Here is a 121,896-nt window from a genome sequence, read left to right as displayed (position 1 = left end):
TTCACACAAAAACGGACATGTTTTGCATGCGAAGACGGCATCAGAAATGGAAACTTGTGCAGAGATTTCGCCCGAATTCGGTACGATTTCGGCAAAAATTGTTTAGTGGGTATCGTGCTACCATTTAAATCTCAAAGTACTCATTCTGTTATACAATTTATATACACACATACATACATACATTTTATATCAGCGTCAGGCGATTAGGCGCCCGTGTGCGCTCATTTAACATTGCTCTCTCCACACACACAATTCAACCCATTGAAAAAGCATACACTCACACAATGACGCCCCGTAAAGTATGCAATAGATAAGTATGGTGCCTGACGCAGTTTCATATATATTCCTAAAGGACTTACGAATGCAGTTAAACTGCTTCAATTTCCGTTGCTCCTTTCAATACTTACTTATTTTTCCATGCATTAAAAGAAAATTACTAATTTTTTATATGTTGAATTTGATAACGATCTCTTTATTCTTCACTTCGTCTTTTTCAACATCTTTCACCCTTCCAATCACTTTTCACTTTCACCAATGTTGATCATTTCTACCCTGTGAGATACCTGTAGAGACGAGCTTCTGATAAGCAATGAAATGCATTTTTCATGAAATGAAATGCCTTTAAAACAAAAGCCCGGAACTACAGGGTAGGTCACGGGAGCGTTCATTCTTTGCAATACCTCTTGTTTTAATAAATAATTTTGGTGCTTCTTCAGATAGTTCAAGGCAGCTAAGGTTATCTGAAAATAAAGTAAATCGAAATACATTAATAAAAGGTTAATAAAAGGTTGTTTGTTTGTTATGGCCTCCTAATTATCTGCAAGATCGCTCTAGACGTCTATAACAATTGTCATCCGTTCGTCTAAGGAGATTTCTCGTGGTCGTCGATAAGAATTAACTATAAGTACTCTTTTCAGTTCGTCTAAAAAGTCCCGTTCAATTCGTCTATTACCACTACCTTGTGATAATCTGTAAGCACTACTTTTGGTCCGCCTATAAAGACTATCTTCCATCTAAGTATAAATACTCCATTCAATCCAATTATAAGACTATCTTCTGACCGCCTAAAAACACTATAAAGACGCCAATCGTCCACAAAGGCCCTTTCTGTAAGTCTTTAGAAACTTCATTCAGTTCGCCAATGAAGAATTCCCTCATTCGTCTATAAAGAATCCCTTCACTTCGTCTACAACAGAAACGTAGTCAGAAAAACATCTCGACAACTTTTAATTTTTCTGTAAAAACTCCCTTCACTTCGTCTTTGCTTATAAAGATGTTCTCAGTTGGTCTCGAGGGATTACCTTTACTTGGTGATTCTCTTTCTGAATCACCTTCCTTCGTTTCGCCTATAAGAACCTTCTTTTGGTTCAATAACATTTCAGTTCAACATCAAAACTTTCTCCTACTAGAATACGAGTGTCGTCGTACATTTGTTTCAATCTAAACACAATTTCATGAAATGAACCTAGATTTTCCATATTTATATACATTAGGGTTATGACCTTTTGATATTTTTTTTTTCAAAAATGATTTCCTGTGGTGAGAATATGTGAAATTTTACTTATTAATGCCCAAAATAACATTCATTCCATTTTATTTTAAAAAAGGTTCCGCACAAACCACTTTAAAAAAATATTTTTTGAAAAAATACTATGAAATGAAAAAATAATAATTTTAATAAAATAATTTTCTGTTGCACGAATGAATGATCTTTTGCCTATTAATGATTAAAATAACTTTTATTCCATTTAAATATTGAAAAAGGACCCGCACAAACCACTTTAACCCCCAGTTTATGTATTTCGAAACGAAAATGTGTGCGCATGAAACACACCCAAACTTTAGTTTTTGAAATATTATTGCCTTTGCTTTTACTTCAAAACAAAAAACAAATTTGAAAAACACACTCAAATTTGGTAGTTTTTCTTGCGCATTCATTTTCTTATCGACATACATGAACAGGCTGTTAATTTTTATGATATACATACGAAATAAAATTATTTATAATATGAAATGACATATATGTACTAATACGACGATAAAATCAGTGAGAAACAAACGGCTATGTCATTATGGGTATGCCGTGTGCCCCCATACCTTGTTTTTAATTAAATATTGGCTTATAGTGACTTCAAAAAATGTTCAAAAGTTCGGAAAAATAAAAACGTTAAAAGCTTTTGTGCAAGCTTTGTTATCGAATCATTTTATAATTAAGATTTTATATTAACTTAGGTAAAAACTCATAAAAATATAATACAGGGATACGAGGTTGTAAACAAGTCATAACCCTAATATACATTTGTATGTACGGTTATATGTATCTTCACTTGAGAATTTAATTATCCTTTTAATTTATGCATATTTACTTGCAAAACCACATTTATGCCACAAAAGTTGCTGTTTGGTTACAACAAAAGTTTATTTGTTGTTGTGTAGTCAGTCGTGTGCAAACTTTTGCAACTGTGGCCAATGGATTTTTCCAGTTGGTTAGCAAAGTTTTATCTGCCTACATGTCTGCATTGTATATTACCCCACAACATAACATATAAATAGAATGTACATAAGTATATATGCATGTCCTTATGTATCTTTACATTAGATTCTTAATGGATGTTGCAAAGCTGTATGGAGTTTAAGAACTTTTAACACTTGGGAATTGTACAACGAAATAAGTTTGTATTTGTTTTGTAGAGTAACTGATTTACCCCCCTGTTTTTGTAACTATTTTTTGTTCGTTCGTATATATTCGTAATAATTTGGGCATCCGTAGCTTAGCCCCTAGATGACATACATACTTAACTCTTCGTGGATACGTTCTATATATAGTTAAGGATTCCTCATTCAAAAATCAGCGTTCTATATTTACTCTAAGGAGAGTAAATCGATCTACAAAATTTGACAATTCGTGTGAGAATAATAATTTTTTTTTACAAAAACAGGGGGTTAAGGTAGGGAATTAATTAGGAAATTATTTATGAAATTTAAGGTGTTAATCTTGCAAAAGAAAATAAAATTTTCCCCCTTCAGTTCGTCTACAAAGATTCCTTACAGCTCGAATATAAAGATTCAACCCAATTAGTTTATAGAAACTATTTTCAATTGGTCTATAAAGACCCGTTTGAACTCCTTCCCATCGTCAAAAATAACCCCATTTAGTTCTGTTCAAGTCGTCTATAAAGACCCCATGGAATATGACTTTTTGTTTAAACTACATTTTATGATCTTAATTCTGCACTAGCTTTTTATACCCTCCACCATAATGGGAAAGGTAGATTAACAGTCTGTTTCACAATGTCGAACGAAAATGAAAACGAAAGAAAAACTACTTAACTCGTATTTGATTTTCAAATTTTGTAGTTTTCCATAAAAAATCTTGAAAATTTTTTTAAAGCTACATGAAAGATTTTTGGTATAAGGATTGAGAAAAAAATTCCCATTCTCAAATCTGTTCAAAATACTTATTTTGGTTATTGCGCGGCGGTTTCAATTCTGTTTTTAGGAAAAAATCTTTTAAAACGCAATTCATTATATTGAGAAACATTGTTAATTTATGGCTTCCTACAGTAATTATATACTGAGGTCCAATAACTTTAGTGATAAGTTGCAAATTTTGGTGGACATTAAGCTATTTATGTATCTTAATAATATTTTAAAAATATGTACGTAATCTCAACATCGCGAGGATTCAAATGAAAACTTGTTGTAATCAATTCTCGAATACATGTTAACATCATGCGGAAGATATGTAGGATGTTCAAAAAATTTTTGAATTCATTTGAATGGGGAATAATCCTGAAATAAAACGGAATCGGGTTATAGGAGGGGTACTAAAAAACCTTCTGGCCTAGGCAACACGCAGTGTCACCAGGCGTCATTTCACATTTGTTTTGGAAAGTTTGACAGTTTTTGCGACCATGTTTTGGGTTGTTTTCAGCGGCTTGATTGGGGCACCAACAAAACATGGCTTTGAACGCTTTTACGGCATCCTCTGGCGACGAAAATCATTGACAACGCCCTTTTTTCTTGATATGCTGCAATCAAATGAAGTCATTGGATCCCCAGTCAGGGCTGTACCGCACATGACCCATCAATTCCACGTTTTGTCCGGTCAAACAGGCGTTGGTTTGAATCGTTGTGTGAGAGTTCGCATTGTCAGGATGCAGAACGATTCGTCTTCTCTTGTTCATTTATCGAATTTCTCAGGAGACTTCAGGCAAACAAATTGTAGTGCAATGCTCAGAATTAACCGTGCTACATTTCTCAAGCCGTATAGTCGCTACACGGTCAGTTTTGCCGAAAAAACAGGCGACCATTTGCTTCGAAGGTCTTCTTCCATGAACAACTTTCGTTGGATTTGCCTCGCTTTCGAAGACTAAAACGGCCGATTCCTGTTTTGTTTCGGGGTCCTAAGCATAGATCCAAGATTCGTCGTCTGTGACGATCTTTTCTTTGTCCACAATTTCTTTGAACAAATCAACGAGAGCCTTTTTTGAGCGATTGAACAATTTTGCTGGATCTAACGGCAAAAATCAATTTTTGCCTCCAGCTGTTCATGCAATATCAAATGTTAGTTATACCCCAGACAGAATATGGCAATGCTGTTGAAAATCAATTGTCTTTTGTCAAATTTTCATGTTTAAGAAAATGAAAAGAGAAAGAAAATCAGTAATTTTCGCGTTTCTTCAAAATAAGTAGTGGTCTTTCGCGAGTAGAATAGCAGCTAATCGTTTTTCATGCCTTCGAACAAATCTCTTTTTCAAATTTTTATTTTCACAAAAAACTTCATTACCCACCATACCAATTCTATCGAAAATTATATCTTCCTCAAATGTTTTTTAAAGTTTTGCAATATTTGTATAATATTAAAAAGACTCAAAAATATCGCGAATAAATTAAATTTATTTTTGCTTCATCGTAGTGAAAAGATCAAAGGTAGATAGTGTATTTGTTTCGCATATTTTGGGGAACTTTTGTAAAGCTTTATGAAATGGTCTGCTGGGTACAAACAAACAACACAAACAGCTGTTTCATAAATGCAGATACTATCGTCTGTCAGGGTGAAAAATTAATTCAAATTAGGACATTTTTAATGCAAATTAACTCTGCCGTCTGTCTAGGGTATAAGTATGTAACATGATGATGTAGCATTATCCGTTCACGCACGGGTTAATTTTTTTCTGGCACAACGGCCGATTTTGTGCGACCCTCACGACATCGGTTTTTTGGAAGTGTCGGCCACGATTGAATTCATTAAACCAGTTTTTCATAGTGCTATATGATGGCCCTTTGTCGACATACAAAGATTTGATTTGATCGATGCACTCTTACCGTGATAATCCACGACAAAAGTTGTGAAAAATTATGGCAGCATCCGGAAAAAAGGGGCACACGTGCCCTTGATGAGGATAACAACAGAACAACCACCACTCAGTCTTCGTTCAGAAGTCAATGAAGCAGGTTCTGCTGTCGCTTGTTTCAATGATTTTTAATTTTAGCAATGCATTAACGCACACGCTGTTTGTGGAGAGAGCGAGAGAGAGTCGTATGCGTGAGGCCGCAAACAATGCGTTTGTATTAGTGCCGATACCTGAATTATAGGAAGAAAATGTTTACAAGTAAATTCCATTTTTTTGCAAAGTGATTTTTTCAAGTCACTGTAAACAACATAACACATGTCGTATGTCAAACTGTCCTAAGTACGTTTAGGCTAAAAACTGTCAAACTTCCACAAAAAAAAATTTTGAAATGACGCCTGGCAACACTGTGTGTTGCCTAGGTCAGAAGGTTTTTAGTACTCCTCGTTTATCGTGAAATCCTCTAAATCAGATGATGCGCATGCGCCTTACCAATACGGCAAATTCTTCTCTTTTTATTTGTATACATTTGCCAGAATTTACTTTGGACGCTAAGATGTAGCATCGTCTACAGTTTAGTGTGCACAAAGTACATACACTTTTTATGCGTATCCGATTTTAATATCAACCATGAAAAATACATCGATCTAAACCTATTTCAATAATATCCAACAAAAACCGTGAATGTACTTTCACAATTTATTTTTGGGATAAATCGGATACAGCTTCCATACCGGTAAACTTTTGTCTCGGTTTCCTTACTGAAATGGAAACGATCCACAGAAAACGCGAATAAATCCGCGATATTTTCAAAAACATTTCTCGCGAATTTTTCAATTTTTGCAGTAGCCGTTTCCGCCGTTGTAGTGGATGTATTTTCACGATCTATGATTTATATGATCCGAACCGTATAAGGAATAATTAAAAAAAGCCCAGTACAATCAAGAGGATATTGTAAATACTGTACCCAAGAAATATTTTTTTTTTTTTTTTGAAAAAATATACAACTAAATTTCGGGCTTTGGCAGTGGATTATTGTGATGATGTCTGTCTGGACATTGTACACACCAAAATTTCCGTAATCGCGAGTAATTAAATCCTTGGATTGGTTTTTAGAAATAGCCTAATGCGCGTCGCAGCCAGATCAAAAATACAAAAAAATGTAGATGCAGTGTAGATTTTGAAAAGTGATATATTAGAAGTGTAATCTTCATTTAGTATTCTTCTACTTTTACTTTGGGCAGATATCCGTAATTTAAACAGTTTGACCGACAATCGAATAACATGTTAAAAACCTCGTTAGCTTCAAAGTGTTTTTACCTATTTTTATTCATTTACGCGGTTATAACATTCACGCAAATGAACTCTTTTAGCCAAATGTCGAACAATGAAATTTCGAATGGCGCCAAATTTAAAAATTGCGTTCTAGTTGGGACACCCTTTACTTATATTCTTCATGAGGATAAAATTCTGAGTTGATCTACCAATGTCTGTATGTTGTAATCACTCTGGCGTCCACAATAATTGAGCTACAACGCTACATTTTTGCACCTGTGGGTAGGTCAAGTTCGAAGATGGGCTCAATGGGTCCAACTTTTGGTATAGCCCCATATAACAGTGGCTAAACATTTTTTGACTGAAGTAGCCTCAACTTGACACAGTGGTCACGAACCATAAATTCCCAACGAATGTTAATGTTTTAATGTAGCTTCCCTATATAACCGTACCTACCGATTTTAAGTATATTTAGAATTTTAGCCACATTGATGCCGAAGTATCGGTTATTTGACATTTGAGGTTCCCTGCAGTCTCCAACAAAAATTGTCAACATAGGTCTATAGTTTGGTATTTCCCCATAAAACGGTACATCCCGATTTTTGGTGTTTTGATGGTTTTAGCTACATTTATAGACTAAACTACTCGTAATATGACATTTGAGGTTCCTATTGGTCACAAAACTTCAGTAATAAAGATTGTTAATATAGATAAATGTTTTGTTATAGGCCCCATATAACGGCACCTCCCGATTTTCGGTATCTGACAATTTTAGCTAAATTTTTTGACCCATGTACCTGTAATGTGACATTGGAGATTCCCTACTTCTCCACCAAAAATTTTCAACATTGTTCCCTTTTTTGGTATATTTATCCCTCATATAACGGTACTTTCCGATTTTCTTTGTTTTGAGGGGTTTAGCTACATTTATTGACTGAACTACCCGTAATTTACCATTTGAGGTTCCCAGTGGTTACAAAACCTTTTTACCAAAAATTTTCAATACAGGTCCATGTTTTGATATAGATCCCATATAAAGGCCCCCTTTTTAAACTCCTTTCAGAGGGTCTATAAAACTCTTTCCAGTTAGTTTATAAAGTCTCGTCTACAAAGACTCTGCTTAATTCGTCTAAAACGACTTCCTTCAGCTCGTCTATAAAGACAGCTTGCCTATAGAGACTTCTTTAACTCATGTTAAAAGACTGCCTTCAGTTCGTCTATAAATATAACCTTCAGCTAGTCTATAAATAATCCCTCCATCTCGTCCAAAAATTTCACTTAAGATCGTCAAAAAGACTCCCGTCAGCTCTTCTAAAACGACTTCATTAAGCTCGTCTATAATGACTCCCTTCAAATCGTCTATAAAGACACCCTTCAGTTCGCCTAAAAAAACTCTCTTTAAATAGGCTTCGCCTCGTCTTTAAAGACTCCCTTCAGCTCTTATATAAATAATTCCTCTATCTCTTCTAAAATCTCCCTTCAGATCATCAAAAACCTCCCTTCAGCTCTTATAGAAAGACTTCATTAAGCTCGTCGATATAACCATGTTGGTCTGTCCGTCCGTCTGTGTCTTGAAATGAAGATACATCTCACAATATTTAAGATAGAGTTTTATAATTTGGTATAGAAGTTTCAGTTACTCCTAGGATGTTTGGTATTGAAAATGGGCTATATCAGTCCACGTTTTGATATAGGCCTTATAGAACGGTATCTTCTGATATATGGACTTTTGAAGATTGTGGCCTCAATATCACACCGAAATGAAATTTCATATTTAGTCTTTGTTGGGGTTATTTAACTTTCCAAGAAATTTGTTGGTATAGGTCCACGTTTTCATATAGCCCCCAAGAAGGGTACCTCCCTATTTTCGGTATTTTGAAGGATGTAGCTTTAATATCTCACCGAATTGGCTGAAATGTGGTATAGTCTTCGTTGGGGGTATTAAACTTTCTACCAGACATTTTTCGACTTCTTCATATAGCCCACCATAGAACGGCCCCTCCTGATTTTCGGTATTTTGAATGTTTTAGCGTCATTATCTAAACTAGTGGATGGAATATGGTATTTAGTCTTTGATGGGGGTATGAAGCATTCCAAAAGAGAGTTATCAGTATAGGTCCAAGTTTTCTTATAGCCCTCATAGAACGGTCTCTCCCGATTTTCGGTATTGAACTCAATATCCCACTGAAATGGCTCAAATTTCGTACTTAGTCTTCGGTAGACTATATATTATATAGCCCCCGTATAAGGGTACCACCCTATTTAAGATATTTTGAAGATATTATTCTCATTTTTTGTCAATTTTTCGAAAATTGTTGTTGTCAGAGGGTACAACAGCTCAATTCCGAAAATTGTAAATATTGGCCCATGTTTTGGAAAGAACAAAGTTGTGAGATAATATATGGAGGGTATAATTAATTAATTAATATGGAGGGTATAATTAGTATATATATGCTTGATCGATATGTAATTCTAAGTCGAAATAGCCATGTCCGTCTGTTGAATTCAAGATACAGGTTGCAATTTTTAGGATAGATAATTTTGTATAGAAGTTTCTATTACTGCTTTGGTACTGAAAATGAGCTATATCGGTCAGCGTTTTGATGTAGCCCCCATAAAACGGTACCTCCCGATTTTCGGTGTTTTGTAGGTTGTGGCCCCAATACCATACCGAAATGGTACCTCCCGATTTCAGGTATTTTGAAGGTTTTAGCCTCAATATCCCAACGAAATGGCTGAAATTGTGTGGCTAAACACGTTGGTAGTATAAAACTTTCCACCAGAATAGAACCGCACACACGGTGGGTAGAAAACCTATACACAGAAAGTGTTCAGTGTAAAGTGGTTATCATTAGTTAAAATATAATTTTCCTCCAAGGAATTAGACTTAACGTAGATGAAGAGCTTAGTAGTTACTAATTATACCCTCAGCCTTTAGGCTAGAAAGGGTAAATGTGCCTCATCGATATAACGGTTATAGACCCCAAGAATGTTTGGACGCAATTTGTTTCAGACAATTTGGATTTAGCCATGTCCGTCGTCTGTCCGTCTGGCTGGCGGGTGCGCACGATAACTCTCGAACGGATTAACCGATTCGGCCCAAAATTTGGCTTTCGTAATATGTTGTCCAAACTTAGTTTAAGTTCGAAGATGGACTCTTTCGGATACCTCCCCCACAAAAAGTTCAAAATTTGTCTGTAAAATGGTGTAAACGATAACTCTCGAAGGGAACAATCGATTTGGTCCAAAATTCGCAAATCGTATTATTCCTTCCAGTTACAAATCGGATTCGAATATGGACTATATCGGTCCACTCCTTCGGGTACCTCCCAAACAAATTTCGGATAAAGTGAAGTTTAAGAGCCCCTCTCGGATCGTTTTGAAATTGTTTTTAGTAAGTTTGCTTTGCTCCCTTTACGACTGTACAATTGTTTTCTCACTTCCTGAGATATTGGCATAAAAGCTCCAAGAAACCCTGACGGCACTAACCAAAATGGCAAATCCGCAAGATAATTCTCGCAGGGAGTTTCTGATTGGTGCAGGCTTTGCACATCGTATTATTTCATTCAGTCATGTATTCGGTCCGCTCCTTTGGGTACCTCCCACACAAAATTTTGATAATGTGAAGTTTAAGAGCTCCTCTCGGATCGCTTTGACATTTTTTCAGTAAGTTTTCTTTGCGACTCCCTTTACGACTGTACAATTGTTTTCTTGTGCAAGTCCATACTTCCTGAGATATTGGCCTTAAATCAACATGAAACCCAAACGGCACCAAACAAAATGGCAAATCCGCAAGATAATTCTCGCAGTCATGTATCAGCTTGGAATGTGGGCTATATCGGTCTACCTCTTTTTGTACCTCTCACACAAAATTCGAAAAAAGTGAAGTTTAAGAGCATCGTTTTGATTCTTTTTTCAGAAGGTTGTTCTAGCGACCTCATTTACAACGATACAATTTTTTCCGGAGTTAGTCAATACTTGCTGAGATAATGGGCCAAAAGCTCCAAAATCCTGCCGGCACATACTCAAATGGCTATTGTGCAAGATAACATTAATTTTTTTGAACATTTCTTCCAAACTTAGCTTAACGTATTTAATATTTCGAGAAGTTTGGTTGCTAAACATGTTTATTATATACGGCATAGTTATTGTGTTTGGTTTTGTTGTTTTTTGTCAGTGGCTGAGGGTATATCACCGTCAGCACAGCTGACTGATACTTTCTGACTTGTTTTGCAAGAGATCTTCCAAACTTTTTTGTTAGAAAATGTTGTCTTCAACTGAAAGGTCACTCCTTGAGCTACTTTCGGATTTTTTTGTTGAAAAATATTGCACAGTGTTCTGACAAATGGCCGCCCACGAAACACATTTTTACTAAAGTAAAATCAAAATTTCTATATTAACTAAAACAAGTAAAAAAGTATCAGTCGGCTTTGCCGACAGAGATATACCCTTAGCCAGTGTGGATTGATATACTTTTTTTCCCAAAAAAAAACTTATGTATTGCACGGATAGGATAGGATAGGATTAAAGCTCAAAACTTTGATGGGATATCGATAGATAGAGCTTTTTTTATAACACTAGCCTGCGAAAAACATAATATACCTATATATTCGGTTCGAGCCCTTCAGCCACTACATATGGTGCCATAGGGGTTTTTTACAACTTTCGGGCTGTTTTCTCAAGAAGTATGGACTTTCTCCTGAAAAAACTTTTACTGCCGTAATTGAGGCAGCGAATGCAAGTTGCTTCAACAAAAATCAAAGTGATTAAGAGAGCAGGTCTTAAAGTGAATTTATTTAAAATCTCTTATTCGAACCTGATCTATATCTGGTAGATATATTAGGATGTGTAAAATATGGACCAAATCGGTCACTCGTGCGCACAATTTTTCCCAACATTTTTGAGCTTTTGTGGGGGAGGTACCTGAAGGAGTGGACCGATATGGTTTATCTTTGAACTTAAACTAAGTTTGCACAAAATATTACGAAGGCGACATTTTGGACCGAATCGGCAGATCCGTTCGAGAGCTATCTTGCGCTTCAACCGCTACACCGGTGTCATAGGGGTTTTTCACCTTTCAGGCTATTTTCTCAGGAAGTATGGACTCGCACCTAATGAAACTTATAGCATCGTATGAGGGCAGTGAATACAAGTTGCTACAAAAAAAAAAATCAAAGCGATTCGTGAACAGTTCCTAAACTGAACTTTTCCGACATTTTGTGTGGGAGGTACCCGAAGGAGTGGACAAATATAGTCCATATTCGAACCTGATCTATATCTGGTAGATATATTAGGATGTGTAAAATATTGACCAAATCGGTCACTTCCACCAAGAGTTATCGTGTGCACAATTTTTCCGAACATTTTTGAACTTTTGTGGGGGAGGTACCTGAAGGAGTGGACCGATATGATTTATCTTCGGACTTAAACTAAGTTTGCACAAAATATTACAAAGACCAAAGACTTGTGGACCTTATCGGCAGATCCGTTCGAGTGTTATCTTGCGCTCCAACCACTACAAACGGTGTCATAGGGCTTTTTTGTACCTTTCAGGCTATTTTCTCAGGAAGTATGGACTTGCCCCTTATAAATCTTATACCGTTATATGGGGGACAGTGAATGCAAGTTGCTACAACAAAAAATCAAAGCGATTCGTGAACAGTTCCTAAACTGAACTTTTCCGAAATTTTGTGTGGGAGGTACCCGAAGGAATGGACCGGTTGCGTCCATATTGGAACCTCATCTAAGTCTGGTAGAAATTTCACGATGTGCAATGTATGGACCAAATCGGTTACTTCAATTAAGAGTTATCGTGCGCACAAATTTTTCGAACATTTCCGAACTTTTGTGGGGGAGGTACCGGAAGGAGTGGAACGATATAACCCATCTTCGAACTTAAACTAAGTTTGGACAAAATATTGCGAAAGCCAAATTTTGGACCAAATCGGTTCATCCGTTCGAGAGTTATCGTGCGCACCAGCCAGCCAGACAGACAGACGGACGGACGGACATTGCTAAATCGACTCCAAATTGTCTGAAACACATTTCATCCAAACATACTTCGATGAGGCACATTTTGCCCGTATGAAAGAGTATATACCCTCGTTAGAATTAATGCTGAGGGTATAAATATCAGCTACATTGGTTGTTTAATGTGGCTAAAACCTTGAAAATACCGAAAATCGGGCGATACCGTTCTATTGGAGCTATATCAAAACGTGGACCTATGCCCATAATTTTTATCGGAAAAGTTTTTTTTGGAAAGTGAAAACCCCGCATCTCAAAATTCAACCAATTTAGTTGATAAGTTTAGCTAAAATATTCAAAATACCGAAACATTAAGAAGTACCGTTGCATGGGGACTATCCCAAAACGTGGACCGACCTTCCCAATTTTTTGCTCTCGACATTGTCAATGAACTCTAATTATTTATACCAAAATTCATCTGCCAACGCCAACTCCTTTTATATTTGGCCACCGTTTATTTGAACTCGCGACATAGTGCAGCGTTTTTCTTTGAGGTTATGCGCCATTATCACGGGAGCTATGGACTTGCCCTCGAAAAAAATTACAATGACGTAACGGGGGCCGCACGAACATCCAGTTACAAAAAATTTCATAACGATTCGTGAGGTGTCACTAAACTGCACTTATTTCAAATTTTGTGTGGGAGGTACCTGAAGGAGTTGACCGATATAATCCATATTCGAACCTGATGTATGCCTAGAGGTAGTATTACCATATGCAAAGTTTGGTTCAATTCGGATACTACCTTCGAGAGTTATCGTGCGCACAAGTTTTGCGACAATTTTTGAACATTTGTGGGGGAGGTACCTGAAGGAGTGGACCCATATAGCCCATCTTCGAACTTAAATCAAATCTGGACAAAATATTTCGATACCCAAAATTTGAACCGAATCGATTGATCCGTTCGAGAGTTATCGTGCGCACCAGCCAGCCAGACATACAGATGGACGGACATTGCTAGATCTACTCAAAATTGTCTGAAACGGATATCGTACAAACATACTTGGGGTCTAAAACCATTATTTTGATGAGGCACATTTTTGGTCGTATCAAAGTGTATATACCCTCTTTAGCCTAAAGGCTGAGGGTATAAAAATTACTAGTTTTTTCGCCATAAATCCGTCAAAAAATTTGTTTGTTATGTGTTTATTAATCCCACAAAAGCATAGGAAGATCGGATTACCTGTTACATACAAATCACAATGATTTTTTCCATATCATATCTCAGGCAATTTTTGTCCGATCGACCCTTTTTGCAACATATTCTATTCTTCCGGTACTTTAAAATGAGCTAATAAAAAACTTTCAGTTTTCTAAAATTTGCAAGTGGCCATAATCTGTAAACTATTATGATCGTAATTTTACACTAGCTTTGTGTGTTACTAACCATAGGTATTATGGCAAACACCAGATACGTTACCATTGTTGCATTTTGCATAATACCAACATAAATTTTACAAAACCAGAAGCAACAAAAAACGGAAACCAAATTTTTGCTCTTACAACGAAATGAAAAAAATTATGCGGAAAAGAAAACATTTCACCAGCCTATGATGCGGTGATGGAGTAAAAGAAAAGCATATCCTTGCCACTGCACAACACACAATAATTCGTGGCAACAAATCACTAGCCGTGACCTAAATGAAAAAAATGTTTTCCCAACATAAAGAAATGTACGTACTTACACACTAACTTCTCGCCCCTTTAATAGCACCACCGAGGCAGGCATTTTAGCACCATTTTACAAGTCCAGTCTGCATTTTGTTTGTCCACAGTAACTTCTCTGGCATCGTGCAAGTTTTCTTCAAACAACTGTTAATGAAAAACGAGTATTAAAGTTGAAACCCCTGCAAAAAATGAGAACAAAAGAAGAAAATTCACTTTGTTGCTTTTTTTCTGCTGCCTATAGATTTTAAAGGCCTCTGATTGTTTTTGAAGCTGTAGTACAATTTACTTTCAACACTAACTCACATGCAAGCTTCTTTTGGGAAGGATGCATTCCATAGAGTTGTTTGCTTTGTGTAAATTATTTACCCTCAGGTCTTTCGGTCGGTTTGACTTTTTAATTTAAAAGAACGTGGAGAAGAGAGCAAGCATGGAATGGAAAACTTTGCTTATTGTTTCGTTTTTAAATGAAACAAAATAAAAAATGGCAAATAATTCAGTTGTGAAATGAGAAAAAAAAAAACAAGTAAATAATTTATTCTGTAAACTATTTAAAACTATTTTTTGGTGTAATTGAGTTTTTCAAAGTTTTGATAAATATTTAAATAACATAATAGTTCGTTTACATGATAGAATCCAAAGATAGTCTAGAGATTGTCAATGATTTGTTAAAGGATTTATAGAATAAGCTGAAGTAAGAATATTTCGGTTTAACTTCCCTTATGGGGGCTATATCGATATAGCCCATCTGCAATATCAAACATCCAAGGAGTAATAAAAACTTATATACCAAATTACAAAACTTTTTCTTAAAAATTGCGAGCTGTATTTTCATTTCAACAGACGGACGGACGCACATGGTTATATCGACTCAGAGTTTTACGCTGATCAAGAATGTATACTTTATAGGATCTCCGATGAATATTTTGATGTGTTACAAAGGGAATGACAAATTAAATTATACCCTCCATATTATGGTGGATGGTATAACGAGGTTTCTAAAAGCAGGCAGTTTTTTGTGTGATTTCTTTAGCTTCTTGCTGGATGGTTGTACGAAATGCGAATTGAATGCGGTCTACGCAACCGAAATCATCTTCCCCAATAACAAGTAAAAAAGTATCAGTCGGCTTTGCTGACAGAGATATACCCTCAGCCTGTATATATTGAAACAAATTTTTCCCAAAATACGTATGTATTTAGAGGGTTTTAAAAATTTTGGGAGTTTGAACCGACGAAAATGTTGATTAGGATTAAAGATCAAAAGTTTTGCGGAGGAGATACTAAAAGGAATGGATCGACATTGACCGTTATGGAAGTGGATCTTCAGCCACAACATATGGTGCCATAGGTGCTTTTTACAACCTTCGAACAGTTTGCTCAAGAAGTATGGACTTGCCACTTAAAAAACTTTTGACATCGTAATTGAGGCAGCGAATGCAAGTTGCTTAAACAAAAATCAAAGTGATTCGATATCAGGTCTTAAAGTGAACTTATCCGAAATTTTGTGTGGGAGGTAACGGATGGATTGGACAAATATAGCCCATATTTCGACCTGATCTACAGGGTTGCCCATATTCGACGGACCCATGTTTTTTTTTTAAAAATCAAAGAAAAAAATAAAAATTTGGCGGTTGGCAATGTTAATCATTTAATTTGTTCCAAGTAGATTTGTTTACATCAATTTTTGAATATGATATCTCTCAAATGGCCGCCTCTGGCGTTGATGACGTATTGTGCCCTTTTTGCAGCATTTTCCATCGTTTTTGCCAACATTTCGGCCGGAATAGCGGCTATTTCTTCACGAATGTTGTCCTTGAGCTCTTCTACGGTCCTTGGCTTGTTAACGTAAACCTTTGACTTCAAATATCCCCACAAGAAGAAGTCAGGCGACGTCAAATCGGGCGAACGCGGTGGCCAGTCCAAATCACCACTTTTCGACATCAAACGGCCCGGAAACAAATAAAATAAAAACGGCAATTTTGCTTATTTACGGTCCCATTCAATGTGAAATGGGCTTCATCGGACATGATAATTTTGTTCCAAAATTGCTCGTCATCTTCGGCCATTTCGATGACTCTTTGGGCCCATTCCAATCGACGAGGCTTGTCCGCAGGCAACATTCTTTGCGTCAATTGAATTTTGTACGGGAACAAATGCAAATCAATGCGAATAATCCGTTGTAAAGTGGACCGAGCCATGCCCAACTGCTGAGAACGGCGTTTTTGGGATGTTCTTGGGGACCTCTCAACACTGGCTCGTACGGCAGCGATATTCTCGGCCGATCGCCTTGGTCGACTTTTATTTGGCCTCTTCGGATTAGAAAGAGCCTTACCAGTCGAAAATTTTTCGTATAAACGCTTAATGGTGTTCTTAGAAGGCGCACTTCTCACATTTTTTAATGTTTTAAAAGCACGTTGAGTTTTCACAATTGACTTGTTCTGTTGAATGTAAATTTCAACTATTTCAGAGCGCTCGCGTGGCGTGTATTGGTTCATGGTAAAAATCTGCTTGGACTGACGCTTCAAACGCGGTATGTCATTAAGCGATGTGACATCTCTGTCAAAAGTTATGGCGTTGCCAGATGGGTCCGTCGAATATGGGCAACCCTGTATATCTTGTAGATATATTAGGACGTGTAAAGTATAGACCAATTCGGCCACTCCCTTCAAGAGTTACCGTACGAACAATTTTTCCGAACATGTTTGAAATTTTGTGGGGGAGGTACCTGAAGGAGTGGACCGATATGAGTTATGTTCAAACTAAAACTATGTTTGGACAAAATATTACTAAGGACATATTTTGGACCGAAACGGCAGATCCGTTCGAGAGTTATCTTTCGCTCCAACCACCTCACACGGTGTCGTAGGGGTTTTTTGCAAGTTTAATGCTATTTTCTCAGGAAGTATGGACTTGCCCCTGATGAAACTTGTACCGTCGTATGGAGAGCAGTGAATACAAGTTGCTAAAACAAAAATCAAAGATGGCCCTAAATTGAACTTTTCCGAAATTTTGTGTGGGAGGTACCCGAAGGAGTGGACCTATTGAGACCATATTGGAACCTCATATTACTCTGGTAGAAAGTTTGCGCTGTACAAAGTATGGACCAAATCGATCACTCCCTTCAAGAGTTATCGTGCGCACAAACTTTCCGAACATTTTCGAACTTTTGTGGGGGAGGTACCGGAAGGAGTGGACCGATGTAGCTCATCTTCGAACTTAAACTAAGTTTGGGCAAAATATTACGAATGCCAAAATTTGAACCGAATCGGTTCATCCGTTCGAGAGTTATCGTGCGCTCCAGCCAGCAGGACAGACAGACAGAAAGACGGACGGAGATGGCTAGATCGACTCCAAATTGTCTGAAACACATTTCGTCCAAACATACTTGGGGTCTAAAACCATTATTTCGATGAGACACATTTTCATCGTATCAAAGTGTATATACCCTCCTTAGCCTAAAGGCTGAGGGTATAATTATGTATTAGAAGGTTTCAGGTTTTTATCGCCTTTTTGGACGTATGAACTTGCTGACAAAAATATATTTCAATTAAAGCTTAAAAGTGTTGCGCAGGAGGTACCAGAAGGAATGCATCGGCATAGTCCATTTTGGAAGTGTATTTTTTCGTCTTTCTTTTCGATATTTATCACGACCTGCTGTCATTTCGGTTGGTTACCGTATAACTTAGAGGGTTTGGACCACCATGTTAGGAAGCATTGACTTGCCCACGAAAAACATAATAACGCCATAAACAGGACCACAAGTATTAACATCAGTATACCTTTCCAAAGGTTCTTTGAACAAACCCTATAGTGCACTTAAAAAAATCTTGAACTTTCGATATAGTCCATATATAAGATTCGCCGAAATATCATGATGTGAAAAAGTATGGACCAACACAGTTACTGTCTTCGAGAGTTATCGTTCGCACCATTTTAGCGAAAATGTTGAACTTTTGTGGGTACGGTACCGGAAGGTGTGGACCATTATAACCCATCTTCGATCTTAAATTTTGAACCGAATCGGGTGATCTGTTTGAGAGTTATCGAGTGCATAGGGTTTGTTTACACCTTTCCTCATGAAGTATGCCCTTTACCCTGAAAAAAGTTGTACCGTCGTTCAAGTTGCTACAACAATCAAAGCGATTGAGATCAGCTATTTCAGCTCGCAGAAATATTAAGATTTGCAAAGTATGGACCAAATCGGTTTCTGCTTCGAGAGTTTTCGGGCACACCATTTTAGAGAAACGTTTTAAACTTCTGTGTGGGAGGTACCCGAAGGAATGGACTGATATGACCATCTTCGAACTTAAACTAAGTTTGGATAAAAGTTCAAATTTTGGACAAAATCGGCTGATCCGTTCGACAGTTATCGTGCGCTCAGCCAGCCTGACCGACAGGCGAACGGACATTGCTAAATCAACATCAAATTGTCTGAAATGGACGGATTTCGTCCAAAAATACTTGGGATCTAAAACCATTATTTCGATGACGCACATTTGACCGTATGGAAGTGTGCAGAGGGTATAAACATAACATTTTTGGCGCATTTATCTTAACGATTGTAGACGTTCTGAATAAATACGGACATATTGATAATTATCGTACCAACCAGCCATTTTATTTGACTACCGTAGGATTTACCGTTCTATGGGACTGTATCAAAAGGTGTACCGATATCGATAATTTTCTGCAACGAGATTTTCTACCTCCAAATAAACATACCTCACCCGTGTATTCAAACTAAGTGTTACTTGTATACCTACGGTGACCAACCGAACTCTATTATAGAGGACAGTACTCTATTTTAGGTGTCTATACTCTATTTTTTTAACGTACTCTATTTGTCCTCTATTTTCAATGGACGTACTCTATGTCCTCTATTTTTGATTTGTTTAGGTAAACAGTATACCTAATCTACATGTAATGAAATCATCTCATAAAATCAGTGACAAATTATTTTAAAATATTAACGAAGTTTTTCGTCACTTTATTTGTTGTGTAATTCATTATAATAATTGCAGCATACTGTTCCATTTCTTCAATTACGATAACCTTTTAAGTTTTTGCCCTCACAATGCCATTATATTACTTTCGAATAATATGTGTTTTTCTTTCTTACTACAGCTGTTCTGCTTTGTTTATCTTGAGCACTCAAGCCTTCGACAATCGACAGACTTCCTTCCCGCTATGAAATACCACCACGCCTTCCTAGCATTCCCCCAACACACACATAAACTGATAAAAACCACTACAACTACTAGCCAGCAAATTGAAAGCAACAAAAGCAAAAAACGTAAAACACAACAATCTGACATTTCGCCATGGAATTTGCATATAATTTATGGTATCCTGACGGTTTCGTGTTTTCTGAGAAATTTTTGTTTCTATTTTTCTTTTATTTCGTCTTCCTTTTTTCTTGTTCGTGGCATTCAGTGCACATTGTCTCGTCCGTCCTTGTTCCATTATATGTGAGCTTGTTTTATGATGGTATTATGTTTTATATCGCCTTCCATTTGCACAATGTCCTTGATAGCTCCCTCCCTCCCGTTTCCACTTTGGTTCCTCATGATTTCCAACCAACATAATCATCATGATTTCGCATCAGTATTATAGTGACCAGTGAAGACCACCGCCACCCAATCCGCCTTAAGTGGTGAAGTGAAATGGTTTCATTAGCGACAAGGTTTTCGGTGTTCATGTCTGTGGAGCATTTGAGTGGTAACATCGTTGTACCATTTAGACATTGCTGGTAATTGCAATGAAGTTATGTTAACGCCTTCCAAAATAACAAGAAGAAAACACTAAGAACAAAAATAAGAATAGAAAATTGTTTCTATTAAACATCTACAACATCATTATGCTTGGATGATATTATTATATGGCGAACTTTGATTATTGCAGATTAAATGTCTATATTCCGAAGAATATACATAAGTAGAATTCTGAGATGGAAAAATACGAAATTGTACAATATCTATCCTAGGGTTATAACTTTTTTGCAATCTTTCACCAATATTAACAAGTAAGAACGGAGTTAAGTTCGGTCGGACAGAAATTTTTTTACCCTCCAACTGTATTGAAGTTAATAGGAACCGTTTTTCCTCTACGTTTAGGCTTATTCCCTGGAGGAGCAGAATATTTTAAATCATGTATCGGGTACCCTCAAAAGTGCAGACTAAACAGTGTGTTTGCGTGGAGGTTTTCCACCCATTACTAAGTTACATTCACTTCAGAGGGAAAATGTGGCAAATCATTTTAAAAGAGATTTTCCGAATTGAGCTTCTATATTCTCTGACAACATACAATACCAAATTACCACCTCGGTTCGACAATTTGAAAAAAAAAAATCCTCAAAATACATAAAATATACCTAAACCGGTTCATGAGGCCTACAGTAAAACTCGTATATACATCGAGAGTTTGTTGCAAGTTTTCTATCTTATGGAAACTCAAAATTTTAACTAACAACCAATTCGGTAGAAAAATGTTATACCAAAACGTGGACCTATACTGTCTGATTTTTTGCAAGGTAAGTTTTGTATATTTTAAAATATTTTGTACCCCTAGCGGAGACTAAATACGAAATTTTAGTTATTTTTGTCAAATAATGTGGCTAAAACGTTCAAAATAAAGAACATCGGGAGTACCGTTCTATGAAGGCTGTATCATAACGTCGACCTGTAACGAGAAATTTCTGGAGAAATGTTTTGTAACTCCAACAAAGACTAAATATCAAATTTCCGTCATTTCGGTTGAACAAATGGGGCCAAAACTAACAAATCACCGAAAATCGGGAGGTACCCTTCTATGGGGGCTATATGAAAACGTGGACCTATACTGACAAACATCTGGTGAAAATTTTTATACCCCCATCAAAGACAAAATACCAAATTTCAGCCGTTTCGGTGGAATATTGACGTCACAATCTTCAAAACACATACCGAAAATCCGGAAGTACCGTTCTATGGGGGCTATATAAAGATGAGGACACTTACCGGCAAATTTCAGGTGGTAAATTGTATACCCCCAACGAAGACTAAATTCAAAATTTCAGCCGTTTCGGTGGTATATTGAGGCATAACCTTCATAATACCGAAAATCCGAAGTTCTATGGGAGCTATTTCAAAACGTGGACCGATATAGCTCATTTTCAATACCGAACATTCTAGGAGTAATAACAACTTTTATACCAAATTACAAACCTCTTTCTTAAATTTGCAGTCGATTTAGCCATGACCGTCTCCCTGTCTGCCCGTCTGGCTGGCTGGTGCGCACGGTAACTCTCGAACGGATCAACCGATTCGGTTTGGTTTTCGTAATATTTTGTCTAAACTTAGTTTAAATTCGAAGATGGACATCGATCCTCTCTTTCGGCTACCTCCATAAAAGTTCAAATTTGTTCACTAGAAAGGTGCGCACGAATAGGATTACTACTCTAGTTTGTGTAGGCAGCTGCTGTTCTTCCGCTGCCACGGATGATGGCTGATATCCGAGGATAGTGTTCATACGATTGGCTCTTATAGCCAATAGCCAATAGCGTGACTGCATCAGTAATAATACTACTCAAACCTGCTTGATATGCCTGTTGATCTAGAGGTGCTCTTTTGGACCTCTCACTCTAAATCATGAAGATATTTCCTGCCATGCCTGGGCGGGGCGAACCTATCCACTATATGGTTATTTGGAGGGTTTTGCTTATAGCATCTAAGCAGGTACTGCATAATATTTTGATGTGCCGACGCACCCGCAAGATCTTAGCCTCTTCATTTACTTTTTTTCTGCTCCTCAAATGGTGCCTGCTAGGGAGTTGGGGGCCTTTGACGGTTGTGACCTCAATATCCAACTGAAATCATTGAAAGTTGGCATTAAATCTTCGATGGGGATATAGAATATTCCAGAAGAGAATCATGAGTATAGTTCCACGTTTTCATATAGCCTCCATAGAAGGGTACCTCCCGAGTTTCGGTATTTTTGAATATCCAACCAAAATGGTAGTCTTTAGTGGGGGTATACAACTTTCTCTCTGAAATATTTCGATATATGTAGGTCCACGTTTTAATTTGGCCCCAATAGAAAGATCCTCTTCGATTTTCGGTATTTTGAAGCTTTCAAGGTCACTATCAAACCAAAATAGATTTATTTATCCGAGATTACTGAATTATTGTAAATAAATTCAATAGGGTACAAAACATAATAACAGGTACAAACATCCCTTGCAAAAAGTCGGACAGTACCACCCGATTTAAGATTTTAGTGACATTTTTCATTTTCTGGGAACACATAATTCAAATTAAGAACCAATTCTGTAGGTTCTGAATTTGAATTATGTGTTCCCAGAAGATAGAAAATGTACTTACAAAAATCTATCTATATACATATATCCAGGATTTAGTCTGGGCCCCCATGAACCGGTATTCCCCAATTTTATGCATTTCGAGGGTTTTTCGTCAAATTTTCGAAATACAAAATTACAGCAACAATTTTGTATTGAGTGTTGCTAGAGGATACAAAAGCTCAATTAGTCCGTTCGGACTCGGCCATAAAAAGTAGACCCCATATCGTTGAGCCAATATTAATCGGCATGCACTAATTGATATGCGAGAAGCCTCCCTAGTCCCTTTCGGGATGCATGTACATCAAATATATGCAATTAAAATCTATGTTCGTTAATGTTTGATATTTCATTTTACCCCAAAAAAAAAAAAAAAATGAAACAAGATTTTCTTTAAAACTCCCCTAAATCGCATTATTCTCCTTATTGTTATTCTCTTTATACAAAAATATATACATAAATTCTATTTTCATTTTCCAGTCTTAAAATAAACGGATTTATTATCAATGACAGTGATGAATAGACTACGAAGGAGAAGAACATAACAATAAAGAAGAAACGCTACACAACAGGATAATATGTGACAAATTTTTCATAACACCTTATGGCTGGTCGGTCGGTTGTCGGTCCCCTTTGGTATGTTAACAATGCTTCAGAGAGTAATACTAATAATGAAAGACGTTAAAAGAATGAATTAATGCTGTACGTGTTTGCTGGAATAAGGAAAGCGTAAAGAGAGCATATACTACGTGTACTGATTACATCCAAAGGAATTACAGAGTCGTGTATGACCCACCTACATAGGAAAATAATATGCATGTATGTATATGTGTGCATATGTATAATGATGGTTGTTTGGATATTATTGTGTGTTTTTGGGGTTGCGTATATCCTACATACACACATACATATGTAAACAATCAAGAAAAAGCAAACATGAAGCTAATTGTTTAACATCGCAACGAGCAAAACAGGACCCCATTGTGCTTGCTTCGTTCTTCGTATAAGTTCAATCTGAATGTTCATTTTCCTTATCCTTCAAGATGTATTTATTTGTTGTTGTAACACTACTTATTATATGTTTGTGTATTCGTTATTCTACTCAATCTGGCTCCGGGTCTATCTCCAGTTCCAGGAAAGTGGATGTTTCGATGGGATGTAACCACAGGTCCACTGGAGTTATATGAGCAGGTTTGGCAGGGCAGTTGAAAAGGTGCAGTGTGTCGTGCGGGTCCATGTCGCATGCTGGGCAGATGTCTTGCACGGTGAGATCGATCTTTGACCAGTAACAATTTAGGCGACTGCAATATCCTGAGCGTAGTTGAGCCAAAACTACTCTGGATTGTCTTGGCAGCTGAAGCTCCTCAGCTGCGATAGATGGGGGATATACTTCGAGGACTTCATTTACACTATATTTGCTTGTGGTGCGTGTGGATGCTATTTAAACCTGCTTGGTAAGCCAGTTGATCTAGGGGTTCTCTCCTGTATCGTTGGACCTCTTCCTCTAGAGCATATCTTCCTCTAGGATATCCTTCTTGATGTGACGGGCCTACCCATGGCTCTCACCGTAACTTCCGAGCAAGTACTGCAACGAAAGCATCTCATTTTGTTGCTCTACTGGAAGAATCTTTGAGGAGGCACCCTGTTGCTGTTCTCAGGGCGGCATTCTGACAAGTTTGAATCTTTCCCCATTGCGTATCACATAATCCCGGAGACCAAACTGGAGTCGAATAGCTTACCACAGACCGTCCTGTCACGTTTTATTGAGTCAACAAGGTTACCTTATCTGCACCCCAAGTGCTGCCTGCTACGGACTTACGGCATGCGCGGACGACGTCAACGAGTGTCGAATGTGACCCTAGAATTTTGGGGCAGTTTGTGGTCGGAATTCTGCTACCATCGACCACGACATTCAACACTCTTCTATACCGCGCCATCCATGTGGTTAACAGAGTGGCCGTAGATTTAAGAGTTCAGTCTCTCATCAGGGTAGGTACCTGACGCCAGGATCGTACAATCATCGGCATACGTTACGATCTCGATGTCGTCTGGAGGGGGCGGAATACAGGAAAGGTAGAGGTTAAACAGTTCCGGAGATATCAACCCACCTTGGGGAACTCCCTGTTTCACTCTACGGCGTTTTGACTTCTTGTTCCTGAATTCCACGTACGACTGGCGTCCATACATATAATAGATTATCCAATGTTTCAGATTTGGCCGGAGGGTTGTCCGCTCAATGTCCTCAAACAGCGTGGAGTGCCTGACAGTATCAAAGGCTTTTGATAAGTCAAGCTCCACCATCACTGTTCTATCACACGGCTTATCCTGGTTGAGTTCTCGACAAAAAAGCATTACCATGGAGATTCCATCAGGGCCAATGTTTTGGAAGATTGAGCGTTCTTGATGGCATTCGCAACATCATCCATTGTAAACTGTGGTGATTCATCCTCGGCAGGAAGAGATCTGATGCGACTTAGTACTCTTCTCTTTGCCCTGTCTCTACCGGAGTGCTCGACAAACTATCTATTGAAATAACTTGCGCATCTTTTCGGGTCAGTCAATTTAACGTCGCCAAACGTGACTGAGGTCTTATGTTCCCTCCTTCCCTCCCTCCCTTAGTCTTACCGACCTCACTGTTAACTTGCAGTGTCAGCTCCCTGACTCTGGGGTCTTGGGGTTGGCTTGGCGAAGATCATCACGCTCATTTGCTAATCCTGTCGCCTATGCTGGGAAGTTTGTTCTTACTTCGGGTATTCGACCAGCATGTATATGACGATCGGCTGCGGCAGTGAACGTCCTTTCCGCTACCCGAAAATCACCCGAAGCGGTGATTAGTGAACTCTCTGATACTCGGCTAATCAGCTTTCCCATGATTGACGAATGTGCGGCGTTCAGAGGTGATGAAATCTGGTGGGCTGCAAATGGAGACAATTTCCAAGGGAAATGTCTGGCGCACTGTGACACTCTTCTCTAATTCTAGTAGGGGCTTCCTCATTGACCGGACAAACGTACGCATTAAAGTCCCCCAAGACCAGACGGTTATGACCTTCCAAAAGCGGGTTAATGTTAGGCTAGTAATCTGAGATACAGCTATTTATCGACGGAATGTAAACGTTCAGCAACTCTATATCGGCAGTTCCACACCTGAGATTGCATGTATGGGTCATTAGAGCCAGGCAAGACAGAAGCGGGATAGGTATGCATCACCGACGTAGCCAGGGGGGGGGGGGCCCGAAATGATTTTCGTTCCTATAGGATATTAGCTTATGTTACACATTTTTTAAGTTTTGAGTAAAATTTTAATCTCTTTCAAATTTTTCAAGAAATATGTAAAGTAGTTGGAGGAAGAGTTACAGAGAATTAATTAACTACATTGGTATATTTATTGTCCAACATATTTGAAAATATAAAAATAATGAAAAAGTTTGGCTTTTTGAGCAATTTTTTGCATAGTTGTTGTTAAGTTTTAAGTCGTTGTTTAAGCGTTTAATCGTAATTTGAGGCTGACTGTGAGTGTTACTGAGTTCAGAACAATACGTTCATTTGTATTAATTGAACGTTTGTAGCATATTACGTCCAATACGTTGGCTGCTCATAAACAACATCTAAAAAAACATTCTTGCTTTCTTTTGTTTTTAAAATTTTTGATAAGAGCAATTCAACAATAAAATATAAAATCGTTGCTTAATCTTTGTGGTTTTAAATTTTTGTATATAGTCTCTAACACGTTTTTAACATGAACTATTTTGAACATCATAACGATTACAAATTCACGCAAAAAATATATATATCAACCATTTTTTATGATATAATTTCTGTTTCACCGCAGTGTCGTCGTTGTGGTTATTTTAAACTGGTGTCTCGCTGCAAATTAGTAAATGTCTATTGGACAAAACAAAAAAAAAAAAAAAAAAAAAAAAATCTGCCGTATTTTTATGTTATGCTCAACCTTTTCGAATGTTAATAAAATCAAGATTATTGAGGTCAATGATTATATTTTATTTATTGCGTATTATTTCCAATATTTCATTGAATTTCATCTTCAAGGATTTTTCTGTCGATTACTCTTTGAATTTTATTTTAGGAAGTACTTTCAATGGATGCACATTTCTAAAATGATCATCTTTCCTTCTTCGGCAAGGGACTTTGTGACGACAAACGAAATCAAAAAAACTGATCGGAAACAGATTCTTCTTCGTCAACATCACAATAAGTATCAGTCGGCTTTGCGGACAGGAAATGAAGCGGAGGAGGTACCTGAAGAAATTTACCGACCGACATAGTTCAGTTTGGAAGTAGATCTTATTTTCGGAGTCATTCCTTCTAAAAATATTGCGCCCACCAGTCATTTCAGTTCGTCACAGTATAATTTTCAGCTTTTTTCCAGATATATGGACTTGCCAACGAAAAACATAATACCGCTCTAAACACAAGGAATACATTTAGTAAAAATTTCTAAGTATCCTCGAACAGACCTTAAACTGCATTAAACAACTATTTTGAAGGTTTGTGAGGGAGGTACCCCAGTATTGTCCATTTTTTGAGCTAAAACTAAGTTTGGACAAAATATTACTAAATCCAAAGTTTGGACCAAATCTGCTGCTACGTTCAAGAAAATCGCGCGTACCACTTTAGGTAAAATTCTTGAAATTTTGGGGAAAGTACCAGAAGGAGTAGACCGAAAAGAACCATCGTCGAACTTTATATAACGTTCGCAGAAATATTGTGATAAACAAAGTTTGGACCAACGCAGTATCCGGTTCGAAAGTTGACGTGCACACCAGCCACTACACATGGTAGCCGTAGGTGTTCTTTACAAGTTTCGGGCTTTTTTTTTCGGAAGTATGAAAAAACTTGTACTGTAGTAATAGGAACCCCGAGAACACTTGTTGCAAAAAAGTAAAGCGTTTCCAGAGATGTTTTTTATTTATTAATTTATTTATTTCATATTTTTACTTATAACTAAGTTATTATAATAAAGAAAGTGAAGCCATGACTACTGAGGTCTTAAGCATATACAGGTATATTTACTTATTATCCAGAGAGGCCTTAAACTACACTTCTTCGAAAATTTTTGAAACACTCAGTGGAAGGTTACCGAAAGAGTGCATCGATATTGTCCATCTTCGAAGTTGATCTAAATTTGGACAAAATGTTACGAAGGCCAAATTTTGGGCCGAATCGGTTGATCTGTTCGAGAATTATCGTGCTCTCTAGGCAGCCATCCAGACGACTTTGGCCCTAAAATAATTAAGGCCTGCGTACATAAGCTGCTCTGCCTGATTGCCTTGCTTTCCTGCTTCATTTTTGACATAATAAAAATAAAAGAATAAAGAAGGCCGAGGAAATTTCGAACTGGGTTGCCCTTTTCTTTTTTATTCTTCTATCAGAAGTAAGCAAGGTAAGCAGGCAAGGCAGCTTATGTACGCAGGCCTTTATTTCGATGAGGCACATTTTGACTAAATGCTGAGAGTATAAAACATGTAGATTGGGAAAAATTATGTTTATGGATTTTTGCTAAAATAATGTATGCCTATGATACATTGGATTGGACGCCAGAATTTCATTTTAAACGAATTCAAGACTGGTTGCCAGAGTTTTCCTTGTTCCTGATCAATTTATGAGAAGATCCACTATAGGAAACCAGAATTTCTATAAGTGAAGTTCGACGATTGGACGCCAGAATTTGTCATTTATATACCCGCTAGCATTTCATGATGGATAGACTATTGCTCACTATTGCTTAGCATTAGTTCTCTATCAAGAAAACCACTATTGGCCGCAGATTTTTTTTGTGATAAAATCTACGATTGGGCGCCAAAATATCTTTAGGCAAATAATTACAATTGGCTTCTTTATGACAATAACAACGATTGGACACCTGAATTTCTGAAATTGAAAAATTGACCATATTCTCACATCGCAGCGTGATAAAAGACCAAAAAAAAAGAAGACACGTTTTTGGAGTTTTTTGTTAAGATATTTCTAAGGGTTTCCGATTGTATACTCTTTCTTTGGTTTTCCCGAAGTGACATAACTGAATTACACAACATTCACTGATGTTGTGAGTTATTTGATAAATGGTACACCCAAAATATATATGCGATTATTAATATATCCATTATTTTGAACATACATATATAAAATCTGATATTTTGTAAAAAAAAAAATATGTTCAAAGCAATGGATATATTAATAATCGCATATATTTTTGGGTGTATCACTTATCGAATAACTTACTCAATCGTTGTTATTGTCCTAAAAAACGCTATTTGTAATTATTTTCCTAAATATATTTTGGTGTCCAATCGTAGATCTTATCACAAAGAATTTCTGAAGGTCGACAGTGGTTTTCTTGATGGAGAACTAATGCTGAGCAATAGTGAGTCTATCCATCATGAAATTTTAGCGGGTATGTAAATGACAAATTCTGTGCATCTGTCAATAGACTAATTTTGACGACCAATCGTCGAACTTCACCTATAGGAATTCTGGTTTCCTATCGTGGATCTTCTCATAAATTGATCAGGAACAAGGAAAACTCTCGCAACCAGTCTTGAATTCATTTAAAATGAAATTCTGGTGTCCAATCCAAGGTATTCATAGGCACATATTATTTTAGCAAAAATCCATAAACACAATTTTTCCCAATCTACATTTTTTAGTCAAAATGTGCCACATCGAACTAATTATTTTAGAGCCAAAGTGTGTTTGGAAGAAATCTGTTTCAGAAAACTTGGTATCGACTTAGCTATCTTTGTCCGTCTGGATGGCTGCCTGGAGAGCACGACAATTCTCGAACAGATCAACCGATTCGGTCCAAAATTTGGCCTTCGTAACATTTTGTCCAAATTTTGATCAACTTCGAAGATGGACCATATCGATCCACTCTTTCAGTAAACTTTTACAGAGTATTTCAAAAATGTTCAGAGAAGTGTAGGTTAAGGCCCCTGTGTAAGCTTAAGACCTCAGTAGTTTATTCTAATAATTTAGTTATAAGTAGACATCGGATTTTAGCATGTTTTTTATTTCTTATCCGATTGGACTCAAATTTTGGATCTAGGCGTTTTGAGGGTCAATTTTTCGATATTTGGGGTCATATCAAAAATATGCAAAAAATATGCAAAAAATATGCAAAATATATGCAAAAAATATGCAAAATATATGCAAAAAATATGCAAAATATGCAAAAAATATGCTAAATATGCAAGTGTTTTTTTGACAATAATCATCAATTAAATTTAGAAAATCATCAAAAAAGCATTCTAAATTAAGTTTTTTGACGTTTAACATAGTTTTTGCAGATTATTATGTTATTGCGACTCTCCAGACATTCCGCTACAGCAATAAATCTAGACTAACAAGACTTAAATCAGTTTTTACAAGGTGAGAAAATGTCAAATAACTCAGCATTCCTATTACAACATAATTTGCTTCCTATACAAATGTAGATAGATAATGGAAAAATTTCAAAAACGCAATCAGAAATGTCAAAATCAGCATGTCCAAATATGGTGATAGTTTCTAATCGGCCAAAATTATCTAGCAAAAAAACAAAGGAGCTAGAGTTAGTCATCGCTATTTTTCTTTAGATAAAAGCGTAATTTTTTCTAGTTTTTGGAAAAAGGGTTCGTTTTTTAGCGCAAAATGGGAAAAAGTACTAAAGTACCATTTACGATTCTTACTTACTTACTTACTTAGCTGGCCTTTTACAGAACATTTGTTCCATAAGCCGAACTAAGAAAAAATCTCCAATCCTCTCTGTTTGCTGCTGTATTTTCCCAATCTGGGATATGTAGCTTTGTGATATCTCGTTTCACTTGTTCGCTCCAACGAAGCTTTGGCCTTCCAGATCTGCGAGAACCTCCATGCGGCCCGTATTTATACGCCTTTTTAGCGGGTTCATCATCACTCATTCTTATAACATGGCCTAGCCATCGCAATCGTTGTATCTCGATTCGTTCAACTATATTGATGTCATTGTATAGTTGATACAGCTCGATGTTCATACGACGCCGATATTCGCCGTCAACACAGATTGGCCCGTAGATCTTTCGAAGAATTTTTCTCTCAAACACACAAAGCACTGCCTTATCTGCTTGAGCAAGTACCCATGCTTCGGAATACATTAGCACGGGTAGTATCAGTGTTTTGTACAGTGTTATTTTTGTTTGACGAGAGGTGGCTTTATTCCTAAACTGCTTACTCAGCCCAAAGTTAGCCAACACTATTCTTCTTCGTATTTCACAACTGATGTTATTTGTTGTGTTTATGGCGGTGCCGAGGTAGACGAAGTCCTTTACTACCTTAAAATTATAGGTACCAACATTCACAGATGGTGCGGTGTTTATGGACATATTACGCGTCGATACCATCAACTTGGTTTTTACGCCGTTTACTGCCAGACCAACTTTAGCAGATTCTCTTTCGACTTTTGCAAAGGTGTCAGTTACTTCCTTTACCGATCGACCCATGATGTCAATGTCGTCGACATAAGCCAGTAACATGTGGCTGTTCGTGTATATCGTTCCATTTCTTTTGACCTTCGCGTCTCGTATGACCTTTTCCAGCAGGATGTTGAATAGATCACACGACAGGCCGTCTCCTTGTCTGAAACCTCTTTTGGTAGTAAACTCTTCGGAGAGGTTCTTTCCAATTTTAACTGAGGATCTCGTCTCAGTTAATGTCATTCTACAAAGTCGAATGAGCTTTGCAGGAATACCAAAATCAGACATGGCTTGGAACACCTTTGAACGTATAGGGCTGTCGAATGCTGCTTTATAATCGACGAAAAGATGGAAGGTGTCGATCTGCATTTCTTGGGTCTTTTCCAGGATTTGTCTCAAGGTAAATATCTGGTCAATGGTGGATTTGCCAGGTCTAAAGCCGCACTGATAGGGTCCAATAATTTCATTGACCATAGGCTTTAGTCTCTCACACAATATGCCAGATACTATCTTATATGCAATAGGGAGCAGACTTATGCCCCTATAATTGGAGCACACAGTCTTATCACCCTTCTTGTGGACTGGACATAGGATGCTCACGTTCCAATCGTCGGGTACGCGTTCTTCCTGCCAGATGGTGCTAACTAGCTGATGCATACACCTTATCAGCGTGTCGCCTCCGGTTTTGAACAGCTCGGCTGGTAGGCCATCTGCTCCTGCCGCCTTATTATTCTTCAGCCGGTTTATTGCTGTCCTTACCTCATCTTGGCTGGGCGGTATACATTCAATACCATCATCTGGGATTGGATCTGTGGTATCTTCGCCGTCTTCACTGCTATCGGATACCAACAGTTTGGAAAAATGTTCTTTCCATATCCTGAGCACACTATCTGTATCAGTTACCAAATTACCTTGTTGATCTCTACAGGAGGATATTCCTGTACCAAAGCCATCAGTTTGATGCTTCACTCTTTGGTAGAATTTTCGGACTTCGTTCTGTCTCCTGTACATCTCCATTTGTTCACACTCCCTCTTTTCCATTTCTCTCTTTTTCCTGCGGAAAACACGTTTCTCCTCTCTCCTTTTCTCCCGATACCTCTCTCGTGCGCTACGCGTTGCTACTGATTGCAAAGTAGCCCTATATGCCGCATTTTTTTCTTCGGTAGCAGCACGGCACTCCTGGTCATACCACGGATTCTTTGGTGGAGGTCTCTGGTATCCAAGTACTGATTTTGCGGCTGTTTGCATGGAGTGGGCAATATTTTGCCATTGTGCTGATATGTTATCGGGACGAGAAGCGCTATCATTAAGCAATTGGGTCAGTTGAGTGGAATATGCTGTGGCTATCTGTTGTGTTTGCAGCTTGGCGATGTCCAACTTTCGTGTTGTGTCTGTCCGTGCTTTATTTGCAACGTTTAGACGGGTACGTACCTTTGCTGCAACGAGGTAATGGTCCGAATCTATGTTTGCTCCTCGGAACGATCGTACATCCAATACGCTCGATGAATGTCTTCCATCTATCACAACGTGATCAATTTGATTTATTGTTCTTTGGTCTGGAGACAGCCAAGTGCCCTTATGAATATCGAGATGCTTAAATCTGGTACTGCTAACTACCATGTTTTTTGCCGCTGCGAAGTCTATCAGCCTCATTCCATTGTCTGATGTTTCACTATGTAGACTGAATTTCCCAACTGTTTGTCCAAAGATATTCTCCTTTCCAATTTTGGCATTAAAATCGCCTAGAACAATTTTAATGTCATGGGCAGGACAACGGTCATATGTTTCTTCTAAGCTCTCGTAGAATATATCTTTGGTCTGTTCGTCCTTGTCTTCGGTTGGGGCATGAGCGCAGATAAAGCTGATGTTGAAGAATTTTGCTTTAAATCGAATTGTAGCAAGTCTTTCATTCACTGGGGTGAAGCTGGAGACCAGGTGTTTTAACCTCCGACCAACTACAAAACCGCAACCAAACTCATGCTTTGTGTCATGGCAGCTATAATACAAAGCGTCACCTTTAGGTGTTGTTGTGACATCTTTCCCAGTCCATCGTATTTCCTGTATGGCAGTAATATCGGCTTTGTACTTTCCAAGTACGTCTGCCAATGCGAAGACTGCACCTTCTCTATAAAGAGTGCGAACATTCCAGGTGCAGATTCGCAGATCATGGTCCTTAAAACGTTTGCGGGGATCGTCAACTTTAGAGGGGTTTGTTTTTCTTTTCTTTCGTTTTTTCATAGTAGGCTGTTTTTTTCTAGGGGAGGGTTACTAACCCGACGCCCAAACCCAAGTTTTTAACGTTCTTATGGGTGAACGCGCGGCACATGTTAGCTCACTACCTTTAACGGGTGTTAAAGGCAGTTCCCCAGGTGACACCACGGGGAGGTCAGTGTCCACTTGAGATGAAAGAGGGACCAAGATAAATCCTGGGCTTTGCCATGTTAAAACCGGTCAGGACCGTTCCTTGGTATCTTCCATCCCCTACGTCATTTACGATTCCAGGTTCTGGAATATAACTATAATTAGAAGTATACGTTTTGAATATCCACATATTAGATTTAAATATTTTTTATAGTGTTTAATCCTAAAAAATCTTTTTGGAAAAATGCTCTAACTGCCGCATTAATATTGATGACATGGTTTTAGTTTAATGCACTAAAAATACATAATTTTATATGTATATTGTAAGCATACAACCGCTTAATGCAGAATTGGGAAATGTTCACTCCTCGGTGAAAAGTAATGCATTATTTTTAGATTCACTTTTGGCAGTTTTGTTGAGATGTGTATTATTTTATTGTTGTAAAATAATTTCAGCTTAATCTCGGGTTTTGTTGTTTTCAAATTTTTAAAAACAACAAGTTTTATTAAAAGTGGGATGTAGTTAAAATTGATGCGAAGAACACCAAATGATTAGTGCAAAATGACATCACTCAGAAAAACCACACAATAACGTGGTAGTGGTAAAATAAGTCAAACCCTTGGAATTATATTTAACATGACAAAATTTCTGCTAGAAAAGCATTTGGAATGCTAAAAAAATATAGTTCTTTCATTCCTGCTACAGGAAAACAATTTTGATAACACAGTCGAAAAGAAAATATACAATTAATTAACTTATACCTGATCGTATACTCGATAATTTTAACTAATTATTACAAATGTTTCGAATTTGGACAGTTGTTTAATGGAGGAGTTGCTGTAAAAATTGTTTCAGCAACATATAGAAAAAATTATCGCGTACAATGATATAACACCTTTTATAACACATTAGTCTTGTTGTCTAGGATATAAATAAATACGAGTAAATTAAGAAAAATATTCGCCGCAATATTGTCATTAAAGTTGCCAAAGTCACTATACACCTAAATGGCAAAGATTTCAAGTAATCTTAATTTTCAAAAAAAATGAAATTTCACACTTGTCCCGTGCTTTGCTTACATCCTGATGTATACTTTAAAAACGTCATATTTCTAGCTCTACTTTCACAATCTGATTGGTGTTTTCTGTAATTTGGGAAAATTGAATCTTGTTGCATGGTAAATTGGTAAAAAGTAAGGAAAGAATCAAATACGGACAATGCCAATAAAAATGTCCGGATTGTCGTATAGAAAAATCTCACTATTTTATTTTATTTATTTAATCATAGAAAATAATTTATTTTCTTTACTATTCGTTAATCCGGACAATTTGATAATTCCGACACTGCCGAAACTTGTGGTGTAGGGATTATTGAGATTATACTGTATATATGGGTGCAATATCCAAATCTGAATCGATTCTTACCAAAATAAACAGGGATCGCCCTAGGGCCAAAAAATCTCCAATTTTTATGCGAATTGGTCTATAAATGTGACCTGTACTTTGTTTTAAAAAAGACCTGGCCAGATGGATAAGTGCGAATCTATACAGATCATCAAAATGAACTTTGGGTCTATTTCGTTTCCTTTTGCATGTTGCAAACTCATTCACTAAGTCATAATACCCTTAGGGTATTAAAATATAGTTATCAATGCAATCATGAATAAAAATTCCGTGCATAATTTGTTCCCTTTCCCAAATTTAACAATTTTTTTCCATATTTATGCCCAAGAAGGGAATATTTTTGTCGATTCGACTAGAATATGCCATCATGAAGCGAATCTAGTAGCTTTCAACTTTTAACAAATATTGATTTTAATAGAGTTTCACTTTCTAAAATTATTTTCCGTGCGGAAAATTCGGAGGGAAATATTCATGATTGCCCTGTATATGTTTTTATATGTTATATGTTTTTAGTAAAATATGTAAGATTTTATGTAATATTCCATATTGTCCTAGTCTTAATTTCTAGCTCATTTGTTATTCTGTCAGACAATTTGGCCGAGCAGAAACTATCAACATATTTGGATACGTTCATTTTAACATTTCTGATTGAGTTTTTGAACAAATTTGTATTAGAAAGCAACTTATGTTGTAATAAGAAGGCTGGGTTATAGGAAATTTTCTAAGTCTTTTAGTCCAGATTTATTTCTGTGGCGGAATAATAATTAATAACATAATAATCTGCTAAGAAATCGACGTTTAACGATAATAAACTTAATTTAGAACACTTTTTGATGACATCCCAAATTTAATTTGACGATTTTCGTCAAAAAAATTAGTTGCATATTTTGCATATTTATTGCATATTTTGCATATTTTTTTGCATATTTTGCATATATTTTGCATATTTTGCATATTTTTTGCATATTTTGTGCATATGCAAAATATGCAAATATGCAAAAAAATAAAAAATATGAGCCTGTCATTGCATTCAGTTTTCTTCAAAACGAATTTTGGTCCAATCAGAATTTTCGTATCTTTATTAATAAAAAATATGCAAATATGCAAAATCCGATGTCTAGTTATAAGTAAAAATATGAAATAAATAAAAATACATCTTTGTAAACGCTTTGCTTTTTTGCAACAAGTGTTCTCGGGGTCCCTATTACTACAGTACCAGTTTTTTCAGGGGCAAGTCCATACTTCCAGAGAAAATGGCTCGAAAGCTGTAAAGAACACCTAAGGCTACCATGTGAAGTGGCTGGTGCGCACGGCAACTTTCGAATCGGATACTGCGTTGGTCCAAACATTGGTTATCACAATATTTCTGCGAGCGTTATATTAAATTCGAGGATGGTGCTTTCGGTATACTCCTTCTGGTGTTTTCCCAAAAATGTCAAGAATTTTAGCTAAAGTGGTATGCGCGATTTTCTTGAATGGAGCAACAGATTTGGTCCAAACTTTAGATTTAGTAATATTTTGTCCAAACTTAGTTTTAGCTGAAAAATGGACCATACTGGGGTACCTCCCTCACAAACCTTCAAAATAGTTGTTTAAAGCAGTTTAAGGTCTGTTCGAGGATCTTTAGAATTATTTACTAAAAGTATTCCTTGTGTTTAGAGCGGTATTATGTTTTCGTGGGCAAGTCCATATTTCCTGAAAAAAAAAATGAAAATTATACTATGACGAACTGAAATTACTGGTGGGCGCAATATCTTTTAAAAGGAATGACTCCCAAAATAAGATCAACTTCCAAAATGAACTATGTCGGCCCGGTAAATTTCTTCAGGTACCTCCTCCTCAACAATTCTGATACAATAAAATCCATATTTTGTATACGCCCGAAAATGGCTACACATTTCTGAAAATCTCCTAATACATAGATTTGTGTTAAAGAATGTTGGTTGTGTAACCGCTATTCGATCTGTCCATAGATGAAAGTTTCAGTTCCTGTCCGCAAAGCCGACTGATTTTGATGAAGAACAATCTGTTTCCGATCAGTTTTTTTGATTTCTTTTGTCGTCACAAAGTCCTTTGCCGAAGAAGGAAAGAGGATCATTTTAGAAATGTGCATCCATTGAAAGTAATCGACAGAAAAATACTTGAAGATTAAAATTAATGTAATTTCGAAACATTGGAAATAATACGCAATAAAAAAATATATTTTCATTGACCTCAAGCTCAATAATCTTGATTTTATTAACATTCGAAAAGGTCGAACATAAAAATACGTCCATAGGCATTTACTAATTTGTAGCACGACACCAGTTTCAAATAGCCTCAACGACGACACTGCGGTGGAACAGAAATTATATCATAAAAAATGGTTGATATAGTTTATTTTGCGTGAATTTGTAATTAGGCCTGTTCGATAACTTCGCAAGTAAAAAGTATTTGCAAGTTCTTGCAACTACTTGTGAATACTTCTCATTTCTCTTTTACTGAACAAGTTTGTTATAGAACAGCATTTTGTAAAAGTTTGTACAAATTTGTAAAAATTTTTGAGTTATCGTACAGGCCTATTGTTATGATGGTCAAAATTGTTCATCACAAAAATTTAAAACCCCAAAAATTAGGCAAGGATTTTATATTTTATTGCTGTATTGCTCTATCAAAAATTTTAAAAACAAAAGATCGCAAGAATGTTTTTCTAGATGTTGTTTATGAGCCAAAGTATTGGACGTAACATGCTACAAACGTTCAAAACGTTCACGTCAGCCTAAAATTACGATTAAACGCTTAAACAACGCCTTAAAACTTAACAACAACTACGCAGAAAATTGCTCAAAAAGCCTAACTTTTTATTTATTTTTATATTTTCAAATATGATGCACAATAAGTATACAAATGCACTATAGGTAATTTGGACAGGTTTTTAGGCAAAAAGTCGATTTTTGAACTTTTAATAACGCGAGTTTTCTCATTTGATTCGAAGAAGGAACACGTCAAATTCTATGGATGTGCAATTTGTTTTCAAAAATATTCAAAACTCGCGATATAATTTGAAGTTAAAATCAAAATTTCGAAGACAAAATAAAAAATGTTAAAAAAGATTAAAAATTAGAGCAGAATTTTAACGCAATTTGTAAGAGTTTGGTAATAATCAAATACATAGATATGGTATCCAGTGGAATGGTGGCGGTGTGTACTTTCTGTTTTAAGAAATAATTTGTTTAATGCTTGTTACCGCAGAAAAATATATTATGCAATATATATATTATACAAACTAAGAATTATTTTTTTACAAAATTATAGTTTTATGTTATATTTTGTTTTTCAAAATAGTCAGGCTTAATCCCATAGTCGTTGTTTTAATATTTTATTAAAACAACTATAATTTATTAGTGGGAAAAAATTGGCGATGTTTACCAAGGGGTAAGGCAGGGAATACTATAGTTTCAGATCTCGCCACAGATCTTCATCAGTTCCCTTATTTCTGGTTTTTCAACAAGAAACTTTTCATACCCAAGTGTCAATTGCTAGCTCAAATAGATACGTGCGCAAAGAAACACTCTGATCGAGAATATCTTTGGCACTACCTAAACTCTAGCAACTTCACTTGCAACCAAAACCAAATTTTTCCCACTGCTATGCGTTCGTCGATTCTAGACGAAAAAGCTCATAACTAATTTGTTGGTATTGCATACTACAGCAATAAACAACATTTTGACGGTGCCCGGTCTCACAATTAGGAGGGTTGGCGTTTTTTGTTTGGGATGACGACTTCTATTTTGTTTTTCAAAATAGTCAGGCTTAATCCCATAGTCGTTGTTTTAATATTTTATTAAGACAACTATAACTTATTAGTGGGAAAAAATTGGCGATGTTTACCAAGGGGACGACGAACGCATAGCAGTGGGAAAAATTTGGTTTTGGTTGCAAGTGAAGTTGCTAGAGTTTAGGTAGTGCCAAAGATATTCTCGATCTGAGTGTTTCTTTGCGCACGTATCTATTTGAGCTAGCAATTGACACTTGGGTATAAAAAGTTTCTTGTTGAAAAACCAGAAATAAGGGAACTGATGAAGATCTGTGGCGAGATCTGAAACTATAGTATTCCCTGCCTTACCCCTTGGTAAACATCGCCAATTTTTTTCCACTAATAAATTATAGTTGTTTTAATAAAATATTAAAACAACGACTATGGGATTAAGCCTGACTATTTTGAAAAACAAAATAGAAGTCGTCATCCCAAACAAAAAACGCCAACCCTCCTAGTTTTATGTTATAGACTTTTACAAAATTGTCCAACTTTGTCTGAAATTCTGCCAACGGGAATATCTTCAGCAAAGGGTTCTGAATCAACTACATAATTACCAAAATGCGATTTTTTTTGCGTTTTTTGAGTTATATCACTTTTTTGAAAGTGCCATCCTTGCAAAAAAAAATATTTTTTTTATAATTTTTTGTTTGGTGAATGAAATATTTAATACCAAAAAGCATCATATTTGGACTAAAAAGACATTTTCTTTGGAGAAATATTCACCATGTGTTCTAAAAATTTACAGATGTGTTGTAGTCAACATTTTTGATAAATATAGTCTAACTAGGGATAATGACTGCGTAATTTATTTGGTCCTTTTAAAAAATAATATTTATAAAGATCTCTTCGGGAACACGGGTGTTGGTAGTTCCTGATTAATCCGGTATCGAAGAACCCGCCGCCGTGGAATTGGACAATTTTAAGGTAGAGAACATTTGTGAACACAGAGAATTTCAAATGTCAAATTACACATACTTCGATCAACAAATGTAGCTATAGTTCTCAAAACAGCGAAAATCAGGAGATACCGTTATATGGGGCTATACCAAAACACGGACATTTGACTTTTTTCCCAATATCAGATTTTGATGAGCTTTTGCTTAAGATTAGGTAAAATCTTAATTACACTGTGCGACAAAAAAAAAATGACAAGGAAAACTGAGTATAATATGAAAGAAGAGCTAAAAATATGAGAGACGTGTATCGGCATTTTTAACGTTTTCATCGGAAAGTAAACAAAGTAGAGGGGGCAAGTTCCGCCCATTTCTAGTTTTTTCGAAATCTTATCTAATCGCCAGGAATCTCTAAAAATGAAAAACACGTCTTAAGGTTAAAGTCGGACTTCATCTGAGTTTATTCAAAATTGTCCAACAAACCATACTTTTAGAGAGATTACGTCAAAGACAAAAATATTCTTCATAAAATTTCACTATGGATTACCAAAGAAATGAAATGTCTATTTACATTATATATCAAGAAAATATCAGTATCAATTTTGCTGAAAAAACATGACAATATTTCCCAATTTATTCCCTTCTTTTTTTTCTTGATATATGAAAGTAATATGAAACTTGGTTCTAGGTTAAAAGAGTCAGAAGAAGACAAATTCTACACAAAATTTCACTATGAGTTTCAGAATAAACCATATATCCAGGTATACTATTTTCTTAAGAAAATTAGATAACAAATTTATATAATTTAGATTGAAGCTATTTGTTTTAATTTTGGACTGTTAATTTTACATAATTCCATACTGGATCAAAATGTAACAAAATCCTTCACTTTTTGGGGATATGGTAAAAGGAAGAAATCTTCCAAATCAAATTTCACTATGAGTCTCTGAATAAAAGAAATCTGTTCAATTCAATATTATTCCTTCTAAATATTGCAAATATGTAAAAATGTATATTGTTGGTTCAACCATATATTTTGAGTAATTCTGGCGTTTGAAATAAAATATGTGGTCCTGCAACATTACTTATTTTTACATGCAATACCCTATTTTGCTCCCAGAATATGCTTGCTTAAATTTAACAATATTCCTTCTCTCTGTGTGTAGTACAATTCTCCTTTTCGTAATGGGAAATACTCTTCCGGATATCTATCACCATCAAATGCCACAATAAAGATTGTGATGAGATATTTTCGCTCGTTTGTGCTACATGGGAGAGTTACACTTTATATTTTATGTTTAATAAAAAAAGCGGAACAACAATCAGACAGGCAGATTGAAAGACAAAGAGATAGACATACGAGTTATGTTCATGTCCTAGAACATCTACAACTACTACCAACATTGCTGATTGGGAGGACATGTGGGATGTGATAAGAAATCCATTTAACTGAAAACACAACAGCTCTATGTACGAATACGAACGATGATGCTATGTTGTTTCCATGTTTGTCACACCCACCACTTTCATGTGGATAATGTTTGATAGTTTGTTTACTTGCTGCTGCTGCCATGCTGATGCTGATATATCTTGGTGCGAGTGCAGCAGCATCAACGCCATTGGGGAGCACTAGAATGTGGTCTCCCGAACACCAAACTAATATTATGTGAATATATTGTCTTTTTTCTGGTGTTTTGTTTTTGCTTGCAGTCAATATATGTTCCGGCGAATAAATCACACAGCGTAATGAAATTAAAAAAGAACTCATTCTCCAGCAGTAGCAAGTCTTCTACTATAAATAACCAAAGCGGGCGTTGTTGGTTATTCGAATGGGAGGCCCATTTGCTGTGTCCTTCATAAGAAGAATGGAGAACGGCTGATTTGAGACAAAGTCGTTGTGCTATATTTTTTAAACGATATTTTTCAATTAAAACAATAGCTATTGTTTATAGGAATAGGATGGCTTTAATTTGTTATTTTCGAATAAATTTCATTCAAATTTATTTTAACGTTTACTGCAGCCTGAACGGGAAACGGTGACTTTAACTTTCCAAACACATATGTACATACTATAATCTATAATCTAAGTGAACTATTATAAAGGGGAACTAAAATGAAAAGTGACCGACAGTTAAGTCAAAACATTTATCTAAAAGCCTTAAAATACTTAAAATCGGAAGGTACCGTTATATGGGTCCATTCCAAAATATGGACCTATGTTGAATATTTTTGGTGGAGAAGTTTAAATAAACCTAAAATCATGAGTTGCCTTTATATGGGGGCTATATTAAAACATGGACCTATTTTGACAATACTATGTCGATACCAAAACATGAACATATGTTGACAATGCTTGGTGGAGAAGAGTAACTACTGCTGCGAAAATTACAGATAGTTCCGTCAAAAAATTTAGTTAAAATACCCAAAAATACCGAAAATAGGTATGTATCTATGTTTTTTCATTTTTAGTGGAGACTGTAGGGAACCTTAAATGACAATTTACAGCTAGTTCGGTTAAAATTTGTGGCTAAGATCCTCAAAATACCAAAAATCGGGAGGTACCGTTATGTGGACGCTATACCAAAATTGGACCTATACTGACAAATGTGGTTAAAGAAGTTTTGTGACCTTTAGGAACCTCAAAGGTCAAATTACTGGTAGTTTTCTTACAGAACATTTGTTCCATAGACCGAACTAAGAAAAGATCTCAAATTCTCTCTGTTTAGTGCTTCGCTTTCTGGAATACCGCGCCTTGTCATATCTTCATCCACTTGTTTGCGACATATATTCTTTGGCCTGCTAATTATGCCTGCACCGCCATACGGCCCGAATTTATACGCCTTTTTAGTGGGTTCATCTTCGCTAAATCTTATGATATGGCCAAGCCAACGCAATCGCTACATCTCGATACGTTTAACTATATTGATGTCGTTGTATAGCAGATACAGCTCGTGGTTCATGCGACGTCGATATTCACCGTCAACGCAGATTGGTCCGTAGATCTTTCGAAGAATTTTTCGCTCAAACACGCCAAGTACTACCTTATCTGCTTGCGCAAGTACCCAGGCTTCGGAACCATACATCAGCACTGGTAGTATCAGTGTTTTGTAAAGCGTTATTTTTGTTTAACGAGATGTGGATTTGTTTTTAAAGTGCTTACTTAAGCCAAAGTAGCATCTGTTAGCCAATACAATTCTTCTTTTTATTTCACAACTGATGTCGTTTGCTTTGTTTACGGCGGTGCCTAAGTATACGAAGTCTTTTACTACCTCAAAATTACAGGAACTCACTTCAACAGTTGGTCCGATTTCAATGGACGCATTGCGCGTCGACACCATCAACTTGGTCTTCTCGCCGTTTACCGCCAGACCCACATTAGCTGATTCTCCTTCGACCTTCATAAAGGTATCAGTTACTTCTTTTACTGATCGTCCCATGATGTCTATATCATCAGCATAAGCAAGTAACATGTGGCTATTGGTGTAGATTGTGCCACTTCTTTTGACGTTTGCCTCTCGTATAACCTTTTCTAGCAGAATGTTGAAAAGATCACACGAAAGGCTGTCCCCTTGCCTGAAACCTATTTTGGTACAAAACTCTTCGGAGAAGTTCTTTCCTATTTTAGCTGAAGGTCTTGTGTCAGTTAGAGTCATTTTACAAAGCCGAATGAGCTTTGCGGGGATACCAAATTCAGACATGGCTTGGAATACCTTTTAACGTAGCGTGCTGTCTAAGGCTGCTTTGTAATCGAAAAAAGGTGGTAGGTGACGATCTGCATCTCTTGAGTCTTCTCCAGGATTTGTCGCAGGGTAAATATCTGGTCGATGGTGGACTTGCCAGGTCTAAAGCCGCATTGGTAAGGTGCAATTATTTCGTTGACCATGGGCTTTAGTCGTTCGCACAATATCCCTGACACTATCTTGTAAGCGATAGGGAGAAGACTTATGCCCCTATAGTTGGATCATAAAGTCTTATCTCCTTTCTTATGGATAGGACACAGGATGCTCAGGTTCCAATCGCCGGGTACGCGTTCTTCCTGCCAGATGGAGGTAACTAGCTGATGCATACACCTTATCAGCGTGTCGCCTCCGGTTTTAAATAGCTAGGCTGGTAGGCCATCAGCTCCTGCTGCCTTACTATTCTTCAGCCGGTTTATTGCTGTCTTTACCTCATCTTGGCCGGGTGGTATACATTCAATACCATCTTCTGGGATTTGATCTGTGGTATCTTCGTCGACTTCGCTACTATTGGATACCAAAAGTTTTGAAAAAAGCTCGTTCCATATCCTAAGCACACTATCTGTATCAGTTACCAAATTACCATGCTGTTCTCTACAGGAGGATGTGCCAGTGTCAAAGCCATCAGTTTGATGTTTCACTCTTTGGTAGAATTTTCGGACTTCATTCTGTCTCCTGTCATCTCGGTTTGTTCACACTCACGCTTTTCCATCTCCCTCTTCTTCCTGTGGAAAAGACGTTTCTCCTCACTCCATTTCTCACGATACCTCTCTCGTGCGCTACGCTTTGCTACTGATTGTAAAGTAGCCCTATATGCCGCATTTTCTCTTCGGTAGCAGCACGACACTTCTGGTCATACCATAGATTCCTTGGTGGAGGTCTCTGGTATCCAAGTACTGATTTTGCGGCTGTTTGCATGGAGTGGGCAATGTTTTGCCATTGTCCTGATATGTTATCGGGACGAGGAATGCTTTGATTAAGCAATTGGGCCAGTTGAGTGGAATATGCTGTGGCTATCTGTTGTGATTGCAGCTTAACGATATCCAACTTCCGTGTTGTGTCTGTTCGCACTTTGTTGTAACATTTAATCTTGTACGCAAAGGTACGTACAACAATGTAGTGGACCGAGTCTATGTTCGCACCTCGAAACGATCGTACATCAAACACGATCGATGCATGTTTTCTATCTATCACAACGTAATGAATTTGATTTTATGTTCTTTGATCTGGAGTCAGCCAGGTGCCCTTATGAGTATCGAGATGCTTAAATCTGGTACTGCTAACTACCATGATTTTGCAGCTGCAAAGTCCATCAGCCTCATACCATTATCAGATGTTTCACTGTGGAGACTGAATTTCCCATCTGTTGGGCCAAAGATATTCTCCTTTCCAATTTTGGCATTAAAAACGCCTAGTATAATTTTAATGCCATGGGCAGGGCAACGCTCAAAAGTTTCTTCTAAGCGCTCGTAAAATATATCTTTTGTCTGTTCGTCCTTGTCTTCAGTGGGAGCATGAGCGCAAATAAAGCTGATGTTGAAGAATTTTGCTTTTAATCGAATTGCAGCGAGTATTTTATTCACTGGGGTGAAGCTGGAGACCAGATGTTTTAACCTACAACCAACTTCAAATCCGCAACCAAACTCATGCTTTGTGTCATGAGAGCTGAATACAGTGCGTCACCTTTAGGTGTTGTTGTGGCGTGATTCCCAATCCATCGTATCTCCTGTATGGCAGTAATGTCAACCTTTAACTTTTCAAGTACATCTGCCAATGCGTAAATACACCTTCTCTATAAAGAGTGCGAACATTCCAGGTGCAGATTCGCAGATCATGGTCCTTAAATCGTTTGCGGGGTTCGTCAGCTTTAGAGGGACTTGTTTTTCTTTTCTTTCGTTTATTCATAGTACCTTCTTTTTTTTTTCTAGGGGAGGGTTACTAACCCGGCGCCCAAACCCAAGTTTTTAATGTTCCTATGCGTGAACACGCGGCACATTTTAGCTCACTGCCTTTAACGGGTGTTAAAGGCAGCTACCCCAGGTGACACCACGGGGAGGTCAGTGTCCTTGGTATCTTTTATCACCTACGTCAACCTAATATTTTCAATAAATCTAAAATCGGCAGGTACCGTTATATGTGTGCCATACCAAATAATGGACATATCGACACCTCCAAATAATAGTATGCTAAGTCTAAAAAGTGAGTTTTGCAGGAGGAGCTCTCAAAGTTTGGAATTTTTTTTTAACTTCAGTACTATGCTAAGTAAATATTTGTTTATAACTTCTGTTCGGATTGTCCGATCATTACCAAAATTTGACAGAATTTAAGTTAAAGGACGTTAAATATAAAAATGTAAAGAACTTGAAAACATGCTAAGTCGACTTAGCATACTATTGTTTGGAGGCGTCGATATATTGACAATTTTTTGCCTGCGTTTACAAATGACAGGACAGTTGACTTCATGTATTGATTGTCAAAATTCCACAACTTGCCTGTGTGACGTAGGCGTCCCGACAACTGCAAAAACAGTTGTAAAATATTGAATGAAAATCGTCGATTTATTTTTGTTTTATGTTCACATATTTGGTTTTTGTTCATGTTCTTGTGTTTTCAACACATTTCAATTATTATCTCACTTATTTTCACAAAAATGTCAAAAATTTGTCTTCCCTACTGTCGGTGAAAAATTGATGGACACCTGGGAGACAAACGACAAATGTATGTATGTGTTAGTAAATCAGAGTTGTATTTGAAGACAAACCGTCTGGTGTAAACGCCTAGTTAAATGAAAAATTACAGGCAGTTAGATCAAAAAATGTAACTACTGTCTTCAAAATATCTATGTTGACAATTTGAAGTTTTGTGAAACTGAAATGCCAAATTATATATAGTTTGTTCAACAAATGTAGTTAAACTCCACAAAACACATAAAATATGGACCTATGTTGAAAATTGTTGATAGAGAAGTTCTGGCACCACTGGGAACCTTAAATATGAAATTCCATGTAGTTCGATAATAATATAGATAATATCTTCAGAATACCTAAAATCGGGATGTTCCGTTATTTGAGGGCTACACCAAAACGAGACCGGTCCCACAACTCGACCAGGGACCCTCACCTCTACAAATATGTGTTTCGTGTATTTTTTCACCATGAGAGAGACAATTTATCCCGTAATGCCTGCTCCGAGCACATTTGGTTCGCGCCATGATAGATATGAACCCCGGGCCAATATAGATCTGTTCCGTTTGCCAGATCCGCTTCCACCACATGTCAACAATGGTGAGATATAATGGATGTAGGGCATGGGTAAACTTTCGATGGTTTTCTGGCCGTAGTTGCACCCTGGATTACTGCGATAGGTATGTTGCTGCTCGCTGCGCCACAACATCTCCCAGAGTGTCTCCAACTTCGTAGGCATCGGGATACGAGACGCCCCTGCAGTGTCACCAGCAAACAATAGACGGAGCATCTAACACTACCAGTATTTGTTCAGCGGCCGGAAATTCATCATTCTTGCAATTCAATTGCAACCTTCTCCGCAATAAGGTCAACGAAATTGTGGACTTTATGAGTCGAAAAGACATCATGGTTTCCGAGAAATACTATTTTTTTTTTCTAGAGAAATTTGCAGGAGGAGAGTACATGTCAATGATATAAAGAAGTCTTTATGGGAAATAGTTTTTGATTCTGATGAATAAATTTTTTCTTCAAAAAATTTATATCCCTAATATACATACATCGAACATAGAAATAAATATATAAAATGTCGTATGGAATTTGACACTTACATTACAGCCCAGTTCGGTCAGCTGGGTATTGCTGTTAGCAAGAGTTAGAGAACTTACTCTTGAAGTCAAGAGGCTAGTAGGCGAAGTGCCTAGACCACCCGAAGCAATGCAACAATAGTAAGTAACTTGTGAGCAATGGTTAAATCACTCCCGAATCCGGGAAAGGAGGATGATTGAACGGCTGTTACTTTCAACGGCGTGACAGTAACAGATCCGAAAAGACGCGAAGAGGAGTGTGCTACGCCGTGGAAAAGCTCTCCCAGCCGAGGAAGTACCACCACAATTACGATGAGACCAATATTGTACCTGAAGCCTGGAAAGTTGGTTGTCTCGCTACTAAAGCCAGACAAGGATGCCGGCAGAGGTGATTCGTACAGACCGATCTCCCTCTTGTCGCCAGTAGCAAAGATTATTACAGTACTCCCCATGATGAGAAGTTTCCCAGCTGCCCAACATCAGCATGGAATCGGGAAATGCACAGCACTACAACAGTATAACACGCCGTTGAGGACTGAACCAGAGCAGGCCGTGCGACGGAATAGTTATGTTGGCTATTGACCTATCGAAGACCTTTGATACCGACAACCATGCCAAGCTGTTAAAGTATATAGAGAAGACTTACCTCCAGCCATATTTGAAACGTTGTATAATCAACTGAATGTGTGGACGCCAGTCGTTTGTAGAATTCAGAAATAAGAAGTCCAAAACCCGTAGAGAGAAGCAGGGAGTTCAGGCGGAGTGATAACTCCGGAACTGTTTATTTTCTACCTTTCTGAAATTATACACCCTCAAGACGACATAGACATATGTTATAGGTTAAATGTCTACATAGCTGTCGTAGTGCTAGTTCGCCGCTAATCAAATGCCACACTGTTCACCACCTGGCTGGCTGAAATGTGGCTTCTCCTTAACATATTGGTCGATGGTGTCCTGATTCCGACCACAAACTACCGCAAGATTTTGGATGTAATCATCGACAGCATGTTTATGTCGTCCGCGCAAGCCACAGCTATTTTCGACCGAAGTAGGAACAGGGTTCTCAAGTCGCTGGTCGGCAGAGCTGATAAAGAAGACTTATAAGCTGTGCGGCGCCAGTGTACTATACAAATGAATAATAATCAAAGCTGCAGAATTCCGCCCTGAGGACTGAAATCGGGTGCCTCCCCATGACACCAATGGAGCATCTTCATAAGAAGACGAATATTTTACTGGTGCATCAGCGCAATAAGATGTTGCCGATGCAGTACCAGCTTGGGTGTTCCCCCCGTGAAAATCCCTGCCACGATCTAGGGGACAGGCTTCTCCCACCCAGGCACTTCCAAGGTATATACGAGAATCTCTAGGTTATATAGCCCCCACATAACGCTACCTTCCGATTTTAGGTGTCTTGAACTATCTGAAATTGTCTTCATAGGTAAATGTTTTGGTATAGCTCCTATATAACAGTACCTCCCGATTTTGAGTATTTTAAAGATTTTAGCTACACAGCAAAAATTCTCATTACAAACCTCCTTTCCCACCCATTATTTTAACAAGGGCATGTCGCGCGACATTTGATCTTCCCTGAGGTCACAAAACTTCTCCAACAAAAATATTAAACATGTTTTCGGTATTTTGAGGATTTTAGCTAAAATGTTTGACGGAACTGTCCGGAACTGAGGCTCCCTGCAAACGGGAAACTTATCCACCTAAAAATGTCAACATAGGTCCATGTTTTGGTATAGCCCCCATATAATCCTCGATTACCGAAATAGCGGTAATTTTTTGAACTAACTAGTCATTTGTGATATCCGAGGTCGAAAAACTTTTCCACCTAAAATTATGGACAGAAAAGAAAACTAATTATTGAACTTTAGTTCAGAATATTTTTGGTGGAGGGTATAAAAGATTCGGTCCGGCCGAACTTAATGTTTTTTTGTTAAGTATGGCATAGACTATCAAATTTGATTGCCAAGCCGATGAACCCCTTACGTACGTGCGTGCTTGATAAGTGTGTAGCAAAGCATTCAATCAGCCTTCAATCTGCAATCGAAATCTTCATATTTTCCTCTAAAAATTAATGAACTTAAATTTTTTTTTTTATTTATTATTGTCTTTTTAGGACGAAGGCCATTATTAATGAAAGTTTTTAATTAATTAATTGGATTAATCGAGCTAACATGGCCTAAGGAGTTTTGTATTGAAAAATGAATTCTAGCGAAATACCACACACTCAACCATTACGCTACGATCGTTTCGCCTGGTGGTTTAAGCCAGGCTCATCAGGCGTATTTGAATGCTAATGGCTAGAAGACAAAGGCTGATTTTGATAACTTCTATTTATACAAACATTTTTTTACAAATTTGTAATTATGAAGTATTTATTGAAGTCTTTTTCTTTATCAAGTCACCCTAGTGTCTTGTCTAGGAATCATTTTCTCAATACATACACATATACAATAGGGTGGGGCGATTTGTATGGAAGGAAAAAAGTGGTACCGGGCGCCTGAAGATTCTGATTCTTGGGATTGTATTGAGCAAAAAAGTCAACTAGACCATATGTCTACGGTGAAAATCGAGCCCCCGGATTTTGAGTTTAAGTTTTTTTCCAAGGGTTTTTGGATATTTTGGCACATAACAGCCAAACTACTGAGATTTTCGATGCGCCACAAAGACAAAAATTGTAGCCAAGACAATAATTAAGAACTCTCTAGAACATCGCAAAGTCATTGGAACGCTTCTTCAGGCAGTTATGGCCTCGAGAAGATGCACATTTTTCGGAAAATACCGATAAATGGCACTGTGCTACAAAACTGGACTCAAAGTAAATAGGTGGAAAATTCCTTTTTCAGATGAAAGCCCTTGGTGAGTGTACTAAGAACCCACCTGGACATTTTCGCCACAGATCTAGTTTCTGAGATATTGCGCGATTACTGGTTTTGTTTTGGCCCCTTAATTTGTGAGAAAATAGCTTTGTATCTCTGTTTAGGGTTATTGTAGCTTCATTTTGAGATTACATGTCTTCAGTGAAATTGAATGGCGAATCTTTTTGTAGAATATTTCATCCCTCTAACTCAAATCCTTTCATGTCCTTTTCGTCCTTAATTTCTTGAACCGTGGTAAAAGTACCACAAGACGAGATTTTACAGCCTCCGAATATTCTACAAAAATGTAGCTCAGAAGATTTTAGGTACGGTTCTCTTTGGTCACTAATCGATATTTGCCCTTTTTCATGGTCCTTTTTCACATTTACCCGGTTTTTGTTCAGCAAACTATGCTTTGTTTTTCTGCATATTCGTTAATGGTCTGTGGTGTTTCTGAACTACTTACCGTAAATAGCTCATGTAAAGACAAACACGTTAATTACAAATTTTCTGGGATTATAGATCCGGTTATCGATATTTCTGAACCGAATATTCTTATATCTAACCCGATTTTTGATCCGGGTTTTAGTAACCGATTAACCCGATATGTATATCATTAGAAAGCTAATAACATTGCCACTCACGCGACAGCAATTTTTTTGGTTCCGATGCTAGAACAAAGAGACAGGGGTTCTTAAACCGATTTTGAAAGAAAATACTACTGGGGAGAATATTTTTTTGGCGATGAAAGTCGATTAAGGTATTATTATAAATCTGGAAAGACAGTAAAGTCATAAGTGAAACTTTTGAGTTATGGCGTGATGAAATTGTGATATATTGTTTTTAACATACACTTAAAGTTCGTCAAGAATTCCATAACTCAGAAGTTTGAACTATGGCAATAACTGTGCTTACCATTTACTTTTGTTCATAGCGCCAACTTATAAATATGTTCTATTTTTATATTTTATTTTGATTTTTATCGTCAACCGACAACTCGACTTAATGATTAATCGAAAGTCGGTCTACCTATCCCTATTGCATACCCTAACACATGGCACGATAATACAGATACTACGCCAAAATCAGCTGATCTTCATACCAGTTGTCAAAATGCATTATTGTGATTGAAATGCTATAAAAAATGTAAAGAAGCTATTCACAATTATGCATTGTTGTGACCAAATTTGACGTTTAGTATGATGTGATGTATCACCTTCTTATTCCACCATGCCCTAACGGTTAACGGTTTTAAATTATTTCTTCTTCTCTTGATTTCTTTTTATTTGACGCATTTTTGTTAGTTTATTGTAAACGATCGTAGGATAAAATAGTTTTGTAAAATATCTGATGCAAACGCAAGTTTTCGAGATAATTATTGAGTTTATAAACTGTGTAGTGATATTTAAAAGCAATTTTAAGACAAAAAAAATATACAAAATATGGATTCAATAGATATTGAGAATACTGTGAATGAGGAGCGGGAATCATCAGTTTCATTATTAAATCTAGAGCATATGCGTCCGCAAAACGTATTCCACTTCGGATTGGAGTCTGAACTAGAAAATATTTCGCTTCCAACAATAAGCGAAATTTTGAAATATTATTTTTTCTTGGCAGCTCGTTACAAAAACGAAAATAAAATGTTTTCATACGATGTATTTACACCACAAGTTTGCGACAAATTAATACAAATTTGGAAACAGATAAATATCGAGCTTACTGAAAAAAAAAATATTATTAAGAAATTGACCAGACTACTGCAAAAATACCGTGAAGCTTGTAAGAACAAAACAAAAAATGAATCTAAATTCAGAGAATATGTTGAAAGCACTACCGAATTATTTTACATCGGAAAATGTAAATGCCAGCTCAAAATAGATCGATGTAATTGTGGCAAAATTCCTGACCGACTCCATGAGTTCATGTTGGATCAGCATAACAAACGAATCCTTACAATACCTCAATATTTGGAAGTCGAAGTAGAAACATCGACGGTGTTACCATCTTTAAATTTAGGTGCATCATCAATATATCAACCAGAAGAATCTGATGTGCATGAGTTGGAAAACTATGAACCTCCTGCTTCGCAAATCCATACTACAACCATGCGAAAAATGTATACTCCGCGATATAGAACACCACGGTTTGCAATGATGTGCGATCGCTTTGGAGTATCCGATCGAATAGCATCGGTTTTGGCTTCAGCTTTATTCGCTGACATACAATTTAAGGATGAACAAGGTGAAATCATTGTTATGGATAAAAGAAAAATGAGCAGAGAACGTGAAAAATCAAGACAAGACATTTTACGAGCAAATCACGATGAAGAATCGTTAATCGCTTTTTCGTTTGATGGTCGCAAAAATGATTCATTAACTCGGGAAAAAATTAATGAAGTATATCACACTACAATGCGAAAAGAACCACACCTAGTAGTAGTAAGAGAACCACATTCGTCACTAATTGGCTATGTGAATTTAGAAAATAAAGGCGAAACGGCCAAAGCGAAACAAACGGAATTGATTGAATTTTTCAAATATAAAAATCTTTCACTTGAAAATTTAATTGCCGTCTGTAGTGATGGGGAGGCGACAAACACTGGCACATCTGGAGGTATATTGCGTCTCATCGAACGCTATGTAAATAGACCAATACATTGGTTTATCTGTTTACTTCACTTCAACGAATTGCCGTTCCGACATCTCTACAACACTGTTGAAAAATCGGTCACTACGGGACCAACAAAAAGCACTGGATCGTTAGCTCAAATGATAGATGTTTCCCATACATTACAAGTAAATATCATAAACTTTTGTACTTCTTTACATATCCGAAATAGTTTTATGATTTTTTTTAACATTCTAAACATTTTTCAGGTTATCGAAAATTTTCAAGTTATTCCACTTGAACACATTCCTACAATGAGTGCAGATGCTGAAAACCAACTTTCCACGGACGTTAAATATCTATACCAAATTGCCCAAGCCGTTTCAAGTGGCAGTTGCTCAATAAATCTTGCAAACATAAAACCTGGACCGGTAGGACATTCGAGATGGATAACAAAAGCTAGTAGATTACTCCGATTATATATTGCGACTAAAGACCCATCAGAAAATTTAAAAATTTTGGCAAGGTACATCATGAAAGTGTATGTTCCCATGTATTTGAACGTTAAATATTACCATTCGGCTGTTTACGGTAGTGCTCTGCTTGGAAAATTCATCCAGTGGACGCAATATTTACCAGACAATTTACGTAACATCGTAAACCCCGTAATACAGAATAATTCATATTTTGCACACAGCGAAAATGTTTTGTTGAGCATGTTATTTGATAATCGTAAAGAAATTAGAAACTTTGCACTTCAAAAAATATTGTATATTCGAGACAATTTATGCGATATAAGTGAGCTCCGTGAATATGTGAAACCAATAATCAATTTTGATTGTACGGATTACGTTCACATGATCGATTTAGAGGATAAAGCACTGTTATTTGAACCACCATTTACGAGGAATATTCCGTATGAGCATTTACAACAATACCTGGAAAGTGTACATGACGAAAATCCACCATTTCTAGATCCACTCATACCATGTCATATTCAAGGTACGGAGCGTTATGTCCAGGTACTAGCTAGTGTTGCTAAGCGCTCAATCGACAAAACCCGTGAAGGTTTACTGGCATCTGTATGTGAAGGTCGAAAGAAAGTGCCTCGTATGGAATCTCGAAGAGATTTGGAAGGCAACCTTTGAATAAAAACTACACTTAATGTGAAATCATTTAACACAATAATTGTTTTCTTTTTATTTTAAATAAATTTCAAAATAAATATTAAACAAAAACATATGTCTTTTTGTGGATAAAATATAGGAAAATATAAAAATAGAACATATTTATAAGTTGGCGCTATGAACAAAAGTAAATGGTAAGCACAGTTATTGCCATAGTTCAAACTTCTGAGTTATGGAATTCTTGACGAACTTTAAGTGTATGTTAAAAACAATATATCACAATTTCATCACGCCATAACTCAAAAGTTTCACTTATGACTTTACTGTCTTTCCAGATTTATAATAATACCTTAATCGACTTTCATCGCCAAAAAAATATTCTCCCCAGTAGTATTTTCTTTCAAAATCGGTTTAAGAACCCCTGTCTCTTTGTTCTAGCATCGGAACCAAAAAAATTGCTGTCGCGTGAGTGGCAATGTTATTAGCTTTCTAATGATATACATATCGGGTTAATCGGTTACTAAAACCCGGATCAAAAATCGGGTTAGATATAAGAATATTCGGTTCAGAAATATCGATAACCGGATCTATAATCCCAGAAAATTTGTAATTAACGTGTTTGTCTTTACATGAGCTATTTACGGTAAGTAGTTCAGAAACACCACAGACCATTAACGAATATGCAGAAAAACAAAGCATAGTTTGCTGAACAAAAACCGGGTAAATGTGAAAAAGGACCATGAAAAAGGGCAAATATCGATTAGTGACCAAAGAGAACCGTACCTAAAATCTTCTGAGCTACATTTTTGTAGAATATTCGGAGGCTGTAAAATCTCGTCTTGTGGTACTTTTACCACGGTTCAAGAAATTAAGGACGAAAAGGACATGAAAGGATTTGAGTTAGAGGGATGAAATATTCTACAAAAAGATTCGCCATTCAATTTCACTGAAGACATGTAATCTCAAAATGAAGCTACAATAACCCTAAACAGAGATACAAAGCTATTTTCTCACAAATTAAGGGGCCAAAACAAAACCAGTAATCGCGCAATATCTCAAAAACTAGATCTGTGGCGAAAATGTCCAGGTGGGTTCTTAGTACACTCACCAAGGGCTTTCATCTGAAAAAGGAATTTTCCACCTATTTACTTTGAGTCCAGTTTTGTAGCACAGTGCCATTTATCGGTATTTTCCGAAAAATGTGCATCTTCTCGAGGCCATAACTGCCTGAAGAAGCGTTCCAATGACTTTGCGATGTTCTAGAGAGTTCTTAATTATTGTCTTGGCTACAATTTTTGTCTTTGTGGCGCATCGAAAATCTCAGTAGTTTGGCTGTTATGTGCCAAAATATCCAAAAACCCTTGGAAAAAAACTTAAACTCAAAATCCGGGGGCTCGATTTTCACCGTAGACATATGGTCTAGTTGACTTTTTTGCTCAATACAATCCCAAGAATCAGAATCTTCAGGCGCCCGTGATGGTTTTCAAATCGCCCCACCCTAATATACAATCGAAGGGGGGTTTCCTTCATGAATTGTAATGCCTTCAGTTTTTGAAGTTTTGGATATCATGTCGACTAGTTTTGTTGATATGATACATTGGCAGTGGCTTAGAACGCTGAGATCTCGACAACATTGTCTGTTTGTTGGAGAGGACCCAGGTTCAAACCTCAGCCAGGGCAGCCGGGCTCTGCTGTGAAGATTTTTATTTATTATTGTCTTTTTAGGACGAAGGCCATTATTAATGAAAGTTTTTAATTAATTAATTGGATTAATCGAGCTAACATGGCCTAAGGAGTTTTGTATTGAAAAATGAATTCTAGCGAAATACCACACACTCAACCATTACGCTACGATCGTTTCGCCTGGTGGTTTAAGCCAGGCTCATCAGGCGTATTTGAATGCTAATGGCTAGAAGACAAAGGCTGATTTTGATAACTTCTATTTATACAAACATTTTTTTACAAATTTGTAATTATGAAGTATTTATTGAAGTCTTTTTCTTTATCAAGTCACCCTAGTGTCTTGTCTAGGAATCATTTTCTCAATACATACACATATACAATCGAAGGGGGGTTTCCTTCATGAATTGTAATGCCTTCAGTTTTTGAAGTTTTGGATATCATGTCGACTAGTTTTGTTGATATGATACATTGGCAGTGGCTTAGAACGCTGAGATCTCGACAACATTGTCTGTTTGTTGGAGAGGACCCAGGTTCAAACCTCAGCCAGGGCAGCCGGGCTCTGCTGTGAAGATTTTTATATTTATTTATCCAAAACTTCAAAAACTGAAGGCATTACAATTCATGAAGGAAACCCCCCTTCGATTGTATATGTGTATGTATTGAGAAAATGATTCCTAGACAAGACACTAGGGTGACTTGATAAAGAAAAAGACTTCAATAAATACTTCATAATTACAAATTTGTAAAAAAATGTTTGTATAAATAGAAGTTATCAAAATCAGCCTTTGTCTTCTAGCCATTAGCATTCAAATACGCCTGATGAGCCTGGCTTAAACCACCAGGCGAAACGATCGTAGCGTAATGGTTGAGTGTGTGGTATTTCGCTAGAATTCATTTTTCAATACAAAACTCCTTAGGCCATGTTAGCTCGATTAATCCAATTAATTAATTAAAAACTTAAATTTTTTTTATTTCTTCACAAACACAATGTTCTTTTTTACCAGAATTGACTGACAATTTGAAAATAAACCACATTCATCGGATTGACTGGGTTTCATTTTGAAAATCAAAACTATTTTGATTTTCCTCAATCCATAAAATTCACACACACATTCTCATATTTTGAAAAATGCACACATACTACTACAAATGTTGACATCAAAATTTGATAGTGTATGGGGCGCTTAATAACTCTCTAAAATTAAAAAAAACACATTTGATAAACTTCTACTCCGTTTAGAAAATATAGATTTTTGTCCCAAAAAAAAAAAAAAACGATTATGGCTACTCTGAAAGCTTCCAAAACTTCTGTTGTCAACTACGAAAATTCTATGTATTTTTAAAATTTGGAATCTTTTATAGAATATGTCCCAATTTACATTGGGCGAGTCCCTTTGCCTCTCAGCACCCTCTCTCACCTACAAACTGACAATTGCCGCAAGTAAACTCGCCTAATGTAAATTGGGACTATTTATTGTCCGCAACTTAAGTCAGGACCCCTTACTGAAATTGAGACATTTTATAAGTAATAAAATAAATCCATAAAAACATACATAATAATGTAGTAGACAAATAAACATAATTTGTGAATTATTGTAAATTGCTCCACAGAAGATTTAACGAAATAAAACAACAATTGAATGTTAAATATTTAATTTTTATGACTTTGGTAACAATTTAAAGTCAATTTTAACTTTTTCCCATAGAAATAGACACAAACACATATGTATGTATACCCACAAACGCAAATATTTGAGGAACGAAAGCAGGATGTTGGAGAACGACAAAGCGAAAAACTTTTGCCATAAAAATGTTTAATTAATAAAAAACGAAACGGGCGCAGCCGAGTTTCAAGATAAGCAATGGTGGATGAAGCGCAGTGCTGCACCGACCGTACCATTGCATGTTCACACAACAATCGTGACAACGATAGCTGTGTGGCCAACTGAAATGAGATAATGGTGGTCTCCCTCCACACCATATCGGATTGTGTGGGGTTTGTGGAATTGAAATCAATATGACAAGTTGAGGTAGGTGTGGTTGGGTGGCGGCCTGTTCTCCATTTAGCCATTGTCTCATTTCTGAATCCACTGAACAATAAAACCAGAAGGACATAACAGCGGTGAGATTATGAATATTTGCACAGCTTTATAGAGTTGTGCATTTTATTCCTGTCACAATTGGCTGCATGTTATGAAGCTCGGTGTGAGTGTGTGTGTCTGTGTGTGTACAAAGGATGCAATTCTCTGTGCATGTATGCATTGTATAAGCAAGTGAATGTATTTTAATTGTAAATGAATGTGGTTATCTAAATGGCTTAAAATATGAACAAAAGACTCAATACAATGACATGCCGGAACCAGCAGGCATACCGACATACGCACACACCCACACACATACTCTGTGCAAATTACACCAATACAAAAAGAATATTAATATTCATAAGGATTTTATGTATTCCGACAATTTGTACATAATATGTTGGATTTCTATATAAATACTTTGCCTGCCCTTGTGCATTCGCCATGACGGGTTTGTTTGTACGGAATTTATGTTTGCCAACAATTGTTGACATTTAAGCAATACACCTGGGGAAAATTGAATCTTATAGAAGAGTGATCTTAAGTTTTCAAAATTACCGTTGATTTGTGGATTTTATTTAAAACAAGTAAAAAAGTATCAGTCGGCTTTGCCGACAGAGATATACCCTCAGCCTGTATATATTAAAACAATTTTTTCCCCAAAAAACGTATGTATTGAGAGGTTTTAAAAAATTTGGGAATTTGAACCGACAAAAATGTTCATTAAGATTAGAGATCAAAAGTTTTGCGGAGGAGATACTAAAAGGAATGGATCTACATTGACCATTATGGAAGGGGATCTCCAGCCACTACATATGGTGCTATAGGGGGTTTTTACACCCTTCGGGATGTTTGCTCAAGAAGTATGGACTTGCCCCTGAAAAAACGTTTACCATCGTAATTGAGGCAGCGAATGCAAGTTGCTTCAACAAAAATCAAAGTGATTCGATAGCAGGTCTTAAAGTGAACTTATCCGAAATTTTGTGTGGAAGGAACCGGATGGAGTGGACAAATGGAGCAAATTTTCCGGAAATTTTTGAACTTTTGTGGGGGAGGTACCTGAAGGAGTGGACCGATATGGCTTATCTTCAAACTTAAACTATGTTTGGACAAAGTATTATTAAGGCCAAATTTTGGACCGAATCGGCAGATCCGTTCTAGAGTTTTCTTGTGCTCCAACCACCTCACACGGTGTCATAGGGGTTTTTTACAAGTTTCAGGCTATTTTCTCAGGAAGTGTGGACTTGCCCCTAATAAAACTTGTACCGTCGTATGGGGGGCAGTGAATACAAGTTGCTAAAACTAAAATCACAGCGATTCGAGAGCAGGTCCTAAACTGAACTTATCCCAAATTTTGTGTGGGAGGTACCCGAAGGAGTGGACCGATTAAGTCCATATTGGAAACTCATCTAAGTCTTGTAGACATTTCACGATTTGCAAAGTATGGACCAAATCGGTTACTCCCTTCAAGAGTTATCGTACGTACAAATTTTCCGAACATTTTCGAACCTTTGTGGGGTAGGTACCGGCACGAATGACACGTGGTTTCTTTATGGACTTTTTAGAGGATTGGAAGACGTTAAATGTACTTCTTAGGTCCATGGGCGTAGACAGCTATGGGCAGGGTGGGGGGGGTGCAGCTGCCCCCCTAGATCCTTCAAAAAAGTTTTGAAAAATTATACTGTTATACAAAAGTTGAAAAAAATTCAGATGTTCTGATGTACTATTTTTTATTTTATAACTGCAAATGCGTGACTAATATCTTTCAAATAAGCTATATTTTTTAAAAATGGTTAACCTCACCGTTTGTGTACGACCTTTAAAAAAAATATAGCTTATATTTATATAGTTATGGTGATTGAAGTGGGAAAAACGCATAAAAACAGGAAAATGCTTTTCCTCGAGCTCTAGGCTACTTAGAAGATACCAAACAGTTTTATTTATTTCTTATTTATAATATGTAAATTAATATTTGCAAGTAAGCTTTCAAAAATTGGAAAAACCAATGAATTCGGTTGAAAAATATATAAGATATGTAATTTGTATACCCACTACCATAGTATGGAGGGCATATAAAATTGGTTTTTCCGTTTGTAACGCATTGAAATACTTATTTGTAACACTATAAAGTATAAATATTTTTAATCAGAATAACATTTTGAGTCGATCTAGTCATGTCAGCCAGTCTGTCGAAATTAAAATCGGTCCAAATTATTATATCTGTCTAAACTTAGTTTAACTTCGAAGAGGGCCATATCGGTCCACCTTTTAATTATTTGTGATGTCAAAATGTGTTAAATAGATATTTTTGTTTAATTACACTGTGCAACATTTTAAGGTAATCTTGTGCAAACAATTCGAACTGAGGATTTTTTAAAAGTACAGCCCCAATAGACAAGAAACCCTAGTTGGGTTTTGTTGTGTCAGGTCCAGCTCGGATTTTATGACCCCATCTAAACATGGTTAAATATTGAGTTTTTAAAAGAAATTCGGGGCTATATCTCTGAAACCAATGCCAATATTATTCTGACCTCTGAAGTAAATTTGTAGATAAGGACAAGAATAAAATATCTGGAGAAATAGTGAACTCGATAAACAACATTTATTGCCTCAAATTTCAAAATATATGCAAAAATGCCACAATTTTTATACATTTCGCACCGTATCTCCAAAACCGTTAATTTTTCCTGAATATTTATACCCTACACCACTATGTGGGGAGGGTATTATAAGTTGGTTTTGGCCAAAAAGTTTGTAACGCATCGAAATAATGGTCGTAGACCCATACTTATATATACCACAATGATTGTCTCGACGAGCTGAGTCGATCTGGCTATGTGTGTCCGTCCGTCAGTCCGTCCGTCCGTCCGTCAGTCCGTCCGTCCGTCTGTCCGTCTGTCCATCTAAACCTTGTAATCACGCTACAGGTCGCAATTTTGATCGGATCGTCACGAAATTTTGGACGTTGATGGGGGTCCCGGAGGGGAAGAAGCCTATTGATTTTGGTGATGGTCGGATAATATTTAGGGGTCGGAATGGGCAAAAAACTTATGTGGATAAAAATACGACGTTTTTTTCCAAAGCGAATATCTCAGCTTCTATACGGGGTATACCAAAAGCAAAACCTGACAATAAAAGTAGAAAATATCACCTTTCTAATTATGTAAAGTAGGTTCTCGTAGGTGATCAAACAACGAAGATATCACAATAGTCGCAAATAAAACCCAAATTTTCATTTTTTGCGATTTTAATTATAATGACGAATATCACAGCTTTGGTTGCGGACTTTCCAAAAGCAAAGCCTGGTTATGAAAGTAGAAGATCCCATCTTTACAATGATGTAAACTAGGTCGGCGTAGGTGACCAAATAACGGCGATATCACAATAGTTGTTAATACATCCCATTTTTCCTCTTTTTTGGAAATCACGCTACAGGTCTCAATTTTGATCGGATCGTCACGAAATTTTGAGGGTTAATGGGAGTCACACAGATGAAGAAGCCTATTGATTTTGGTGATGGTCGGATAATATTTAGGGGTCGTAATGGGCAAAAAACTTATTTGGAGAAAAAGACAACGTTTTTTTCCGAAGCGAATATCTCAGCTTCAATATGAAGTATACCAAAAGCAGAACCTGGCCATGAAAGAAGAAAATATCGCCTTTCTAATGATGTAAAGTAGGTTCTCGTAGGTGATCAAACAACGAATATATCGCAATAGCCGCTAACAGAACCCAACTTTTTATTTTTGCGATTTTAATAATAATGACGAATATCACAGCTTCGGTTGGGGATCTTCCAAAAACAAAGTCTGACTATGAAAGTAGAAAATCCCATAATTACAGTGATGCAAAGTAGGTTGGCGTAGGTGGCCACATAACGGAGATATCACAATAGTCGGCAATACATCCCATTTTTTAATTTTTTTGTAATCACGCTACAGGTCGCAATTTTGATCGGATCGTCACGAAATTTTGGGGGCTAATGGGGATCCTACAGAGAAACAAGTGAACCAAGGCTATAGTCGGGTCGGGGCCGACTATGTGATACCCTACACCACTACCCCTGTTCATAAGCTTTTGACTAATAAAATTCAAAATATTAAAATCGGGATAGCTTAGCGCCTTTGCTCTGAATGTCTTCATTAACACAGGTCAATTTTTTTGAAACGCATTTAAGTGCATCGACTGTGCAACCCAAATAAAAAATGGAAAAGTGGGATGTATGCCAACCATCAATAGGCTTCTTTTTCTGTTAGACCCCCATCAACACCCAAAATTTCGTGAGGATCCGATCAAAATTTCGTAGTGTGATTGCACAAGAATGGAAAAAGGGATGCTTTACCTACTATTGCGATATCTCTGTTGTTTGACGACCTATGACAACATACTTCACATCATTGTAAAGGTGATATTTTATACTTTCCTTGCCAGGTTTTGCTTTCGATATACCTCCTACAAAAGGGAGATATTAACTTTGAAATAAAACGTTGGTCTTTTTTCCAAATATTTTTTTCTCACATTCCGACCCCTGAATAATATCCGACCATTATCAAAAATCAAAAGGTTTTTTCCTCTGTGGGACCCCCAATAACACCCAAAATTTCGTGACGATCCAATTAAAATTGCGACCTGTAGCGTGATTTCCAAAAAAAGTGGAAAAATGACATGTATTGCCGACTATTGCGATATCTCCGTTATTTGGATTCGTTTACATCATTGTAATGATGGGATTTTTTACTTTCATTGCCAGACTTTGCTTTTGGAAAGTCCCGAACCAAAGCTGTGATATTCGTCATTATTATTAAAATCGCAAAAATGAAAAGTTGTTTTCTATTAGCGGCTTTTGCGATATCTTCGTTGTTTGACCACCTACGACAACCTACGTAACATCGTTGCAAAGGTTATATTTTCTACTTCCATTAGCAGGTTTTGCTTTTGATATACCCCTTTCAGAAGCGGAGATATTCGCTTTGAAATAAAACGTTGACTTTTCCTCCAAATAAGTTTTTTGCCCATTCCGACCCCTGAATATTATCCGACCATCACCAAAATCAATAGGCTTTTTTCTCTGTAGGATCCCCATTAGCCCCCAAAATTTCGTGACGATCCGATCAAAATTGCGACCTGTAGCGTGATTACAAAAAAATTAAAAAATGGGATGTATTGCCGACTATTGTGATATCTCCGTTATGTGGCCACCTACGCCAACCTACTTTGCATCACTGTAATTATGGGATTTTCTACTTTCATAGTCAGACTTTGTTTTTGGAAGATCCCCAACCGAAGCTGTGATATTCGTCATTATTATTAAAATCGCAAAAATAAAAAGTTGGGTTCTGTTAGCGGCTATTGCGATATATTCGTTGTTTGATCACCTACGAGAACCTACTTTACATCATTAGAAAGGCGATATTTTCTTCTTTCATGGCCAGGTTCTGCTTTTGGTATACTTCATATTGAAGCTGAGATATTCGCTTCGGAAAAAAACGTTGTCTTTTTCTCCAAATAAGTTTTTTGCCCATTACGACCCCTAAATATTATCCGACCATCACCAAAATCAATAGGCTTCTTCATCTGTGTGACTCCTATTAACCCTTGAGACCTGTAGCGTGATTTCCTAAAAAGAGGAAAAATGGGATGTATTAACAACTATTGTGATATCGCCGTTATTTGGTCACCTACGCCGACCTAGTTTACATCATTGTAAAGATGGGATCTTCTACTTTCATAACCAGGCTTTGCTTTTGGAAAGTCCGCAACCAAAGCTGTGATATTCGTCATTATAATTAAAATCGCAAAAATGAAAATTTGGGTTTTATTTGCGACTATTGTGATATCTTCGTTGTTTGATCACCTACGAGAACCTACTTTACATAATTAGAAAGGTGATATTTTCTACTTTTATTGTCAGGTTTTGCTTTTGGTATACCCCGTATAGAAGCTGAGATATTCGCTTTGGAAAAATACGTCGTGTTTTTATCCACATAAGTTTTTTGCCCATTCCGACCCCTAAATATTATCCGACCATCACCAAAATCAATAGGCTTCTTCCCCTCCGGGACCCCCATCAACGTCCAAAATTTCGTGACGATCCGATCAAAATTGCGACCTGTAGCGTGATTACAAGGTTTAGATGGACAGACGGACAGACGGACGGACGGACGGACTGACGGACGGACACACATAGCCAGATCGACTCAGCTCGTCGAGACAATCATTTTGGTATATATAAGTATTTCGATGCGTTACAAACTTTTTGGCCAAAACCAACTTATAATACCCTCCCCACATAGTGGTGTAGGGTATAAAAAGCCTATTGATTTTGGTGATGGTCGGATAATATTCAGGGGTCGGAATGGGCAAAAAACTTATTTGGAGAAAAAGTCAACGTTTTATTTCAAAGCGAATATCTCCGCTTCTGAAAGGGGTATATCAAAAGCAAAACCTGCTAATGGAAGTAGAAAATATAACCTTTGCAACGATGTTACGTAGGTTGTCGTAGGTGGTCAAACAACGAAGATATCGCAAAAGCCGCTAATAGAAAACAACTTTTCATTTTTGCGATTTTAATAATAATGACGAATGTCACAGCTTTGGTTCGGGACTTTCCAAAAGCAAAGTCTGGCAATGAAAGTAAAAAATCCCATCATTACAATGATGTAAACGAATCCAAATAACGGAGATATCGCAATAGTCGGCAATACATGCCATTTTTCCACTTTTTTTTGGAAATCACGCTACAGGTCGCAATTTTAATTGGATCGTCACGAAATTTTGGGTGTTATTGGGGGTCCCACAGAGGAAAAAACCTTTTGATTTTTGATAATGGTCGGATATTATTCAGGGGTCGGAATGTGAGAAAAAAAATATTTGGAAAAAAGACCAACGTTTTATTTCAAAGTTAATATCTCCCTTTTGTAGGAGGTATATCGAAAGCAAAACCTGGCAAGGAAAGTATAAAATATCACCTTTACAATGATGTGAAGTATGTTGTCATAGGTCGTCAAACAACAGAGATATCGCAATAGTAGGTAATGCATCCCTTTTTCCATTCTTGTGCAATCACACTACGAAATTTTGATCGGATCCTCACGAAATTTTGGGTGTTGATGGGGGTCTAACAGAAAAAGAAGCCTATTGATGGTTGGCATACATCCCACTTTTCCATTTTTTATTTGGGTTGCACAGTCGATGCACTTAAATGCCTTTCAAAAAAATTGACCTGTGTTAATGAAGACATTCAGAGCAAAGGCGCTAAGCTATCCCGATTTTAATATTTTGAATTTTATTAGTCAAAAGCTTATGAACAGGGGTAGTGGTGTAGGGTATCACATAGTCGGCCCCGACCCGACTATAGCCTTGGTTCACTTGTTTCTTTTGGAAAAATGTTCCCTGGAATGTAATACACAACTCTTGAGAACATGTCATTGTTGTAAAATGCCCCCATGCCTCTATTTTCAGTACATTTTTCAACGACCATTTAATAAAAATGTCAATAATGTAGTGAAATCCGAAATGCGAGAATAAATGTTGGTGTGAACTGTGTTTGAAATACGTGTTGTAAAAGATATGATGCAAAATACCGTTGAAACAACATGAAGTAAGCATTTTAGAGTTTCAGAATGTTCTGAAGAATTGTTGAGAACTGTATTTGGAAGATTTTTGAAATAGGTTACTTGGATCAACTCCCAATAGTTTAGCCGATACTGACCAGAATTTCAGCAATTATGTAAAATTTTTTATATTTTATAGATTTTGATGCCCTAGATGAATTTTTCTTATGTGTTTTTTTCAAAAGATATGTTCTGCTAGTTTAGGGCTACAATATTGCCAAAGACAACAGGGCCAAATTCCTAATCGTTTCTGAGATAAAGGTCCTATAAATGCAAAAAACTGTAGTTTTAGCCCGGTTTAGATTAGGTCATAAAATCCGAACTGGACCTGACAGGACAAAACCCTGCTAGGGTTTTTGTAGTCTAAATATGTACTTTCAAAAAATGCATACTAGAAGTTGTTTGCATTTTCAGTGTTGCATAGTGTTATTGAACGGTTTTTCGTCCAAACATAATCAGGTGCTCAGCGCAAAACGGCCTAACCCACATGTCCACAAAAATCAAACAGACTATAAAGGTCTAACCAGAACCTTTTGAAATAACTATTAAAACAATTCCATATTGCATTGATTAACACTAGGTAATACTATCTTCTAAAATAATACAATATGGCATTTTTTGGAATTTGTTTCAAAAGGTTTCAGTTTAATCTTTACAGTCTGTTTGATTTTTTTGGGTATGTGGGTTAGGCCATTTTGGCGCTGAGTGCCTCAATTGGGGTCTAAAATAATTATGTCGATAAAACACATTTTGATCGTATGAAAGTGTATATGGGCAATATTATTGAAAATTTAACATCGTTGAAGCCAAGGTTTACCCCTTTATAACTCGCGAATAGTGGTTGTATATTATACAATTTAAATGCTTTTGGATAAAATGAAATGTTTTTAGACTTGGCAAAAAATATTGGGTTTCAAAGTTGATTTGCGTGGAAGCTGTGGCTATATTTATGTTAAAAATGGGTAAAAATGGGTTGAAGCCAACGTGTTTTTTTTTGTTTTTTCTCGATTTGTGATTAAACCACACTTTTCACGATTTTCCCGTTAAAGTAAAAGTAGAAGGCAACTAAATAAGGATCATCTCACTAGTGTATAACTTCTCAAAATTTGATCTGCGTCTACCATTAAATGATGCTGACATTTTGAAGCCAGATTTTAAGTGTTTTTTGAAATTTTCTTATAATTTCGTTCCGCAAACAGGTTTTTCAAAAAATCATATATAGGAATGAAGAACTCGCGATTCTGATTTATTTCATATATGTGTCATGAATGTAGCCTCCACAGCTTCAGAGAAATCTGTATCCAAATACGAAAATTTTGTGCGAACAAATTTCTAAAAATCATATATTTCGGGTCTAATTTGTACAATTGGCATTCGATTTACTCGTGCATGATTGCAAATTTTGGATTTTTACGTTGCGGATCTAATAAATCATTACTCGTTAAAATCCATCCACTAAAACGCGAGATAGGAGAAATTCAAAGGTAGGAAAATCACCTAATTTTGTTTTTGAAAATATCGCGCATTTCATCGCGTTATCTGTCGGCCGCTTGCACTACTATGAAAAAACTAGTGCAGCATCTTCCTTTTTGCGGAAACAGAGATTTAAAAACTTCACTGATAAAGGAACTACATTCATTTTATCCCAAAAATAGTGTGTGATGCTACATCCACGGTTCTTGACTGATTACCTTGAAATAGGTATATATCGATGCAGATTTTCATGTTGACACTAAAACCGGATGCGGAACGAAATTGTATGAACTTTGAGCAAATTAGCGATGTTTTATAGGTTTTTTAATGCTAAGATGCAGCCGATGCTACATCTTAGCGTCCAAATTATATTTCGAGAAATATATACAAATTAAAAGATATGGTCTTGCTGTACATGAAAATCACATGCGGACAAAACGATTTTGATAATTACGCGATTTACACATATTTTAATAATGCATATAAGTTAAAGCGGTTTATTTGAACTCTATTTCCGTTTAAGAAGTCTAATGATTTATTTCAACAACCCGGTAACTTTCCTCAATGGGAAGCCTTCTATGTGAATCTAGATAAAGCAAAATCCGCCCATTTTCTCGGATGTTTAAAGAAAAATAAAAGAAGTACTCCTATAGAATTTTTCCAATATTTTTAACTCTAGAATGCATGTGAAAACTATTATTCCACACCAAAATTTGTTTTTTGTAACACAAATATGTGCTTATTTTGGCTATAATATCCTAACTACTACTCCGATGATTATAAGTTTGGTCTCATTCGATTCCCCGTGAAGTCCTTTTTTAAAACTGTTACTTTTTTGTAATTTTTGACGGGTAAATGGACCTATATTTTCAAAAAATTCGGATTACATTTAAAATTTTGTCAATTTTTTGTAAATTCCGCGAATGCTGAGTAACATTTTGCAAATATTATGCCATCTACTTATTAACGTCACTTCGTGATAACTTTTTAGTGACAATTGTGCTCAATAAAATAATTAGCGTTTTTATAATAATTTTTTCTTAAAAGCAGAAGTAAAACCGCGATAACTTTTGTCCGCAACAACCAAAAATTTGCTCGCGAGCGGATTTGTACAGGGGAATTTTTTCTTAACCTATGTACCAAAAATCGTTGATGTAGCGCGAAAAGAAAAAATTCAATTTTTTGGAAATGGAATATGAAATAATTGGCAGTTTTGCCCATATAACCTCGTTAGCCTAAAGGCTGAGGGCATAAAAATGCCATACCAAAAGTGGACTGTAAGAGTCTTTAGAAACACCCTTTCTTTTATAAAGGGTCCTTAGAAGCACAATTTCTTTAATAATTGGTCCTTAGAAGCACCCTTTCATTAATATATGGTATTTAGAAGCACCCTTTCTTTTAGAAAAGGTCCTTAGAAGCACCCTTTCTTTTAGAAAAGGTTCTTAGAAGCACCCTTTCCTTTGAAAGCGTTTTTAGAAGCACCCTTTCTTTTAGAAAAGGTCCTTAGAAGCACCTTTTTTTAGAAAAGGTCCTTAAAAGAACCCTTTCTTTTAGAAAAGGTCCTTAAAAGAACCCTTTCTTTTAGATAAAGTCCTTAGAAGCACCCTTTCCTTTAGAAGGAATCCTTAAAGTTACCCTCTTTTAGAAAGGGTCTTTAGAAGCACCCTTTCTGTTAGAAAGGGTATTTAGAAGCAACGTTTCTTTTAGAAGCACCATTTCCTTTATAAAGTGCCTTAGAAGAACTCTTTCTGTGAGAAAGCGTCTTTAGAAGCGTCCTTTCTTTTATAAAGGGTCCTTAACAGCATCCTTTCTTTTATAAACCTTTCCTTTGTAATGAGGTCTTTAAAAGCACCCTTTTGGTCCTTAGACGCATCATTTCTTTTAGAAAAGGTCCTTAGAAGCGCCCTTTTTTATAAAGGATCCTTAGAAGCGCCCTATCTTTTAGAAAGGGTCTTTAGAAGCACCTTTTCTTTTAGAAAGGGTCCTTAAAAGCGGCCTTTCTTTTATAAAGGGGCCTTAAAAACACCCTATAATCCATATGTCACTTTTGTATATCGTCCTTATTATTTGCAAGCAATTCCGCCGGTGCGTAAACTGCACCTTCTCTTTAAAGTATCCGGATATTTCAGGTGCAAATTCACAGATCATGGTTCTTAAAATGTTTGTGGGGGGTCGTCAGCATAGCTATTGGGCCTTTGTTAAAGAAGGTTGCTTCATCCTGTGTATGGGATTGGTAGCGATATGTACCCAGTTTGCCTCCAAAGAGGCAGTTAAATGATATGTACAAGTGATCTGGAAGTGCATCAAATTATGCATTTTCACTCATGATATTTACAAGAGCGTGACTACTGAAAGAGACACTACATTGCACTGCATTTTAACTGACGCTTTGGCACTGCATTTTAACTGACCCGCTGGCATTGCATTTTAACTGACCCTTTGGCATTGCATTTTAACTAACCTTTTGGGGTAGAATAGTAGGCAGTCCAAAGCACGTGTTTTGATACAGGCATTCTGCGGAAATTGTGCAAGCCATTACAAAATATGCCTTTATTATTTGTGTAAAACAAAAATATTAAGAACTTTATTACATTAACACATCTTATGAAAATTCTCCATTGAATTCAATCGCAAACATGTGTGTTTCCTCCGCTCTCCATTTGTTCCAAGCTGAACTGTTTTTGCTTCATTTGCTAAATTGGTTGTCTTCCCATCACCAGTTAAGACATGTACTCCAACAGCACTGCATTCGAAATTTTTTTCTCGTGAGTTACCGGAAAAATGTTCACAAATTAAATATTTTTTAGTTTGTATTAACAAATGTTTAGAAATGTTAACACGCTTATCTCTTTTTGGAAAATGTATGCCGCTGCCTGTAGAGATGTACAAACTGATTTATGTACATGTAGGGATCTCTAACAACTGCTAATAAAATGTAGCGAACGGAGTGCCTTTTTCACGACTACGTTTGGACTGCATCCGGATGCTGTTAAATTGTGAGGAATTGGAGTGCCTTTTTCACGACTCCGCTGAAATGCATCCGGATGTTGTTAAAATGTGACAAGTGGATGTGATTCTTTCGATTGCATCCAAATGCGGTTAAAATGTGAGGACTGGAGGTCCTTTTTCACGACTCCGGTTGAACTGCATCAAAACATGCCGTGACAGAACTAGTCTACATTGCACTACTTCCAATTTATTTTGCTGGGTATGTATGTATGTGTAGTATATAATTTTAATTTCTCCTCGAGTGTAAAGCGGAATTGTGAGCATGTGAGTTGCATTGCTGTTTGTCCATTGGATTTGTGTCCACACATAAATTGTCATTGCTCATGGCAGCAATTCAAAAAAAGTTTCAATTAAAACATATGGGATCCAGATTGTGATGAAAAATGATGGAGATATTGATTTTACATTTTTTTTTCGGAAAAAATAAACCAAGAGCGATGAAACAAGGCAACGACAAATAAAACAAATATATTGAATGATAACAAACAAATATACACTGGCACGTAGATGTTCATATGTATGGTTATACATACATGGATATGCATCCATATACATCATAAATACGTATGTATGTTCATCATAGTACTGGCCATTGAATTTACAACAACCAGTAAAACACTTTTGGCCAACATAAAAAATTTTAAAGTTTACGAGCCAATTCAATTGCAGATTGCCAATGTTGATGTGTTGCGCGTTGTGTGTATTTGTGGCTGTTGTTATAGTTATTGGTGTTAGTGGGGGTTTCTTTATTGTTTTTTTTTTTCGTTCGTCCTTTATTTTGGTTTTTAGTTCTTCCCACTAACCAACCGGCAATAATAAAGACCACAGTATGGTGTGGTAAATTTATTTTAATTTCTGCTAACAATTGGAGGTCTTAGTAAATGTGTTGTCGGGGTTTTTTAGTTGGCTTTGGTTATTTTTTTTTGTAGTTAGCCCTTTATGCCGATAACGACGATAATAGAGAGAGTGTTGAATATGTATGGCTTAAACAATTTATTTTTGGCTTTTAACCAATTGCTATATTGTGTGGTTGTTATAAAAAAATAAGCAAATTGACTTTTCCGTTGGCAATGGAAAAACAAATTAAAATTTTTTCGCCAAGTAAATTTTTAATAGAAAAGCGTTTTAAATGAAAAAAAGGTGGAAGGGTAGCATTGTTGATGTCAAGGAAGGAATTTATAATACAGTGGAAATTCGATAAAAAAAAACTTTTTTGCAAGAAGTCACTCTACGTAATGCCTTCAAATTCATTTCTTGGTCACCAGAAATTGAAAAATCTCGATTTCTGCTAACTGTCGTTAAGAATTATCTCCATTCCTATAAAAACTATTTATCACGAACTCACTTTGAGGGACAGACTGTCCGTTGCTAATTTTAGCTTCAGCCTCATTTTTGTAGCCTAGTGCCTTACAAAATTCCCCAACCGTTAAGAGGAGTTGTATTTTTTTATCAGATTCAACTGTAATATTTGTTGGTAGTTACACATTTTTAAAAAGATTTAGCTTTCCAACCCACCTTTATTAAGGCAGGTAATAATCACTTAACTTAATTAGCCACGAGCTATGCTTTTTTAAATGTTTTAATGATTATTAAAATACAGCCACTTTTCCAAACATAACCATCAGAAGCTCAATTAGCAAAATCGTCGCCCACAATGGTAATTATCATCAGCATAAATGTTGGTCTTTAGCCAATTAATTAATTTTATTGGTAAGGGCAAAGAAATCATAAAATGGAATAAGTAACGACATTTTTTTATTATTGCCTTTAATAGTTTAAAGAATTGTCAGAGGTGGTATGTTTTTAAGCAAAAAAATTCAGTGAGTCGAAATATTTACACCTAATTTATTCAGGGAAATGTGGACTTCCCAATAATAAAATAATACTATTATAAAAGGAAGCAGAAGGATACATGCAGGGACGTAGCCAGGATTTCATTTCGGGGGGGGCCCAACTGACCAAAATTTCGAAAGTTCATGTTAGCGAAAATGTCTTATTTAGCAAAGATGTAAACCTTATTTTAGACTTATTCTACTGCTGAAATAATTTTCTATACTATTTTTTAGTTCATATGGCGCAAGACTTCTTGGCCAATTTTATCTTGTTTTTATGGTCAAAACAATGAATATATTAATAATGCCATATATTTTTGGGCGTATCATTTATCAAATAATTCACAACTACAGTGAATGTTATGAAATTCAGTGATATCACTTCGATAAGGCCAAAAAAAGCGAATACAATGGAAAACCTTAGAAATATCATAACATTTAATTTAAAAATATCTTAAATTATAATTTTCAAAAATATGCAAAAAATCCGATGTCTACATATCGCAAAGAATTTCTGAAGGCCGAGAACTAATGCTGAGCTATAGTTAGTCTATCCATCAAGAAATTCTAGCACCTAATCGCGGTTATGTAAATGACAAATTCTGTCGCAAATCGTGCATCTGTCAATAGACTAATTTTGGCGTCCAATCGTCGGACTTCACTTATAGAAATTCTGGATCTTCTCATAAATTTTTCAGGAACAAGAGAATCTCTGGAATCCAGTCTTAACTTCGTTTAAAATGAAATTATGTCGTCCAATCCAAGGTCTATGCATGTAAACATTCTTTTAGCAAAAATCCAAAAACACAATTTTTCCCAATCTAGATTTTTATAGCCAAAATGTGCCTCATCGAAATAATGGCTTTAGGGCCAAAGTGTGTTTGGAAGAAATCTGCTTCAGAAAACTTGGAGTCGACTTAGCTATGTCCGTTCGTCTGGGTAGCCCCCTGGGGAGCACGATAATTCTCAAACAGTTCAGCCGATTCGGTCCAAACTTTGGCCTTCGTTATATTTTGATTTATCTACCCTTTCGGCAAACTTCCGCAGAGTATTTTAAAAATTTTCAGCGAAGTGCAGTTTAAGACCTCTGTGGATAAGCTGTGTAAGCTTAAGACCTCAATGGTCATGGCTTCACTTCCTTTATATTAATAATTAGTTATAAGTAAAAATATGAAATAGATTAATAATAATAAAACTCTCTGGAAACGCTTTACTTTTTTGCAAAAAACAAGTTTCGAACCGGATACTGCGTTGGTCCAAACATTGTTTATCGCAATATTTCAGCGAGCCTTATATATACAAAATTCGAAGATGGTGCTTTTCGGTCTACTTCTTCTGGTATTTTCCCCCCAAATTTCAAGAATTTTAGCTAAAGTGGTATGCGCGAGTTTTCTTGAACGGAGCAACAGATTTGGTCCAAACTTTGGATTTAGTAATATTTTTCCAAACTTAGTTTTTGCTCGAAAATGGGCCTTAAATGGGTACCTCCCTCACAAACCTTCTAAATAGTTGTTTAAGTGCAGTTTAGAGCGGTGGGCGCGATATCTTTTAAAAGAAATGACTCCCAAAATAAGATCTACTCCAAAAATGAACTATGTCGGTCCGGTCCATTTCTCCATACCTCCTCCACAACACTTGTGAGCAATGATACAAATCCATATTTTGTTTGCAAGTTCATACGTCCGAAAATGGCTACAAATTTCTGAAATTTCCTAATGCATAGTTTTTGGGTTTAAGGATTTTGGCTGTGTAGACGCTATTCGATCTGTCTATAGGTGAAAGTTTCAATTCACACAGGCTCAGGGTATATTCCTGTCCGCAAAGTCGAGTGGTACTTGTTGAGATTTTGACGAAGAAGAACCTGTTTCCGATCAGTTTTTAGATTTCGTTTGTCATCACAAGCACCTTTACCGAAGCAGGAAAAATTAACATTTCTAGAAATGTGCATCCTTTGAAAGTACTTCCCAAAATACAATTGCTGTGGGTTTCTATGACGTTTTCTTCTGGTTTATTCAAAGAGTAATCGACAGAAAAATCTCTGAAGATGCAATTCATTGTAATTTTGAAATATTGGAAATAATATGTAATAAATCAATATCTATATATATAAAATAGAAAAATGTTTGTATGTTTGTTTGTTTGTTTGTTTGTTTGTTTGAAATTTATAGACTCAAAAACCGCTGAACCGATCTTGCTGAAATTTTCAGGGTATATTACTACATCGCCTGAAAGTAACATAGGCTATAAAAAGTTTCGAAATTCCGCTCTGATCCGGAGATATAGCATCAGAATCGGAGGTACCTCCAAAAAATTTAAACTTTGTATGCAAATATCTATAGAACGGTTACAGATACAGACTCCAAATTTGAAATGTGTGATGGATTTTAGCCTAAAAATAAATGTGCCAAAATATATCGAAATCGGTCCAGATTTGGGTATAGCTTCCATATATATTTTCGTCCGATTTCAAGTATTTGATGTACCAAACACGCTATATATGTCCGATTTCCATGAAATTTGGAATGCGTGACGGAACGTGGCTTATAACAAAATGTGCCAAACTATATCGAAATCGGTTCAGATTTGGATATAGATCCCATATATATTTTCGTCCGATTTCAAGTATTTGATATACCAAACACGCTACATATGTCCGATTTCAATGAAATTTGGAATGTGTGACTAAATTTGTTGCAGAAATGAGTATGCCAAATTATGTTGAAATCGGTTCAGATTTGGATATAGCTCCTATATATATTTTCGGCCGATTTCATGTATTTGATGCACCCAACCCACTATGTATGTCCAATTTCAATGAAATTTGGAATGTGTGACTAAATTTGTTGTAGAAATGAGTATGCCGAATTATATTGAAATCCGTTCAGATTTGGATATAGCTCCTATATATATTTTCGGCCGATTTCATGTATTTGATGCACCCAACCCACTATGTATGTCCAATTTCAATGAAATTTGGAATGTGTGACTAAATTTTTTGCAGAAATGAGCATGCCAAATTATGTTGAAATCGGTTCAGATTTGGATATAGCTCCTATACATATTTTCGGCCGATTTCATGTATTTGATGCACCCAACCCACTATGTATGTCCAATTTCAATGAAATTTGGAATGTGTGACTAATTTGTTGTAGAAATGAGTATGCCGAATTATATTGAAATCGGTTCAGATTTGGATATAGCTCCTATATTTTCGGCCGATTTCATGTATTTGATGCACCCAACCCACTATGTATGTCCAATTTCAATGAAATTTGTCCCGTATGGGATGTTGTGGGACAATGTTTTGTTTTGTAACTAAATTTGTTTTAGAAATGAGTATGCAAAATTATATTGAAATCGGTTCAGATTTGGATATAGCTCCTATATATATTTTCGGCCGATTTCAATGTGTAACTAAATTTGGTGTAGAAATAAGTATTGAAATCGGTGTTGATTTGGCTATAGCTCCCATATTTATTTCAATGAAATTTGTGCGGTATCTACGAGTATATCTATAACGGAGTAAAATGTTTGTACGTTTGTTTGTTTTAAGGTTTATGGACTCAAAAACCGCTGAACCGATCTTATTTAAACTTTCAGAGTATATTACCACATGGCCTGAAAGTGTCACAGGCTATATAAATCTTAAAAATTCCGCCCGATCTGGAGATATAGCCTCAGGATCGGAAGTACCTCCAAAAACTGTGAACGATTATCGATACAGTCTTCAAATTTGGTATGTGTGACGGAATTTGGTCCAAAAATAAATTTGCCAAAGTAATTTGAAATCGGATCAGATTTGGATATATATTTTCGGCCGATTTAATGAATTTGATGCATAAAACACGTTTTGTATGCCCAATTCCAATGAAATTTGGAATGTGTGACGGAATTTATTGCAGAAATAAATGTTCCAAACTATTTTGAAATCGGTTCAGATTGGGATATAGCTCCCATATATATTTTCGGCCGATTTCATGTATTTTCTATACCAAACACGCTATGTATGTTCAATTTTGACGAAATTTGGAATCTTTGACGGAATTGATCCTAGAAATTAGTTTGCCAAATTATATTGAAATCGGATCAGATTTGGATATACCTCCAATATATATTTTTGGCCGATTTCATGTATTTTATGCAATAAATACCTTATGTTTGTCCAATTTCAATGAAATTTGAAATATGTGGCGGAAATTGATCTACAAAAAAATGTGTCACATTATATTGAAATCGATTCAGATTTACATATAGCTCCCATATATATTTCGGTTAGGTTCAGATGTACTTCTACCTCGAATCCCTCTAATAGCAACAGAAACGCCCTTCAATTTTAAAAGATTGCAGTTTCCTGTACGTTTTGCATTTGCAATGACTATAAATAAATCCCAAGGACAGACTCTTCGTGTATGCGGCCTAAATTTAGCATGTTCTTGCTTTTCTCATGGTCAGCCCTACGTTGCATGTTCACGTGTTGGTAGACCGGCCGATTTGTTTGTTTACGCTCCTGAAGGAAAAACAAAAAACATTGTATATCCTAAAACATTACAATAAATACTTTACTTTAAATTTTTGAATTTGATTTCTTTCTGATTTCAAAAATCCGTAAAATTTCAAATGCATATCAATCTAAAGGGGTAGCGAAGCGCGCCGGGTTCAGCTAGTACATATATAAAGTAGAAAAATGTTTGTACGTTTGTTTGTTTGAAGTTTATGGACTCAAAAACCGCTGAACCGGTCTTCCTTAAATTTTCAGAGTATATCACTACATGGCCTGAAGGTAACATAGGCTATAAAAATTTCTGAAATTCCGCGTTGATCCAGAGATAAAGCATCAGAATCGGAGGTACCATCAAAAAATTTAGATTTTTTATGCAAGTATCTATAGAATGGTAACAGATAATGTCTCCAAATTTTGGATGTGTGCAGGAATTTGGTCTATAAATAAATCGGTCTAAAATGGTCCAGAATTGAAATCGGTTCAGATTTGGATATAGCTCCCATATATATTTTCGTTGTCATGTATTTGATGCACCAAACACGCTGTATATACCCGATTTTAATGAAAGTTGCAATGAGTGACGAAAATTGGCCTACAAATAAATTTGTCAAAATATATTTTACCTTATTCGGGGTAGCGAAGTTCAGCTAGTAAAATATTATATAAAGATAATATAAAGATTTTATCAACATTCGAAAGGTCGAACAAAACATAAAAATTCAATAGACATTTACGACACTGCGGTGGAACAGAAATTATATCATAAAAAATGGTTGATATACATAGTTTTTTTATTGCAAATTTCAAACATAATAAAGAATTTGTAATTGTTACGAATTTCAAAATAGTTCATTATAAAAACGTGTTAGGGAAAATATACAAACACTTAAAACCACAAAGATTAAGCAACGGTTTTACATTTTATTGTTGAATTGCTCTTATAAAAAAATTCAAAAACAAAATATCGCAAAAGGGTTTTTTCTTGATGTTGTTCATAAGCCAAAGTATTGGACCTAATATGTTACAAACGTTCAATAAATACAAATAAACGTATTGTTCTGAACTCAGTAACACAGACAGCCTAAAATTAAACGCTGAAACAACACCTTAAAACTTAACAAGAACTATGCATAAAATTCCTAAAAAAGCACAACTTATTCATTATTTTTATATTTTTAAATATGTTGGACAATAAGTATACCAATGTAGTTAAATAACACTGTGCAACAAAATGGAGCTCAAAGTCTGGGGGGTGGAAAATTCCTATTGGGGATGAAAGCCCTTGTTGAGTATATACAGAACACCGAAGGACAGATTCGCCGTGAGTCGAACTTTCGCGATATGGCGTGATGAATATTTTGCTGGAGACCCTAAAAGCCATCTGGAATCAGCGTTATATCTTTGTTCGCTGTTGTTTAAGCTTATATTTAAGATGACATGTCTTCAGTCAAATCAAATGAGGATTTTTTTCGTAGAACATTTCGACCTTCTAACTCGCTTCCTTCAATGTCCTTTTTGTCCTTTATTTCAAGAACCGCAATAAAAGTGGCACAAGATGTCATTTTTCAGCTTCGGAATATTCTACAAAAATGTCGCTCGGAAGATTTTAGGTACGGTTCCCAAAGACATAAAATCGATAAAATTATGTTTAAGCGGTCGTTTTTCACTTTTACCCGAATCTTGCTCAGACAGCCCTATATCTATTTATCTCAATATATTATTGTTAACCTATTGATGGCCTAGAATTCTCGAAGTCATTAAAACAGTTGTATCTTGTTTGGCTAAGCACGTTAATTTCATTATTTTTTGGAATAAATATCCGGATATCCGAATTATGGAACCGGTTATTCTGATATTAAAACCGAATTTTTATCCGGTTTTTATGAACCGAATAACCGTATATGTATATCATTAGAAAGCTATTAAAATTGTCAAACAGATATGACTAATATGCATTAGACGTTTTAAGCGGTTATGGTGCTGGAACAAAATAACCGTATTTTTGAACCGTTTCTTAACGTTTGTGAGGATACATTTCTGTGCGTGAAAAAAATTATGATCATGACCTGGGGGGTGGAAAATTCTTTTTGGAGGTGAAAGCCCTTGATGTGGGCATACAGAACCCTGAAGGGCAGATCCGCCATGAGTCGAACCTTTGTGTTATGGCGGGTTGAATTCTGGGATGGTGACCCATTATTGCAAGCGTAAAAAGTTACGTAACTGAATTTCAAGTGGGTTTAGGTGCAGTATGTGCTAAGCCAAATAGTTTCAAGACGATTTCTGTAGAACATTAAGTGTCTTAATCTTATCCTGCTTTGTTGTTTATGTCCTTTTTGTTGAAGAAGGTATAAAAATATACTTTAAAGAAAAGGAAAGATACAATTTCAGGGTTAAAATACTAAAAAAAAACCTCAGCCGATTTGGCTAGGGCATGTCACGAAAATAATCTTACGCCGACATAGCACATACAGTCCCAGTAGCATATCACGAAAATAATCTTACGCGGACATAGCACATACTGTCCCAGTAGCACCCTAAACCACTTGAAATTCAGTTACGTAACTTTTTACGCTTGCAATAATGGGTCACCATCCCAGAATTCAACCCGCCATAACACAAAGGTTCGACTCACGGCGGATCTGCCCTTCAGGGTTCTGTATGCCCACATCAAGGGCTTTCACCTCCAAAAAGAATTTTCCACCCCCCAGGTCATGATCATAATTTTTTTCACGCACAGAAATGTATCCTCACAAACGTTAAGAAACGGTTCAAAAATACGGTTTTTTTGTTCCAGCACCATAACCGCTTAAAACGTCTAATGCATATTAGTCATATCTGTTTGACAATTTTAATAGCTTTCTAATGATATACATATACGGTTATTCGGTTCATAAAAACCGGATAAAAATTCGGTTTTAATATCAGAATAACCGGTTCCATAATTCGGATATCCGGATATTTATTCCAAAAAATAATGAAATTAACGTGCTTAGCCAAACAAGATACAACTGTTTTAATGACTTCGAGAATTCTAGGCCATCAATAGGTTAACAATAATATATTGAGATAAATAGATATAGGGCTGTCTGAGCAAGATTCGGGTAAAAGTGAAAATCGACCGCTTAAACATGATTTTATCGATTTTATGTCTTTGGGAACCGTACCTAAAATCTTCCGAGCGACATTTTTGTAGAATATTCCGAAGCTGAAAAATGTCATCTTGTGCCACTTTTATTGCGGTTCTTGAAATAAAGGACGAAAAGGACATTGAAGGAAGCGAGTTAGAAGGCCGAAATGTTCTACGAAAAAAATCCTCATTTGATTTGACTGAAGATATGTCATCTTAAATATAAGCTTAAACAGCAGCGAAAAAAGATATAACGCTGATTCCAGATGGCTTTTAGGGTCTCCAGCAAAATATTCATCACGCCATATCGCGAAAGTTCGACTCACGGCGAATCTGTCCTTCGGGGTTCTGTATATACTCAACAAGGGCTTTCATCTCCAATAGGAATTTTCCACCCCCCAAAATTTCGGTTCACAGTGTAATTCTCTGTAATGCTTCCAACTACTTTACACATTTCTTGAACAATTTAAAACAGATTAAAATTTTACTCAAAAATTAAAAAACGTGTAACATAAGCTAATATCTTATGGGAACTAAAATCATTTCGGGCCAGGCCCCCCCCCCCCCCCCCCCCCCCCTGGCTACGTCGGTGGATACATGTGGTATAAATTTTAAAGCTATCCAACTTGACTTGACCTTAAACTGAACTGCAACAAATTTTAATTTTTTCCAAGAGGTGTGAGAGGACGTGGCTCTTAATATACGATATACATATCAAACAGCGGCTACCAGAACAATGCCAATTTTTTTATTTAAAGCAGTTTTAGGTTGGTAGGGCTTTTGTAAAATGTTGGTGCCCATATCTCGAGCAGTATGGCCTTCCCCAGTAAAAATACTCTACCTATATTATCATGACCACATGATTTATTATATCAGCGCCTCTGTAGGTCACAATAATAGTCCGATCGCCTTAAATAAGGTAAGAGTATATGCCAAAAAATAAGCTTGCAAGTTGAGATGATGATCAGATAATATTTAGATGGTTAAATTGACTACAACTTTTGTGTGAAAATTTTTAATATACAGCTTAAATCTTTATTTCTAGAAGACACATTTCGACACATTTAGTCACGAAATTTTGCATGAGTTAAGAGTTTAGGTGGAAGAAGATGCCTAAAATATTGGACGATGATCTGATATTATTTAGCGCCTGAAATGGGCCATTACTTTTGTATGATAAATATAAAAATTTAATTTTGGTTCATATTTTAATTCCTGAAGGGCATACAAGAGGCACTTAAAACCTTCTGGTCTAGGCAACACGCAGTGTCGAGAGGCGTCATCTGACATTTTTTTTGGAAAGTTTGACAATTTTTAACCTAATCGTACTTAGAACAGTTTGACATACTACCATATGTTTGGTTGTTTTCAGTGACTTGATTAAGACACCTCTAAAACATGGTTTTTGAATGCTTTTACAGCATCTTCTGGCTACGAAAATCGTTGACCACGCCTTTTTTTCTTGATGTGCTGCAATCAAATGCAGTCATTGTATACCCAGTCAGGTCTGTACGGCGCTTGACCCATCAATTCCACGTTTTGTCCGGATAAGACGGCGCTGGTTTGAATCGATGAGAGCTCGCATTGTCTTGATGCAGAAAGATTCGGTTTCTCTTGTTCGTTTTTCGAATTTCTCAGGAGACTTCAAGCAAACAAATTGTAGTGTAACACTCAGAATTAACCGTCCTACATATCTCAAGCCGTATAGTCGCCACACGGTCAGTTTTGCCAAAGAAACAGGGGACCATTTGCTTGGAAGGTCTTCTTCCATGAACAAATTTCGTTGGATTGGGCTCGCTTTCAAAGACCCAAATGGTCGACTCCTCTTTTGTTTCGGGCTCCTAAACATAGATCCAAAATTCGTCTGTGACGATCTTATTAATGTCGTTTGAAGCTCCGCGATCGTTTTTATATACAATTTTTTGTACAAATCCACAAGAGCCTTTTTAACCGATTGGCCAGATGTTCAGGCAATATCAAATCTTAGTTGGTGGAAGAAATGCCCAAGGATGCCTCAATCTCGCGGTATATAACATGACGATCTTGCATTACGCGTTCACACACGGCTTAATTTTTTCTGGCACAACGACCGATTTTGGGCCACCCTCACGACCTTCGTTTTTTGCGAGTGTTGGCCACGATTGAATACATTTAGCCAGTTTTTCATAGTGATATAGGATGGTCCTTTATCGACATATACAGATATCATTTGATCGATGCACCCTTGCCGTGATTATCCATCTCGAAATTTGTGAAAAATTATAGGACGAAAATGTTCACAAGTAAACACAAGTAAACAACAAAACACATGGTCGTATGTCAGACTATCCTGAGTACGCTTAGGCTAAAAACTGTCAAACTTGCAAAAAAACAAAAAAAAAATGTCACATGATGGCAGGCGACACTGCGTGTTGCCTAGGCCAGACGTTTTTTTAGTGTCCCTCGTATACCGGCAAAGTAGCCTACATATGAAAAAAGAGCTACTGACGCTTCCCCGGATGCAAATTGCGATAACGTGTCTGCTAGACAACGGGCCTATTCCCTAATAGATAGTGGGTTTTTGTGTAGAGAACCACAGTTTCCTCCCATGCTACAAATTGTCTATATCATGACAGAGAAATTCCCTGTTCTGGCATTATTGCAAATTTCGTTGAGCCTCAGCGTATTAATTGTCCAATTGGATTTTTATACATATATTGTAGCATGGAGTCGCTTAGCCACTTTATGCTAAATGTACTCGGTGTAGCTGTCGTTGAAGTTTTTTTAATATTAATTTTGGTGAAGTCGAAGGCATCCACAGCCTCCAAACGTAAAATTGAATATGAATTTTTCCGGCCAGGCAACATACAATTTTTATTATACCCTCAGCATTTATGTTAACGAGGGTATACACACTTTCATACGGGCAAAATGTGCCTCGTCAAAAAAAAAATGGTTTTAGTCCCCAAGTTTGTTTGGACGAAATGTGTTCCAGACAATTTGGAGTTGATTTAGCAATCTCCGTCCGTCTGTTTGGCTGGCTGGTGCGCACGATAACTCTCGAACGGGTCAACCGATTCGGCTTTCGTAATATTTTGTGCAAACTTATTTTAAGTTCGAAGATGGGTTATATCGGTCCACTCCTTCCGGTACCTCCCCCACAAAATGTTCGGAAATTTTGTGCGCACGATAACTCTTGAAGAAAGTAACCGATTTGGTCTATACTTTGCACATCGTGAAATTTCTACCAGACTTAGACGAGGTTTCACTATGGACTCAATCGCTCCACTCCTTCGGTACCTCACACACAATTTTGGAAAAGTTCAGTTTAGGACCTGCTCTCGAATCGCTTTGATTTTTGCTGTAGCGACTTCTATTCACTGCCATCCATATGACGGTACACCTTTCATCAGGGACAAGTCCATACTTCCTGAGAAAATAGCCTGAAAGGTACAAGAGCAAGATAACTCACGAAAGGATCTGCCGATTCGGTCCAAAATTTGGACTTCGTAATATTTTGTCCAAACATAGTTTAAATTCGAAGATAAGCCATATCGGTCCACTCCTTCAGGCACCTCCCCTACAATAGTTCAAAAATGTTCGGACAAATTGTGCGCACGATAACTCTTGAAGGGAGTGACCGATGTAATCCATACTTTGCACATCCTAATATATCTACCAGATATAGATCAGGTTTGAATGTGGACTATATTTGTCTACTTCTTCCGGTACCTCTCACACAAAATTTCGGATAAGTTCGCTTTAAGACCTGCGATTTGCATTCGCTAACTCCATTACGACGATAAAAGTTTTTTCAGGGGCAAGTCTATATTTCTTGGGAAAACAGCCCGAATGATGTAAAACCCCCTATGTCACTGTTCAACCGATTTCATCCAACATTTGGTCTTCGTCATATTATATCCGAACTTAGTTTCATGGGACAATACCGGTCCACAACTTCCGGTACTGCTCCTCAATATTTAAAAAATTTCACTAAAATGCTAAGACGATATCACTAGAATGGGGCAAGCGATTTGGTCCAAACTTTGAATCTCCTAATATTTTGTCAAAATTAGTTTAACTTCTAAAATGGCCTATATCGGTCCACCCTAAGGGTACCTCCCCCACATAAGTTCAACATTTGTGTCTTAGTGCAGTTAATTCCTAATCTACATTTTGTCGGCAAGTTCAAATGTTCAAAAAGGGCCACAAAAATCTGATGAGACTTTAAATATATTCGATCTGTCCGTAAGTTAAAGTTTCGCTTCACATTGTCTGAGGGTATATATCTGTCGGCAAAGCCGACAGACACTTTTTTTACTTGTTACTTGTTTAATATTAATTTTGGTGAAGGCGAAGGCACTCCTGACGTATAATTGAATATGAATTTTTCCGGCCAGGCAACATAAAATTTTTAATGGTGGAAAAATACCCCTCAGTAATGTTGGCGACATTTCCTCAGTATTTCAGCCATGAACAACTTCTTTACAAGTGGAGTCTTAGGTCAAGGTAGAAGAATTCACAAAGTTATTTCTTGCAATAAGTTTATTTGTAAAATAAAGGAATTTTGATGTGCTAGTAGCTAATTGCAGGGGTTGTTGTGTAGGGTATCACATGGTCGGCCCCGTCCGACTATAGCATTTGCTTACTTGTTTTAGGATTCTGTTTATAACACATTTAGGTTCACCGTTTCTGTTATTGTATTTTGTTCAGTCACAGGCTGAAGTGTCCCTTGACCTCTCTGAGATGTTTGTGGAAAAATTATATGTGTATATATACATTAAAGGCTGAACGTATATCTATTTCGGCAAAGCTGACTGATATTTTTTACTTGTTTTGTTAATCATTCAATAGATAATAATTAATGTTTTTAATTAAAAAAATATTTTTTGCAAGACTAGCCACTTCCTTAGTATTACCACCAAACAAGATCCTTCCTTCTATGTGTAAGATACCTCATATTTCTTTGAAGATTTTTCTCTACGGAAGGATGTGACTTGTGTTTTCCTTGTCGGTTAGTGTATAAATGTGTGTATGTCTGTTACAAAAATATTTTACTATCATAAATTAAATTTGGATTTTTATATTTTGCACTAAAGGATATTTCGTTTTTTCTTGTTTGTTTGTCCTGTGAAATATTTAGATGTTGTTCAAAATGGTTATGAGAAAATTTATGCATTATCATAAATTGAGAAAAATCCTTGCTTGCATTTCGCTGCTCACATGAATATTGAACAAATATCCTTGAATTATGTGCATATGCAGATGGGAAGTGAATATTTATGACAATTAATATATGCATGACTTTGTTTTTGAGGATATTAGGGTTAGTTGGAAGTTCTTTACATAGTTCATACATTAATAAAGGAGTATTTATTAGTCATTGTGCAGTACAAGTTTCGTCTCTTCACCAGGTAAATAATAATTATTAAATATACTGTCCTTTTTATTTTCAAAAAATACACATGGGCCTAGGAAACCAATGACTTGTATGAATGAATGTATGTAGGTACATACTCGTATGTAACCATCATTGTGTTCTATATACTATGTATGTATATGTAACCATTATTGGCAATGTGTTGTTGCCTCGTCCACAATTATACCCCATTAGCGAGCAATACCACCCTCATAAATAAGTTTTATTTCGCCATATAGGAAGATATTTAATGTACATTAAAATGCATGCAAGTGGAAATGCGATACCATAAATTATTGAAATGATATTGAATTCCGAACATTGCAATTGTCGGCCGCACAAGTTATAGCTGAGCAAATACATTTTTAATTTAATTCACATAGAATTGCATTTTTTTGCTCTAAGCCAAATAATTTGCTGTGTAATTTAGTGATCATTAATTAGAAATTCGAAACCTATTCAATTAAGTATTAAAAAATGTCATATGTTTAAGAACATATTTCTGTTAGTAGGTTCTCCTCCCAATAAATACCGTAAATGTGAAATTGCAGCCAATTCGATTGGATAGTATGACGTAAATCATCAAATTTTAACGATAAGCCCAATGTTGACATTAATATTTTCTCGAATTTTGAACTTTTTGGTAGTCGCTTCTATAATGGGCAGGTCTACGTGATGAAATATACTTACTTACTTAGCTGGCCTTTTACAGAACATTTGTTCCATAAGCCGAACTAAGAAAAAATCTCTAATCCACTCTGTTTGCTGCTGTATTTTCCCAATCTGGGATATGTAGCTTTGTGATATCTCGTTTCACTTGTTCGCTCCAACGTAGCTTTGGCCTTCCAGATCTGCGAGAACCTCCATGCGGCCCGTATTTATACGCCTTTTTAGCGGGTTCATCATCACTCATTCTTATAACATGGCCTAGCCATCGCAATCGTTGTATCTCGATTCGTTCAACTATATTGATGTCATTGTATAGTTGATACAGCTCGATGTTCATACGACGCCGATATTCGCCGTCAACACAGATTGGCCCGTAGATCTTTCGAAGAATTTTTCTCTCAAACACACAAAGCACTGCCTTATCTGCTTGAGCAAGTACCCATGCTTCGGAACCATACATTAGCACGGGTAGTATCAGTGTTTTGTACAGTGTTATTTTTGTTTGACGAGAGGTGGCTTTATTCCTAAACTGCTTACTCAGCCCAAAGTAGCATCTGTTAGCCAACACTATTCTTCTTCGTATTTCACAACTGATGTTATTTGTTGTGTTTATGGCGGTGCCGAGGTAGACGAAGTCCTTTACTACCTCAAAATTATAGGTACCAACATTCACAGATGGTGCGGTGTTTATGGACATATTACGCGTCGATACCATCAACCAACTTTCGAGACCAACTTTAGCAGATTCTCTTTCGACTTTTGCAAAGGTGTCAGTTACTTCCTTTACCGATCGACCCATGATGTCAATGTCGTCGGCATAAGCCAGTAACATATGGCTGTTCGTGTATATCGTTCCATTTCTTTTGACCTTCGCGTCTCGTATGACCTTTTCCAGCAGGATGTTGAATAGATCACACGACAGGCCGTCTCCTTGTCTGAAACCTCTTTTGGTAGTAAACTCTTCGGAGAGGTTCTTTCCAATTTTAACTGAGGATCTCGTCTCAGTTAATGTCATTCTACAAAGTCGAATGAGCTTTTCAGGAATACCAAAATCAGACATGGCTTGGAACACCTTTGAACGTATAGGGCTGTCGAATGCTGCTTTATAATCGACGAAAAGATGGAAGGTGTCGATCTGCATTTCTTGGGTCTTTTCCAGGATTTGTCTCAAGGTAAATATCTGGTCAATGGTGGATTTGCCAGGTCTAAAGCCGCACTGATAGGGTCCAATAATTTCATTGACCATAGGCTTTAGTCTCTCACACAATATGCCAGATACTATCTTATATGCAATAGGGAGCAGACTTATGCCCCTATAATTGGAGCACACAGTCTTATCACCCTTCTTGTGGACTGGACATAGGATGCTCACGTTCCAATCGTCGGGTACGCGTTCTTCCTGCCAGATGGTGCTAACTAGCTGATGCATACACCTTATCAGCGTGTCGCCTCCGGTTTTGAACAGCTCGGCTGGTAGGCCATCTGCTCCTGCCGCCTTATTATTCTTCAGCCGGTTTATTGCTGTCCTTACCTCATCTTGGCTGGGCGGTATACATTCAATACCATCATCTGGGATTGGATCTGTGGTATCTTCGCCGTCTTCACTGCTATCGGATACCAACAGTTTGGAAAAATGTTCTTTCCATATCCTGAGCACACTATCTGTATCAGTTACCAAATTACCTTGTTGATCTCTACAGGAGGATATTCCTGTACCAAAGCCATCAGTTTGATGCTTCACTCTTTGGTAGAATTTTCGGACTTCGTTCTGTCTCCTGTACATCTCCATTTGTTCACACTCCCTCTTTTCCATTTCTCTCTTTTTCCTGCGGAAAAGACGTTTCTCCTCTCTCCTTTTCTCCCGATACCTCTCTCGTGCGCTACGCGTTGCTACTGATTGTAAAGTAGCCCTATATGCCGCATTTTTTTCTTCGGTAGCAGCACGGCACTCCTGGTCATACCACGGATTCTTTGGTGGAGGTCTCTGGTATCCAAGTACTGATTTTGCGGCTGTTTGCATGGAGTGGGCAATATTTTGCCATTGTGCTGATATGTTATCGGGACAAGAAGCGCTATCATTAAGCAATTGGGTCAGTTGAGTGGAATATGCTGTGGCTATCTGTTGTGTTTGCAGCTTGGCGATGTCCACCTTTCGTGTTGTGTCTGTCCGTGCTTTATTTGCAACGTTTAGACGGGTACGTACCTTTGCTGCAACGAGGTAATGGTCCGAATCTATGTTTGCTCCTCGGAACGATCGTACATCCAACACGCTCGATGAATGTCTTCCATCTATCACAACGTGATCAATTTGATTTATTGTTCTTTGGTCTGGAGACAGCCAAGTGCCCTTATGAATATCGAGATGCTTAAATCTGGTACAGCTAACTACCATGTTTTTTTGCCGCTGCGAAGTCTATCAGCCTCATTCCATTGTCTGACGTTTCACTATGTAGACTGAATTTCCCAACTGTTTGTCCAAAGATATTCTCCTTTCCAATTTTGGCATTGAAATCGCCTAGAACAATTTTAATGTCATGGGCAGGACAACGGTCATATGTTTCTTCTAAGCTCTCGTAGAATATATCTTTGGTCTGTTCGTCCTTGTCTTCGGTTGGGGCATGAGCGCAGATAAAGCTGATGTTGAAGAATTTTGCTTTAAATCGAATTGTAGCAAGTCTTTCATTCACTGGGGTGAAGCTGGAGACCAGATGTTTTAACCTCCGACCAACTACAAAACCGCAACCAAACTCATGTTTTGTGTCATGGCAGCTATAATACAAAGCGTCACCTTTAGGTGTTGTTGTGACATCTTTCCCAATCCATCGTATTTCCTGTATGGCAGTAATATCGGCTTTGTACTTTTCAAGTACGTCTGCCAATGCGAAGACTGCACCTTCTCTATAAAGAGTGCGAACATTCCAGGTGCAGATCATGGTCCTTAAAACGTTTGCAAGGTTCGTCAACTTTCGAGGGGTTTGTTTTTCTTTTCTTTCGTTTTTTCATAGTAGGCTGTTTTTTCTAGGGGAGGGTTACTAACCCGACGCCCAAACCCAAGTTTTTAACGTTCTTATGGGTGAACCCGCGGCACATGTTAGCTCACTACCTTTAACGGGAGTTCCCCAGGTGACACCACGGGGAGGTCAGTGTCCACTTGAGATGAAAGAGGGACCAAGATAAATCCTGGGCTTTGCCATGTTAAAACCGGTCAGGACCGTTCCTTGGTATCTTCCATCCCCTACGTCACCCGATGAAATATAAAACAGGCAATCTATGGACTATTCTAAAACCGTCTATGAGAACAAAGCCATCTCTGATTTTTTGAATAACAATTAGGATCCGGATTAATATTAATATTTGTTTAATGTAATCAGGATCCTAATGACTACAAGCCGAACAAATTAAAAACAAATCAGTTCTAAAGCCACCGTGGTACGTTCCCTGACAATTTCAGGGTAATAGGTTCAGTTGTTTTTGTAGAAAACATTTAAATTGAAAATTGAAGAAAGTGAGCGTGGTAAAATCTTTTTCTTTCATGGTAGAAATTTGTTTCCATAAAAACAAAGTTGGGTTATGACATCAAAACGTGGACCGATACCGATAAATTTCTGGAAGAAAGTTTTGTATCCCAAAGGAGGACTAAATACTAAATTTCAGCCATTTTCGTAGGATAATATAGCTAAAACCTTCAAAATACCGAAAATCTGGACATATCGTCCTATGGGGGCTATATCAAACCGTGGACATATATAAATATTTTTTTGGTAGAAATGTTTCTTAGCCTCTGGAAACACAAAATACCAAATTACAACCGATTCTGTGGTCAAATAGGACTTATACATTCAAAATATCTTAAAGTGACGCTACTGTATATGGGGCGTTAAGTGGGGGCTATACGAAAACGTGGACCTATATTAACAATTTTTGGCAGAAATGTTTTTTAGCCTCTAGAGACACAAAATACCAAATTACAACAAATGGGACAAATATCTTAAAAATTTCTTAAAACGACAACGCGTCACTGTGTATCGGGGCTATACGAAAACGTGGACCTATATACCCCGTTTTCAATACCAAAAGTCATACGTATATACAATAGATTTTACCAAAATTTCATCTACCTACGAGGGCGGTTCGGAAACTTCTTAGCCTATCAATGAAAGAGAATAGTTAGTTTTTCAAAAATATTTTTATTTTTCAATATAATCTCCTGAAGCTTCAATACACTTAGTCCAACGCTTTTCTAGCAATTCTATCCCTTGATTAAAATGGTTTTCCTCAAGGTCTTCAAAATAGTGGTTTACAACTGTAATTGCATCTTCATTTGAGGTAAAACGCTTGCCAGCAAGGAATTTTTTTAGATTTGGGAACAAGTAAAAGTCACTGGGAGCTAAATCAGGAGAATAAGGTGGGTGGCCAAGCAACTCGTACTTTAATTCGTTGATCTTAGCCATTGTTAAAACACTCTTGTGCGCTGGTGCGTTGTCTTGATGAAAAATTATTTTTTTGTTTTGTAAGCCAGGACGTTTTTCTCGAATTTGTACTATTAATTGATCCAAAAGGTTGCAATAGTACTCTGAATTTATTGTTTTACCCTTTTGCAGATATTCAATCAATAAAATACCTTTGAAGTCCCAAAAAACCGTTGCCATAACCTTACCAGCCTATTGAATTGTTTTTGCCTTCTTTGGGGCACTTCCTCCAGCTTCAGTCCATTGTTTGGATTGTTCTTCTGTCTCTGGAGTACAGTGGTGGATCCATGTCTTATCAACAGTTTTGAAACGACGCTTAAAATCCATTTTATTTCGCTTAAAACCATCCAAACAAGCTTGAGAAAAGTTCATTCTTATGCGTTTTTGATCGACTGTTAACAAATGCGGCACCCATCTTGCAGAAAGCTTTTTCATCTGTAGTTCTTCATGCAAAATTAAATGGACTCGATCATTTGAAATGCCCATGGTATTAGCAATTTCACGCACTTTTATTCGTCGATCATTTAATACCATATCATGCACTTTGGCTACAATTTCTGTTGTTGTTGCTGTTTTTAGACGTCCACTACGTGGTTCATCTTCAATGCTTGTACGACCACGTTTAAATTCAGCAACCCAATTTTTTACTGTTGCATATGAAGGAGCACTTTCACCTAACACATTCACCATATCATAATGAATTTCTTGTCCCGATAAACCTTGTAAAACATTTAATGACAGCACGCATTTCTAATTTATCCATTGTAAAAAAATTGCGGATGCGTCTTTTTTGAACACCTGTTTCTATATGAAGGAGTTGCCAGATCGAAACAAAATTTAACATGTGTTCATAACAGAGATCGAAGTTTCCAAAACACTTAACTTTTTTCTGTTTATACCGCGCTTTTTGTGCTAGGTTTCCGAACTGTCCTCGTACTTCAATCCGCTCGGACGCTAGAGTGATTTCCACAGACGGACAGACGGCGGACATGGATATATCGATATTGAATTGCACGCTGATCAAGGATATATGTATATAGTTTGTAGGGTCTAAAATTATTATTTCGAGTAGTTACAAACGGAATGACAAGCTTAATATATCGACCATAGTATGGTGGAGGGTATAAAATTATTATTAGGAGAAGTGGAATATGCTGACTAAACAATATGAATTATGTTAACCCTACGGTCAATAACCAAAAAGTATACGTAGATCAATAACCGGGTACATTTGTATACAATTAAAAATAACGTTATAACTCGTTGAAAAAATGAGATACTCAAGAAGAAAAATTCTAGAAAAAAACACTTGAAATAGTATTTTCTCAAAAACTCGGCTAATATTTTGTTCATATCTTTGAAATGGGAATTAATTTTTATATAAAACTTAAAGTGAAAATAAATTAAAGTGTTTTCCCATCTTTCTAAAATTTGTTTGTGGCCCTACGCACCATAGGACCTTCGCGGTGTGCCAAAAATGTCAGCAACCGCCACTGTTTGAAAATTTTTAATGAATGAGGTATCCGACGTAGAAGGTCTGAAGGGGATAGTTTTGCTTTTGAAGAACTAATGGAATACGATTATGATAGTGAAAATGACTGCCAAAGTGATATTGATGAAGATAGTGACACAGTATGCTTTACAGCTAAAGACGACTCTATATGGGAAAAAACGTATGTCAACATCCAGTCAAACATGTATTCGACTTATGGGACGCTCATGTTTGATAAAAAACAGAAATTATGTCAAAAGCATGTACCTACATTCAAATGTTTCCTAAGCTTAGAAATGGTCCTTATTATTGTACGCAACGCAAATAAAAAATCTTTGAAATGTATACAACAACAAAGGTGAAGAAAATGAGGAAGGTATGTGGAAGAATGTAACCGCAGAGGAAATGTATTCTTTTATCGGACTACTAATAATGATTAGGGCAAATCATTCCAATAAAGACAACTTAAAAGATTTGTGGTCTTTCAAATCTTACCCTTTATATCGGGCAACTATGGGTATAAACATATTCTGGCCAATATTGCGGTTCATAAGGTTTAACGACGCTAATACCCGAAACCAAAGAATTATTGCAGACAAGGCAGCATCTATAAGAGCCAAATGGGACGTGCTTAGTAAAAATTTGTTTTTGCATTACAAATATATTGAAAATCTCACAATTATTGTTTAGAGAAACTCAGAAAAGAAGAGACGAAAACCAGGGAAATATGTGATTTGTGTGGATTTGCAGTATAAAGACTACGACAGGCTTCCTTTGTGCAAACACTTTTTTGTGTATTCTATACCTTTTTTTCCTAAAAACTAAAATAATAAAAATATATTACCACTCATAAACATTAAATCCGCTGTTCTTACTACTCTTCAATCAAAAACAACATTTAGAATGTTGTGGAAACTATCAGGTTAGAATTTTTGTTCAGAGTATCTTACTCTAATTTATAATCATTCGAAATATGAATATAGAATAATCAGTTGTTTTTTACTTCTCTATAATCAAAAAAGTAAGAAAAGTCTATAGTCGGACGGAGCCGACCATGGGATACCCTATACCACTATCCCTGGACAATCGCTCTCCACGGAACTTCTTTTTAATGATTGTGAAAATTTAATTATCAAATATCCGAAATGTAATGTATAATACTTATGAACAAAACCAAAAAGTTATTTAGCATGACAAAGGCATTTTTGTTGCAGGAAATGGAAAATTTAGTTCACACAAACTAAAATGTAATGAAACACACTTATGTAGTACTACTACTTCTGTTGTTTAACCGCTACGTTATTGAAATTTTTACCAATTTCCCACAAAAGTTTCAGTCCATTTAACCCGCTAAGTATTATTTGATCTTCACGTTGGTTTGTACGCTTCTTCTTCATCATAAACTCAAACTTTGTTTAAAATTTGGCGGGTTATTATTTTGACCTACAGAGCCGCTACAAAATTGGTTAAAATTTTGTTTTGGTCCATTTTATCCCCTGAACATTTCACGATCATCACCAAAAACTAATCATTTCTATTCTGGCCCGAACCCAACCTCCTTAAAAAATTCGTTACAATCGGTCCATAATTGCGGCCTTAAGCTTGTTTACAATTTTTAATGGACGGACACACGTCGTTAAATCGCTTTATCTCGTCGAGATATGAATTTTGGCATACCAAATAAGGGGTGTAGGACGAATATTTCGTGGTGTTACATAAACTTTTGGAGAGACAATATGAAGCATGGGATAAAAATATGGTTCTCTACACAGAACCTATTATATATTAGGCAGTAGGCCCGTTATCCAGCAAACACTTTATTGCAATTTACATCAGAGGAAAGGTCAGTAGTTTTTTTTCCATATGTAGGATACTTTGCGAAATATATATGTCCTCAAGGAATTAAAATATCGACCAAAAATAAAATTTGTATATTTTTCATACAAAAGTAATGGTCTATTTCACCCACTAAAGAATATCAGATCATCATTCAAAATTGTAGACATCTTTTTCGACCTATACTCTTACCCTGTGCAAAATTTCGTGACAATTGATGTATAATTGCGACTTCTAGCGAGTTTATTATTTCACTACAAACAAATAACGGAATATATTAGGCTGTAACTCTGTTATCTGATCATGCACACCAACATAATTTGCATCAATTGAAAGGTCAAGCGTTCCACTTTCAAGTATATCTCACTTGTCTGGAATGTCACTTCCAGGAATTAAGATATAAGCTGTATATTAAAAATTTGCACAATTTTCACACAAAAGTTTTGGTCCATTTAACCCTCTAAATGTTATCCGATCGCCATCTCAAATTGCAAGCTTCTCCTTCGTGATATACTCTTACCATATTTAAAATTACGCGTTGATCGGACTATTATTGAGACCTATAGAGCCGCTAGAAAATTGGATAAATATTATGTTTTTGGTCCATTTCACCCGCTAAATATTCACGATCATCACCAATAAGAATAGGGATCTATTCTGATCTGAACCCGACCTCCATACCAAATTTCGTGACGATCGGTCCATAATTGCGGCCTGGAGCATGTTTACAATTTATAATGGACAGACGGACGGACGGACGGACGGACGGACGGACGGACACACATCTCAAAATCGCTTTATCTCGTCGAGATTGGTATACCACATTGGGGGTCTCCGACGAATATTTCGCGGTGTTACATAAATTTTTACCAAAACAAACTTATAATACCCTTTTCCACATTGTGGTATAGGGTATAAAAAACAAAAAACAAAACAATTGTAGGTAATATTGGTGAGTAGGGGGTTATAGCTGTTGTTTGGAGTAGTTTACTATATATGAAAGTATTAGCGATTGCTGACATTTTTGGCCTACCGCGAAGGTCCTATGGTGCGTAGGGCCACAAAAAAATTGTAAAAAGATGGGAAAACACTTTAATTTATTTTCACTTTAAGTTTCATATAAAAATTAATGCCCATTCCAAAGATAAAAACAAAATAATAAGCGAGTTTTTGTAGAAATACTATTTCAAGTGTTTTTTCCAGCATTTTTCCTTCAGATATGCATCAATTTGAATTTAAAATTATACCTGGTATCCTTACAGGCCAACAATTAAAAAAGGATCAGTCCGCTTTGCCGACTGAGATATACCCTCAGCATCTGTGAATTGAAACACTTTTTTTCCCAAAAAACGTATATATTTAAGGGGGTTTCAAAATTTTTTATGTACCGACAAAAATATGGATTTAGATAGAAGCTCAAAAGTTTTGCGGGGAGGTATCTATAGAAATGGACCGACATAGTCCATTTTGGAAGTGGGTCTTGTTTTGGGTGTCATTCCTTATTTGGGTGTCGATAGATGTCGCTACCACCTGTCGTTTCAGTAGGTCACCATATAATTCAGAGTTTTTGGACCATTATATCAGGAAGCATGTACTTGGACCACTAGGTAAAAATTTTCAAGGGATCCTCAAACAGACCCTCAACCGGGATGCTCTCTTTATAAGATATTGCGCGTACCAATTTAGCGATTTTTTCGAATTTGTTTGTATGCTTGTACAAACAAACCAAACCTTCGAATTTCAATTTCTTCTAATATTCGAAGAGATATTACGATATGTAAATTGTGGACCAACTCAGTATTTGGTTCGAGAGTTGTCGTGCTCTCCAGTCACTACATATGCTGCCATAGAGGGTTTTTAACCCTTTCAGACTGTTTTCTCAAGAAGTATGGACTTACCCCTGAAAAAACGTTTACCATTGTAATTGAGACAGCGAATGAAAGTTGCTTCAACAAAAATCAAAGTGATTCCAGAGCAGGTCTTAAAGTGAACTTATCCGTAATTTTGTGTGATAAGTACCCGAAGGAGTGGACCAATTAAGTTCATACTAGAACCTCATCTAAGCTTGGTAGAAATTTCACGATGTGCAAAGTAAGGACCTAATAGGTTACTCCCTTCAAGAGTTATAGTGCGCACAAATTTTTCGAACATTTCCGTACTTTTGTGGGGGAGGTACCGGAAAGAATAGACCAATATAACCCATCTTCGAAGTTGAACTAAGTTTGGACAAAATATTACGAAAGCCAAATTTTGGACTAAATGGGTTCATCCGTTCGAGAGCTATCGTGCGCACCAGCCAGACAGACGGACGAACATTGATAAATCGACTCCAAATTGTGTGAAACACATTTCGTCCAAACATACTTGGGGTCTAAAACCGTTATTTCGATGAGTAACATTTTGCCCGTATGAAGGTATATATACCCTCGTTAGCATAAATGCTGAGAGTATAAAAATGAATTTTTTCCACACCCATGCCGACTATAGGAACACCTATACCTTTCTGGTTCCTAAAGTCGGCCGCCATAAAAATAGCAAAATTAAAAATATCGTCTGCTCCGTCGGAAAAGGTCGTAAGTCCCTCTCAATAAATTTTTCAGGAGGAAGAAAAAACATTCCAGCGCTTTCTCTATTAAAAATTTTATTATGGTGGTAAAGGCAGTATTTTTCGTTTATTTATTCCGCTTCAATACCTGTACTTTGTTTGATAAAATTGCATCGCGTTTGGGAGATAATTGGATGTCTTTGGACTTACGACCTTTTCCTTGTACAGTTTTGTATTTTTGTAGGGACTTACGACCTTTTCCTACAATTTACGGACGTTTTTAAAATAAAATTATTATACTTTACAAAACAATGTGGAAAGGGTATTATAAGTTTGTTTTGTCCAATTTTCGTGTAACATCACGAAGTATTCGTCGTAGACCGCCTCCCCTTGAAATTTTGCCATATCTTGACGAGATAAAGCGATCTAGCTATGTGTGTCCGTCCATCCATTAACAATTGTAATAAAACTCCAGGCCTCAATTTTGGACCGATCGTCACGAAATTGTGGAGAGGTCGGGTTCCGACCAAAAGTGGCCCCATTAGATGTTGGTTATGGTCGAAAGGTGTGAAATGGACCAAACCCACAATTTTTACCCGACTTTGTATCTGTCCTGTAGATTGCAGTAATATTCCGATCGGAGCGAAATTTTAAGAATGATTTGAGTTTAAGACAAAGAATAAGCTTGCAATTTAACATGGTGATGAGATAATTATTAGCGGGTTTAATGGACCAAAACTTTTGTATGAAATCTTATATATAAAAGACAATGTGTGTATGTTAGACTCAAAAACGGCTGAACCGATTTTTTTGAACATTTCAGAGAATATACAAGGAACAACCGAGGTGCAAATAGGCTTTATAGTTTTTGAATTTCGGAGGGGCCCTATTTTTTAAAAAACGCTTTTTTGCAAAATTTATGAAAGTATCGTTCAGAAAATTTTCAGATTATGCACAGGAATGTCCCTTGGTGTTGAATTTCGGAGGAGCGGGTTAAAATTGTGCCCTATTTTTTAAATGCGCTATACATATAAAACTTACGAACGATTCGGTTTCTCCAATCCTGGGTACATATTTTAGCAATAAGACCCGACCAGAGTAAAATTCTAAGTCTGTATAACACTGACCGTCTGTCCGTCTTTTGAAATTAAGATACAGCTCGCAATTTTTAAGATAGATCTTCGTGATTTGGTTTAGAAGTTTCTATTACTTCTAGGATGTTTGGTATTGACGTCATCAGAGTTTTCAGAATCACCGTGAAAACCATAGGTAACTAGACCCATGACACCATCGTCTAATTCCATTCCAAATTCATACTGCTCTTTGTTAGCAAAAACAATGGTGACTTCTTAGTTTAATAACATTTCAACCAATTATTATTTTAAAATCATTTAATAATATAAACATTGCACTTACCCGTCCGTTAGAAGGTATTACTTTATTGAATTCGGAATTCAAACTAATCTCGTTATGTGAATGTCCTATGAATGTCCCTAGAGAAACCACAAATGACCAGTTGATAAAGTTAAGTAATATATACGACAGTAAAAACAGTAAAAATTTTGAATTTTTTAAATTTTTCAATCTATGAGGTATTTGAACACATACAGCATCCCAATTTGTATCAATGATAAGGCCAGAAGTCCATCTTTCATAATCAGTTTGCTTATAGGGGAAAATAGATTTCAAATGTAAATTTTCGTTGCAATATAGAAATTATCAAATTTTTGTTCAAATGTTTCGTCCATTGGCTCCGCCAAATATCTTCCGATTATCATCCAAACGTGTAGGCTAGTTCTTTACATTGTACTCCAACCATGGATGACGTTAACCATTATATCTGAACTACATTAGCTGTAGTATTCTTTTAAAGTATACATTTTCCTGTGGACTTACGACCTTTTCGTACTAAAATTTGTTCGTTTTGTGGACTTACGACCTTTTCCGACAAGGGCAAAACATATAGAAAAACGCGACATCCTACCATTTTCTTTGTATCATACGACGTGTTTTGACCTGTACTTTCATCCTGTAACAAAAACGACCTTTTCCGACGGAGCAGACGATATGTTATAATAATTTCCTTGCCTAATGTATTCTTTAGACTGTTCTTTACTATAATAAATTAAATTCTGAAGAAAAATCTATCCTTTTAGTATAATTACCGACCATACAAAGTCGACATCATCACTATTTTTCCATAAGAGGGACGATTTTCACTTGTGTTGAAAATAAAAAGACTAAATTCTGGCATAATTATTTGTCATATCTCCATGGAATTTTACACAAATATAGCTGACAGTAGCGTTAAAGCTTACATAAGTTTATTTTTCACATTTTGTTATAATAATTATTAGTCGTTTGGGTATGAATACAAAAATGGCCGACTATTGGTACTGGCCGGTAATAGGGGCTTTTACCCTATATGATTTTTTGAAAAATCTGTTTGTGGAATGAAATTAGAAGAAAATTTCAAAAAACACTGTAAATCTGGCTTCAAAATGTCAGCATCATTTAATGATAGAAGCAGATAAAATTTTGAAAAGTAATACATTAGTGAGATGATTCTTATTTAGTTTGCTTCTGCTTTTACTTTGACAGGAAACTCGGGAAAAGGGTGGTTTAATCACAAATCGAGAAAAAACAAAAAAGACAAGTTGGCTTCAACCCATTTTTACCCATTTTTTAACATAAATATAACCACAGATTCCACGCAAACTATCTTATAAGGCCAATATTTTATCGAAAAATATTTAATTTGCATAATATACAATCACAAGTCGCGTGTTCCACAAGGGTAAACTTTGGTTTCAGCTATGTTAAGTTTTCAAAAATATTGGTAATATATTCCCAATATATCAATACATGAAGTTAAATTGACAATCTATTTTCGCCATTTTGAGGGTTTTAGCTATATTTTTGGACTTAACTACCCGTAATTTGCATTTGACCTTCACAGCAGTGACAAAGCTGCTCTACCCAAAATTGTCAACATAGGTTTATATTTTGGTATAGCCCCCATATAACGGTACCTCCTGATTTTTTTGACCGAACTACCTGTAATTTGACATTTTATGTTCCCAGTAGTCACAAAACTTCTTTACTAAAAATTGTCAACATGGGTCCATGTTTTGATAAAGCCTCCTTACAATACAAAGTAATACATTAGTGAGATGATTCTTATTTAGTTTGCTTCTGCTTTTACTTTGACAGGAAACTCGGGAAAAGGGTGGTTTAATCACAAATCGAGAAAAAACAAAAAAGACAAGTTGGCTTCAACCCATTTTTACCCATTTTTTAACATAAATATAACCACAGCTTCCACGCAAACTATCTTATAAGGCCAATATTTTATCGAAAAATATTTAATTTGCATTATATACAATCACAAGTCGCGTGTTCCACAAGGGTAAACTTTGGTTTCACCTATGTTAAGTTTTCAAAAATATTGGTAATATATTCCCAATATATCAATACATGAAGTTAAATTGACAATCTATTTTCGCCATTTTGAGGGTTTAGCTATATTTTTGGACTTAACTACCCGTAATTTGCATTTGACCTTCACAGCAGTGACAAAGCTGCTCTAGACAAAATTGTCAACATAGGTTTATATTTTGGTATAGCCCCCATATAACGGTACCTCCTGATTTTTTTGACCGAACTACCTGTAATTTGACATTTTATGTTCCCAGTAGTCACAAAACTTCTTTACTAAAAATTGTCAACATGGGTCCATGTTTTGATAAAGCCTCCTTACAACTGTTAAGCCCGATTGATGACATTTTTAAATACATTTTTTACGTAATTTAGGCTTCAGAGGTTATCCGTGGTCAAAAAGCTTCTTCATCTAAAATTGTGGACACGACAGGAAACTAGTTATTCCATTTTACTTTATAATATTTCATTATGGAGGGTATAAAATTTAACAATTTTTTATTTTTTTATATAAGATTGCAGCATTTTTAGTTAGCAGTGTGCATTATTTGAATATTTGTGATTACAATAAAATTTAAAAAATAAGAAAAAATATAGCGTCTTTTGCAATAACTCTGGCATTTGATAATTATCGGCAAGATATGTGTTGTTGATTTAAAGCTCAGAATATAATCTCTTTTGGTCACATACATATATAGCTCGACTATTTAAATTAATTAGGTCTACTTTTAAGTTCAGTTTTTTTCTTTGAATACGTTCTATGGAATCATCTCCACAAAAAAGTTCGTGACGATCCGATCAAAATTGTGACCTGTGATGCGATTACAGGGTTTAGATTGCTAGACGGACGGATGGATACGCATAGCCTGATAGACTCATCTCCTCCACTGTGCATCCCCATACAGTGGTGTAGGATATGTATAATTTTCTTTATAAATTATATCCTTTGTAAAACAATCCTTCAAAGTCCTTCATTATTTGTAATCTTAACACATACAAACATACATACCATTCTTCTACGCGAGCGTGTGTGTATGTGTGCGTGCAAACATTGATGGTTTTAAGTGTTCGAATTGTGATAAGATGCCATAATTCTGAAATATTTATGAACATCATTTGAAGAATTTTATTTCAGTTTTCCAGCAAATTTATTTCACACACACTTCATTCATCCAACAGATGCACAGACAGTCCTCACATGATCAAGCGGCAGTGGTAAAGGACACACCACAATCCATACAAAGTAGCTGCTGTTTATTCGTACTTCCCTGCGTTGTTCTTTTTTTGTTTTTCAATCTTATCTTGAATTATTGATGGTCATTTATCACATCATAAATGTGTGAATGATGATGATGCTGTTGGATATTTTTCCACTATTCACTGACACCATGTTATTGTCGTTGTTTGTTTGTTAGTATTGCAAGGATATCCTTGTAACATTTGCTGTTATTACTGTTCTTCTTGTTGTTCTTGTTTTATGCAAACAAAATAAATGTTTCCAATTAATCTCAATTGCTTTTGCATTGTGAAAACTAAAAACTGCAGTCAATCACTTGAAACTTTTCATTGAGGACTTTTTGGGTAAAAGGACATATTGGGGATAGATGATACGCACAAACACACACATAACCATTTGCATATGCTAACACATACATATATAGTACACAGGAGAAAAGTTATGGCGGTATACAAAGTTTGTGACACCTTTAAAATACCATTTAAAATATTATCCTTTGTATCATCGTCATCATCCACGTTATTATTCTAGTTGTCTGCACTTCCATTAGCCCGTGTGTTTTTTCTACTACACATACAAACTCGTATAAACAAGAAGTCAATTAACATCACCATCATCACCACCACCAAGGTGCACATTTAACACATATTCGCTTATTTAACTATCAAAACTTTAAGCACCGCGTTCCGTTCAAATCATTTTTAACGTTTGACACTCGCCGCCACGACAATACAGCAGGATTCTGATAATAACTGGCGGCAAATATTCACGTTGCCATTCACTCACTCACTAGCCAGTCAACGCTCACCTTAGCGTAGCGTGTCAGCGTGGAATAAACTGGCAAATCTCAGTTGATGCTGTGTGAAGGTGTTGAAAATTTGCAGCTGAGATTCAAAGACGATGCCTGCCACCAAGCAGAACCTTTGCAAGTAAATGTGTATTGTTCTGTTGTGGGTACTTATGGCAAGTGCGGATTGGAATAAATCCATTCAGTCGTTGCAGTTTACCTCTGCCTTTGTGTTGGCCATCCTCACCAAACGGTAATGACATTTCCAGGATCCACTTTGTTTTGGATACAAACGCTAAGCGGTAGCACGGCAATTGGATGCTGCAGCATCCACATGAATGGTAACATTTTCTGCATAGGGCAAAATATAGGTGGAAGGGGAGTTATGGTCTGTAAAGCCATTTCTCGAGCATGCGCATCATTTTTGTTTCGTTAGTCAAATGCCACAGAACAGCATGGCTTTTGTTTGCATAGTCCGATATGCATATTTCACATGAACACAAACAAATACATACACGTGGAGGATAGGAAATTTGTTGTTGGGATGTATTACACTTAGAAAAATTACGGGTTTTCCAAAGTTTCCGAAATTGTAATGGTTTTGATATGATCAAAAATGTGGTTTGAGACGCCACATACATATGTTAAGACCCAATCTATTTCAGACAATATGTACAATTAAGACTTCCTGGGATATAGAACCTTAAAGTTACGAAAACCCCTTTTACCGATTTTATATAAATAGATTTAAGGTAATGGCAATTCCGTCAGAAACCAGATAGTTCATTTTGTGATGGACGGAAGACACTCTTCCAGTGAGTTAGATGTCCGATCAACTCGAGGAGTACACATCGATTCGGACCATTTCCTTGAATCAGCCAAAGTATGCACTCGTCTTAATGTTGCGGAAAAACTGCGATCAAACACCGAACGGAAGTTGGGTGTCGAGAAGCTGCAACAACAACATATAGCACACGCCTACTCCGCTCTACTTACCTACATTCTGGAAGACGGCACTTTTTGTGCCGATAATTTGGAAGCGCAGAAACAGAGAATAGCCCACTCTCTTCAAACTACCACAAAATCTCATTTATGTACCAAAAACTACCACCTAAATATTCATAGTATGATCAGGAGTGTCGTAAGGCTACTGAAGAGAAGAACGGGGAATACAAGGCAATCCTGCAGTAGTACACTAAGCGCCAAGGAAAAAATATTGGAAGAAGGAGGAGAAGTGTATTTTCAGAAAAAAAAGAAAGAGTGGGAAAGACGTGAGCGCGAGAAATTCTAGTTGTTCAGAAGTCAGAATTTAGTCCAACAATTTTAACAGAAGTTTATCGTGTAGGCACATTCTCCTGCAAAGATGATGAAGGGAACCTGGTAACTGATACATGTAGCGTACTGAGCACTGAGACGGAGCATTTTGGTATCAAACGTGGGCGACGGTGAAGATACCCCACAACCAATCTCCAACGACGTCTTTGATGTATACCACCTAGCCAAAGTTAGGTCATTACAACAATTAAACGACTGAAGAACAATGAAGAGCTGATAAACTGCCTTTCGAACTATTCAAGACCGATGGCGAAATGTTGATAAGGAAAATGCATCAGTTAATTAGCTAAATTTGGCATGAAGAAAGCACACCCAACGATTGGAACCTCACTTGTGCCAATTAGAGAGGCATAAGTCGAAGTTGTGTAACTTTTGAACCGAGAGACATATTTTCATAATTTTGTTCAACAGATGACACAGATTCCCCTCAACTTCGCTCGGGATGGTGGAGCCGTTTGAATTCCTTTAGGACAAGGATCGATGACACTGTGCAAAACATCTGCTCAGCACGCGACACAGGTCTGCACGACACACTGCCCCTGTCAAACCTTCTGAACTATCTCCACTAGATATGTGGTTACGTCCCATCCAAGGAACCACAATTCTAGAACTGTAGATAGACCCAGAGCTAGATTAAGAAGGAAAACGAACATACATACATATTAAATACTGCTACAACAACAACCGTTTTCCGGTGAATCAAATTTGGTCTAATAGTAACGATCAAATATGGTCTATAGTTGCAAGAGAATTCAAGGACAAAATTAAACTTCGGAGTTTTGTTTTTATATTTTGCATCAAAATATGAGTGTTCTTGTGTGGTTTATATCTTCATATCTATAAAAAATGTAAAAATAAATGATATTACATTTATTTTTTCGGGTTTTCATAAAAATGTTACAACTCATATATTAAACAAGTAAGAAGTCGTTAAGTTTGGCCGAGCCGAACTTTTTATACACTCCACCATAAAATATTCTTAACTAAAATGGAATAATTAGTTTCCTTTCCTGTCTAAAATTTTAGGTTCACAAATTTTTCGACCACTGATAACGCAGATGCCTAAATTTTCTAATCTAATCGAAAAAATGTGTTCACTCACGTGATACCACGTGATATGATATAGCCTATCAAAGTGTTGACCTATGTTCAACATTTTTGGTGGAAAAGTATCGTGAATGCAGGGAACCTAAGATGTCAAATTCCGGGTAGTTCCGTCAATAAAAGTAGCTAAAATTCTAAAAATACCGAAAATTGGGAGGTACTGTTGTATCGGGGCTATACCAAAATATAGGTCTATATTTTGTTGTTGACAATTTTCTGTGGAGGAGTTTCGTGACTGCAGAGAACATCAAATATCAAATTACGGGAAGTTCAGTCAAAAAGTGTAGGCGAAACCATAAAAATACCGAAAATCGGGAAGTACCTTTTTATGGGGCTATGCCCAAGCATGACCCTACGATGACAATTTTTGGTCAAGATGTGTTGTGACCTCTCGAACATGTGTCCCAAACATATTTTCCAGCAAACTTATATTCGTTTGCAACCAGTCCTAAACATAACATATGTTTGTGTCCTGCAAACAAATTTATGTTTGGGTTCAAACAAATATTTGTTTGGGTGCATATGGGGATCTCGCGGCTGCAGAATGCTGTTTTATAGTAAAGAGCTGTGTGTATGGTGTAAAAAAGTTTGTTTTTGCTTTGATGTGTATGCCAAACGCGTGTGTTGCGTGCATTGTTGTTGTTGCGATTTTTATCCACAAGCAGTAATTTTTTCTGTTTCTTTCAGTTAACCAACCTAGCAATCGAAGAGGAAAAGAAAAAATTGTATGAATTCAGTTTTCTAAATACAATCGTTGATTGAAGATTGTGAATAAATAAGTGTTTTGTGTTTTCTTAAAGAAATGATGCTTTTTTTACTAAATTAAACGCCCAATACATTTTATAATTGGAAGTTTTATAATTGAACCAAAAAGGTGAATTGAAATATTTTATTGCACAAAGAAGAAATCGTATTTAATATTGGTAATTACATCAATACATTTCTCATATACATACATATGTATATTTGCAAAATGGATGTACCTATTTTTATTACATTATATAATCATTTGATTCCAGATGCCGATTTTCCGCTGATGTTTTCAGCTTTAAGGAGAATGTGTTTTATTTCACAACTAAGGAGAAGCGTTTCTCACTACTGGAAATTCCTGTTTTAGTGCTCCTTTTTAATTTGTCGTGCGCATTTAGGGTGAACGAAATTGCCGCCCAAGTCATTCATAATTATTAAGGACTCCCCTCATCAAGTACATAAGCAATAGCATAACTATATAACCAATTATTGAATGGAATACTACTTTCTAAGTTTTTTTCTGTAGCGATGGAGGTGTTTTTATGGTGTTGGAATGCATTAATAATTATGAAGGACTTGGGCGGCAAATTGGTTCACCCTAAATGCGCACGAAAAATTACAAAGGAGCTCTAAAACAGGAATTTCCAATAGTGAGAAACATTTTCGGATGTCCGGAGTGGAAATTTCATCACGATTTTGTAAACGAGTCATCAAAACTTAAAATTTTGAGAAGAAATACGGATATCCTGAAGGGTCCGTCATATTCTACAGTGGTAAATATTCTCCAAAATGTATGGGAATGGCCTATGCGTAAAATATACGACTCTAGTAGACAGTACACTTCCAAAAATTAACTTGTTGAGGGAATAAGGCAAGCTTTACCAGGCATTACACATGATATTTTAAAGAATCCTTGCCACAGCAGGTTATACGGGTATATCCTTAAGCAGGAGATATGCATTTATCTTGAATTTTACTGAAGTGCTTCGTTTTCAATGTAGAGTATATATGCATCGATATTCTAATTCAATCTTTCTGTATAGCCAAGTTTTAAAGGGGGGTTCTATTCAAATGAGCCAAATTTGTTAATTGAATTTTTGACTTTATTTGGTTTTCGATGTGTAATTCTTATATAAATCGGATTTGAATGCAGATGATTGACTAAGTTTACTCAAAACACATGACACAAAATATAAAAGAACTTAAACACTTCATATCTTATATAAATTGGAAAGAATTGAGGTTGAATAAAATTTAGTGGGGGTTCTATTCAAATGAGCGGCACTGTATCTACCATTTGTATGTAAGTCAAGCTTAATCTCATATTTGTTGTTTCCAAATTTAAAAACAACAAGTTTAAAGTGGGATGTAGTTAAAATGGATTACTTTAGGGGATGGCAGAAAAGACTATTTTCGTCCAACTCCACTAGGACCCATCAGTTCTCTTAGTTCTTTGTATTGAAATTTTAATCAATTTTAACTACATCCCACTTTAAACTTGTTGTTTTTATACCCTCCACCATAGGATGGGGGGTATATTAAGTTTGTCATTCTGTTTGTAACTAATCGAAATAATCATTGTAGACCCCACAAAGTATATATTCTTGATCAGCGTGCAATTCTACATCGATATAGCCATGTCCATCCGTCCGTCTGTGGAAATCACTCTAGCTTCCGAACGGATTGAAGTAGGTGGATGAAATTTTGGTAAAATCTATTATATGTATGTAGGACTTTTGGTATTGAAAGCGGGCTATGCAGGTCCACGTTTTCGTATAGCCCCCATACAAAGTGACGCGTCGTCGTTTTAAGGAAATTTTAGGATATTAGTCCCATTTGACCACCGAATTGGTTGTAATTTGGTATTTGGTGTCTCCAGAGGCTAAAAAATATTTCTACCAAATTTTGTTTTTATGGGTCCAAGTTTTATTATAGCCCCATTATAAGGCGCCATATATAGTACGCGTCATTTTAAGATATTTTGAATGTATTAGTCCCATTCGACCACAGAATCGGTTGTAACTTTGCATTTCGCGTTTTAAGCGGCTAAGAAACATATCTACTATAAAATGTTTACATAGGCCCACGTTTTGGTAAAGCCCCCATATAACGCCCCATATAAAGTACACGTCGTTTTAAGATATTTTGAATGTATTAGTCCCATTTGAGCACCGAATTGGTTGTAATTTGGTATTTGGTGTCTCTAGAGGCCAAAAACATTTCTACCAAAGTTTGTTTATATAGGTCCACGTTTTGGTATAGCCCCCATATAACGCCCCATATATAGTACGCGTACCTTTAAGATATTTTGAATGTATTAGTCCCATTTGACCACAGAATCGGTTATACAGCCTCAATAGAACGGCGCTCCCGATTTTGTTAACTATCCAAATCCAGAATATCCAGGTTTAGGTCTAGTCGGTTTTGCCAAATTTTATGTATTTCGCTCAATTCGGAAAATGGTAAATATTGGTCCATCTTTTGGAAAGAACAAAAATGTCGCCCCATATTAACTGTTTTGAAGGGAGTATTATCAGTTGAGATATATGTACTACCCCTGCAATAAAAGGAAGAGTTTAGTACTTTCATAAACGAAATAAAACTAATTGTTCCCATTCACTTCAATACAGTTCGTGGTGGAGGGTATAAAAAGTTCGGCCTGGTCGATATTATCGCTTTTCATACTTGTTAAATTTGAAAACAACAAATATGAGATTAAGCTTGACTTACATACAAATAGTAAGTAAAAAACACATCTCAACAAAACTGCCAAAGTGAATCTAAATATATTATATCTAAACAAATATTTGTTTGCACCCAAACATAAATTTGTTTGCTCCCAAACAAATATTTGTTTGCAGGACCCAAACATATGTTATGTTTGGGACTTATTGCATAATGAGGCTTAAACCTTCAAAATTGAAAGATATCAAATAATAGGTGTGTACGATAACTTTCCAGAAACCTTTCTCAAGCAAGAAAAATTCCAGAAAGTTATCGAACAACATTTTGTAAGAACTTGCAAGAAAGTCAGCTGTTTCTGAAAATGCATGAAATTTTTTTTGTTTCTTACAAAAGCACAAATTTTAAAATTACATTTTACATATTTAAAGCGATAATCCTATCCACAGCACTTTAGAATCTAAACAATGTGCAATTGAGAAAATTTCTTGGTCAAAAATATTAGCATTTAAAGTTGTTTAAAAGTCAGCTGATCAAACTTGCAAATTTTTGCTGGGAAAATTTCTCAGTCACAGAACTGTCAAAATATCTCTCTCAACTCGATCTCTTTTGCTGGATAATCTTTCTTATTATCGAACAGCATTCAGTAAAAATTTCTAAGAATTTGTAAAAATTTTTGGGTTATCGTACAGACCAAATAAAACTCTATTTGAAATGTTTGCAAGCTGTATTTTGATTTCAACAAACCTACTGGTTTTTATGGTGATCAAGAATAAAAGACCTTCTAATTGAAATTTGAATTGTTTCATTTGTATTTTGAATTGTTCAATTGTTAACTCGAATCATGTTGTTTGAAATCCGATTTTCTAATTTATAGGAATATAGGATTTTCTAATTAATAGGAATTATATTAGTTTCACTTTTTGAATTGTTCAGTTTGTAATGTGCATTATTTCATTTGAAAATCTAGTTGTTATTCAACAAGTGCCATTTAATATTTTTAGAGAAAATCGGGAACTTGATTCAACTGCCAATAGTAGCTAGTTTAGCTACTTACCAGAATTCGAGAAATTATTTAATATATTCTGTATTTTATCGATTTGGATGTGCTAGATGCTTTTTCTATCCGTCAGTCTGGCTTTTGAAATCAATATACAGCTGGCAATATTTAAGAAGAGCTTTATAATTTGGTACAGCAATTTCTATTTAAGGTTGTGACCTCAATATCTCACCGAAATAACTGACATTTAGTACTTAGTCTTCGTTGGGGGTTTACAACTTTCTACCAGAAATTTGTCGATATAGAACGTTCCTCGCCGATTCTCGGTATTTTGATGTTGTTAGCGTATTTATCAAACCGATATGGGTAAAATTAAGTGGTATGTCTTCCACGTTTTGATATAGTCCCCAAAGAACGGTAAATCCGATTTTCGGTATTTTGAAGCGTTTAGCCACACTATCATAGCGAAATGGATAAAATTTTGCATTTAGTCTTCATTGAGGCTTAGTATTAAGTCTTCGTTGGGGGTTTACAAATTTCCCCCAGAAATTTGTCAGTAGACGTCCACGTTTTGATATAGCCCCCATAGAACTGTACCTCCCGATTTTTTGTATTTTGAAAGTTTTAGGCTCATTATCACACCGAAATGGCTGAAAATTACCGTTTTGTCTTCTTCCTGATTTTCAATAGGTTTTAGCCACATTATCTAACCGAATTGAAAGGCTTCCTGTATTGCATTTGTATTTAGTCTTCGATATGGTAATACAACATTCCTGCAGGGAACACTAGAGTTATAACCAAACAAGTAAAAAAATTATCATTCGGCTTTGCCGAAAGAGATATACCCTCAGCCTGTGTGGATTGAAATACTTTTTTCCCCCCAAAAAAAAAACTTATGTATTTAGGGGGGTTTCAAAATGTTGGACGTATGCACCGACAAAAGTGTGTATAGGACTGAAGCTCAACAAATTTGCGGGGATATCGATAGATAGGGCTTTTTTATCACACAAGCCTACGAAAAAGATAATATCGCTGTCAACAGGGCCACTAGGACAAATCGGTAAAAATGTCCAAAGGATCCTTGAACCACGCAAAAATGTTGAACATTTGTGTGGGTGGTACCACAAGGAGTGGACAGATATAGCCCAAATTTGAACATAAACTAAGTTTTGATAATATTTAGAGATCCACGTTTGAACCAAATCGGTTGCTACGTCCATGAGAAATCGCGCGTACCATTTTAGCGAATATTTTCGAACTTTTGTGGAGCAGGTACCGGAAAGAGTGGACCTATAAGCACCACCATCGGAGTTCATCTAATATTCGAAGAAATATTACAACATCCAAAGTGTGGACGAACGCTGTATTCAGTTCGAGCCCTCCAGCCACTACATATGGCACTATAGGGGTTTTTAAGAACTTTCGTGCTGTTTTCTCAAGAAGTATGGACTTGCCCCTGAAAAAACTTTTACTGCCGTAATTGAGGCAGCGAATGCAAGTTGCTTCAACAAAAATTAAAGTGATTCGAGAGCGGGTCTTAAAGTGAATTTATCCGAAATTTTGTGTGGAAGGTACCCGAACGAGTGGACAAATATAGTCCATATTCGAACCTGATCTATATCTTGTAGATATTTCGGATGTGTAAAGAATGGACCAAATCGGTCACTTCCATCAAGAGTTATCGTGCGCACAATTTTTTCGAACATTTGTGAACTTTTGTGGGGAGGTGCCTGAAGGAGTGGACCGATATGGCTTATCTTCGAAATTAAACTAAGTTTGCACAAAATATTACGAAGACCAAATTGTGGAGCGAATCGGCAGATCCGTTCGAGAGTTATCTTGCGCTCCAACCACTACACACGGTGTCACAGGGCTTTTTTGTAACTTTCAGGCTATTTTCTCAGGAAGTATGGACTTGCCCCTGATGAAACTTATACCGTTATATGGGGGCAGTGAATACAAGTTGCTACAACAAAAATCAAAGCGAACTTGTTTGGGGGAGGTACCGGAAGGAGTGGTCCGATATAACCCATCTTCGAACTTAAACTAAGTTTGGACAAAATATTATGAAAGCCAAATTTTTGACCGAATCGGTTGATCCATTCGAGAGTTATCGTTCGCACCAGCCAGCCAGACAGATAGATAGACAGAAGGACGGACATGGCTAAATCAACTCCAAATTGTCTGAAACACATTTCGTCCAAACATACTAGGGGTCTAAAACCATTATTTCGATGAGGCACATTTTGCCCGTATGAAAGTGTATATACCCTCGTTAGCATAAATGCTGAGGGTATAATTAGTAACATTTGCGAACTACTCTCGTATGTATTGGATGATTTTTATACCCTCAGCATTTATGCTAACGAGGGTATATGGTAATTTTCAAATTTCCTTTAAAATTCCATAGAAAAAAAATTAAATATTTTTTTGGCGAGCACATCCGCCATTTTTGGTACATGGGTTACGAAAATCGTGGTTTCAAATCTGTTCGCGTTCACAAAATTGGATGCTGCACTCAAAAGTTATATGCGGTTTTACTCTCTTGTAAAGAAAACATATTTAAAAATTCCTATTGTGTTGTAATAAAAACATGTATATATGAATCGTTAGCAGCATTTGATATCTATCCGTAGATGCTAAAAAAGTTGCTAAATTTATTTTTATTTTCGCGGAAAATCAAAAAATATTGAAGAAATCTTGGAATAAATTTTATTTATTCTAAATCAGAGTCCAAAAAATCTCTAAAAAAATAATTTAAAAATACGTACATAATCTAGACAACGCGTAGAAAAATGTGAGACCAAAATTATAAAGATCGCGTTTATAACTTGCATATTACAGAAACAACAAAGAACGGAAACTTATTGTTGGAAATTACTTCAAAAATATATTTTTTGGTTAAATACGATAAATTTGAAAAAAAATGTTGGGAGTTATTCTATTATTTAGCTAAATTTCCATACGAATCCTGAAGTATTTTGCTTAAACTTCTACAAGAAAAGTAATTAGTCATCGTGAAAGTATATTTGCTTTCTGTGATAAGCAATAGAAATAAGAAGTAGAGAGTAATATTGAAATTACAATCAAAGAAAAAACATAGAAGTTAAAAACCGTATACTTCGCGAATTGGTTTAAATCGGTTAAGGTGCATGTGCTTTTCGGATACATGGAGTCCATGTCTATCAATATGCATAGATTTTCCCATGTTTCAATCAGCGGCCAAAGTGTGCCATCAGTTGCATCTTACTATTCAAAAAACCTTCAAGTGGGCAAAAATCACGCGATGTGCATATGATTATAAGGTGCATCCGATTTCAATGGCCGCCTATTAAAAATACGTCAATATAAATTATTTTAGACAGATTCGTCAAGAACTGCGGATGTGCCACCGCATTTTATTTTGGGATAAATAGGGATATTACTCCTGAATCTTTGTAATTTGTGACACACCTTTTTGGCAGATATTATAATCGCGTATAAAGGATTACATTTATGCAAAAATAATCAAAGAAAATCGCGGTTCAATTCGCGGAATTGTCAAAATATATTTTTTCAGATTTTCCTACTTTCAAGGTATCTATATCCGGCGTTTTAGTGGATGGATTCGACCGCGGATAAGGTCATTAGATCCGACACGTAAAAAAACTAAAATCACGCGGGGTTCAGGGGTACCTGTACGACAGTTGTACATTTTAAAGCCAAAAAATAGTTTTTTTCAGAAAATTTACGCACCAAATTTTCGCCTTTGGACTCCTATTACTAGGAAGCTGTACGGAGCACACTCATGAAATATACATCGAACGACGTGGAATCGCGAGTTCTACAATCCTATATACTAGTTTCGATTATTATCTAGTTGCACCCTCTAATTATAAGAAAAATTCGAAAAACACTGAAATCAAAACTTCAAAATGTCAGCATCGATTTTAGGGGGATGCAGTGTATATATCGAAAAATCATACATGTTGCCCAAGGGGTATTCTTTAGTTCTCTCTTTGAGCACAGGTTTGAGTTTTGCGTGGTTTGGCCAGAAATCAAGAAAGAACACAAAAAAACTTGTTTACTTCAACACATTTTCCCCATTTTTTTATATTACCACCAACGCAGCTTCCACGAAAATTATTTGTTATGGTCCATATTATGAGATCGTGGCTAAAACACTTTAATTAATATAAATATATTTATATTTTATAAAATATATTAACAGTTCGCGACTCATTAAATGGTGAACCTCAACTTCAACGATTGCAAAACTTTTTTGAATATTACCATATACACTTTCATACGGGCAAAATGTGCCTCATCGAAATAATGGCTTTAGACCCCAAGTATGTTTGGACGAAATGTGTTTCAGACGATTTGGAGTCGATTTAGCGATGTCCGTGCGTCTGTCTGGATGGCTGGTGCTCACGATAAATCTCGATCGGGTGAACCGATTTGGTCCAAAATTTGGCTTTCGTAATATTTTGTCCAAACTTAGTTTAAGTACGGTCCACTCCTTCCGGTACCTCCTCCACAAAAGTTCGGAAATGTTCGGAAAATTTGTGCGCCCTATAACTCTTGAAGGGAGTAACCGATGGACCTTTGCACATCGTGAAATTTCTGCCAGACTTATATTTTTTTTCGTTCATATTTATTAATGCCTTCTATCTTCATTTGATATTTACATTATTTTTGACATAATTTAAGTAAAATATTAATTCAACAGGGTTCACCCAGTGGTTTGCCCATATAGTATAGTTTTTAGATGTGGTGAGATAATAAATTAGTAAGTTATAATATAGTTGTTATGGATCATATTATGTATATATGTATGTATGTAGTTCTCAAATGAAATTGTGGGGCTCTCCTTCTCAGTCTTGTGAAAGTATGGGAGGTTGACATCAAGTTTGCGGCTAAAGGGTTTGGGTGAGCTTCTATTCTCAATTTGTACTTTTGAATTTGATATATTTTATCTTCATGGATAGTTCTCATGTTTAGTTCTTCATGTAATCTCTTGTTGGTTATATAGTGAGGAGCTCCAGCAATTTTGCGCAGTGTTTTGGATTGTTGTAGAAGTTTAATTGTTGTATTGGAGGCGGTTCCCCATAGCTGGATACCATATGTCCAAATGGGTTTTATAATACATTTATATACTTATATGAGGTTCTAGTATTGACTCAATCGGTCCACTCCTTCGGGAACCTCCCACACAAAAATTCGGAAAAGTTCATTTTAGGACTTGTTCTCGAATCTCTTTAATTTTTGTTGTAGCAACTTGTATTCACTGCCCCGTATACGAGGGTACATGTCTCATTAAGGGCAAGTCCATACTTCCTGAGAAAATAGCCTGAAAGATGCAAAAACCCCTATGACACCGTGTGTAGTAGTTGAAGCGCAAGATAACTCTCGCACGGATCTGCCGATTCGGTCCAAAATTTTCCCTTCATTATTTTTTGTCCAAACATAGTTTAAGTTCGAAGATAACATATCGGTCCACTCCTTCTGGTACCTCCCCCCACAAAAGTTCAAAAATGTTCGGAAAAATTGTGCACACGATAACTCTTGAAGGAAGTTGCGATTTAGTCCCTTCATTACATATCCTAATATATCTACAAGATATAGTTCAGGTTCGAATATGGACTATATTTGTCCACTCCTTCGGGTACCTATCAAACTAAATTTAGGATAAGTTCAGTTTAAGACCTGCTATCGAATCACTTTGATTTTTTTTGAAGCAGCTTGCATTCTCTACCTCAATTACGACGGTAAAAGTTTTTTAGGGGCAAGTCCATACTTCTTGAGAAAACAACCCAAAAGGTGTATCCAAACTTCAGTTTCAGTTCGAAGATGAGCAACAGCGGTCCACAGCTTCCGGCACTTCTCCCAATATTTAAAAAAATTAATTAAAAATGGTATGCACGATATGCCTTGAACTGGGCAACCAATTTGATACAAACTGTGGATCTCCTAATATTTTGTCCAAATTCATTTTACCTTCTAAATTGGCCCATATCGGTCCTCTCCTTAGGGTACCTTCCCCACAAAAGTTCAACACTTGCGTCTAAGTGCAGTTTATAGTCTGTTCGAAGATCCTTTGGAAATGTATACCGATGCTGTTCGATGTGGTCCTGTTTCCAGCTTTATTATGTTTTCCGTGGACAAGACCATGCTTCCTGGCATACTGGTCCAAAAGTTATACTATGACCCACTGAAATGATAAGTGGGCGCGATGTCTATCGAAAAATAAGATCCACTTCCATAATTGACTATGTCGGTACATTGTTTTAAGTACCTCATCCGCAACACTTTTGAACTTTAATTCTAATCCACCTTTTTGTCGACAAGTTCAAATGTCCAAAAAGGGCCACAACATTCTGAAAAGACTCTAAATACATTCGATCTGTCCGTAGATGAACGTTTCAATTTACATAGGCTGAGGGTATATCTCTTTCGGCAAAGCCGACTGATACTTTTTTACTTTTTTTTTGTTAATTTTAAGAAATTGTTTTTGTGAAATTTATCTACTTTTTATTTAATTTAATTTTATTTTGTTTTATTTTATTTTATTTTATTTTATTTTATTTTATTTTATTTTATTTTATTTTATTTTATTTTATTTTATTTTATTTTATTTTATTTTATTTTATTTTATTTTATTTTATTTTATTTTATTTTATTTTATTTTATTTTATTTTATTTTATTTTATTTTATTTTATTTTATTTTATTTTATTTTATTTTATTTTATTTTATTTTATTTTATTTTATTTTATTTTATTTTATTTTATTTTATTTTATTTTATTTTATTTTATTTTATTTTATTTTATTTTATTTTATTTTATTTTATTTTATTTTATTTTATTTTATTTTATTTTATTTTATTTTATTTTATTTTATTTTATTTTATTTTATTTTATTTTATTAATAAACATACATATGTAAGAATTAAACTGTTAACAAAAATATTAATATTGTTATATGTTTATACCAATAAAACGATATTTTATTTAAAATTTTGTAATAATTTTGGTTTCGTAATAATTAAGTTGACTAACTGTATGTATTTATATGTTGGTATATCCAAATCTGAACTATAGATCAACTATTTTGAAAGAGTTTGTCCTTAGGCCAAAAACGTATTTGTCCAAAACTGTCTATCAGCCGGACAATAAAAGCGATTAATATGCGTTGTAATCAACTTTTAATATAAAATATCTTTATGTGATTTTTGCCGAATGTCGTTTTGTGGGTACGTAAAGTGTACTTTCCAATCATCAGATATTCGTTTCCATTGTCGTAATGCGATGTTGGTGTTAATCTTCACAACTGATAAACCATCGGCAACGGTTACCTTTTGTCTGCACTTCGTTTATTGCTGTCTTGATCTCATCCGTGTAGCTAGCTCGGGCGCTTGTTTGTGTTGAGAGGACAATGCTTTGCCGTACCGCAGATACATATACATATAATGGAAGTTCAGGCAGTTACAATCCTTTGCTATAACACTATACTAGATTAGTGCGCTCCATATATTACGGCTTGATCGATTTGCTTGTTGTGGCAGTCAAGTAGTCAAATGCATATGTATATGTAGAGGTGTTCAAATCTACAATCTATCAGACTCATTCCACTGTCAATTTTCACTGTGGATATTTGGGCCAAAGTTATTATCTTACAATAATTCTAATATTATGCTCAGGTAATCTGTCATATACTCTTTCTTAAACTTGGTTTAGTCTATGCACTTATATGATGATTAAGTGCATTATCTCGGTTTATTTGACATACATACATATATTGTATGAAAATGGCAACTAAAATCCATTGGATTTGCTAAACCAAGCATAGTCTAAACGGGGTATTAGATTTGCTGTTTTCAGTCACAAATCGACCTCAGATAATACCGAGATTTTACCATTTATAGAATGTTTTCGCCTGCGGCAAACTTGAACGAATAAGAATAAGACGAGTGTGAAGTCCTTCGGTTTTCCAACTTTAAATATTGTAACCAACATTTCATTGATAATCAGTTTGTTATTCCTTTACTTGGCTCGAAAAAAACATGTAGAATCAATTTAGACTTGCATCAACGCCAAACAGAATTTGCCAACAATCTGTGCAGAAAACCTTTACCATTGGCGGAACAACTTACCTTTAAACATGTTTTACCTTTAATATTTTTCAATTGGGTCACTTTTTAGGAGTTTTTGAATCTGCTAAAAACATCCATTTGCAATTTAAATTCCAAAATGGCACAACTAAGAATAAGAATTCGATTTAGTAGTCAATGGTACTCAACACAATACCAAGAAGGATAATTCAAATCCTTAACGAAGCACAATCGATACTTCATTGCATTCAAAGAGGCGATAACGATATTTTGTGTGTTTTTCCAATTTGCGTTTGAAAGGTTGTCCTATGGGTTTTTGCTCTTCCTTGGAATTCCGCAAATGTCAAAGTTCCATCATAAAGTGGCAAGCACGTATTTATTATAATCCGAAGAAGAAAGACTGAATTCGAAAACAAAAAACACTATCCTGCGCATATCATCCTAGAAATGTCTATCCTTATTGATGTTGATACAATGCACTGATATCCAGCAACGGCTTAGAACATATACAAAAAAAAGAGGACATCAACAAAAAGGATGTGAAATTCTGTGGGACATAGAGATGATACTGGTGGCCGTCATTGATCGGGAATCGAGCAAAAACTCGTAACGAGCAAACTGCGAATTAGAAAAAACTCTTTATGGCCTCAAAATGCATTCCATACACATGTGGCAAAATCTTTGGCATAGAATAAAAACAACAGACCAACATTCCATTCCAGATGTGAAAACAATTCAATGAGAGTTTGGCACGGAAGAAGAGGAGCGGAAGAACGTAAACCAACGAGAAGCTGTGAGCATCAACTACTAACAGAAAAATGTTCAACTAAAAGGCAACGAGAGCCATTTTTAGCAGTAAAAATATGGCATGGCAGTAGATTTGCACTCACACCATAGCAAATGCACACAAGAATACACATACATACTCAAATTCACAAACACCGAGCAGCAGGACATCATTGTTCTGTTTTAAGGGATGAATTTATGTTGGGATATCCCCTGACGTTGCAGGGCAAGACATTGACGTCTCTAGCAGACGACATAACACATTTAGCAGGAATACTAAGAACCAACACCAACAACTAACTGACACACATACATACACATATGCAAACAAATAGACCAACACCACTGCATCCTCTCAGCAAATAATGTGTATATTGGCCATAAAACTACCCTTATGGGAAAAATTTCGCCAAAAAGAAACATTTTGCTTAGCAGACAATAAAAGCATGGGCATGAGTTGAAGGAATTGAACACATCCACACACACAGAAATACACATACAACAAAAACGAAATTCCAATATCTTCTTTTCAAGGAGAAGGGGAAGTTTTTAAAAATCGATAAATACGTTGTCGTTGTTTCTAAATTAAGTGTTGTTGTTGTAGTTGTTTACACTATTGGTTTTACATTTGTATAGAATGGTACAAACATATAAACAAATACATACATACATACAAACATAAATATGTATGTACTGCAAGGAATTCACACATTTCTATGCTTTGATACCGTCTTACACCGGGAAAAATCAATTCGTTGCGCTTTTATTGTCATTTCGGAAAATTACCTACCTTAAGGCATTTTGTTTCAAGGTACGCTGAAATAGTCCTTGAGAAAACTAATTATGTTTATTGCCGTTTTGCCATTATTGATATTTACGTAAAGAAATATGCTTACAGACCTTGTGTGAACAACAACGAAAGATAAAAGTAATTATTCCTCAACACGACATGAATCCATAATTAGAAGTTAACTAATAGTCCCGCGAACCAGTCACAGACCTACAAGCAGTCTGCTATGGGTATGAATTGTGCATATTTGCAACGTCTTGATGATTAACTAATTAAAGTCTACGGGTTCGTTTAAATATTTCGTTTTATGAGAATAATCTGATTCAACCTGTATTTTTGAGGTATGGTAGGGCAGATATAAAGTGGAGGGTTTTAAAATAATTCTAGCCTTGAAGGTGCACTAGTGTGGCGATGTAATGCGCCGGCCAACATAACTTTCACCACAAAAACTCTAAGTCTATACCCTGGACACCAATTGCAGAATTCACTGGTAAAGATACTTTTGGTAAACAAGTAAAAAAGCGTTAAGTTTAGCTGGGCTGAACTTTTTATACCCTCCACCATGACATATTTTGAACTATTTCTGTTACGAAAGTACCAATTTTCGCAATTTAAGTTGGCAAAGTGTTTTGACCTAATTTCCAATTACAGCAAATTCAGCCCGAAAATGTGGTTACGAACTTGAAAATACCTGAAATAGGGCGATTCGTTTACATATGGGTTATAGCATAACGTGGACCTACCTACATATGTATGCTGATACATTTCTGGGGGAAATTTTTTTATCTCCAAAGAAGACTAAGCAGCAATTTTCAGTCATTTCGGTAATATAATGAGGCTAAAATCTTAATACTGAAAATCGGAAGGTACTGTTTTATGGGAGCTACATCAAAACGTGGATCTATACTGGCACATTTCTGGGGGAAAAGTTTGTAGCCCCAAAGAACACCAAGTACCAGGTTTCATCCGTTTCGGTAACATAATGTGGCTAAAATATTCAAGATACCGAAAGTCGGTGGGTACCGTTCTATGGGTGCTATACCAAAACGTCGACATATCGTCGGGTCATGCTTAAGTGTTCCATATGCAATTTTTGACTTGTTGAGATATACATATGTGGTTTCTAAGGGTTTCCGGTATGGTCTTTCTGAATTTCTGCATTCTCCTATCTGCTCTAGTTTCCGAGATATCCACGCTTCGAAGCGAAATCGTAATTTTTTTCAGTTACTAAAATTATATTTAACAAGTAAAAACTATAAGTCAGCCTTGCCGACAGAGATATGCCCTCAGTCTATATGAATTGAAACTTTCATCTAAGGACAGATCGAATGTATTTAGGGTCTTTTCACAATTTTGTGGCCCTTTTTGCACATTTGAAGTTGCCGACAAAAATGTGGATTATGCTTAAAGTTCAAAAGTGTTGCAGAGGAGGTACTAAAAGGAATGGATAGACTAGTCATTAAGGAAATGGATCGTATTTTAGGAGTCATATCTTTTCGATAGATATCGCGCCCACTAGTCATTTCAGTGGATCATCGTATAACTTTTGGACCAGTATGCCAGGAAGCATGGACTTGTCCACGGAAAACATTATATCGCTGTAAAAAGGACCACAACGAACGGCATCGGAATACATTTTCAAAGGATCTTCGAACAGACCCTAAACTGAATAAATGTTGAACTTTTGTTGGTGAGGTACCTTTAAGTTAAATTAAATTTGGACAAATGTTAGGAGATCCAAAGTTTGGAACAAATTGGTTCTCGTCTTCAAGAGATATCGTGCATACAACTTTAGAGACATTTTTTAAATATTGGAGGGAAGTACCGGAAGTTGTGGACCGGTATTCCCCATCTTCGAACTGAAACTATGTTTGGACAAAATATGACAAAATCCAAATTTTGAACCAAACCGATTGATCAGTTCGAGAGTTATCCCGGTCTCCAGCCACTACATATGGTGCCATGGGGTTATTTTTTACACCTTTTGGGCTGTTTTCCTAAGAAGTATGGATTTGCCCCGGAAAAAAACTTTAACCGTCTTAATTGAGGCAGCGAATGCAAGTTGCTGCAACAAAAATCAAAGTGATCCGAGAGCAGGTCTTAAAGTGATTTTCGTGTGGGTGGTACCCGAAGAAGTGGACAAAAATAGTACATATTCGAACCTGATTTATATCTGGTAGATATGGCCAAATCGGTCACTCCGTTCAAGAGTTATCGTGCGCACAATTTTTCCGAACAGTTTTATGACCTGTTTCTCTAAGGCGATCAGAATTTAAATTCGATCAATTACTATCAAACTCCTGTTGTTGTGAAAAATTGTTATTTTATTGAAAACAAAAGTGAATCAAATATGTTTCAAAAAACAGAAGTTTTGTAGTAGTTCGAACGAATTCGTATTCGAATCGTCTAGACGCGTCTTAGTGAAACAGACCATTAAGCTTTTGTGGGGGAGGTACCAGTCGTAGTGCCAGAAAAAAAAACAAAGCCGTGCATGAACACCTGTCCGCAAAAATGGGGGTTTCTCGTTAGCGCCATTTGACAATCGCTCAAAAAGGCTCTTTTTGATTGGTGCAAAGAAGTTAAGAATAAATACGATAGCGATGCTATGAACCCGAAACAGATCAGCAATTGACCGTGGGTATCTTCGAAGACAGCCAAGTCCGACGAAAGTTGTCATGGAAGAAGCACTTCGGTTAAACTTACCATATGGCTACTATACAGCTTGAGGAACGTAGGACTGTTAATTCTGAGTGGTACATTACAATTTGGATGTCTGAAGTCTCCAGGGAAATTCGAAAAATGGACAAGAGAAGAGGAATCATTGTGCACTAGGGTTATGACTTTTTTACAACCTCGTATCCCTGTATGATATTTTGATGAGTTTTCACCGAAGATTACACAAAAATCTTAATTATAAAGTGATTCGATATAAAAAGCTTCCGCACAAAAAGCTTTTGCACAAAAAGCTTTTAAAGTTTTTATTTTTCAGAAATTTTTAAAATTTTCTGATGTCACTATAAGTCGATGTTTAACTAAAAACAAGGTATAAGGGCCCACGACATAACCAAAATGACATAAAAGTTTGCTTCTCTCTAATTTTATCGTCGTATTAGTACATACATATATGGCATTTTATATTATAAATAATTTTATTAAAGTGATTTTTGTGGAACTTTTTCATTATTTAAATGGAATAAAAGTTATTTAAGTCATTAATAGCCAAAAGTTCATTCATTAGTGCAACAGGGAATTATTTTTTAAAAATTAATAATAACTTTTTCAAAAAATATTTTTTTAAAGTTGTTTTGTGCGGAACTTTTTTTTAGGCATCAATAGGCAAAAGTTCATTCATTTTCACTACAGGAAATCATTTTTGAGAAAAATTTCAAAAAGTCATAACTCTATTGTGCACCTTGAAAATGTGACCTCTCACACATCGTTTTAAACCAGCGCTTTTTTAACCGGACAAAATGTGGAATTCATGGGTCACCGCCGTATAACCCTGACTTGGCACTCAATGGCTTATTTTTGTTCCCTCACATCAAGAAAAAAATACATGGCCGACGGTTTTCGTCGCCATAAGATTCTGTTGAAGTTTTAACAAACCAGGAGGTGCCTCATTCGGAATGGAAATAGTGCTTCGACTATTGATTTCAGCGCTTGTAAAGTGGAGAATACTTAAAAAAATAAAACCATTTTAATGATATAGTATTTCGCTTTTTCATTATTAGGCTAGAAACGTATGTATCTAGTAGCCCGTATAATGCGTCGGCCAACGTAGATGTATAATTGAACACAAACTTTAGAACTACAGTCGAACAACAACGCCTGCCATTAAAAAACCCTAAAACCTAACACCATAATTTGTGGTGCATAAGTTTTCTGATATCGGACGGTGCCGTTATTAAGGGGGCTATTTAAATACATACGCAGGCCTAAGTCTACAATTGTTAGTGGAGAAGTTGTTAGACCACTTTTAACCTGATTGGCAAATTACCCCCAATTCGAGTCGAAAATATCAATCCCAATACACTTATAAGGGGGCTATTCGTTAACGTGGACACAATTTTTGATGGAGACGTTGTTTGGCCACTTTGAACCATTGATGCCAAATTACATCCAATTTGGGCCGAGAACGTCGATAAATACTTCAAAATATCTGAATATTGAAGGTATCGTTATAGGGGGTCTTCTTCAAGTCGTGGACCCGTATTGACCACTCGCTTCTATAAATGTCAAATTACATCCATATTGTGGCGAAAATGTCGATACAACTTAAAATTTCCTGAACACGGGTGGTACTGTTATATAGGAACTATTTCAAAATGTGGACTTATGCCAAGAATTTTGGGAGCAGAAATTTCTTGGCCACTGGGAAATGAGATGTAAATTTACATACCATTTGGGTCGAAAATGTCGATAAAATCTAAACAATACATAGCTGAAATAGGGCTGTACTGTTTTATGGGGGCTACTCCAAAATGTGAACCTACACTAGCG

At 36.3% G+C, this 121,896-nt stretch overlaps 1 long non-coding RNA gene across 1 annotated transcript; it reads right to left on the bottom strand.

Annotated features, from left to right (window-relative positions):
* Nucleotides 1-624: 624 nt before the first annotated feature.
* On the bottom strand, nt 625-101,008 carry LOC141391044 (uncharacterized). The gene is made up of 3 exons (XR_012409547.1): nt 99,843-101,008; nt 14,342-14,503; nt 625-740 (listed from the first exon to the last, which is right to left on the bottom strand). It is a non-coding gene; the product is annotated as an uncharacterized lncRNA (long non-coding RNA).
* Between the last annotated feature and the right edge of the window lie 20,888 nt (nt 101,009-121,896).

This window comes from Musca autumnalis, unplaced genomic scaffold (genome assembly GCF_047663935.1).
Source record: "Musca autumnalis isolate F117 unplaced genomic scaffold, ASM4766393v1 scaffold_1, whole genome shotgun sequence".
NCBI classification, from domain to species: Eukaryota; Metazoa; Arthropoda; class Insecta; order Diptera; family Muscidae; genus Musca; species Musca autumnalis.
Note: the sequence above shows the minus strand (reverse complement) of the source record. Positions and strands in the feature narration are given on the sequence as shown.